Source organism: Salmo salar, chromosome ssa09, assembly GCF_905237065.1.
Source record: "Salmo salar chromosome ssa09, Ssal_v3.1, whole genome shotgun sequence".
In the NCBI taxonomy this organism is placed as follows: domain Eukaryota; kingdom Metazoa; phylum Chordata; class Actinopteri; order Salmoniformes; family Salmonidae; genus Salmo; species Salmo salar.
This window is the reverse complement of record NC_059450.1, coordinates 130,442,323-130,569,133: the sequence shown is the minus strand read 5'-3', so window position 1 is coordinate 130,569,133 and position 126,811 is coordinate 130,442,323. Positions and strand designations below refer to the sequence as shown.

Below are 126,811 nucleotides of genomic sequence, written 5' to 3'. Positions count from 1 at the left end.
TAGTCTACAGTTTTGTCAAACCTCCCGTCTACACTATTGGGCAAAATTACAAAATGTTGTAAAATGATAGCAAAAATGCTATATAGTTTTGTTATTAGCTTCCACTTGTTGAGTAGCATAGCACAAACAACATGCTGTTGACATTCTCTTAGACAAAAATCTACATGCATGCATGCACATAGCCTATGTTGAATGAATGTCAATGTTCTTAATTTCTATATGTACAAAAAAATACATAAAAATAGTATTTCGAAAGACAAAACATTACCTTTTTGGAATTGAAGCATGTATTCCCCATGTTTTGTATTCGGTGTGGAAACGGAAAGGGATTTCCCACAAACCTACGTCAGTACGTTGCCTGTACGTTTGGCGTCACTGTGCGTCATTTCATCTTAACTCGTAGTATTTAGTAACTATGTAACAAACCGTATATATTTTTAAGACATTTATGTATTTTGAGTGTTTAACATATCAATAATTTAAGATATTTAACTGATTGAAACCATACAGTTCATCAGCTTCCTTACCTTGGGGTGGTTCTCTTCTCCAAACTTAGTCTTGTTGACATGAATCCTTGAGTAAGTTACTTACTGTGCCAAATGTTGTTCATTGTCCTATTCCCGAGTCAAATAAGGCTGTATATGGTATGTCTGGGAGCTTTTGAAAAAGTATTCTTCCAACTAAAATCCGGTTTCGCTTGAAGGAGTGTCCTCCTTCAATGATAGATAAGAGGAAGACACTTATGGGATATGAAGATGACGGCATTATTACTCACTGCACTATTTAACTCATGCCAAACATATTTTCTGGTTTCATAACATTGACTGCTCTGTGCGGTGGTGCTAAGTTTCTATTTGTGTCATGACTGAGTTAAAGCTGCAGCTAGTTATGTTGCAAGAGGAAATGAAACATTGTTCAGAAGTAAACCACCATAGTCATCATTATTGAGAAACAAACAGAATTCAGGCCTACTTTTCGGATTTAATAAAACTAACTTGTATTGACAATATGACTGTGGAACCATTGACATTTTGCTGATCATCACTTGATGAGGTTTATAAGACTCCACATATTTGTAATGTCAATAAGAAACAATTCATATCAAGTTAACATACATAACTAACTCCAACCTTGGCGGTAAGCTACTTGTCTGTCCTTCTGTGACCATTCTTCTTCTCGCCACAAGGTGACGATCTCATACCACTCCTGAAGTCAAATGAGAAAATGGCACAGCGGTGGTCACACACACACACACACACACACTCACACTCATTAACTATAAAGGCCCAGATCACAAGTGAGCGGCTCCCCTCCTTTCCCCCTGAAGTTGTACGCTAGGCCCACACTGACATTGCATTATGCCTGAGTCTGTCCTACTCCAAAATCATCTGACGTATAATGCAATATGCTAGCCTGGGTACCAGTCTGTTTAGCTAACTTTCTACTCTTTGTATTTGGTGTCATATGCCATATGTTTAGCATGACAGGAGTGGAATGATAACTAAACAGACTGGTACCCAGACTAGCTATATGCTGTTAACTGTTTACTTATGAATAAACATCAGCAAGGTGTTATTAGGTGGTGGTGAGTTAAAATATCAAAAGGCTTTTACAGATTTACTGACAGCTATCCTTAGGAATCAGAGGGACAAAACATTACATTTTCTGTTCTTTATTAACTTCAAATAGTTGTTTTATAATTATTTGCAGGAACGTTACAAACTGTACAATACATTTAAACAACACAGGAGCAGGAAGCAAATAAAATAGCAAGGTTACAGTATGTGTATATTAGGTCAAATGTTTAACGGGATGTGAGACATCAACACTTAGCACGCTGTTGTGACAACCACCCCTTCCTGACCCTCTTTCTTTGCTGATGAACATCATTTTGCTGTCTGTGTTGTTCAGTTATGCTGATGCTCAGGCAATATCACACCACTTTAACTCTGTCCTCCTCCCGATCCTGTTTGTCCTCATCCACCATGTTTGGTTGTTCATACTAACGCTTGATCAGTCATGAGGGCTCCACATCTACCAAAACATGCAACCAGACGTAGCAGGTTTGCTTTAGTTATTTGTACTCTGGACAGCTTCAAAGCTAATGACAATGCATTGATTAGCTACATGCAGTATATTGCTTCACATAATTTGGACTGATTGCACAGTGGCACCATTTAGCTTTTGTGTATTGGATTGTATAACAACACAAATTATTAAGTCATTTTACTATATGTTTAGATATATCAGGCATCGTTGGTGGTAAGTTATAGTTCAATGTGGCTGTATGTACGTTGTTGTAGTGAGTCATTGAGCCCCCCCTGAGTTCCTTACCTTGAGTGAGGTAGTTGTTCACACTAGGATATGTACACGGTAGATGCACATGGTCAGATGGTCTTGGAGTGAAGAATGGAAAAGGTTGTTCATCTACTGCCACCAGATCCAGTATTTCTGGAAGGGAGATAAAAAGCTTGATGATCAAACACAAATCTTGGACAGTATAATACCTTCTCATATAAACTACATTTAAGAATAATGGGATTGATGGGAGAATAGCTTAAGAAATTGGGCAATTTAACTTTTTTATTTTGCTCAATCATGCTTGACTAATCCTAAGTGCTGCACACTTACCCTGACATGTAACTACACACAAAATGTTTGGTTTAGTTATGTGTACTGTAGTCTGGACAGCTCCAATGCTGAACATGAAAATGCATAGCCACATACAGGTAACTGGCAAAATAAAGGAAACACCAACATAAAGTTTCTTTATTGGGCGTTGGGACTACCACGAGCCAGAACAGCTTCAATGCACCTTGGCATAGATGTGTCTGGAACTATATTGGAGGGATGCGACGCCATTCTTCCATGAGAAATTCCATAATTTGTTTCCCGATAATAATTTATAAACATACCATTATTTCCAGACCTCTGTCTGCTTCTGCAAGGTTGTTTGGTCTAAAAAGACAAAAATAAACCTCATACATACATTTTTGCAAATTTGACAGATCAATTGGGCCTCCATCTTTTAAAGATATATTGTACTACAAATATAATATACAGACTGAGACAACTCACCTGTCATGGCTTATAAATGGAGTACATCTCCGTAAAGGAAAAAAGACTTCTCCTATAACCACAACCGCATTGAAACCAAATTGGTCATCCTCACACTGCAGTGGAACCTGGAGAAAATGGCCATCTTTAGTTACGTATTTTGTTAGTCTCCTGACATTACCGACATTCAATGAAAGTATTTTACAAGCTTTTTTCATCAAGTACAGTGAGCTCTAAAACTATTGGGACATTGACACACAGTTTTTTGTTTTGGCTCTGTACTTCGGCACTTTGGATTTGAAATGATACAATGACTAAGATGTTAAAGTGCAGACTGTTAGCTTTAATCTGAGGGTACATAGTCCCCCCATTTTAGGGGATCCTGAATGAATCGTGAATAATTATGAGTGAGAAAGTTAGACGCACAAATATCATACCCCCCCCAAAAATGCTAACCTCTCCTGTTATTGTAATGGTGAGAGGTTAGCATGTCTTGGGGGTATGATATAAAATGCGAACCTCCCCTGTTATTGTAATGTGAGAGGTTAGCATGTCTTGGGGTTATGATATTTGTGCAATTTAACCTCAGTCATTGTATAATTTCAAATCCAAAGTGCTGAAGTACAGAGCCAAAATAAAAAAATGTCACTGTCCCAATACTTTTGGAGCTCACTGTATGTGACAAATCAAAGTAAAACATAATTATACCAATGCATCTCGTGAATAATGGTAGCCGTCTGTCATACACTACTACATATGAATTGGCCTCTGCATTGTCCTCACACTGGATAGGGTCCTGTAATATCACACAATGTATCCATAATTATATATAGACGATACACTGTGGCTTTTTAAGAAATAACAAATGGGGTAAATAGCTATGCTTCCAATCTAACAAAAAGGCTGTAATACAACTGAGGCTATATGAGCAATAACATCACAGTATCATTCTGGAGTTGTCTAAAGCGGTTTCACAGCATATTGCGCGACTCTAAAATGTGTATGTTATGGTCAAACTGGTCAAATTAAGATAATTCACGTTCGGCATAGCTTCCTGCTTTTGCTGTTGTCCTTAAGACATCCTTCTAAGAACAAATATGCCCCATATACAGTATTTTAGTCAATATTAATAGAAATGACTAAACTAATGTCTGCAGTGCACTATACTGAACATAGTCATGTTATTATCAAGCTGCTTATTAGTGGTTTCTTCAGCAATCTTGTTCCGCCATGACTGAAGAGAGGATGAGCTCTAGAGGCCCCATAATGTACACCTATGTGCCAATATTGTACATTCCAGTAGTTTGACCTTTTATTCATTTAATGACCAAATTAAGCATAATATTTCTTATGTCAGAACTTGACCATTTCTTCTAGATGACTCATGCGCCATCGTTTTTGGATAGATGCAAAAGGGTGTCACTCTGACCTACGTCATCAATGCGACTACTGTAGTCTGAACTCATACTAATTTGTTTCTAAAGCAGAAAATTATATATTTTTTAATTAAATGTACCTGTTTTGAATTTGCATGTAAGATTGAGAAATGCTGAGGTCACACTTGGTTAGGCTAAGGGTTAAGGTTAAGGTTAAGGCTAGGGTTAGTGGATCGTTCGTTGAAATGTTGTTGACAGTTATTGAACATCTATTTAACATCTACAAACCATCTACTTGAGACTATCCAAATGAAGTGCTACCAATGCTGAAAAGGAATATGGTATGTAACCCCAGTTTCCTTACCGTAGAATAGTGCCCTCGAGTAAAATAACTCCACTAGTTATTGCATAGATGTCCTTTCAGTCCAAACTGACTCAGTTAAACATTATTATTATCTATCCAAATGTTGTTCATGTTCCTTTTCTCCAGTTAAACAAAGCTTGAGATCATGAGCATGTTGATAAAAATCTCTGAATTGTGTCCAGGAACAGATACAGTTGAAGTTGGAAGTTTGCATACACCTTAGCCAAATACATTTAAACTCAGTTTTTCACAATTAATTACATTTAATCCTAGTAAAAATTCCCTGTCTTAGGTCAGTTAGGATCACCACTTCATTTTAAGAATGTGAAATGTCAGAATAATAGTAGAGAGAATGATTTCTTTCAGCTTTTATTTCTTTCATCACATCCCCAATGGGTCAGAAGTTTACATACACTCAATTAGTATTTTGTAGCATTGCCTATAAATTGTTTAACTTGGGTCAAACGTTTCGGGTAACCTTCCACAAGCTTCCCACAATAAGTTGGGTGAATTTTGACCCGTTCCTCCTGACAGAGCTGGTGTAACTGAGTCAGGTTTGTAGGCCCCCTTGCTCACACACGCATTTTCAATTCTGCCCACAAATATTCTATAGGATTGAGGTCAGGGCTTTGTGATGGCCACTCCAAAACCTTGACTTTGTTGTCCTTAAGCCATTTTGCCACAACTTTAGAAGTATGCTTGGGGTCATTGTCCATTTGGAAGACCCATTTGCGACCAAGCTTTAACTTCCTGACTGATGTCTTGAGATGTTGCTTCAATATATCCACATAATTTTTCTTCCTCATAACTTTCCTTCCTTTTGTGAAGTGCACCAGTCCCTCCTGCAGCAAAGCACCCCCACAACATGATGCTGCCACCCCCGTGCTTCACGGTTGGGATGGTGTTCTTCGGCTTGCATGCGTCCCCCTTTTTCCTCCAAACATAACAATGGTCATTATGGCCAAACAGTTCTATTTTTGGTTCATCAGACCAGAGGACATTTCTCCAAATAGTACAATCTTTGTCCCCATGTGCAGTTGCAAACCGTAGTCTGACTTTTGTATGGCGGTTTTGGAGCAGAGGCTTCTTCCTTACAGAGCGGCCTTTCAGGTTATGTCGATATAGGACTTGTTTTACTGTGGCTATAGATACTTTTGTACCTGTTTCCTCTAGCATCTTCACAAGGTCCTTTGCTGTTGTTCTGGGATTGATTTGCACTTTTCGCACTGAAGTACGTTCATCTCTAGGAGACAGAGCGCGTCTCCTTCCTGAGCGGTATGACGGCTGCGTGGTCCCATGGTGTTTATACTTGTGTACTATTGTTTGTACAGATGAACGTGGTACCTTCAGGTGTTTGGAAATTGCTCCCAAGGATGAACCAGACTTGTGGAGGTCTACAATTGTTTATCTGAGGTCTTGGCTGATTTCTTTAGATTTTCCCATGATGTCAAGCAAAGAGGCACTGAGTTTGAAGGTAGGCCTTGAAATACACCCACAGGTACACCTCCAATTGACTCAAATGATGTCAATTAGCCTATCAGAACCTTCTAAAGCCACGACATCGTTGTCTGGAATTTTCCAAGCTGTTAAAAGGCACAGTCAATTTAGTGTAAACTTCTGACCCACTGGAATTGTGATACAGTGAAATAATCTGTCTGTAAACAATAGTTGGAAAAATGACTTGTGTCACAAAGTAGATGTACTAACCGACTTGCCAAAACTATAGTTTGTTAACAAGAAATTTGTGGAGTGGTTGAAAAACGAGTTTTAATTACTCCAACCTAAGTGTATGTAAACTTCCAACTTCAACTGTACATAAGAACAGGAACAGATACTTATTATGCACACATGGTTATGTAATTAGATTACTCACTGTATAATCTCTTTCCAAATATGGGCTTGTTGAAAGATGTTTATAAGACTAAATGTGCACTCTGCAGTGTTGCACTCTTCATGACTGTCTTGGTGTGCTTGGAGCATGTTAGTTTGTTGGTGATGTGGACACCAAGGAACTTGAAGCTCTCAATCTGCTCCACTACAGCCCTGTTAATGAAAATGGGGCCTTGCTCGGTCCTCCTTTTCCTGTAGTCCACAATCATCTCCTTTCTCTTGATAAAGTTGAGGGAGAAGTTGTTGTCCTGGTACCCCACGGCCAAGTCTCTGACCACCTCCCTATAGGCTGTCTCGTCGTTGTCGGTGATCAGGTCTACCACTATTGTGTCATCGGCAAATGTAATGATGGTATTGGAGTCGTGGCTGGCCGTGCAGTCATGAGTGAAAAGGGAGTACAGGAGGGGACTGAGCACGCACCCCTGAGGGGCCCCCGTGTTGAGGATCAGCGTGGCCGAGGTGTTGTTACCTACCCTTACCACCCGGGGGCCGCCCGTCAGGAATTCCAGGATCCAGTTGCAGAGGGAGGTGTTTAGTCCCAGGGTCCATAGTTTAGTGATGAGCTTTGAGGGCACTATGGTGTTGAGCGCTGAGCTGTTGTCAGTGAATAGCATTCTCATATAGGTGTTCATTTTGTCCAGGTGGGAAAGGGCAGTGTGGAGTGCAATAGAGATTGTATCTGTGGATCTGTTGGGGCAGTATGCAAATTGGAGTGGGTCTAGGGTTTCTGGGATAATGGTGTTGATGTGAGCCATGATCAACCTTTCAAAGCACTTCATGGCTAGAGACGTGAGTGCTACGGGTCGGTAGTCATTTAGGCAGGCTACCTTAGTGTTCTTGGGCACAGGGACTATGGTGGTCTGCTTGAAACAGGTATTGGTATTACAGACTCAGACAGGGAGAGGTTGAAAATGTCAGTGAAGACACTTGCCAGTTGGTCAGCGCATGCTCAGAGTACACATCCTGGTAATCCGTCTGGCCCTGCGGCCTTGTGAATGTTGACCCGTTTAAAGGTCTTACTCACATCGGCTAAGGAGAGTCTGATCACACAGTCGTCCAGAACAGCTGATGCTCTCATGCATGTTTCAGTGTTACTTGCCTCGAAGCGAGCATAGAAGTCATTTAGCTTGTCTGGTAGGCCTGTGTCACTGGCCAGCTCTCGGCTGTGCTTCCCTTTGTAGCCTGTAATAGTTTGTAAGCCCTGCCACATCCGACGAGCGTCCGGAGCCGGTGTAGTAGGATTCGATCTTAGTCCTGTATTGACGCTTTACCTGTTTGATGGTTGGTCTGGAGGGCATAGCGGGATTTCTTATAAGCTTCTGGATTAGAGTCCCACTCCTTTAAAGCGGCAGCTCTACCCTTTAGCTCAGTGCGGATGTTGCCTGTAATCCATGGCTTCTGGTTGGGGTATGTATGTACAGTCACTGTGGGGACGACGTTATCGATACACTTATTGATGAAGCCAGTGACTTATGTGGTGCACTCCTCAATGCCATCGGAAGAATCCCGGAACATATTCCAGTCTATGCTAGCAAAACAGTCCTGTAGCTTAGCATCTGCTTCATCTGACCACTTTTTTATTGACCGAGTCACTGGTGCTTCCTGCTTAAATTTTAGCTTGTAAGCAGGAATCAGGAGGATAGAATTATGGTCAGATTTGACAAATGGAGGGCGAGGGAGAGCTTTGTACGTGTCTCTGTGTGTGGAGTAAAGGTGGTCTAGAGTTTTTTTTCCCTCTGGTTGCACATTTAGCGTGCTGGTAGAAATGATGTAAAAAAACATTTCCCCATCTTCAGTCACACCTGGACTTCATTACAGTGTATAGCCCACAAGGTGTATGTTAATCATGTTGTCATTCAGCCATGACTCTTTGAAACAGAAGATATTACAGTTTTTAATGTCCCGTTGGTAGGATATACGAAAAAAATTCTACATTGTAGAAAATAGTAAAAATAAAGAAAAACCCTTGAATGTGCATCCAAACTTTTGACTAGTACTGTAGGTGTGTCAAGCTTGTAGCGTCATACCCAAGAAGACTCAAGGCTGTAATCGCTGCTAAAGTTGCTTCAACAAAGTACTGAGCAAAGGGTCTGAATACTTATGTAATATTTCCTTGGTTTTTTAACTAAATTGCTAAAAACCTGTTTTTGCTTTGTCATTATGGGGTATTGTGTGTAAATTGATGAGGGAAAAAACGATGTATTCAATTTTAGAATAAGGTTGTAACGTAACCAAGTGGAAAACGTCAAGGGGTCTGAATACTTTCTGAATGCACTATAATCTGGGATATGACTAAAGAGTTAATCAGGGTGATTTCTAGCCCCTCGATATTATTGTTGGATCTGATTCTAAAAGCTAACATTTCGATGGCCATAATAAATAGATATGTCGATAGTGGACAACCTTCTTTTACTCTTCTTGACAGTTTAATACTTTCTGAGAAGTAGCCATTATTTACTATTTTACACCTAGGGTTAACTAGCTAAGTTAGCAAACAAACAAATAATTACACTTCCCCCAACTGTAACACAGTAGTATGTTAGCCAGCAATACACAATATGGGTTTCAGTAGATAAACTAAAGTTAGCCAGCTAGGTGGCTTGCAGGAAAAATAACTTGCTTAGCTAGGCACCGTATTTGTCAACTGCCCTCTTGATGCTGGAATCGGCTGTAGCTGGGCTTCTAACGTTAGCTAAATCCAAGTAGCTAATATGCTCCATCAGCGAATTCGTGTTGATGAGAGGAATCACTTGAAGCCATTGCATCTGGTCAGTTTTTTCAGTTTTGCCCGAAGGATTGTTGTTAGTGTCCGCGTCCTTTAAAAGAAAGCCTGCCTTGTGGTAGCCTTGTGGGAGGGATGGGGGCCAGAGCACGAAGCACCTCCCAACACAAGTTTCAGTCTTTCAGAGACTGGAAAAAATGTCTGCTTGTATATTTAGCAATGAATCCGCCAATAGAAAAATCTCTGAAAGAGGTCTAATGGCTCCATCGAACAAGGACAACCATATCTACATCCACAACAACTTATAGTGTGATCAGTATAACATAGAGCCTTCCGAAATGCCAAAAGGCAGGACTACACATTTTTTGATCTTGGTCCCCCAATCAATACACCGTAAACCATCATAGGGTGCATCATTCAGCCCTGACCTGCCTTCCTCCTGTCACGTCTACTCCCACTGCCCTGCTCCAGCGCTCGACTTCACCGGTTTACTAACCATCGGTCCTGGCAACCCATCATTACGCACACCTGTGCCCCATCATCAGTCACACTTGAACTTCATTACTACCTTGATTCCTTACTATTCATCTAGCACTGTGTTCTATGGCTCCCTGTGGCTCAGTTGGTAGAGCATGGTGTTTGCAACGCCAGGGTTGTGGGTTCGATTCCCACGGGGGGCCAGTACGGAGGAAAAACAAAATGTATGAAAATGTATGCATTCACTACTGTAAGTCGCTCTGGATAAGAGCGTCTGCTATATGACAAATGTAAATGTCTATCAGGCGTCAGGTAGTATTGTTTATGTTTCCTTGTTAAACGCTTCTCTTCTTTTGTATTCGTTTCATGTTCGTTATCATTAAACTCACACTGCGCTTGTTTCCCGACTCCCTGTGTCTATGTTACACGTCCTTGGCAATTATGTGTAAAACACATCTCACTGTCCTAGAAATGCCTCAGACATTATTAAAAGAAGCCCAGATTTCCCCCAGGGTGAAATTCCCCTTTAAGTCTGTCAATTGTGTGTATTCATGGATGACAAGGAAAGACAGACTTTTCCCCCAAACATTTTTTTTACCAAGAAAACATTTAAAAATGTATGTACAGTGAGAGAAAAAAAGTATTTGATCCCCTGCTGATTTTGTACGTTTGCCCACTGACAAAGAAATGATCAGTCTATAATTTTAATGGTAGGTTTATTTGAACAGTGAGAGACAGAATAACAACAACAAAAAATCCATAAAAACGCATGTCAAAAATGTTATAAATTGATTTGCATTTTAATGAGGGAAATACGTATTTGACCCCCTCTCAATCAGAAAGATTTCTGGCTCCCAGGTGTCTTTTATACAGGTTACGAGCTGAGATTAGGAGCACACTCTTAATAAAGGGAGTGCTCCTAATCTCAGCTCCTAATCACAGAAGCAATCAATCAATCAGATTCCAAACTCTCCACCATGGCCAAGACCAAAGAGCTCTCCAAGGATGTCAGGGATAAGATTGTAGACCTACACAAGGCTGGAATGGGCTACAAGACCATTGCCAAGCAGCTTGGTGAGAAGGTGACAACAGTTATTATTGCGATTATTTGCAAATGGAAGAAACACAAAAGAACTGTCAATCTCCCTCGGCCTGGGACTCCATGCAAGATCTTACCTCATGGAGTTGCAATGATCATGAGAACGGTGAGGAATCAGCCCAGAACTACACGGGAGGATCTTGTCAATGATCTCAAGGCAGCTGGGACCACCAAGAAAATAATTGGTAACACACTACGCCGTGAAGGACTGAAATCCTGCAGCGCTCGCAAGGTCCCCCTGCTCAAGAAAGCACAAATACAGTGGGGAGAACAAGTATTTAGTCTGTATGGAGGAGTTGCCAAGGTCTGTATAGAGGAATGGGCCAAAATCCCTGCTGCAGTGTGTGCAAACCTGGTCAAGAACTACAGGAAACGTATGATCTCTGTAATTGCAAACAAAGGTTTCTGTACCAAATATTAAGTTCTGCTTTTCTGATGTATAAAATACTTATGTCATGCAATAAAATGCAAATTAATTACTTAAAAATCATACAATGTGACTTTCTGGATTGTTGTTTAAGATTCCGTCTCTCACAGTTGAAGTGTACCTATGATAAAAATTACAGACCTCTACATGCTTTGTAAGTAGGAAAACCTGCAAAATCGGCAGTGTATCAAATACTTGTTCTCCCCACTGTACATGCCCGTCTGAAGTTTGCCAATGAACATCTGAATGATTCAGAGGACAACTGGGTGAAAGTCTTGTGGTCAGATGAGACCAAAATGGAGCTCTTTGGCATCAACTCAACTCACCGTGTTTGGAGGAGGAGGAATGCTGTCTATGACCCCAAGAACACCATCCCCACCGTCAAACATGGAGGTGGAAACATTATGCTTTGGGGGTGTTTTTCTGCTAAGGGGACAGGCAACTTCACCGCATCAAAGGGACGATGGACGGGGCCATGTACCGTCAAATCTTGGGTGAGAACCTCCTTCCCTCAGCCAGGGCATTGAAAATGGGTCGTGGATGGGTATTCCAGCATGACAATGACCCAAAACACACGGCCAAGGCAACAAAGAAGTGGCTCAAGAAGAAGCACATTAAGGTCCTGGAGTGGCCTAGCCAGTTTCCAGACCTTAATCCCATAGAAAATCTGTGGAGGGAGCTGAAGGTTCAAGTTGCCAAACGTCAGCCTCGAAACCTTAATGACTTGGGGAAGATCTGCAAAGAAGAGTGGGACAAAATCCCTCCTGAGATGTGTGCAAACCTGGTGGCCAACTACAAGAAACGTCTGACCTCTGTGATTGCCAACAAGGGTTTTGCCACCAAGTACTAAGTCATGTTTTGCAGAGGGGTCAAATACTTATTTCCCTCATTAAAATGCAAATCATTTTATAACATTTTTGACATGCGTTTTTCTGGATTTTTTTGTTGTTATTCTGTCTCTCACTGTTCAAATAAACCTACCATTAAAATTATAGACTGATCATTTCTTTGTCAGTGGGCAAACGTACAAAATCAGCAGGGGATCGAATACTTTTTTCCCTCACTGTACCTGCTCGTCGAACATCTCTTTCCAAAATCATGGGCATTAATATGGAGTTGGTCCCCTCTTTGCTGATATAACAGCCTCCACTCTTCTGGGAGGCTTTCCACTAGATGTTGGAACATTGCTGCGGGGACTTGCTTCCATTCAGCCACAAGAGCATTAGTGAGGTCAGTCACTGATGTTGGGCGATAAGGCCTGGCTCGCAGTCGGCATTCCAATTCATCCCAAAGGTTTTTGATGGAGTTGAGGTCAGTGCTCTTTGCAGGCCAGTCGAGTTCCTCCACACCGATCTCGACAAAGCATTTCTGTATGGACCTCACTTTGTGCACGGGGGCATTGTCATGCTGAAACAGGGAAGGGCATTCCCCAAACTCTTGCCGCAAAGTTGGAAGCACAGATCATCTAGAATGTCATTGTATGCTGTAGCGTTAAGATTTCCCTTAACTTGAACTAAGGGGCCTAGCCTGAACCATGAAAAACGGCTCCATACCATTATTCTTCCTCCACCAAACTTGACAGTTGGCACTATACATTTGGGCAGAAAGCGTTCTCATGGCATCCGCCAAACCCAGATTCGTCCGTTGGACTGCCAGATATTGAAGCGGGATTCATCACTCCAGAGAACACGTTTCCACTGCTCCAGAGTCCAATGGGGGCCAGCTTTACACCACTCCGGCCGACGCTTGGCATTGTGCATGGTGTTCTTAGACTTGTGTGCAGCTGCTCTGCCATGGAAACCCATTTCATGATGCTCCCGACGAACAGTTCTTGTGCTGACGTTGCTTCCAGAGGCAGTTTGGAACTTGGTAGTGAGTGTTGCAACTGAGGACAGACTATTTTTAAGCGCTACGCTTTGTCAACATGAAAGAGAAGAGGATGGCATTGGCGTGTCTCTACAAGTCGGTTGAGTCAACATGTTTTTTCTACTTGCACACTTGCACACACACACACACACACACACACACAGCCAGACATTAGAACCATGGACCGCAACATCATATTTAGCTTACATTGACTGGACAAAATTATTTTGGTATCTTTTATTTGTCACTGTAGTAGACTAAGCATAGGTGATTTAAAGCTGATAAAATGTTCAAGTTGGAATGGTGCTGGAATAGTGGAGGCAGCTCCTGTTTTCTTTGCGACTTGCAGTAATATTAACTTGCTTGACCATGAAGTAGGTCATGTAACAGTTTGTTACATGTGTGATGGAAAATGTTATGTTTGCGCTTTTCTAATAACCAATTTCTGTGTTCATACAAGTGACTGATTGAACAAATCCTCTCTATCAGTATCTGCAATTTGGCAGTATGCCCAGACTTGTTTTGTGTGAAAGATATCCCAGTTTTAAGGTTTCAGCTTAGAGAGAAGAAGCCTCGTGAGCTATTGGTCTGTCACGTGCATGAACCAGTATTTGTTGGTCATATGAATGAAGCAAACGTCAATGATGAATTAATTATGAATGAAGAATAAGCTAAATCATGCAAATATGACTTGTCTGCAGTATATAAGAGAACTAATGGGACTACCCCAGTAGAGCTCCTGATCGACATGTGTACTTGGTACATTGAGTTAGTTGGAACCTCTTCATGAATGACTCATTTAAGATTGACTTTGAGTGTCCCTGTGTAGAATTTCCATGGCATATGCTTTGTGGACTTCACTGGACTGAGGTTGCTCTCCGGTGTTGTGATGAAACAGGTGTGGTTGAATGTATTCTGCTGCTGTGTCATCTTATTGTCTCAGCCTTAGGCCTATATATCACAGAGTCAAGGCATATCAACTACTTTAAGCCTATATATCACAGAGTCAAGGCATATCAACTACTTTAAGCCTATATATCACAGAGTCAAGGCATATCAACTACTTTAAGCCTATATATCACAGAGTCAGGGCATATCAACTACTTTAAGCCTATATATCACAGAGTCAAGGCATATCAACTACTTTGCAATATGGCTCTTTTGGGGGGGCTTTGCTTCCCCAGTGATTTTACAAACGCACTGCTACTGAAATCTGTAGAATGATTGAGAACATTGTCCACAAGCTACACTGCCTTGTCAAACCAAGGAACTTGACTTGATCGTAATTGAAAAGCAATGGGACACTTGGTGGTTTTAGAATTCAAAAACAAAGAATGTAAATACTAGAAGTGTGAGACCACAGAGCCTGCTAGACTCGGCTCTTTGTTCATGCCATACTCTCTCTTACCACAAGGTGATGATCCTGCACCAGTCATTTTTTGATGGTGCACCAGTTCTCATCAGTCAGAGAGCACTGAACTACATACACACATTTTTTTACTCTCCTCTTGTGGGGACAATTTATCATTCAGTGACAGACTAAATAACTTTTAGAGAGCATACTTATATTAAAAAGGGGCAGATTGTTACTCAATTGTTTACAATGTTTATTCTCTGTAATCCTGAAGTGTTGCTCTTGCACACTGGAACTCATGCAACTGCCTGTGAGATGCCTGCATTATTCTAGGCCTGTTCAAATGCTGCTACAATGGACAAACATCAAAGATAAGCTGCAGGAACCTTACATGTAGTCCAGCCCACTGTCTGCCTCAGGAGAGCATGCACTCACCATGCGTCAACCTATTCAGAAAATAAATGAAATAGTCACTGCAGTTCTCTGTTACTCGTGCCAGGTAATCATATGTGGTGGCATATAAAATCACATCTAGAGTGCGGGCTGCATCCATTATCCACGGGGGAGGCTAACAAAGGGAATAAAGTGAGCATCACACAGACGTGTGCTTCTATACGGCCCCCACTGCAGCATCACCGTCTGTTGGCAGACAACCTGCCATCTCTCCATCCATGGCCCCCTGCCTTTACCCTGTTTTACCCTGTGGCTCCCAACCCCTACCTCTGAGCCCTAGGGAAAGGCACGACAGACTAGGCACACCCCTGCCCCGGCCTGCAGGCCCCTTTGTGGATCAAAGGATGCAAAGCCTTGGGGTTCCTGTGTATAGAAGTGTGCCAGATTATGCACTAGCCAAACAGATGCCCCCTACACCCCATTCTCCTCCTCTATCGCTCCCCCACTCCCCATCCCTCCCTACCATCTCCACTCCCCCTCAACCCTGCAGTCCCCAGCTGCTGTGATTTAAATGAGGGCCCCATGAAGAAAGGAGAGCATCTGCCACACGCCCCAGAGCCTCTCCTCAGAGCAAAATACACATTTAAAGCATCCCTCTCATGGAGATGTCCTGTAACAAGATTAAGTCCTTTGAAAAAGTAAAGTGGGCTAAAACGGAATGGATAGGTGCATACACATTGAATTGGAGCTGAAGCTTTAGGACAGGGATGGAATCAAAAAACACCTGGGTGATGTCATTGTCATTACCCACCAAATGAGAGATTGGATATGAAGCTTCATTAGGGAAATCTTCTGAAAAAAACTACAAATAGAAGATCAAAACCAAGTGTCCTGAAAATATATTTGAAGTGTGTAAAGCACAGCACAACACTGAAATCTCCTAAGGACCTGAAACAAGTTCTGTATGTATGGTAATGTTTTATATCGATTCAGAGGAGATAGAGGAATGATGTGTTCAATCATTAATAGTCTTTCCCATTGCCATGATCTCATGGTCCTTGCTATCTGGCATCCTTGGGACGTCCCTATCTCATTGAAGTTTACATTTTAAATGGTTAAGGTAAGGGTTACGGTTTAGTGAAGGCTTATGGTTAGGGTTACGGTTATGGATAAGGTTAGAGTAGGTTTTAGGGTTTAGGGTAGGGATATCCCAAGGATTATGGATAGAAATAACAATGATCTCATTATCTCTCCTCTCTCATGTCTGGTCCATTAGCCTTTTCTGCTTTAATGGTTCCTCACAGCAGAGCAGACCCTTAATGATGATGAGCATGGCACGGTGTTATGACCTCACTACTGCATTAATGCCACCAGCCAGGCAGAGAGGGACTGAAGCTAGAGCTAATTCTGGGGCTCTGATCAGTATGGCAGTATGGCATATGCCAATCAGACCAGTTTAACAGACATTAGAGCCTGGTACCAATCCTAAGAGGAGTGGTTGATAGGATCAAAATGACCAATGTGGCCGTACAGATGGATCCCTCATCTCTGTTTACAAGCACAACATGCTGTATCCTGTGTTTAATGGATGAAACAGTAAGGCTATCACCAAAACCATTTTTGTCCTAATTTCTTTAATTTAGGATTAAGCAAATGATATGTTGTCAGTAAATGCATAATCACTCTGTAAAGGCTGCTTTCACCTCTGATTAATTAATATACCTGCCCATTCACTCTAATTATCACACAGCTGCTGCTTAATGAGCTGCATGCAGGGAGGAGAGGGTAAAGTATCTCTCTCTCTCTCTCTCTCTCTACCTCTACCTCTACCTCTACCTCTAAGCAACAGTGCCAGAGGGTGTTTGTTTCCATGCATTTTTATCAGTTTCACCTGAGACATTCAGCCCCTATATCTATCTGACTCCTAATACATCATTCATATGTTGATAACGATCAAAGAGTTACAGTGCATTCTGAAAGTATTCAGACCACTTGACTTTTTCCACATTTTGTTACGTTACAGCCTTATTCTAAAATGGATTTAATATACCATTTTTCTCATCAATCTACACACAATACCCCATAATGACAAAGTGAAGAAAAAAACATAAATACCTTATTTAAATAAGTATTCAGACACTTTGCTATGAGACTTGAAATTGAGCTCAGGTTCATCCTATTTGCATTGATCATCCTTGAGATGTTTCAACAACTTGACTGGAATCCACCGGTGGTAAAATCAATTGATTGGACATGATTTGGAAAGTCACACACCGGTCTATATAAGGTCCCACAGTTGACAGTGCATGTCAGAGCAAAAACCAAGTCATGAGGTCGAAGGAATTGTCCGTAGAGCTCCGAGACAGGATTGTGTCGAGGCACAGATCTGGGGAAGTGTACCAAAATATTTCTGCAGCATTGAAGGTCCCCAAGAACACAGTGGCCTCCATCATTCTTAAATGGAGGAAGTTTGGAACCACCAAGACTGTTTCTAGAGCTGGCCGCCCGGCCAAAATTAGTTATCGGAGGAGAAGTACCTGTTACAAAGAAAATTAATCTTACTCTGCTAACTTGTTGTTTTAATGAAAGCCCTACATTTAGCCCTACATTGGGCCACTCAAGGACACTCCCATAGGGTGGCGCACAATTGGTCCAGCGTCGTCCGGGGTTGGCCAGGGTAGGCTGTCATTGTAAATAAGAATTTGTTCTTAACTGGCTTGCCTTGTTAAATTTAAGGTTACACATAAAGAACCCCCCGCAAAGGTTGAACATCAGCTGACCCCTTTGAACCGATGCATTGACCTACCATGTGGTTTATTAAAACAAGAGGAGAGTATATCCTAATGGCCATGGATGCCTCCCAAATTGCACCCTATTCCTTATACAGTGACCATGGACCCTGGTTAAAAGTAGTGCACTATAAAGGGAATAGGATGCCATTTTGGATGCATTCCATGTTAATCACATGTAAATCTTCTTCTGTCAGAGAAGTCTTATGTTGCGAAACCAACGTGGTCAAAACGGCATGGAAAGAGGCTGACATTCCAACAGTGACCCAGGGCATGGCAGGGAGGAGCACCTCTCAGGAGCACCTCTCAGGAGCACCTCTCAGGAGCACCTCTCAGTCAGGCAATACACAGGGTCTCAAGGTGACACTAGTATTGTATTTTACATGATTCATCTGTGACCAGGGGGAAATAAACTGCCTGCAATGTATGTGAGATTAGGAGTTCTGATATAGAGGCTAAACTGATCCTAGATCAGCACTCCTCTGCGATTCTTTGTGAATACAACCCTGATGTTTAGGTCCAAAAATTGTGAGTCTCTACTGGGGTCTACCTTCCTGTTTTACTTGTTTGCTTTCATCTCAACTTCCTGTCAATATCCTGGTATTCTGACATTGGGTATTTCCTGCTGCTGAGGGAGTGGGATGTGCTTAATAGTCTAATGAGCACTTGAGTTACTGACATATGTCACTTGATAGCACAAATTACCCCCTGAACAAAGCCTGGGAGGATGTTTGAAGCCCCCTTAATGTCATGCCCTTTTATTCATTTACGATATAAAAGATTGCTGCTGAAGTTCCTTGAGGCATAACTACCACAGTGCAATGTTAATACCTCCTACGCCCACAGACAGTTACTGCAGGCATTGTTATATCAGGAAGTTATATCCACAGCGAGCCAACTTAACCTATGGGCTCCCAAACCGATGTGTTGTGGGGTTTATTTTGTGTGTGGGTGGGGGGGGGTCTCTCGAACATATGTTGAATCCTGAGTGTAGTGAGAGTTCAGGAAGGTCAACAAGTGGGTGTGGAATGTACGCATTTCCCACGAGGTGAGCACCTCCACACACACAAGCTCTGAGAAAACACGTATCGGGCGTCTGCCCATGGGGCTCTGAGAGAGAGAGAGAGAGAGAGAGAGAGAGAGAGACTCGCTTATGCACAAACACACAACGTCCACCCCACGGAGGTTAAGCTCTCTGCCGCAGAGACAGAGAGAGCACCCGGTGTGAATGGCCCTGCTGTTTTATCTGTACCTCTCACGGCAGAGCGGCTCCGCCACAACACTGTCAGAGCACATCAGTAGAGGAGAACCTGATCGCTCCCACAATCCTGCTCTCCACCCCACTGCCGCCCTGGGGAGAACGAGACACCACATACAGCCTGGTCACACCAGCCCATTGAGCCTCTCTGGGGGTATGTCCCAAATGACACCCTTATAATGCATAAGTCTTGACCACGGCCCTGTGCACTATAAAAGGAATAGGGTGCCATTTGTTACGCATCCCGGGTCTCAGCACGCTCTCTAACACATTCGGGACAATGTAAAGAGTTTTGAATATGGATAAACTGTTGCACTGAGTAGAGATAACTTTATGCCCTGCCTGAGGTTATGGCTGTAATGGAATGTGACAAGGCACTTTACTTAATAACATACACTACCGTTCAAAAATTTGGGGTCACATAGAAATGTCCTTGTTTTCCATGAAACATACATGAAATGAGTTGCAAAATGAATAGGAAATATAGTCAAGACATTGATAAGGTTATAAATAATAATTGTGTCCTTCAAACTTTGCTTTTGTCAAAGAATCCTCCATTCGCAGCAATTACAGCCATGCAGACTTTTGGCATTCTAGTTGTCAATTTGTTCAGGTAATCTGAAGAGATTTCCCCCACGCTTCCTGAAGCACCTCCCACAAGTTGGATTGGCTTGATAGGCACTTCTTACATACCATACGGTCAAGCTGCTCCCACAACAGCTCAATAGGGTTGAGATCCGGTGACTGTGCTGGCCACTCCATTACAGACAGAATACCAGCTGACTGCTTCTTCCCTAAATAGTTATTGCGTAGTTTGGAGCTGTGCTTTGGGTCATTGTCCTGTTCTAGGAGGAATTTGGCTCCAATTAAGTGCCGTCCACAGGGTATGTCACGATTCCCACCGACGGTGGCGCCCCCTCCTGCTCGGGTGGCGCTCGGCGGTCGTCGTCACCGGTCTATTAGCTGCCACCGATTCCCTTTGCTTTTCCCTTTTTTTTATTTTACACACCTGTGGTAAATTAGCCATTAGAAGGGCTATTTAGGTTAGCTGGCCCGCTCCTTTTCGTGCGGGATTAATTGTTGTTTCCGACTGTCTTGTTCATGTTCGGCTTGGCATTGTCACACTTTATTTATTCCCCTGTGTTTGGGAACTTTGATTTTCTTTCTCAAAGTGTTATTAAAAGAACAACACTCCCTGTGCTCCTTGCTTCCTGCGCCTCATTCCTAATCACGACTACCAACGCCGTTACAGTATGGCATGGCGTTGCAAAATTGAGTGATAGCCTTCCTTCTTCAAGATCCCTTTTTCTTGGAAATGTATCACATGGCCTTCATTACTCAGAAAAAGAATAGACTGACGAGTTTCAGAAGTGTTCTTTGTTTCTGGCCATTTTGAGCCTGTAATCGAACCTACAAATGCGGATAGCTGTAGCTATGAAGTGAAGTGAAGTGCTTCGAAAGGCTGGTCATGGCTCACATCAACACCATCATCCCAGAAACCCTAGACCCACTCCAATTTGCATACCACCCCAACAGATCCACAGATGATGCAGTCTCTATTGCACTCCACACTGCCCTCGTGGACAAAAGGAACACCTATGTGAGAATGCTATTCACTGACTACAGCTCAGCGCTCAACACCATAGTGCCCTCAAAGCTCATCAATAAGCTAAGGACCCTGGGACTAAACACCTCCCTTTGCAACTGGATCCTGGAATTCCTGACGGGCCGCCCCCAGGTGGTAAGGGTAGGTAACAACACATCGGCCACGGTGATCCTCAACACAGGGGCCCCTCAGGGGTGCGTGCTCAGCCCCCTCCTGTACTTCCTGTTCACTCATGACTGCACGGCCAGACTCCAACACCATCATTAAATTTGCCGATGACACAACAGTGGTAGGCCTGATCACCGACAACAATGAGACAGCCTATAGCGAGGAGGTCAGAGACCTGGCTGTGTGTTGCCAGAACAACAACCTCTCCCTCAATGTGATCAAGACAAAGGAGATGATTGTGGACTACAGGAAAAAGAGGACCGAGCACGCCCCCATTCTCATCGACGGGGCTGCAGTGGAGCAGGTTGAGAGCTTCATGTTCCTTGGTGTCCACATCACCAACAAACTAACATGGTCCAAGCACACCATGACAGTCGTGAAGTGGGCACGACAAAACCTATTCCCCCTCAGGAGACTGAAAAGATTTGTCATGGGTCCTCAGATCCTCAAAAGTTTCTACAGCTGCACCATTGAGAGCATCCTGACTGGATGCATCACTGCCTGGTATGGCAACAGCTCAGCCTCGACCGCAAGGCACTACAGAGGGTATTGCGAACGGCCCAGTACATCACTGGGGCCAAGCTTCCTGCCATCCAGGACCTCTATACCAGGCGGTGTCAGAGAAAGGCCCTAAAAATTGTCAAAGACTCCAGCCACCCTAGTCATAGACTGTTCTCTATGCTACCACATGGCAAGCGATACCGGAGTGTCTAGGTCCAAGAGGCTTCTTAACAGCTTCTACCCCCAAGCCATAAGGCTCCTGAACATCTAGTCAAATGGCTACCCAGACTATTCGCATTGCCCCCCCCCCCACACCACTGCCACTCTCTGTTGTCATCTATGCATAGTCACTTTAATTAACTCTACCTACATGTACATGCTACATCAACTAACCGGTGCCCCCATACATTGACTCTGTACTGGCATCCCCCTGTATATATTGTTATTTAATTTTTTACTGCTGCACTTTAATGACTTTTATCTCTTATTCTTATCCGTATTTTTTGAAACTGCACTGTTGGTTAGGGGCTCGTAAGTAAGCATTTCACTGTTGTATTCGGCGCATGTGACTAATACAATTTGATTTGATTTAATGCTCTTCCGGATACTCAACTAGTCTAAAGAAGGCCAGTTTTATAGCTTCTTTAATCAGAACAACAGTTTTCAGCTGTGTTAACATAATTGCAAAAGGATTTTCGAATGATCAATTAGCCTTTTAAAATTATAAACTTGGATTACTTAATAACACAACGTGCCATTGGAACACAGGAGTGATGGTTGCTGATTATGGGCTTCTGTCCGCCTATGTAGATATTCCATTAAAAATCTGCCGTTTCCAGCTACAATAGTCATTTACAACATTAACAATGTCTACACTGTATTTCTGATCAATTCGATGTTATTTTAACAAAACATTTGCTTTTCTTTCAAAAACAAGGACATTTCTAAGTTACCCCTAATTACCCCCTGAACAAAACCTGGGAGGATGTTTGAAGCCTCCTTAATGTCATGCCCTTTTATTCATTTACGATATAAAAGATTGCTGCTAAATGTCCTTTGAAAATGTGTCTAGCCTTGCACAAAACAACAATGATGACTTGTGACAACGAGCAGAGATAAATGTCAGTCGTGTCATCACCCAGGTTCTCCCTCTGGCGGAATGCGACCTGTCACTAGAGAGAACGTATTCTTAGTGGCCATATGCTCTTCTGAAGTGAGTATATAGAGTGTTGAGGAGTAGAAGTGAGCAATGAAAGCTCAGGGTCAGAGCTGGAATGTAACTGCAGATTAGAGTTGTCACAGTTCACATAGAGTCTGTCTGCCAAAAGGCACCTTATTCCCTATATAGTGCACTATGGCTCTATGGGCTCTGGTTCAAAGTATTGCACTATGAATGGAATAGGGTGCCATTTGGTACACAGACAGACTCTCACACAAAGTGTGAGGCTGACAGGAACAGGCCTCATCTCTCTCCCATCTTCCCACTGACCACTAGTTAAGGGTCATGACCTGTCCACCCTATCACGTTCTACCACTCAGCAGAAATGGGCAACACTAGCAAGGGAACACAGGCACAGTGCTGAGCGAATAACCGAAACGTCAGTTATTTTTTGTTTTTTAATCAACTAATTGACCAAGGTCGGTTCAATTATTAGAATTCCATTTAACAAATAAATCAATTGTTAGCTCAATGTAAATCAATTGTTAGCTCAATTGTTAGCTCGATGTAGTAGGGAGTTGTAGTTTCCAACAGGCCAATATTCTACATAGATCAGAAAACGTGGTAAATAACAACAATGACCATAATCCATTGTGCGTCAGCTTAAACTGGTCCTGTCTGTGCGGAGCAGACATGGAAACAGAGAAGGGAGACAGAGAAGACAGAACACACAATCGAGAGGGATAGAAAGCAGTTGCTTCGCAAGCCTGAAAATACATAATCTAAATGATTGATAGTTGATATTCAGCAGTCATAAAAGTGTGCTTTATTTACTTTGAAGAACTACTAAAATAGTGATTTTGCCAGACAGCATAGGCAGCAGCTCTATAGAGATGAGATGATGACTTGAAATGAAATAATAAAGTCATAAAATAAACAAATATTTTATTAAATTAAGGTAATGTGAATAAATATTACTTAATAAGTGATAAGCAGTAATGGGCAGTCACTACCACTTTTGATAATTGTTTTATTCTGTGTTGTTACAGCATTCAACCCACATAATGCATAGTGCATTTAATGTCTAACAAAAAATGATCGAAACCGAAATTGAAAACCCCGATTATTTTTTTTATAATCAGACAGGAACTGACCTGCAAAAGCGCTAATCGCTCAGCACTACTCTCCATGTAGTGTGTGTCAACAGTGGGCTCAGTGTAGGTGTGTGGAGGGCATCCTGGGAAAGTGGCGGAGATTAGGAAGCTCCCAGGGTGGAGGTGGGGTGGGGGGGTGAGAGGGGAACATTCCCCAGCTGACTGTTTACTAGAGTACACAGAGCACTATTAACAGACTGTTAGTGGTGGTCAATGAGCCCAGCACTAAATTAGAGCACCTCAATCCGAATGCTGATCAATGCCCTGGCAGAGCATTACAGCCGACATGCTGTCGCCGCCGACTCAGATGTCTCAGTCCAGACAGGGAGAGAGAGGGGACAGGGGTGACTTCACAGATTCAAGCAGATCATAGGGGAACTGACAATAAGGTTGGATAAGCCTGCGCTATCAGCGGTTTATGATCAACATCACTGAAGATAATTGCAAGTAGATTTTGTATGGAGATTTGAACAGAATGATAGAGAAAAGTGTGTATACTGAACTAGTGCTGATGAAATCAGAGCATCTGTGAGAGAGGAAAGAGGCGATATGGGGATAAACAGATGAGTGGAGGAAAAAGAGAGCCATGTTTGCTGCGTGAGGAGGAGGTTGTGAAGCCTGTACAGATTTGGATTCAACATGCCCAGTCTCGCACTCCATATCTGACAGCGTAAAATATCGCCACAGCCAACCGCAACAAATAATCCCCTTTTATTCTCCTTCTGCAGACCAACAAAATCTGCCTAGGGAGAGGGTGGGAAAACACACACACCCTGAAATATGACAGTATCCTCTCTGACAGATGAACAATGTAAAAGCGGATAGCAGATCTTATAACAGCTCTCTTTCTCTCTATATGAACTGCAGTGAGGGCTAGTAACCTGTAATACCCTCTCAAGGGACAAACTCTCACAGCAAGACCACTAATTCTTTATATCCAGACCAATTTACACATAAACCCAATAACATCAAATATGACAATGAACCAGGCAGGCCCATAACTGCTTTAGAATGTAATGAATAAGAAGGCATTGAGTGTAGGAACAGGATTCCTTTGGGACAGGATTGTAAACGGAGCAGGCAGGGACTGCTGGGGGTTGGTTGGGGTGTTTGGGTTGAGACAGACAGAGAGAGGCATGTGGTTGTGATTGCCGTGGCACACAGTGGAGAGAATAATCATTGTGTATTCGGGCTTTAACTGGCTGTAGCCTCGAACATGAGCAGATCAGAAACACATGTTCCAGTGTGATTGTGTCTGACGGCCCATAAAGATGGAACACTGCCTGGCTGCAGAACATCCAGCCCCTGCCTGCATCCCTAATGGCACCATATTCTCTATAAAGTGCACTACTTTGGACCAGATCTGTTCAAAAGTAGGGCACCATGTAGGGGATATGTGGCCATTTGGGACGGAGACCCTCAGTCACAGAGCCACACAGGGTCATCACTGCACGTTTCAGTGGCCTGGGTTTTTTCACTTGGCTTATGCAATACATAACTAACACATGGGTTTGATTCTCCTGACTGACCTGACTAAGTTCAAATGCATTGTCTAGTATAGGAAAGAGAGGAGAGGGGCTTCCTAACTAAAATAGTGCTGACTTTGGGTAAACATTCCAAACACAGTTAGAAATGAATTGACTCTTAGGCTGTGCACTGAAATATGACTTTACCTCCTTCACTTTACATTGGTGCTCTTATACCTGTGTAGTAACATTGTAATTAGTTTAGTAACAATATTGCATTACAAATTGTGTGAGGGGTAGTTCTCTCCTCCATCGCCACCAGGCTTGTCTCTACTCCAGTACAATAGCTGTAAATTAGAATGTGTTCTCAGTCAACTTACCTGGTAAAATAAGGGTAGAATAAATAAAAAATAGCAGGGAGCAGCCAAGAGGTGACAGACACAGGAGCCTGCCTCTCACTGCCTCCCAGACTGGAGTACCAGCCAGGCTGTATCTCTAGTAGTCAGGACGCTGATTACAGGCAGACAGAAGAGGCATGCAGATGTATGTACCCGGTTATGTGTTACAGCCTTGTGTGTTCGCCTGCCCTTTAGGTGTGTGTGACTGTTGGTGTGTTTGTCCATAGGACAGTGACATGCCAAAGAAACTGTTATGTCACCTAGTGTAATGGGATTTCCAGCCTATGAGACCACTCAGGCTTAGTGTGAAGTTTCTTTCATTGTGTGGACCCTATTGGTAATAAGCTGGTATAGCCTTAGAAACTCAGGTCAATCTTTTCCTGCTGCTTCCTTGATTCTAGAATGTTTCATTATTTTATAACGAACTGGAATAATATAGGGTGACATAAATGTCTGAAACGCATTACTCAGCCACATCATTGAAAATGTGCAGCACCACAAAGGCTGGGTCCCAAACTGTAGCCTATTCCCTATAGCGTGCACTACTTATATTTTTCCTGTGCCAGAGAAATGGAATCTGGAAGGTGTGAAGGGTCACAGGGCCAGAATTCTCCCAGTGGCGTTAATGTGTCGGCAGTGAGTGGGACCACTGTTTTAGAGCCACCACAGCTGTGTCTGCCAGGAGAGAGAGAGAGAATAGTTGCAGGTGTGATTGCAGGGTACAGTGAAAATCTTAGGCTCCAACACGCAGGACTAAGTTAAATAAAATAATGAAAATGTTAATAAAAACAACAGCAATAGAAATAGCACTATATACATCATAACAACTGTAGCAGTGATTAATAAATACATGTCCATTGGGGTGGAGGCAGAGTAAAGACTGTTGAGGGGGTGAAGGCAGAGTAAAGACTGTTGAGGGGGTGAAGACAGAGTAAAGACTGTTGAGGGGGTGAAGGCAGAGTAAAGACTGTTGAGGGGGTGAAGGCAGAGTAAAGACTGTTGAGGGGTGAAGACAGAATAAAGACTGTTGAGGGGGTGAAGACAGAGTAAAGACTGTTGAGGGGGTGAAGACAGAGTAAAGACTGTTGAGAGGGTGAAGACAGAGTAAAGACTGTTGAGGGGGTGGAGGCAGAGTAAAGACTGTTGAGGGGGTGAAGGCAGAGTAAAGACTGTTGAGGGGGTGGATACAGACTAAAGACTGTTGAGGGGGTGGAGGCAGAGTAAAGACTGTTTAGGGGGTAGAGACAGAGTAAAGACTGTTGAAGGGTGAAGACAGAATGAAGACTGTTGAGAGGGTGAAGACAGAATGAAGACTGTTGAGGGGGTGGAGACAGAGTAAAGACTGTTGAGGGGGTGAAGACAGAGTAAAGACTGTTGAGAGGGTGAAGACAGAGTAAAGACTGTTGATGGGGTGATGGCAGAGTAAAGACTGAGGGGGTGAAGGCAGAGTAAAGACTGTTGAGGGGGTGAAGACAGAGTAAAGACTGTTGAGAGGGTGAAGACAGAGTAAAGACTGTTGAGGGGGTGGAGGTAGAGTAAAGACTGTTGAGGGGGTGAAGACAGAGTAAAGACTGTTGAGGGGGTGAAGACAGAGTAAAGACTGTTGAGGGGGTGAAGGCAGAGTAAAGACTGTTGAGGGGGTGAAGGTAGACTAAAGACTGTTGAGGGGGTGGAGGCAGAGTAAAGACTGTTGAGGGGGTGGAGGCAGACTAAAGACTGTTGAGGGGGTGGAGGCAGAGTAAAGACTGTTTAGGGGGTAGAGACAGAATGAAGACTGTTGAAGGGTGAAGACAGAATGAAGACTGTTGAGAGGGTGAAGACAGAATGAAGACTGTTGAGGGGGTGAAGACAGAGTAAAGACTGTTGAGGGGGTGGAGGCAGACTAAAGACTGTTGAGGGGGTGGAGGCAGAGTAAAGACTGTTTAGGGGGTAGAGACAGAATGAAGACTGTTGAAGGGTGAAGACAGAATGAAGACTGTTGAGAGGGTGAAGACAGAATGAAGACTGTTGAGAGGGTGAAGACAGAATAAAGACTGTTGAGAGGGTGAAGGCAGAGTGAAGACTGTTGAGGGGGTGAAGACAGAGTGAAGACTGTTGAGGGGGTGAAGGCAGAGTAAAGACTGTTGAGAGGGTGGAGGGGAATGACCATAGGGGGAGCATCCTGAGGTTGAACTTCTCTGAGATGTGTACTCTGAGGAATTAGAAGTTATTGACTGTCTCCACGGTGGCCCCGTTGATGAAGATGGGGGCGTGTCCAGCCTGGTTCCTCCTGAATTCCAGAATCAGCTCTTTTGTTTTGTTAACGTTGAGGGAGAGGTTGTTTACTTGGCACCAAACAGTCAGAGTGCTTACTTCCTGTCTGTAGGCTGTCTCATTGTTACGGATACAGGTAGAGTGTATCCTGTATTTCTTTTCTCTCCTTCTCCCCTCACAGGTGACAATCATCATTCCCCCAATCAGTCCCCAATCAGAAGACACCTGCTCCTCTTCCCTCACCCAATCACAGCCCCTTTCCCTTGGTTTAAAAACCCAGTCAGTTGTTTTCTCTCCAGATCAATCTTTGTGTTCATTCTCTCAATCGCTCTCTGTGTCCCCCGCTCTCTAACTACATGTCACATTTGTCCGGTAATCCTGTGAGTATTGTTTTGTTGTTTGACTGTTTGTTTGGTGGGAAAAGGGGGTACCAAGACAAGTCGCTCATGGGTATACATTACCCGTCGGAATACTGTGTCTATGTACCCTAGTTAGAACTGGGCGGACCACCCTCTGTATTTCTGGTTAGTTAGCTAGCTGTTGTGGAAATAGGCTAGTCTAGCTTAGGGGTGTTTTTGGCTTATGGTTTCTTCTTTTTTTGGTTCTCACTGTTCTTTATCACTATTATAATTTGCATGATTTATGTTACGGGTCTCGTATCCATCCCCCCCCTAGACTGCTGGGCCAAAGGGATTCGTAACACTCATCATTGTTGGTAATCAAGCCCACTACTGTTGTGTCGTCAGCGAACTTGATGGAGTTGGAACTGTGTGGGTATACAGGGAATACATGAGGGGACTGAGGATGTACCCTTGTGGGGCCCCCGTGTTGAGAATCAGTGTGGAGGTAATGTTGCCTAGTTTCACTACCTGGTGGCCCGTCAGAAAGTCCATGACCCAGTTGTATAGGGAGGAGTTCAGACCCAGGGCCATAAGCTTTGTAATGAGCTTATAGGGCACTATGGCATTGAAGGCCGAGCTGTAGTCGATGTACAGCATCCGCACAATGCATTCCTTTTATCCATGTGGGTAAGGGCAGTGTGCAGTGCAATGGCGATTGCGTCGTCCATGGATCTGTCAGGGCGAATTGGAGAGGATTGAGTGTGTTGGCAAGGGAGGAGGTGATATGGTCATTGACTAGCCTCTCAAAGCACTTCATTATGACGGAAGTGAGTGCTACTGGTCGGTAGTCATTCAGTTCAGTTACTTTCCCTTTCTTGGGCACAGGGATGATAGTGGATATCTTGAAGCAGGTGGGTATAGCGGCCTGAGCTAGAGAGAGATTGAAAATGTCCGAGAATTTAACAGCCAGCTGGTGCACATGCTCTGAGGGCATGGCTAGGGATGCTGTCTGGGCTAGCAGCCTTGCGAGGGTTAACACGTTTGCATGGCTTACATACATCCTCAGTGAAGACTGTGAGTGTGTAGCCACCCTGTCATCGAGGGTTCTCCTCGGCAGCTCAGGGTCATTGTGCTCGAATCGTGAGAAAAATATGTTAAGCTCGTCCGGTAGGGTGGTTTTGGTGACCACTATGTGGCTGGCTTTGTTTTTGGAATCTGATGGTTAGGAGCCCCAGCCACATACACACAAAGGCATGTTAGAACACAGCCTGAGGAGTATATCAGTACCCTTAATGGACACAATGAACTCACACTCACACGCACACACAGCTGTGGGGTTTTGAAACCGTTCCATCTCTGGCATTGTCAACTGTGTCTATATGCAGACAACCATTTTACCATGGTTTCTTTTGGCAGTGTCTTTAACAATTGCAATGGTTGAAAAGACCATTGTTGTGCACTGTAATCCATCAGATGGCTATGTGAAGCTGATTGTGTATTTTCAACATCAGATTACCAAACACAACATGGTGAATCAACTGAAGTCCTACTGGTGTTACAGCTGTGGTAATACTGTTAATGTGTGACCTCTTACATGTGTGTTAATGCTGTTATAAGACTGACGAAAACAGAGATCTGCATGATCTGCGGTGTTGGAAATGTGTGTGTAACTTATTGAGAGATATTTTTGCATGAAGGAGGTACAGTACTCATAGATAAACAATTGGCCAATCCGCCAGCCGACCAGTCAGCATGTCACACCCTGATTGGTTTCACCTGACTTTGATTGTCTCCACCCCCCTCCAGGTGTTGCCCGACTTCCCCATTATCCCCTGTGTATTTATACCTGTGTTCTCAGTTTGTCTGTTGCCAGTTCATCTTGTTTGTCAAGTCAACCAGTGTTTTTGTGTTTCAGCTCCTGCTTTTCCCATTCTCTCTTTTTCTTGCCCTCCTGGTTTTGACCCTTGCTTGTCCTGACTCTGAGCCCGCCTGCCTGACCACTCTGCCTGCCCCTGAGCCTGCCTGCTGAACTGTACCTTTGCCCCACCTCTGGATTATCGACCTCTGCCTAACCTGAGCCTGCCTGCCGTCCAGTACTATTGCCCCCCATCTGGTTTACTGACCCCTGCCTGCCTTGACCTGTCTATTGCCTTCCCCAGTTGGATTATTAAACCATTGTTCATTCGACGTTGTCTGCATCTGGGTCTTACCTTCATACCTGATACAGCAAGCCAGCCAATCAGCTCAGCCAGTCAGCCTGCCAGCTCAGCCTCTGGTGTATTAGTCCCATCAGCAGGTATGGACTGACTGGTTAATTGAGGTAATTGTAACAGGCTTATCTCCCCTAAAGCAGAGAGCTCATTAAGACCCCCACTTGCTGCCAGACAGCCAGAAAGCATAGCACAGCTAGCGACCGGCACCATGCCCCTTCCACCCACTGTCCCTCTCCCTTCCTCCCTCCCAGACCCGCCCTAATCATATTTAATTAACTCCCAAATTGATTATGAACAATCCATTCTCTGCAGTTGGAGGGGGGCAATTTGGCACGAAATTGGTGTACATCTTCTGAACATGCACATTTTATTTTCCTTTTTAACTAAAACCCAGCAGGGTGGTAAGGTGGCTCATTTGCCAACTGAGTGGTTGATGTCACTGGTCAAATTAGAATACTGCCTGTTTATGAAACATTTAATGAGCACGTTTCAGTGGTGTTACTCCATGTATACAGAGAGTATTATGGCTAAATTGTTAATGCAAATTACCTGGGGGCTATTTAAACTTTTTCTTGGTTATCAGTATTCAATGTGAGGATTCATGATATTTCAGATTCTAAGCATTGTTCTTGTGTTCTATGTCCCTAGAAACAACTGTTAAACTATCATAGAGTTTATGTTTTACTGGTAGGACCATACACCGTAATATTATACCAGCAAGAAACACATAACACTTCAAAATGGAGCAACAGTATTTTACAACACTAGTTTTATGACTACAGCCTGAAGCTTACAGTCTGTATTTCAGAGCATACCGCTGAAGAAGCACTGCATCACACGTGTTCATTACTGTAATAGGCACTTTTTGACATTGAGGAATTGATTGTCCATGAGGGTATGTTAGGCCAGGATCTTCTTGCCATGGAAACAGACCCCTGTGAGTGTGGAATAACCTGTAATCCATCACTCACTTCCTGTGTGGAATCTCTCTAGTCAGTGTTAATTAAATTGCACCCTATTCCCTACATAGTGCACTACTTAGTATACTATATAGGCAATAAGGTGCATTTTGGGACAAGACTGGGTCTCTGTGAGGCAAATGACTGAAACGGCCTGCTAGGTCTCCTGTCCTGTCAGCAGCAGGTGCAGTGTCTTTAGATAAATGTAGTGGCCGGCAGCAGCACCAGTAGCAAGGACCTAGGCATCAGACCACCATGGTCTGGGAAACTGTTATTGCCCTGACCCCAGGCAGGTTTCATTGAGTTAGGATTACCTGTCTGGACCAATGAATCACAAAGGCCAGTCAAACTCTCTGAAGCTGCCACTCATAACAACTCCATTAACCTTTTACCCTCCTGTGAATTGGCCTAATGTTTTTTAAAGAAGAAATATGAAAATCATATGCATAAGCATGGTAACAATTGAAAGGGAACAGTTTGGAGATAATTGGAAAATTATTAGACCAAAAGTGAATGCACAACAGTTAATCTGACACAAGACTGAGTCCAAACACGATTTTATGTGTATTTTACATTTACTGTACTTTTCGCCACGTTTGTTGATAACTAAATCTGAAAATACTCTGGATACATTCAGTAACATAAGACTATTCCTGGAAAATGTGGGGAAGGTGCAACATAAGACAAAAAAATGATAAGGGTTTGAGTGGGAGGACTAACTGGTGTCTCCAAGTGGACACACACCACTATGTACAGTCGTGGCTAAAAGTTTTGAGAATGACACAAATATTAATTTTCACAAAGACTGCTGCCTCATTTTGTATGATGGCAATTTGCATATACTCCAGAATGTTATGAAGAGTGATCAGATGAATTGCAATTAATTGCAAAGTCCCTCTTTGCCATGCAAATGAACTGAATCCCCAAAAAACATTTCCACTGCATTTCAGCCCTGCCACAAAAGGACCAGCTGACATGTCAGTGATTCTCTCGTTAACACAGGTGTGAGTGTTGATGAGGACAAGGCTGGAGATCACTCTGTCATGCTGATTGAGTTCTAATAACAGACTGGAAGCTTTAAAAGGAGGGTGGTGCTTGGAATCATTGTTCTTCCTCTGTCAACCATGGTTACCTGCAAGGAAACACGTGCCGTCATCATTGCTTTGCACAAAAAGGGCTTCACAGGCATATTCACATTACTTTTATATTTTATATATAATTATATTCACATATTACTTGCACCTAAATCAACCATTTATCGGATCATCAAGAACTTCAAGGAGAGCGGTTCAATTGTTGTGAAGAAGGCTTCAAGGCGCCCATGAAAGTCCAGCAAGCGCCAGGACCGTCTCCTAAAGTTGATTCAGCTGCACCACCAGTACAGAGCTTGCTCAGGAATGGCAGCAGGCAGGTGTGAGTGCATCTGCACGCACAGTGAGGCAAAGACTTTTGGAGGATGGCCTGGTGTCTAGAAGGGCAGCAAAGAAGCCACTTCTCTCCAGGAAAAACATCAGGCACAGACTGATATTCTACAAAAGGTACAGGGATTGGACTGCTGAGGACTGGGGTAAAGTCATGTTCTCTGATGAATCCCCTTTCCGATTGTTTGGGGCATCTGGAAAAAAAGCTTGTCCGGAGAAGACAAGGTGAGCGCTACCATCAGTCCTGTGTCATGCCAACAGTAAAGCATCCTGAGACCATTCATGTGTGGGGTTGCTTCTCAGCCAAGGGAGTGGGCTCACTCACAATTTTGCCTAAGAACACAGCCATGAATAAAGAATGGTACCAACACATCCTCCGAGAGCAACTTCTCCCAACCATCCAGGAACAGTTTGGTGACGAACAATGCCTTTTCCAGAATGATGGAGCACCTTGCCATAAGGCAAAAGTGATAACTAAGTGGCTCTGGGAACAAAACATCAATATTTTGGGTCAATGGCCAGGAAACTCCCCAGACCTTAATCACATTGAGAACTTGTAGTCAATCCTTAAGAGGTGGGTGGACAAACAAAACCCCACAAATTCTGACAAACTCCAAGCATTGATTATGCAAGAATGGGCTGCCATCAGTCAGGATGTGGCCCAGAAGTTAATTGACAGCATGCCAGGGCGGATTGCAGTGGTCTTGAAAAATAAGTTTTAACACTGCAAATATTGACTCTTTGCATCAACTTCATGTAATTGTCAATAAAAGCCTTTGACACTTATGAAATGCTTGTAATTATACTTCAGTATTCCATAGTAACATCTGACAAAAATATCTAAAGACACTGAGGCAGCAGACTTTGTGAAGATGAATATTTGTGTAATTCTCAAAACATTTGGCCACGACTGTACACAGTTCCTAAGCAGTTTTAGTGCACTTTTATGATTCAAAGAAGAGTCTTCAACTATAAGGTACTTTTTTGAGCTCTCCTAGCTATGCTGTTGAGGAACGAGAGGAAGCACCATTGTAGTTTTTTTTATTGGAAAACAACTCTGCTTCCCCACAATCACACAATTACTACTGTTATTTACACAATCCCAAAATGTTTCATTATAAATCGCAATCTGGGTCAGGTGGGCATGATTTGAAAGCTTGTTCTATTGCCAAAATGACTAGCTAAGTTATACAATCCAATTTTACTGTGTTAGGCTTTCACAATGCAATCCAGGAAAACAGAAACGTTGACACTGTATAAAGACATGAGTTTTATGATTTGGAAATGTGAAGTGCACATTTGGACTCACAGGTGTTTGGCTTGCTTGTATGATATCAAAGCGGTATTTATTATAATCATCAACGTCTAATCTTTCAAACTACACTGAGTCATCTTCATTAACACAATTTCACTCACTTAGACCAAAAAAATCTTTCACAAGTTGCCAAATTACCGGGAGGGGTGGGGGCAACTTGTTGTTGCGCGCAGTGCTCAAATTCAGAATGACTGTCAGTCAAAACCCACACAGCGCTGTGAAGAGCAGAAACAGAGCTCTGACGTCATGTATAGCATGTTACTGTAAAGCCAGTGCGTTCCAATTTAGGCACTTATTAGTGCCTAAATTGGAAACATCCAGGGGGCTATTGAGTTCTGTTACACACACACACACACACACACACACACACACACACACACACACACACACACACACACACACACACACACACACACACACACACACACACATATACACACACATACACACACACATACACACACACATACACACACACATACACTAATAGGGGTCTACAGACTGTAGTGAGTGAGTATGCAGTATGTGATGTCTAACAGCCCAACACCATCTCAGTGAGCTGGCGAGGAGCCAAGGGTTTGAACAATAACCACTAGGCCTCTTGACCCCTAAACAAAATGCACACGGAATGTAGTTCTACTGTTTGAGTGTTGTTGTGTTTAATTGAGCAGTCTGTTTGGGGAGCAGTAGCAGGGCTGACACTGGACACACCGTAAACTCTTAGTAAAGCCTCCTGCCAAGGCTGCTGGCATAGGCGCAGGCTGAGTTTAATATGAGCTCATTGGCCATGCTGTTGTCTGGCAGCGAGAGACGCCTTCTCCAGACACCTACCGTAGGCTGTTTCCAAAATGGCACCTTATTCCCTATATAGTGCACCACTTTTAACCAAAGTCCTATGGGCCCTGGTCAAAAGTAGTACACTATATAGGGAATAGGGTGCCATTTGGGATGCAGAAATAATTATCCTCCAAATGCTTCCTGAGGCAGCCTGCCCAGCGACCAGCGCCACCCTACAGTGTAGAGCCACCACGTGCAGTATCCCTTTTTTCAATGGACCAGGGATGTCACATAATAAGGTCTCTATCCCTTTTAGCTGCTGATACTCCGAGGCGGTTGGATTGGTCATATACTGTACATACCAGATACTAGACACGTGGAGAGAGCTAGACCTAGCTGCACCTTCAAATACTCTGTTGCTTTCCAATGTAAATGTGGTGTTGTAGCACTGTAGTTCGCTAATTAATCTCCATATTGCCCAACAACAACAGAGCCCACAAGGACAGACTACAAAGGAAAACACGCAAACAGAATACTCAGCTCTTTCTTCAGACCCTGCTTGGCTTGCCTCTCCGCACCTCCTCACACCCTTACCTGATCACTATGACTGCATTGCAAATGCCACCCTATTCCCTACATAGTGCACTACCTTCGACCAATGTCCTATGGGCCCTGGTTAAAATTATTACACTATATAGGGAATATGGTGTCATTTTGGCATTTCGGATGCAGCCTATACTTCCTTGGCTCTCTGGTGGTGACAGTGACATATCACCACCCTGATGAAAGACCTCTCCAGACTGAGGACACTGGTTCATCTCGTTCCTCATCCTCAGCCGCTCTGTGATCATTTGACCTCCCCTGTTGAGCATCCTGTCAGACACCCCTGGGCATCAGGAAGGCCTGGCGGGCCTGCCAAGACCACAAGCAGCGTCGCTCGCTGTAAACTCTGGCACAACCCCCTCTCAGAGCAGAGGAAAGAATGGGAAGGAAAGAAAGATGTGTGGTGAAAATATGCTGATAATGTATGTTAACAATTTTGGGAGAAGTGCTGAGGTTGCTTGTTAAGCTCAGTGTTTTAAATGAGCCCAGGGATGTATATGTGCCATTACTGTGGGTTATAAACAGTGGTTAAATTGAGCCAGAGATAGAGAGGAGTTAATTTGATCTCTCTTTTGTTGCACTAACACACAGTTATATTAACAGAACTGCACTTTTTATGTAGTCTGCTTCTGTACAGCTAATATTCTAACCACCGATCGAGCTACAGTATGGACTAAACATTAAAATACTGTTGCTGCAGGATTATTTTGCCACAACAATACTGGTCAAATTAAGATCCGACATCTGTAGGATAGAAAGTAGAATAAAAGTACTAATCCTAAGCCTAGCTTTACGTTCAACTCTAGCTTAACCCTTACCCTAACCCTAACCCCTGATTATAATAATGTACTTTGTGAGGCTGTTATTGAAGTGTGGTGAGGTAAGTGCACTAATGCTAACTCTGTGTGGGTTACTACCGTGCACACACACACACACACACACACACACACACACACACACACACACACACACACACACACACACACACACACACACACACACACACAGCCCAGTCGGTACTGTTATCTACTAAATGTTCCATGCTGTTGAATAATGAAGTAACCCTCTCTGTGGGCTTTGATGAAACCAGTGCTTTATTAATGAGGAGATGACAACCCTCACCAGTGCTTTATTAATGAGGAGATGACAACCCTCACCAGTGCTTTATTAATGAGATGATAACCCTCACCAGTGTTTTATTAATGAGGAGATGACAACCCTCACCAGTGTTTTATTTATGAGGAGATGACAACCCTCACCAGTGCTTTATTAATGAGGAGATGACAACCCTCACCAGTGCTTTATTAATGAGGAGATGACAACCCTCACCAGTGTTTTATTCATGAGGAGATGACAACCCTCACCAGTGTTTTATTCATGAGGAGATGACAACCCTCACCAGTGCTTTATTAATGAGGAGATGACAACCCTCACCAGTGCTTTATTCATGAGGAGATGACAACCCTCACCAGTGCTTTATTAATGAGGAGATGACAACCCTCACCAGTGCTTTATTAATGAGGAGATGACAACCCTCACCAGTGCTTTATTAATGAGGAGATGACAACCCTCACCAGTGTTTTATTCATGAGGAGATGACAACCCTCACCAGTGTTTTATTCATGAGGAGATGACAACCCTCACCAGTGTTTTATTCATGAGGAGATGACAACCCTCACCAGTGTTTTATTTATGAGGAGATGACAACCCTCACCAGTGCTTTATTCATGAGGAGATGACAACCCTCACCAGTGTTTTATTCATGAGGAGATGACAACCCTCACCAGTGTTTTATTCATGAGGAGATGATAACCCTAACCAGTGTTTTATTTATGAGGAGATGACAACCCTCACCAGTGTTTTATTCATGAGGAGATGACAACCCTCACCAGTGTTTTATTCATGAGGAGATGATAACCCTCACCAGTGTTTTATTCATGAGGAGATGACAACCCTCACCAGTGTTTTATTCATGAGGAGATGACAACCCTCACCAGTGTTTTATTCATGAGGAGATGATAACCCTCATCAGTGTTTTATTCATGAGGATTCATAAACAAACACTGCTAGCTGATGACATTAGTATAGGAAAATCATTTTGGAGAAAAAAATGCTGATGCCATGGCCTCCCATAGTTACGAGGCAGTTTGTTACGGATTGTAGCCTACTATTGTTGCATGATGGCTTGTAAAAGCTGGCTTTAGGCCACTTAACTGTAAACTTTCTTTCATGTTTGTGGCTGGTTTTATTCCATGAACTCAGCTCCACTTTGCCCAAGTGCATGTGAAGTGGTGCTCCATACAGTGAGGCGGTCGATCAACCCAGAGTCCCCCTAATACACGCAGAGAGATTATCAAAGTACTCTCTCCCAGGGCATAGCCAGTCCATGAATCACTAATCATTCATTTAGACTGTAAGTCATTAAAAGAGTGCTGTGGGACCTGTTAGACAATAACTCTATGGGTCAGAATGGGGGCTTAAAGACCAAACACACTGTGTCAACGAACAGTTAAAAGCATGCTCTTAGCCATCCCTTCGCCTCTGACTAGAACATCGGCCATCATTTTCTGTTAATTTCCAGACGATTCTACATGTTGGATGGCCACTGGTCGTCGACACCCAGATGGTGATCTCTAACACACCACAGCACGCTGTTTTTAGTCATTTGTTGGCACGGTGTGTTTTGTCCTTTATTTTAAGCCTTAAAGAGAAACCTGTTCAGTAGTTTTCCCATAATGCTTTGCATGTATGAACATGCTTCTGCACAGCAGAGCCTGGATTACCAAGATCCCAGTGCATTCATTACAGGTGGGGATTAGATTATGACTCACAGTGGCATTATCTGCATGCCCCATCCCATCCTCACAATGACAATGTTCAACATTTCCCCTGCAGATTACAGGTAGCCATTAGACATCATCCACTGGGATTTATTCATCCTTATGCTGGGGCCAGAGCGGGTCAACTCACCCCTGTGACCATGGCTACATCCCAAATGTATTCATGGATAATACAAATATATTCACGGATAACATACAGTTGGCTGGGTTTTCCGTGCATTTTCCGTGCATCTGCAGGACAGAACAGCTACGTCTGGGAAAGACGAGGGGTGGGGTTGTATGTCTATTTGTCAATAACAGCTAGTAAGCAATGTCTAATTTTATGGAAGTCTCGTGGTATTGCTCGCCTGAGGTAGAGTACCTCATGATAAACTGTAGACCACACTATCTAACAAGTTTTCCCCTATATCTTTCGCAGCCTTCTATTTACCACCAAAAATGCTGGCACTAAGACTGCACTCAACAAGCTGTATAAGGTCACAAGCAAACAAGAAAATGCTCATCCAGATGCGGCGCTCCTAGTGACCAGGGACTTTAATGCAGGAAAATGTAAATCAATTTTACCTCATTTCTACCAGCATGTCACATGTGCAACCAGAATTTAAAAAACTAGACCACATTTACCATTTGGGACGCAAGCCCATCGCTCTACCATTACATAATTCTAATTCAACATCTGACAGATGTCGTAGAACTCTCAGAATAATCAACAATGTGTCCAGCCAGGCAGGTTCTGTGGGTGGGCGTGGGCTCAGCAACTTGAGACGAGCTGACTGTACATTTTGAAGACCAATGGCCATTCTCCCGGTGTTCTTCATGTTGTCCAAACAGCAGTGTGGCAGCAGCAGGGGCAGGACGGGGAGAGGGGGTCTGGGGCAGGAGAGCGTCCCAGGATGGAGGCGTCCTGCTGGGGTGAAAGGTTAGGGCCCTCCCTGCCTGTCTGCCTAGTGGGAAGAGCATTCTGTCCATCTGCAGGCTGAAATCAATCTTCCAACAGGCTGCAGGGCTGTTTAGGGAGCTCACGTTACAGATGAGGGCTGCATCCCAAATGGCACCCTTTTCCTTTTATAGTGCACTCCTTTTTGACCAGGCCACATAGTGCACTATATAGGAAAAATGGTGGAATTTGAAACGCAGATAAGTTCCTCCTGCTATTGCCTTCTCGCCGGCTCCTGCAGTTCAAACATGGCTGCTTGTTTACTGTGCAAGCTTTGTGGGTGGTGAGAGAGAGGCCCTGTTTATACAGCGCTTCCACTCTGTCCCAGTTTGCTGTTTTCTGTTTTTGTCCAGTGGGGCTAAGACAGCACCTGTCCTATTGTATTTGTGTGGAGGGAGTAGAACCTGTCCTATTGTATCTGTGTGGGGGGAGTAGGACCTGTCCTATTGTATCTGTGTGGGGGGAGTAGGACCTGTCCTATTGTATCTGTGTGGGGGGAGTAGGACCTGTCCTATTGTATCTGTGTGGGGGGAGTAGTACCTGTCCTATTGTATCTGTGTGGGGGGAGTAGTACCTGTCCTATTGTATCTGTGTGGAGGGAGTAGTACCTGTCCTATTGTATCTGTGTGGGGGGAGTAGTACCTGTCCTATTGTATCTGTGTGGGGGAAGTAGGACCTGCCCTATTGTATCTGTGTGGGGGGAGTAGTACCTGCCCTATTGTATCTGTGTGGGGGGAGTAGTACCTGTCCTATTGTATCTGTGTGGGGGGAGTAGTACCTGTCCTATTGTATCTGTGTGGGGGGAGTAGGACCTGCCCTATTGTATCTGTGTGGGGGGAGTAGTACCTGTCCTATTGTATCTGTGTGGAGGGAGTAGTACCTGTCCTATTGTATCTGTGTGGGGGGAGTAGTACCTGTCCTATTGTATCTGTGTGGAGGGAGTAGTACCTGTCCTATTGTATCTGTGTGGGGGGAGTAGGACCTGTCCTATTGTATCTGTGTGGGGGGAGTAGTACCTGTCCTATTGTATCTGTGTGGGGGGAGTAGTACCTGTCCTATTGTATCTGTGTGGGGGAAGTAGGACCTGCCCTATTGTATCTGTGTGGGGGGAGTAGTGCCTGTCCTATTATATCTGTGTGGGGGGAGTAGTACCTGTCCTATTGTATCTGTGTGGGGGAAGTAGGACCTGCCCTATTGTATCTGTGTGGGGGGAGTAGGACCTGCCCTATTGTATCTGTGTGGGGGGAGTAGGACCTGCCCTATTGTATCTGTGTGGGGGGAGTAGGACCTGTCCTATTGTATCTGTGTGGGGGGAGTAGTACCTGTCCTATTGTATCTGTGTGGGGGAAGTAGGACCTGCCCTATTGTATCTGTGTGGGGGGAGTAGTACCTGTCCTATTATATCTGTGTGGGGGGAGTAGTACCTGTCCTATTGTATCTGTGTGGGGGAAGTAGGACCTGCCCTATTGTATCTGTGTGGGGGAAGTAGGACCTGCCCTATTGTATCTGTGTGGGGGGAGTAGTACCTGTCCTATTATATCTGTGTGGGGGGAGTAGTACCTGTCCTATTGTATCTGTGTGGGGGAAGTAGGACCTGCCCTATTGTATCTGTGTGGGGGGAGTAGTAGGGCCGCTGACAGAGGAGAGGATGGATAGGGGGAGGGGCAGAGGACCGACCCACCACCTCTAGCCTTCATCAATCTTTATTCCAGTTGTCACCAGCAGGCTCATAAAGACAGGTCACAACCTCCGCACCCCAGCTCCTTCATCCTCAGCTGTCTGCAGAAAACCTCGCTGCCTCAGATTTATGCCCACTCAAGGCCATTACACCGTTATTGCCCAATCTCTCACTGCCTCTTGACAAATTACTTATCGAGTCGATCATCCAGCAGTAACTGAGCACATGGGGGCACTTCTCTTAAGGTTCACTCTCTCTAACCTTGTTTGACCACACAAGTCTATTTCCTCAACATGTCTGTCTGTCTGTCTGTCTGTCTCGCTCTCTCTCACATACTTCAGAACTTTGTCACATCTTCACAGAACTGCTTTAATCTGCAGCTTCCCTGAGAGATTGGTGTATCATGATTACAGTGAGAACATAGACTATCTCTGTGTGAAAAGAGACCGAGCAGGAAGTTGACATGAGAGAGAGAGAGAGAGAGGGAGAGAAACACATGGAAGGTGGCAGTGAGAATTGAAAGGTCAAGGTATTGCATTTCCTCCCAGAGTAATTAAAGCTTCCACAATAATAACGATCCTCCCTGACAGTTTATCCAGCCTGTTTATGAATCTATAAAAATGCAAATGAATTCAGCTGTGGCTTTGGTAGTAGGCAAAGCTGTAGCTATATTGAAAAGGGTTCAGAGACTGCAGCTGTAGCAGAACATAACATGTTCTCATTCTCTCTCTACTTACTCCAACCTTTTCTATTGAAATGCATAGAAATGTATTGTCTGTTGTATATTGATTGCTGAAATAGCACAGTTTCAAGACAATACTGCTTGTCAAGTTGGCTTTGGGAATATAAATGTCTGAGTGAGGAATACAATTAAACCGTGGGTGTATTCGAAAAGCATAGTGCAGTAACATAATAGCTAGATTAATCCCCTTTGATTTGTCTGTTATAACTTGTGTTCAACCAACCCAAGAAAAGCTATCAAATTTAACAACTGCCTCCCAAAAATATGCAGGGTGATTTAATTGGATGGTTTCTGCCCTGCACTGACCCTCATGTCTCTCCACTATATAGTTATGGGGTGGTGGACATTAACTCTCACTTTCAGGTCGTTAAAACCTGCTATGTTTTACTAGCTGTAAGATGATACCAACATTATATCACACCCTGGTATTACTAACTTTGAATTAAGTTTTAAGCAACTATTAATGGGCCATGAACAACACAGTTACAATTGGTATGGTGGTATCATGCAAGCAACATGGGAGTTTGTTTCTGCCCAGGAAAAATACAGGAACTTTTTCAGCACTTGACAAAACAAACCTCATGATGTATGCAAGCAGCGCTTCTTAATCATCAACCCAAGAAATGAAAAACAAATTCAAGTCCCCATATCTCACACAGCAAACAAAAGTCCCACACAGACTCATTGTTGCAGAAGAAAGTGTTAGAGAATGAGGGGGAGATAGAAAATAGGGTGACCTCAACCACAGCACTGCTTGTCATGCTTAAGATAACATTGTCTGAGTCATTCATTACTAAGTCCTGATGTCCCACATCAACCGTATTAGCTCTCTCCTCATCCACACATACACCCTTTCACTGTGACATAGGAGATGTTGTTAGGAGAAGGGAAGACGTAAAAAGGCAGCCTTACGGAACTGAACATGACGATAGCCAGTCAGCCAGCGGTGGGCGAAACCATCTGCAGCCTTCGTCTCCTCACCCACGTTCCCCGTAGGCACTGGCATCATTATGGACATTGTTGCTGAGGTGCCCATCACGACAGAGATTACACATCATTATCTATTTTGAGCGGGCTCTGCATAAGCCACCCTATGATTATGCATTTAGAGCGGCGATGCAGAGGAGAGGAGAGACAGGCATTCAGGAGACGGGCGGAGGAAATGTTTCAGAGACACAGCTCTCCACTCCAAGGGCAGAATAGCAGAAGTCTGATCAGTTTGCCTCTCAGGTGAGATCAGATCACCACACTGTTTTCCTCTAATATGACAATGATTACAGCCAGATAGGCAGCTAAACAGCAACAGTCTGAGGCTGACATGTGCAGGATGATGATTTAATTGCAGTACTTTGTCACTTGCCGAGGTCTGGTCCCCATTCTTCCACTTTTGAATTTTGCCCTCCTGATAATGACAGCATGGCTTTATGGTGCTTTTTACACATGACTGAAGTAAAACCCCTTACAGCATTCATAAGACCGCTTCCTCCCTCCGTATAACTCCCAAGGCAGAGACAGGGTTGTGTTCAGCTGCACACTGATTACAGCATGAAATTGGACACCTAGCGTTACACTGTAGGCTTTGGGTTGGAACACAATGGCCTCTCTCAAAGTCACATCCCTCCACCCCTCTCCTCTCTCAGTGCTGCAGACCAGGGGAACAGGTGTTACCTCCTGTGTAAGCTGACTGAGCTCTCATATTCCTGTCTCAACCTCTTCATAATGTACTGCTAAGTGGAAGGGCACCCTGCTGCTTTTTCAGCTACAGGTACATTCTGAGTTCCAAATACCACCATATTCCCAGTATAGTACACTACTTTTGACCAGAGTCAAGAATAGTGAGGTACCTGGGATTCATGCCAAGCATTTGAATACAGAGGGAGAGGGTCACTGATGTAATGATGTGAGTTTATAGGGTGTGTTTCAAGGTCAGGGTAACTGACAAGAGCAGAACAGTCCCTGATTTGCCACTGTTACGTTTTACATGGTTTAATGTTTAACTGTTCTCCTGCTGATGAAGTATGAGTCTATGCAGATGGAATTTGATGGAATCAGATGGAATCAAGGTGAGAGTATACAACGAAGGACAGTGAAGTCATTAGCTAAAGAGGGAGAGTGTTGGGAGCAATCCAAACTGATGAATGGAGACACCTTTGTACTTTTCCCTCCACTAATAAAAGCCTAAATCAATATATGAGTAATGTACACAAGTAACTGAGTAGTGGACCACATGTTACAGGGCTTTACTCTCCTCCCTTGAGTTACTGATTGTGGCGACGGCAGCTTATTCAGGAAGAGGGGGAGAACATTGGAGAGTTATTCAATTACATTAGAGTCAAGAGATTTGTCCCAAATGTCACCCTATTCCCTATATAGTGCACTTCTTTTGATCAGCGGGCCCTTGTGAAAAGTAGTGCACTATAAAGGGAATCGGGTGCCATTTGGGATGGAGCCAAGGAGAGGGAGTGGTGCCTCAGTGCCTGTTGATACTGTGAGATGAACATGGCAGGAACATGCGACAGGAATCAGATGGGATTTCACTGTTATGACATAAAACTGACAAGAGAATGCAACCAAGAGGTTTTGAGCTCTTCCTTTTTTGTCCACAGCTGTGGAAAAACGTTTTGACGTTTGGTTAGTCAAATGAACTGACCTCTGAGTCAGAGTATTTGGATGATAATATCCATCACTACTATACTCAATTTGAAATGTTTACTCCAATTGAAACAATTTACCATCATTAATGAGTGTCTCCACATTCCAGTATCATTCCTCAATTGATTTTTACAACACGGTTTGAGCGGTAGGAAACACTGCCCTGTGCTGCAACAACAAGTCTTGAATCTACTCTGTGTTTGTAGAGGGTACAGAGAGGGACATCCTCACACAGGGGGTTGTCAGACCAGGCACTGGGAGGCCCAGGCTCAGGGCTCAGGGAGGGCAGGGTGTGTGTGTGTGTGTGTGTGTGGTGGACGCCCTGTTAGTGGCACACTGATAATGCACTCCATGTGCTTGAAACCTGACACACACAGACACGGCGGGAGGGAGCGAGGGAGTGCTGAGGCACAACAGGATGGGGAGCCATGTTAGTGATGGAGGGCTCCCTGGTGTCCCATCAGCCCTGAGAACCGCTGGCCGCTGCTTAACCACCAGGTCCCCGTCTCCATCCCATCCAGTGCACTACTATATAGTGAATATGGTGCCATTTGGGACGCAACTAGGGACTAGGTACGGGGACTGCAGAGAGCCTGAATTCAGAGCCGTCTGTCTGGGCTGCACCACAGCCAAATGAACGGTAAAAATGGGCTAGTAAAAGACGAGGGTCTTGGCTGGGGGGATAGAGGGCTGTGTATTCTCCCTCCTTGTGGCTTCCTCTTGTGTCTCCAAGATGTTCTTCCATTGGGACACTGACTGTCAGGGAGTGAGAGGGCTGGGAAACATGATTTGTGGTTCTGTAGAGGCTTTTGGGACACAGAGACACAGAGACACACCTCTCTGGCAGTTGTGTTGTTTCCTAGCACAGCATGCAATCTGCCTTCCAAATTAATTGCTGACAAACAAAGGCATAGACTGACATGGACACAAACACTTCAACTGACAAATGTATTTCATTTCCAAACGGCATTGAGGATTACGGGAGGTGTCGGATTGAAAGACTAGAGTGGCAAGTGCCATTAAAAAGCACTATGAACATCCAATGTATTCTCTTCAGAAGTGAAAATTCAGTCCATCATTCCACAGGACTAATTATAGAGTGATCTTCACCATGTGTCACTTCTGTATGGCGAATTAGCAGTAATCACAGCTCTGTGGAAAGGAGGGAGGATACAGTCAGTCAGTCCACCTAGACAATGGTGTTGGATCCCACAAGCCAAAGACACTCCCACACCACACCCTATGGGCCCTGGTCGAAAGTAGTGCACTATAAGGAATAGGGTGCCATTTGAGATGCAGATCCTGTATCTACTACACCAGAGACACGTGGCTGCATCATCATCTAAAACAGACTGGATCCAGGCCCATATGTGGAACAGGAATGGTTTATAAAAGCTGTGAACAATTAACATGCATGTGGGTCTGACTGGCCTAAAAGATCTAGGAATAGTACTTCTATTAATGTGTATATTGGCTTGCTTAGCTGAGGTAAATGTTTTAATCAGAGAAGCTTTTAGGGGCACTTCAGTGTATGTTTATGTGAAGCAAGTAAGTCAGTGCTTTATTGCCTTTTCAAGCAACATGAAAATGGGTCCTCCTTGTTTGACCAAAAATGCAAGAGTTCCAGACTGCTGCTTTCATGCATTATGAATAAAGTGTGAATATTAAAACCCAGAATCAATGGTTGTGTCCCAAATGGCACCTTAGTGCACTATATAAGGAATAGGGTGCCATTTGGGACGCAATAATGTTTTGGATAGTAACCCAACCAGTCAGTGTCATCGCCATGTAGCATTTGTGACTTGTGGGTCGAGTGTGTGTGTGTGTGCATGTGGTGCTGGCTCCAAGCAGGGCTGAAAGGAGAAGGAGAAAAATTAGGGAGGAGGAAGAGAGAGAGAGGTGGAATTCTTATGGGGAATTCATGGAGAGTTGTGACCTCTTACTCCCCATTGGTCCTCCACTCTCTCACTCTCTTCACCTAGCGTGACACATTAGTCAGACATGTGAGCCAGTCAAACCTGGGAAGTTTGGATTAGTTCACTAAATCATTCAAAATGGAGCTCATAAAATATTCTTGCCCTTTGAACATGTGACGATGTATGTGACAATCAGATCAAGTTAAACACAGATGATAGCTGGAACTGGCTCAGCCCCACTCTCTCACACTAAACGGCAGTGAAAGGAAAGCTTGCCTCCCGAGTGGTGCAGTGGTCTAAGGGACTGCATCACAGTGCTAGCTGTGCCACTAGAGATCCTGGTTCGAGTCCAGGCTCAGTCGCAGCCGGCCACAACCGGGAGACCCATGGGGCGGCACACAATTGGCCCAGCGTCGTCCGGGTTAGGATAGGGTTTTGCGGGCAGCGATGTCCTTGTCCCATCGCACTCTAGTGACTCCTGTGGCGGGCCAGGCGCATGCACGCTGACATGGTAGCCAGGTGTACAGTGTTTCTTCTGACACATTGGTGTGGCTGGCTTCCGGGTTAAGCGGGCATTGTGTCAAGAAGCAGTGCACCTTGGTTGGGTTGTGTTGTGGAGGACGCACGGCTCTCGACCTTCGCCTCTCCCGAGTCCGTAAGGGAGTTGCAGCGATGAGACAAGACTAACTACCAATTGGATGCCATGAAATTGGGGAGAAAAAAAGTGGGTAAAAAAATTTGAAAAAAAAGAAAGGAAGGCTTGCCAGTCCTGCTTTACATGAATCAGAGTAGTCTGTCTATAGGGCATTCATTCTCCCTCCTTGTTAAGACCAAACATTACTGATTTACATATACAATTAGCACAGCCTACCCACTGTTGTCATGGCCCAACAGAGTAATGCAATTAAAGCCCATTGTTTAAGTGTGCATGCTCAATTAAATTACTCATGCGCAGCTGACAATTACCGCCTGGCTATTTGAGATGCACAAATCAGGATGCACTGCCACCTCGTGTTAGATTAGGGTTGTTAGCCGATGTATTCATTAAAATAAATCTGCTCATTATCAGGAGGTCAATTACATGTAGAGCGAGATAGTGTAATGTGGTTGGGTGTTGTTGTGTACTGAGGATTGTTATCAGAGAGAGAGAGAACACCCTTTGGTGTTGGTTGGCTTTGATGCTCTCTGTGCTAATGTCAGCTAGCATCGTGCTGTAATGAGAATGGCTGAGTAGCATAGAGCATTTGAACAGTGCTACAGTACAGCTACTGATGTTTGCACCCAGAAGTTAACTAAGTACAATAAACTCTCTGGAGTTTCTTACCACAAGAAGGAGATCACAGTATTTTTTATTGCATCCTCTTTTTGGGTGAGAGAGCGATACACTTGTAGAAGCAAAACTGAAAAATGCTGATGGATACCAAGCTCAGAGAGGAACGTGCTAACTGTATTGTTTGTGTACTGCAATTGGATTCCCTCACTGACTAGATTAAGGGATTGATTCAATCTGGATCGCGTTAGAAATGTAAAGGTAATTTCCGATTGAGCCAACATATGCAGCTTTTACCGTGAATGCAGTGTCCGCTTAAGAGGTTACATTTCTGTAACACTGACCTTCTGCAATATGGATTGAATAGAATAGAGCCCTAAGAACAGTCCTGTGACTTCAAAAAGCAGGAAATCAAAGGGGGGGCATATTGTTATCTAATTCTGTTTTATACACTGTCTGCGAAGTGGCTCTGATTCAATAAAAGATGTAAATAGAGCCCATCCACCGGTCCAAACCACAGCACATTGTGGTTTTGTTGACATAGTCTTGTTCTGTTTGAGGTTGAACGAGGTCCAGGTACATCCTTTTCACAAGCATCAGACTTGTTAAATCTGTAATAATATCCACAATTTCCTCTTTCTACTAACATTGGCTGCTGGGAGGTTGTGAGTTGCGCCCAGTCTTGTGTTGCGCTCTTGGGGTGCGTCCCAAATGGCACAAATCAACAATGTTAAGAGTTAAAAGATAATGTTGGTTCTAGGAAGTTGACACAGGTAACGGTGCAGTTTCTGTGGAGAAAAGGCTGGCTGCTTCTCACAGAGTTAACTAATGAGCTGAATGACCAGTGTTGTTATTGAAGTGTCACACTGAAGGCCAGCCCTGTTGCCAATAAATGTCAGTTTTGTGTTGGGACTGCTTGGCACGGCAACAAAACATCAATTGTTTTCAATTGGCGGGATTTCTTTCCTTCAGTGGCAGCTCTGGCCTATCAGAGGCCAGCTTTGTGAAACAGATTATGCTCTCCCTGGCAACCACTCACTCCACTCTACCTTTTCCCAGCTGATGTGTTCTCTTCTCCCACAGTCAGTCAGCCCACTCCCTCTGTCAGATGGTCAAAATCAACACCCACTGGCCAACCAAAACCCACTGAAGGCAGAGCTGGCAGGGAAGGGAGCAGGAGACTGATTCATATAGCATAGCGACCCTGGAGGGCAGGTTATGTGGCAGAGTGGGGGGGGGGGGGGGTGGTAATTTAACACATACGCTATCTCCCATTGAATTAACCCATTTAAACCTCCCCCTCCCCCCCTCATCCCCCCTCCATCCGTGGAAATAAAATGTTTTTTTATTTTCACATTGTATGACTGTATATTTGAAGTTAAGATGGATCTTTTTATATGTCATCCGTCGGAAAACTACATCATACATAATCCACACTAATATTTTTTGCTAACTTTGTTTTTGGCTTCAGACTGATACTGTGGGATAATGTGAGATTTGAGGCAGATTTAAACAGGGCTGGGTGAGTTCAGTGCCTGTAGCAGATGCTCATGGGGGAAGATGTGACATTTGAGCTTCAGCACAGATGTAGGAAAACTGACATGTATTGAAACATGCAGCACCACCCATACATCTAAACATCAAATCATTATTTTCTGATGTAACACCTCTCTTACCAAACACATACGCATGCATGTACACGCACGCACGTACACAATGATCTAAGCATTTCCACACATATGCCCACACATACATCCCACACATGGTTCCAAGCACACGCACACACACACACATGCACTGTGCCATCTCTTCATTGTTGGCCAATAGTGGAGTGGGCTGTTCCTCTATATCGTCATAGTATTGCCTGCTACTCTACAGATTACTCTAATTAGGGATGGGCCCTTGGAAAAAAAACTCAGTCGGGGTCCCAAGTTAGAAAAGTACCCCGCTCCTCCGCACACTATGCTACAAGACCATGGTGCTTGCCTACGGAGCTGTGAGGGGAACGGCACCTCCGTACCTTCAGGCTCTGATCAGGCCCTACACCCAAACAAGGGCACTGCGTTCATCCACCTCTGGCCTGCTGGCCCCCCTACCTCTGCGGAAGCACAGTTCCCGCTCAGCCCAGTCAAAACTGTTCACTGCTCTGGCACCCCAATGGTGGAACAAGCTCCTCACGACACCAGGACAGCGGAGTCAATCACCACCTTCCGTAGACACCTGAAACCCCACCTCTTTAAGGAATACCTGGGATAGGATGAAGTAATCCTTCTAACCCCCCCCCCACCCCCCCCAAAAAAGATATAGATGTACTATTGTAAAGTGGTTGTTCCACTGGATATCTTAAGGTGAATGCTCCAATTTGTAAGTCGCTCTGGATAAGAGCGTCTGCTAAATGACGTAAATGTAAAATGTAAATGTAGAATACACAAGGTGCAATTTAGAAATGTGAATGTGGGTACATAGACCCGCGAGAAACTGTGACCCTTCATGATGAGTTCAGCATATCCCTGCTCTGAATGACAGTATTCCCATTACGGGCTCAGAGAGCCAGGCAGGCCATGTTCTGTGGATAATCTTCCTTTGAACATTTGCTCAAGATTTTCTATTTTCTCTGTATTTCTGGTTCCCTCCCTTTTTCCAAAACGAAAATAAAATGTTCCATTTGTAATCACTGACAGCAATTTGAAACTATTTCAAGTGCCAGCGGGGATTAGATTGACCTCTTCTTCCTATCATTGCAGGAGAACAACTACAACATTTGGGACAAGTGAAATTGAAAGTGTAATTGAGGCAGGCAGGGTGGGAGAACAGGTTGGAGAGCGCTCATATCCTCTGGTGGCATACTGAACATGTCACACCACTGGCTGGATTGATTCCCGGCTGTAATAGAAGAGTCCCAGACGTACTGTATACTGTAATATCATATCATATTAGTGTCATTAGTTACAGATACTGTAGCTCCTCTCTGATACGCCACACAGAAAGATGTGTGCGTGCGTGCGTGCATGCGTGCGTGCAGTGGGGAGAGACGAGGAAATCTACTCTAGATGTTATGTTTATGATGAAAGTGGCTGTAATAGGATTAACCTCTCTGCAGCAGAAATGTAATAAACTTACTACAGCTCATCACTCACAGAGCATGAAAACACTGGTAATTAGCATAGAACAGGCAAAACACTACATACCATGGATTGTCGGGTATCTAGCTGTTGTCTTTGTGGTGTCAGTGAGTGTGTGTTTGTGTGCGTGCGTGCACACATACAAATTTGAATAGCAAAAATACCTAAATAAAATTTCGGTGGAAAAGCAGCCATTATTGCTGCTGGTTATAAGTGAAACTGGGTTATATTGAGGACACAGACACCTGTGGAGCATTGACACTGCTCCTGTTTGTCTACTTGACCTGAATTGACTAATGAGATTAAAGTCTCTAATGTTTCCAGGAAAAGAGGCTCAGGATTATATGAGAGAGAGAGAGAGATGTCCAATAAGAAACACTTGTTTTTGTTTTCCGTTGCAAAAAGGTTTTATTATTATTAAAGATGCAATATGTAACTTTTTGGGTGACCCGACCAAATTCACATAGAAATGTGAGTTATAGATCTGTCATTCTTATTGAACGCAAGTCTAAGAAGTGGTAGATCTGTTCTATGAGATCTTTTTCTATGCTTCCCGTTCTTAAGTTTAATTTTTGCGTCTTTTACTTTAGTTTTTTTTTGTACATCAGCTTCAAACAGCTGAAAATACGATATATTTGGTTATTGAAAATATATTTCACAGCAGTATAGATGGTACAATGATTCTTTACACTACACATTGCTTTTTTTGTCAGATAAACTGAAATTAGACGAACTATTAGAATTTTAGCAAACAGGTAATGGCTGAGCAATTTATGCATATTGCACCTTTAACAAATAGGGCCTAAATAATTAATCCTGTCATTCCAGACTTTTTGAAAGAGAAACAATGAGACAAAAGACAATCAGGAATGGAGACAGCTACAGTAGAGTCCTTAGAACATCTCATAGAATGCATTCCAAATGGCACCCTATTTCCCTATATAGCACACTACTTTTGACCAGAGCACTATGGGCCCCTAGTCAAAAGTAGTTCATTATGTAGGATATACTGTAGTGTGCCATTTGGGAAGTAGTCCTGTTTTGTCTGGAGTGAACACTATGCATCAATATTATGCTACTGCTGGCTGCTATAAAATATCTGCTGTGCGTCTTTGTTCTGTGTGACCACATGCTGCTCTGTCTTCCCTGTAACGCATACACCAGGCACAATTTAGAAATTTGGTTGTGCATCATCAGTTTTTCTCTTGTTATTACAGTCACTCAATTAGCCCTGTCAGCTACATTTTTTTTAGATTGGTAGTTAGTCTTGCCAGCTATCTAAACTTGTAGTAATCATGGCCGAATACCAACCGGGCATGAAGGGCACGTGCCCAGGGGCCCTGACCTCCAGAGGGCACCCATTGGTTTTGTTAGTCACTCTCACTCAGATATCATATTAACATGGCATAAGTCATTACAAAATGTGTAGAATTACAGGAAATTAACTTTAAAACGTCTCTCCATCCCATGGCAAAATGGGTAAAATTGTAGGAAATTAACTGTAAAACTGCACGTTTGTTCTCACTGCCCCATCGTAAAACCATTGCATGAAATTTGTTATAATATTGCAGTTCTCTCCGCCCATGGCAAAATGTGTAGAATTGTAGAAAACTTGCTTTAAAATGTATATTTTCTCTCCACAGTCAGGAGGAGCGCCACTAAAATGTTTTTCCGCGATGTGGGGGGCCCCCTAAAGGCTAAAGCCGGCCCTGAGTCAGAACTACAGAGCAGTCACTTAAAGGCTAAAGCCCAGAGTAAAGATTGATTGACTGTAGGACGACTGACTTCCACCCAAAGAGATTTATCCTACACAGCAGATTCTAGCGTGACAATGGTTAAACCTAAACACACAGATTACGACACAAGAGCTAACGCAGGGTGAGAAGCATTTCAAGGGCATCCCATGCAGTCTGCTGTAGCAGACCATATCTTTTTTACTGAGTTACAGTTCATATAAGGAAATCAGTCAATTGAAATAAATGAATTAGGCCCTAATCTATGGATTAGAAATTGTCAAAGACTCCAGCCACCCTAGTCATAGACTGTTCTCGCTGCTAATGCACGGCAAGCGGTACAAAAGCACTAAGTCTAGGTCCAAAAGGCTTCTTAACAGCTTCTACCCCAAAGCCATAAGACTCCTGAACAGCAATAAGTTGCCCCCCCCCCGACCCTTTTTATGCTGCTGCTACTCTCTGTTTATTATCTATGCATAGTCACTTTAACTCTACCTACAGTACATGTACATATTACCTCAATTACCTGAACTAACCTGTGCTCCCGCACATTGACTGAACCGGTACCTCCTGTATATAGCCCCGCTACTTTATTTTACTGCTTCTCTTCAATTATTTGTATTTATTACTTAACACATTCTTCTTAAAACTGCATTGTTGGTTAAGAGCTTGTAAGTAAGCATTTCACTGTAAGGTCTACCTACACCTGTTGTATTTGGCGCATGTTACAAATAAAAACTGCCTCACGCTGTGAATTAATGTGTGCGGTCGAGTAGGGAATAGACACAACATTACTCAGCCATGCTTGTACTGTGTAACCATCCTCCCCATCATCCATTTTTTCTCCCAACTCCCTGTCAAACAATCATGTAGTGTGCATCCTCATGGTACATAGCACTGAAGGTCATTTCCCCCATTTCACCTCGCTTGTGTCCCAAATGGTACTCTATTCCCTACATAGTGCACTACTTTTGACCTGGCCGCATGGCTCTGGTCAAAAGTAGTGTACTATAGTGCCTTCAGAAAGTATTCTTACCTGTCAGGGATTTCTTCGTCGTCAGACGATATAGCGAAATCATCGTCGGAAAAAGAGGACCAATATGCAGCAGAGTTGAGATAGTTCATTTTGAACATTTAATAAACTCAAAAATGAACATACAAAACAACAAAACGAACTCACGATTACTAGACAGTCCTGTTACGCTCACACACGCTAAACAAGAAACAATCTCCCACAAATACACAGACAAACACACCCAACTAATATAGGACTTCCAATCAAAGGCAACACCACACAGCTGCCTTTAATTGGAAGTCCACCCCAATTAACCAAACATAGACATACAACCAGCTAGATCAACATAGAAATACGTAAACAAGGAACAGTGCCCCAAAACCCCGGAATACTTAAATCAAATGCCCTTTTAGAAAAAACACCACCCCGAACCACATAAACCAAATACCCTCTGCCACGTCCTGACCAAACTACAATAACAATTAATCCTTATACTGGCCAGGACGTGACACTACCCCTTGACTTATTTTTCATTTTGTTGTGTTACAGCCTGAATTAAAAATGGATAAATAAAATATAATCTCACCCATAATTACACACAATACCCCATAATTAATTACACACAACACCCGATAATTACACATAATACCCCATAATTACACATAATACCCCATAATTACACACAATGCCCCATAATTACACACAATGCCCCATAATTACACACAATACCCCATAATTACACACAATACCCCATCATTTCAAATGATTTACATAAGTATTCAGACCCCTGAGTCAATACATGTTAGAATCACCTTTGGCAGCGATTACAGCTGTGATTCTTTATGGGTCTCTAAGAGCTTTGCACATCTGGATTGTACAATATTTGCACAGTATTATTTTTACAATTCTTCAATCTCTGCAAAGTTGGTTGTTGATCATTGCTAGACAGATATTTCCAAGGCTTGCCATAGATTTTCAAGCTGATTTAAGTCAAAACTGTAATTAGGCCACTTAGGAACGTTCAATGTCATCTTGGTAAGCAACTCCGGTGTATATTTTGTCTTGTGTTTAAGGTTATTGTTCTGCTGAAAGGTGAATTTGTCTCCCGGTGTAACGCGGGTCGTATAAAGGGGACCAAGGCGCAGCGTGTAGAGTGCTCATAATTACTTTAATGATGACACTTAAACAGAAAACAACAAAACGACAGCCAACAGTTCAGTCAGGTACTACTTACAAAACGGAAAACAACTACCCACACCAACACAGGAAAACAGGCTGCCTAAGTATGGCTTCCAATCAGAGACAACGATAGACAGCTGCCTCTGATTGGAAACCATACCTGGCCAAAACATAGAAAACAAAAACATAGAATGCCCACCCATCTATCACACCCTGACCTAAATTAAACAGAAAAACACAGCTCTCCTAGGTCAGAGCGTGACACCCGGTGTCTGTTGGAAAACAGATTGAATCAGGTTTTTCTCCAGGAATTTGCCTTTACTTAGCTCTATTCCATTTATTTTTATCCCCAAAAAACTCCCTAGTCCTTGCCGATGACAAGCATACCCATAACATGATGCAGCCAACCCCATGCTTGAAAATATGAAGAGTGGTACTCAGTGATGTGTTATGTTGGATTTGACCCAAACATAACACTTTGCACTCAGGACATTAAGTTAATTTCTTTGCCACATTCTTTTCAGTTTTACTTTAATACCCGATTGCAAACAGGATGCAAGTTTTGGAATATGTTATCCTGCACAGGCTTACTTCTTTTCACTCTGTCATTTAGGTTAGTATTGTGGAGTAACTACAATGTTGTTGATCCACCCTCAGTTTTCTGCTATCACAGCCATTAAACTCTGTAACTGTTTTAAAGTCGCCATTGGCCTCATGGTGAAATCCCTGAGCGGTTTCCTTCCTCTCCAGCAACTGAGTTAGGAAGGACGCATGTATCTTTGTAGAGACTGGGTACATTGATATGCCATCCAAAGTGTAATTAATAACTTCACCATGCTCAAAGGGATATTCAATGTCAGCTTTTTTACCCATCTACCAATAGGTGCCCTTCTTTGCGAGTCATTGGAAAACCTCCCTGGTCTTTGTGGTTGAATCTGTGTTTGAAATTCACTGCACTACTGAGGGACCTTAAAGATAATTGTATGTGTGGGGTACAGAGAAGCATTTTGCATTTGGGAAAAACCTGATCTGTTCTGCACTGTCTGTTTCTCTCCTTTCAGTAGCTTCAGGGTATAGCTTCATGGAGCTCCTGGTATGGAGCTCCTGGTATTGTGGTCCTGACAGTGAAGGTTCTTACTGTATGCACTCATGCAGCTGCCTCTCTCTCAGGCTACAGTATATCCTCTGTGCCTGACACTAGTGCTGTTCTGTCTCTCTCTCAAGCTACAGTATATCCTCTGTGCCTGAAACTAGTGCTGTTCTGCCTCTCTCTCAAGCTACAGTATATCCTCTGTGCCTGACACTAGTGCTGTTCTGTCTCTCTCTCAAGCTACAATATATCCTCTGTGCCTGACAATAGTGCTGTTCTGTCTCTCTCTCAAGCTACAGTATATCCTCTGTGCCTGACACTAGTGCTGTTCTGTCTCTCTCTCAAGCTACAGTATATCCTCTGTGCCTGACACTAGCGCTGTTCTGCCTCTCTCTCAAGCTACAGTATATCCTCTGTGCCTGACACTAGTGCTGTTCTGCCTCTCTCTCAAGCTACAGTATATCCTCTGTGCCTGACACTAGCGCTGTTCTGTCTCTCTCTCAAGCTACAGTATATCCTCTGTGCCTGACAGTAGCGCTGTTCTGCCTCTCTCTCAAGCTACGGTGTATCCTCTGTGCCTGACACTAGCGCTGTTCTGTCTCTCTCTCAAGCTACAGTATATCCTCTGTGCCTGACACTAGCGCTGTTCTGCCTCTCTCTCAAGCTACAGTATATCCTCTGTGCCTGACACTAGCGCTGTTCTGCCTCTCTCTCAAGCTACAGTATATCCTCTGTGCCTGACACTAGTGCTGTTCTGCCTCTCTCTTAAGCTACAGTATATCCTCTGTGCCTGACACTAGCGCTGTTCTGTCTCTCTCTCAAGCTACAGTATATCCTCTGTGCCTGACACTAGCGCTGTTCTGCCTCTCTCTCTAGTGAGATGAAGTTGTGCATGCCCCAAATGGCACCCTATTCCCTATATAGTGTATTACTTTAGACCAGGCCCTGGTCAAAAGTAGTCCCTGGTCAAAAGTAGTGCACTATATAGGGAATAGGGTGCCATTTGGGGAACAACCCCTCTCTCTGCTGAGATGAAGTGTTCTCTCTATGGAGTACAATACAGTCAGTCCTCCCTGACTATGACAGCCCAGGCCTCTCCTCTGAAAGGGACACATACTCCCTCTGTAAGGATCTCTCAGAGCCTCCCTGTCATCTCAGCACACACACACCAGCCCCTCCGAATCACAGCCTTATTGTCTTCACAGAACGGTCCTTAATCACATTGTCAGTTTTGTGTCTTTATGGTTCTTTAGCTTCTGTGTTAATTAGCGTGAGATCGTCTTTATATATTTGGGGTGTAGGGACTCTCTTGCATGTGCAGAGAATGTACTGTATGTAACTCTGTTCATTGTTTATGGTTTGTTTATGGTGTGAATAAAACATTATTCCCCAATAAACCAAACAGCATGAAATATGTACAGTTGAAATCTGAAGTTTACATACACCTTAGCCAAATACATTTAAACTCAGTTTTTCACAATTCCTAACAGTGAATCCTAGTAAAAATCCCCTGTCTTATGTGAAATGTCAGAATAATAGTAGAGAGAATGATTTATTTCAGCTTTTATTTCTTTCATCACGTTCCCAGTGGGTCAGAAGTTTACATACACTCAATTAGTATTTGTTAGCATTGCCTTTAAAAAATTTAACTTGGGTCAAACGTTTTGGGTAGCCTTCCATAAGCTTGGGTTAATTTTTATTTCTGATAATGGACCTCTGTACGCTTATGTAGATATTCCATAAAGAATCTGCCGTTTCCAGCTACAATAGTCATTTACACCATTAACGATGTCTACACTGTGTTTCTGATATATTTGAGGTTATTTTAATGGACAACAAAATGCGCTTTTCTTTCAAAAACAAGGACATTTCTAAGTGACCCCAAACTTTTTAACGGTAGTGTATATCTATCCACCCTGCTCTCTCCAATTCTGTCTGTCTCTAAACATGATGGGCTGTATGGCTTCTCTCCAGTCCTGTCTGTCTCTAAACATGATGGGCTGTATGGCTTCTCTCCAGTCCTGTCTGTCTCTAAACCTGAGGGGCTTTATGGCTTCTCTCCAGTCCTGTCTGTCTCTAAACCTGAGGGGCTGTATGGCTTCTCTCCAGTCCTGTCTGTCTCTAAACCTGAGGGGCTGTATGGCTTCTCTCCAGTCCTGTCTGTCTCTAAACCTGCGGGGCTTTATGGCTTCTATCCAGTCCTGTCTGTCTCTAAACCTGAGGGGCTTTATGGCTTCTCTCCAGTCCTGTCTGTCTCTAAACCTGAGGGGCTGTATGGCTTCTCTCCAGTCCTGTCTGTCTCTAAACCGGAGGGGCTGTATGGCTTCTCTCCAGTCCTGTCTGTCTCTAAACATGATGGGCTGTATGGCTTCTCTCCAGTCCTGTCTGTCTCTAAACCTGAGGGGCTGTATGGCTTCTCTCCAGTCCTGTCTGTCTCTAAACATGATGGGCTGTATGGCTTCTCTCCAGTCCTCTCTGTCTCTAAACATGATGGGCTGTATGGCTTCTCTCCAGTCCTGTCTGTCTCTAAACCTGAGGGGCTGTATGGCTTCTCTCCAGTCCTGTCTGTCTCTAAACCTGAGGGGCTGTATGGCTTCTCTCCAGTCCTGTCTGTCTCTAAACCTGAGGGGCTGTATGGCTTCTCTCCAGTCCTGTCTGTCTCTAAACCTGAGGGGCTTTATGGCTTCTATCCAGTCCTGTCTGTCTCTAAACCTGAGGGGCTTTATGGCTTCTCTCCAGTCCTGTCTGTCTCTAAACCTGAGGGGCTTTATGGCTTCTCTACAGTCCTGTCTGTCTCTAAACCTGAGGGGCTGTATGGCTTCTCTCCAGTCCTGTCTGTCTCTAAACCTGAGGGGCTTTATGGCTTCTCTCCAGTCCTGTCTGTCTCTAAACCTGAGGGGCTTTATGGCTTCTCTCCAGTCCTGTCTGTCTCTAAACCTGAGGGGCTTTATGGCTTCTCTCCAGTCCTGTCTGTCTCTAAACCTGAGGGGCTGTATGGCTTCTCTCCAGTCCTGTCTGTCTCTAAACCTGAGGGGCTGTATGGCTTCTCTCCAGTCCTGTCTGTCTCTAAACCTGAGGGGCTTTATGGCTTCTCTCCAGTCCTGTCTGTCTCTAAACCTGAGGGGCTGTATGGCTTCTCTCCAGTCCTGTCTGTCTCTAAACCTGAGGGGCTTTATGGCTTCTCTCCAGTCAGACACCTCACTGCTTGTTTGCATCTGAGCAGTTGGGGAATCCTCATCTAGGTGTCAGATACTGGTTCTTCTGACCACCATACAGGAGACAGAGAGAGAGCGCCTCTCACAGCCTTCAGTCCACATAACTGTCAGTGAGGCCTGGGCTGCGCGTTGTTTATCCCTAGTGTTTGCCATTGACCACCCAGTACCCTGAGCAGACTAGGGGCAGGTGACGTTGGTCCTGACCTCTGTACGTATGCGTTGTCTTTGTACAGTGTTTGTACAGAGGGAAGTGAGGAGAGAAACTTTAGTAATCTGTGTTAGTGTTTCCAACTGGGGCGAGAAACAGTGGTAAGATCAAACATAACAGTTTTGTGTGAGGTCGGGAGGACAAGTATGTGAGATGCTTACACATGGACTACCACCCAGCCTTGCCCCTCACGTCGTCCCCCTCTGGCTGTTAATGCAGATATTTGCAAAATACAATGGGAATTAGAATGAGCACAAAAAACATGTTCCACACATGAATGAAGAGTATCATTCACCGCTTTATGCACATAAAAACACAAACGACAATGCTTTTTAAAATCATAACCACACACTGTACCCACCGTGCATGTGTATTTTCACAAATCCCTCACCTAACCTATCACGCAGACCCAAAACTCAGAACAGGATTAGCAGTGTATTGATTGAGATCAGCATGGAGTGTGAGGGAGGGAGTGTGAGGCCTCAGAGCTCTCCCCTCCCTCTCACAGCCTCTTCTCCCAGCCCCATCCCCCAATGGGTAAAGCAGGTCAGTCATTGATCCAGGCAGGCATTGCTGAGAGGAGAGGCTGTCAGTGAAACCCTCAGCTGTGTCCCAAATAGCACCATGTTCTCTATTTAGTGCACTACTTTTGACATAAGTCCAAAAGTGAATAGGGTGCCATTTGGGACTCACACTGTGGCCTCTGGTTCCAGGTCACTGCCTTTGGTCTTGCTCCACTGGCTGTTGAGAGGTAGAAAACAGCAGGTCAACCACTCATTGGCTGGATGAATCACAGTCTGCATAGGGAGATCAATACATCACAGGCTTCAGGCTTCCGTTCCCGTTCCCGACTCCCATGTTCAGACAGAGGGCTTTAAACGATTTATCATCTACAGGCAGACTCCCATCTCCAGGCAACTACCCCCATTCCATTCAATGCACAGTACACACATTGCGTACGCGAACACACACAAACATGTCAGCGAAACACAGCTGGTAAAGTCTGCTGGAGAGTGGTGAGTTTCAAGTCTTAATGTCACGTGCACAAGTACAGTGAAATGCCTTTCTTGTGAGCTGTAAACTCAACAATGCAGTAATCAATAGCAATGTACCACTAAAAATAACATAAAAGTAGAGCAAAAACACACAATAAATATAAATAAGAACAACAGGGTAAGTAAGCTATATACAGGGTCAGTCAGTTCTAGTTCCATATTTACAATGTGCAGGGATACTGGAGTGATAGAGATAGATATGTATAGGGGTATGGTGACTAGGCATCAGGATAAAATCAAATCAAATTTTATTGGTCACATCCACATGTTTAGCAGATGTTATTGCAGGTGTAGCGAAATGCTTGTGTTTCTAGCTACAACAGTGCAGTAGTATCTAACAATTCACAACAATACACACAACCTAAAAGTAAAATAATGGAATTAAGGAATATATAAATATTAGGATGAGCAATGTCGGAGTGGCATAGACTAAATACAGTAGAATAGAATATATACATATGAGATGAGTAAAGCAAAAATATGTAAACATTATTAAATTGACTAGTGTTCCATTATTAAAGTGGCCAGTGATTTCAAGTGTATGTATATAGGGCAGCAGCCTCTAAGGTGCAGGATTACCTAACCTAGTGATGGTTTTTTACAGTCTGATGGCCTTGAGATAGAAGGTGTTTTTCAATCTCTCGGTCCCAGCTTTGATGCACCTGTACTGACCTCGCCTTCTGGATGATAGCGGGGTGAACAGGCAGTGGCTCAGGTGGTTGTTGTCCTTGATGATCTTATGATAAACAGAGTAGCAGCATATATGATGCAGCATATATGATGATTGTATTTGAGATTGTACGTGAGTGTGTGTGACTCCCATGTCCTGTCCTCTCGCTGAATGGAGAATCTAGTTGGATACCCCATGGGGGGTATTTTGTCCGACAGCCATGTTTCAGAAAAGCAGATAATATTGCAATTACAAGAGTCCCGTTGTTAGCAAATCCGCGATCGGATATCCTCCATCTTATTATCAAGTGGCCAATAGAATGGAGGGATGTGGTGGCCGGTTTTCCCTTTGCCTGAATCTCACCAGGACCCCCCCCTCCTCCTCTTTTGCCTCTGTTATGCCGGCGTTTCCTCTTGAAAACATCAAAAATTGGGTCGGAATTTCAGAAAGCGCCAGCCACAACACTGAACAGCACAACTTTTACATGTGGGACAGAGGGAGAGAGAATCAACTTAGTTAAGTGGCATGATATCCACAATCAGATTCTTTTTAATTACCAGCACCAGCACTTGGCACTGTGGGTATAGTAAAGTACTGTACAGAACTGCTAGTAAAGCTCTGTTCGATCAGCGGACTCTTCAACTATATTATCTGTAGCCAAAGTGCAAGGCATCTGTCAGCCAGAGTTCTGAGGAGACCACTGTTGCGCTGAGCTGTTTCCTCAGCCTCTCAGCTCAGATGTTGAGGACACAGCCAGGCCGAGCCACACACACCACTCCACCTAACCTCCCTCCCGCTCCACACCAGTCATTGTTTAACTTCAACATGAGACGACAGCATGGCACGCATCACAAACCCACACCACAACTCTTTGATGTGTTTTATGGCAGAGGAACGCCTTATGGGCTGGGCTGGGTCCTCCCTCTTACTCAGCCTCTTTCACCCAACCTGCTCGGACACTCCACTCATGTTTTCACGTTGACCAAAGTCTGGGTGAGCTAACCTATAGGGAACAACACTGTAGTGTGAGAGCTTAAGTGTAGGCTACCCGAGGGCTCATTTACTGGGCGAACCGTCAAATGAGCGAGAGAGAAGGACAGTACTGTATAGTACGTTGAGCATTGGCTGCATGAACCGTGACTACTCTGCTCCGCTACTCTCGGCATGGGAAACATGAAGCTAACATGTAATTAGCCATTTCTATTTTAATGCTGCTGTACAGCCCCAAAGCAACGAGCTAGGCTGTTGTTTGAACCCCCAGCACCAGGAAAGTTTGAGGCTGTCAGTATTGCTTTTGGTTATTATGCTTAACTTTATATAAGGCAGCTCAGAATGAAGCCACTCTCTGTGGAAAGCCATTAGTCTGTGGACAGACAGAGAGGGGATTGTCCTACCCAGAGAACCCCTCCCTTCCACAGATGAATCATCCCACTGAATACATTACCCACAGCAGGGAAACATATTTTGTCAAGGGAACAATTTTCCCATAATGATAAATAAGTAGCCATTTAAAGAGAAATGTAAGTACGACTATAACAAAATATCCTGGAGAATTGACAGTGGAGCATAAGTACCATTCCACATCACCCTTTGTGTAACTTCAAATGTTTTACTTTTGGGGAAAAGAGTTCCCCAAACTATTCTAAACAAGTGAAGAAAGACAGTATCCTTCCTGAGGGGCATTTGAGTAACGGAGGTAAAAGATCATTTTCCCCTTCCCTAAACTCCACATTGAACATCATTCAAGCTGAGAGCTACAGCAAACTCCTGGCACCACATCAAAGCAGGGCAAGCGTCTGCCTCGCTTCCTCTCCCTCTGCCCCCTTTCCTCTGTTCCCTCCATCTCTGGAGGTGTCGGAACAGAGAGGGAGGAAGGGAGCAAGGGAGGGAGGCAGGGGGCGACCAGGAGGGATTTGTGTGTTGTAATCTGATGGGGGCTGCTCCTCAGACAGCTCTACTGTGAAAAGTCCATTCGGACTATGATGCATGGAGTGGGTGCTCAGCATGAGACTAAATAAAACAAGTGAAACACGGTGGGGCAAGACATTTCACTCACAAAAACTTAAAGTCCTGAGAAAGGCAGGAATTTCAGACATAAATTGCACCTTTTCATCGAGTTAAGGTAACATTTTCTGTAGTTTCAGAGAAGTGAAGTTGTCTGCCCACGAGACAGCTGAGCCAGGCACTGTATCTAGTGTGGTCTACTGTATGTGGTACAAGACTGGCAGAATCATCAATGCGATCAGTAAAACATTTTCTGAGGGGGGAAATGTAAACAATGAGGCCAAACTGCCTGACTAAATGTGGATGAAAGCGGAGAGCTCAGTAGGCGATGCAAACACTCAGACATACAACGACATAAAGAGTAAATTAGCAGCATAGTGAAGCAAGAGGTAATAGATAGTATTTTATTTTAAGAGAAATTGAGAAGCACTCATCAATCAACATATTAAAACATTTTTGCCATCTAGTTAATCAGGTTTACGTGATGGCACCTTAAAATAAATACTTTTAAAAACGAAATACAGACACAATATATGTGAGATCCAAACGAAACAAACAAACCAATTATTCAGATTCAGAAGAGATTAAACTTAAAAAACTGTCCATAAAATTCCCAAGCTCAACCCTAACTCTCCAACAAAAAGTTGTATTAAACAATTAAGTACTTTGTAAAATACATAATCTTACAAAATGTTTATTTTTTTATTTTTTTTAACTTTAAAAATCACTGTAAAATATTGGCTGGTATTATAACAAGAAAGCAGGTATTTTCATGTAGAATAAAAAAACGACAGAATGTGCTTCTGCATTTTTTACATCAGTATTATTCACATATGTCATGAATGTTTGATCAAGTCCTACACCGCGGGTGTCACTGGTCTGAGCCTCTGACTGGTGTATTGCACATGGCTGCTCCTCTTCAACCTCTCCTTATGGCAAGCGTACGTGCTGAAGTGAAGATGCATGCTGGTGGCCATGGTAACCAGCAGCGCCACACTATTAAGATGCAGTCTTTTCCGAGGCACCCGCACGCCATTCTCAGGAGGGGATCAAGGCATAAAGCATCTTTCAAACAGCCCCTATGCCCACCTGGGATGAGTAAAAACAATGAATGCACTTCAGTTCACAGCCCTCCGTTAAGCTAATTCACTCCAATGTCTTTCTGTCTATGACACATTATTAACAAATGTTGCTCACATTTTTCAAATATAAAAAGAATTTGGTTCCGTTTAACAGTTCCTCCACTGCAAAAAAGCCCTCAGTATCAAGGGAGAAGATTTCAAGAATACAGGTTACAGTACACAAATGTGGTCCACGTTGTATCGCATTGAAAGATGCATGTTTTTCTGTTGATGTCTTGAGCTGTACCAAGACCTCATGGCTTTCCCTTCACACTTAAGTGCACATGTACCATATCACCCCTTGACAGGACTGAGTCATTCAAAGACCGTCATACTCTACATTAGCATCTTTTACCAGCAAAGCATAGGAACCCATCTACTGTATCTATCTTCTCAGGACCCCACAGGAGATGTATTTTAGAGGCTTATAAATCTGCCTGTGACAAATGATTGTTGTTTTTTGTCTAAAGATCATGATCCTCTCATTCTAAGCATTATAGAATGTGTCAAATTACAAATTGTAGACAGAGAGTGATGGAACAGTGACAAGAAGAAACACACTTAATTCACAGCTGTAATATTGTTTGCTGACAAAAGGCTTAACAGCAATCTCAAATTTGCTAACCAAGAGCTTTGCATTTGTTAAGGGATCAGTGGGAGATACTACAAGAGCATGTAAACAAACGGCAGTTGGGCTTGAGAGTGTGATGAGCTTCTTCCACTAGCCTGAGCTTTGCCCTATTCTTTGGACCGCTCGTGATTAGATGGGATGGTTCAAACCAGAGCCAAACAGTATTTCTAAGTGCAAAGGCTTAAGAACGCCTTCCACCCCCAGAACATCTCTCTATCATTTCTTAATATTTACATCTGTGCTGTAGAAAAACAACAAAATATAACTTAAAATAAACTCTCTAGGCACTGTCGATTTCCAAGGCTTTTTGTTGCAGATTGAGAAGAAAAATGTTAGAAAACAAACATTTACAAATAAGAATTAGAGAGTGATGGTTTCTGCAGACCTAACACTTAGAATTCTCTACCATTTAAATATAGCAGGATCCTCCAGTCCAGTCCTCCAACACAACCCAACAGACTAGCAGCTCCTACAGTGGAGTGGCTATATGGATATGGACAGTCAGTCAGTGTCTAAAGAATAAGTGTGGTGAAGTTCTCAAGGTAAGTGTCATATCAGTCTCAAGCTTGTCTTTCACCCTCCCTTCCCTCCTGATAAACGAAAACCAACTATCCCTCAGGCCATGATCTTCTGGGGGATCTCTATGGAAGCCTTGAGGAAGAGGGAGTTGTCTCGGACATAGTTCCTCTTCTTGATCTCTTCGTGGGAGATGAACTTGGGGTAACCGAAGCCCAGGGTGCTCTCATCCAGCGAGTTACGGGTGCTGCACGGCTTCTGGAAGTTCTTCCAGTTGGGGTCAGGGTTGAAGGTCTCTGTGATGTGTTGGGGCTTGGACAGCGACGGGTCGCTCTGGTCCATGATGGAGAAGGTCACCTTGTAGGAGAAGGGCCACTCGAGCAGATTGTCGTACTCCCCTGGCAGCACCCGGATGTAGATAGACAGGTGCGAGCCCTCCCCACTGCCGTTACCGTTGAGAAACGCAGACACCTGCAGCTTGTAGCCGTAGCGATGGGTGTAGAAGGGCGGGCTGAAGAACTCATGGTTGTTCCGGAGTTTGGCCTCCTGGAGTTTCCGGGAGTAGTCGCTGAGCTTCCAGATGAGCACTCCATCGTTGCTGACTGACAGCTCCTCCATCTCCCTCCGCAGCTCAAGGATCTCCTGCCGCTGGCGCCCCACCAGGCTGCACATCATGGTCAGGTGGGACTTGGTCGTGTCCTCCAGGTGACGCCCGATCGCCAGTTTTGGGCACTGCAAGAAGAGAGGAGAGACTGGTTAGGGAGAGGTAACTCACTGTGTGTAGCAAGGAGGGTGAAACTCTGTATAGTACAAACTCTGTATAGAAATGTGTTGGATTTAATAATGTGGTACAGCACGCTAGATTGTTTTGTCTGTTTGAGTTTCACATTCAAGCCTCCTACAGTAAGTAGCCGTCTGCTAATCAGCTGCTCTTTTGGGAGCCCTGCCATACACATTTGTGTTTGGTGTACTGAACATCTGCACGCTTGGTTGTACTCTCTATGCTGATGCCTTCGTGGTCAGGGAGAGAGCCATTAATGCATTTTGTCAGACCATCTGCATTGCTATGGACTGAGCTTTCCAAATGCCCATTTCAAACACAAAGCATGAAGCCTGTCTGCTCTGACTCTGAGAGCTCTCCACATTTTCTCAGATTGACGTCAGTTTCAAAAATAGACTAAAATGCGCTGTCACAGCAGAGGAGATGTGTGACTCTCATTAAAATAGAGCCTAGAGGCAGGACGGCAGACGGCGCTGTATGTTGAAGACAATCATCGCTTTGGACATAAGTTACAGGGTTTCAACTCAACCCGAGCATGAAGCATAATAATCCAAATATAATTTGGGAAATATGCACAAAAAACTACCCGAGAGTGGAAAAATTATTAAACGTGACGTCAATAAAGCAGTGGGAAGTAATGAAAAATAAAACTATGCCTCTTGCAAAAAGCTAGAATCAAAGTTTTTCTCTTTGAGGGTCTGAAGTAATGAAAAGCAGCTAGAGAGCAGCAGGTCAGCCTTACCCTGTGTTTGCAGCCGGCATCTTTGAAGGGGCAGAGGATGAGGGCACTGCCACAGTTCTCCTTCACGTGATTGGCCAAGTCCTCCCGGGCTATGTTGGGGGTGCCACACTGGTTTGGACATGCGACTGGAAACCGAGGGCAGTGGTACTGATGGTTCTGGAGGGTAAAAAAAAAGTTATTACATTTATTACATTCATTTGACATAGACAATGCACATCAATCAACATTTCTGAAAATGTACCAGATTAAGACAGCCAGATAGATAAAAAATATATTGGGATCAGAATTCTTTTATCAAACAAAATGCGCTCTGTGTATCATGCAAGCATCTTTGCCACCAATTAAGAGAAAGAGCATCGACAAGACAACATGAAGCCCTTTGCACAGCAGAATCACTGTATGAGTGATTAAGAAACGGAGTGTATCATATTGAACTAATGGCTGTCTATTAAAATGTATGAATGAGATAAACGAGTTGATTATGGAGCCGAACTCATAAAGCATGTGTTTGAGAGGGAGACATGATGAATAAACTGTGGGTATGAGAGGAGAGGAGAGTGCGAGTGGCTGGCGGCCGCTGGGCCTGAGGACAGGATGTGTGCAGAGAGGTGACAGGTGCTGCCGGGGGTGGGCAATGCCAGCACAAATAGCAGCAGGCACAGCGGGCTGGCACAGAGTAGTGGGCACCATGAAAGCCAGTGTCCATGCAGCCGTGGGCCCAGGGCCATCCCGCTCTACAGAGACTGAGAACCCTCCTTCATCCAGGACAGACTGCACTGTTCCTTCATCACAAACAGTGAAATAAGGGAAGGACTCATAACAAACCTCCGGAATAAACCTTCAAAACACTTCATTCTCACAGGTCTGAGTTTGGGCACTAATTTAGGTCTGGCCTTCCAAGCAGTAATACAAATACTACATTGATGGAAAATAAAATGTACCCATTAATCAAGTGATGACAAATGTGATTGTAAAACAGGACATGCAGGAGAATGTAGGGAAGGAGGAAGTCCTAGAGCTTGTGCGGTCAGAGGAGGTGTGTTGATGTTGTTGACTAACCTGGATGGTGTCGAAGACAAACTCCTTGCCACAGTACTTGCAGGGCTGCGTGCGTTTGGGACACTCAGCCAGACTGTGCTGGGACAGGAGGCGGCGCATCATCCGCGCGCCACACTTATTCTCACAGTACACACTCTCCTGGGGACAGATACCCTGATGGTTCTGGGAGAGAAGACAGGACACACACACACACACAGGTCAAAACACAAGCAGTGACATCATCACAACCAACTAAACTACCAGCAAAACTACTAGTAAAACTAGCAAGCTTCCAGCGCAGCTCATCATTATTGTGACCCGTTTCAAGAAGCTAGGCGTATGTCGTACGTCACTACTTCACAGGAGAAGCATTTGAAAGTAAACTTTTGTTTTTATCAAAATGAATTTCTTTTTATATAAATGCTTTCTGGAACATGTGAACTTTCATGTGCCTTAATAACAAACGTGTATGCCATCTGTAAATACAAATAAAATTGTTAAATTACGAGCCTACAGTGAGGGAAAAATGTATTTGATCCCCTGCTGATTTTGTACGTTTGCCCACTGACAAAGAAATGATCAGTCTATAATTTTAATGGTAGGTTTATTTGAACAGTGAGAGACAGAATAACAACAAAAAAATCAAGAAAAACGCATGTCAAAAATGTTATAAATTGATTTACATTGCTAGTTAGCTAACATCGAACTTAGTTGGTTAACTTTAGCTACCTGCAGATTCATGCATGGTGGCTAGCTATGACAATCAGTTTGCATCACTAGTAGTATTGGTTGGGACTATGTGAATCCTTAACGGGTGGGGCTAATACTCTGACTATACCGCTAACGTCGCGTGCGCGAGCGTTGCAAAATAAATTTTGAAATCTATGTTATTCAATTATTGCACCCACACTGCTCGCGCGTGTCAACGAGCGTCTGCGTTGCCAAGGTCTAAAATAGAAGTAATTTCTATTTCTGACGCGGATCGCGCTGCAAGTCCTACCTCTCCCATCTCCTCATTGGTTTATAGAAGCAGGTACTCACGTGCCATCTCCTCATTGGTTATACCCACATGGGTGATTGAAAGACGAACTGTGTTGACGGTCGTCGTGATAATACTATGAAAGTTTAGATGCCAATCACCATATAAGTTCAAAGATGAAAAATCCTGGAAGGAGGAGAGATGACTAGAAACGATTCGGTTGGCCGTTTTATGTGTGGATTAATTGTCGGAGTAGAGGACCTTGTGCATTTCAGGTAAAATAACAACTCAATGTTTATATCCCAGGACAAATTAGCTAGCAACAGCAAGCAAGCTAAATAGGACAAATTAGCTAGCAAGTGCAAGCTAACTAGCTAAATTGCCATAAATGTTTAATGCTTTTCGATCTGTCCCCAAATTAATGTAATTGGTTCAGAGTTTGTTTTGATATTTTAACCTGCGTGTCGTGATCGCGTTTGGTATAGGGGGACAAAATTAATTGATGCACGATGGCGCACGTGTGCAGATGGTTTGGGTTCCGTGTAAGGCTTAAAGAGGGTGTGAATGATGCTGAATGGGTGTAGTCAAAGAAGAGCTCTCCAGTAGGTGTACCAAAACATTCAAGGAACAATTTTATGATCCCACTGCCACTGAAAATGAACAAATGACTTTCCTATAAAAAGCTGGAGCCATATTAATGAATCTGTTATGGTGGAAAGGCCACATTGGGCCTGTATAAACAGAGGAGGGGCAGCCTGTAAACAGTAACAGAGGTGTTAGTGAGAGGGAGAGAGGCTAACTTTAACCCTGAGGCACCACTTCTCTGGACGGAGAGAAAAACACACAGTATGAAAGGTGCACAGTTCTACGTCTCTCCCCTCATGCCAACAAACTTGTTATTTCTAAATACACTGCCACCATCAAAAGCTAGCATAATTTACATACTTGGCTTCCTGGAGTAGACACTACAAAGACTACTATTCACTCAGAGAAAAATGTGGCCTTAACCAGGTTGTTTACTTGCTAGTGCTACTCTGTAAAAATAGAAAAAGTAGGTCTCTGTTTGTTGTTGTTTACCTCATAGGCCTCCCCGGTGAACTCGCTCCCGCAGAACTCGCACTTGACCTTGCGCTTGGGGCAGTCGTGCTGCAGGTGGTCGGGCAGGTCACGGCGCGTCAGCTTGATGGAGCAGCGGTTGGGGCAGGGGATCACATTGAAGGCGCAGGTGGAGAAGTGACCCTGAGGGAGACGGAGGGAGGGGGGAGAGAGGAATGTGTCAGCAGCAAGACACCGACGCTCTCTCAGCCCGCATTTTGCATTTAGCCAGGCCTCCGCTAGCAGATAACCCAACACACTGGAGGCACGAGACACAGGGCTATGGTCATAAAAAAGGTATCTTAGACAGGATGAGAGAGGATGAGTGAGAAAGAGGTAAAAAAGGGTAAGAAAGCCAGGCAGGCAGCTACTGACCTGGAGCTGCTTCATCTGTCCGGTCCAGCGACAGCCTTCCTCACTGTGGATGCAGCGGATGGGCAGAGCCAGGATCTGCTGCTCCAGCTCTGGGTCAGGGTAGATCTGTAGCCATGACACAACCATGGGGACATGATCAGCACTAGCTCACAGGTATAGATACGCCTTGTCCAGTATATCTCCTGTTTCTGTAGCATGAGGCAGGTTGACGTACAAGTACACCGCCTGTACAGGAAGCTATCTCCTTAATACTGACTGCACAGGGTCACACTGGGATAACTGCAGTATAAACCCTGGATGGTGTGGTTATTTTATGGGGACAGTGTGGGGGAATAGTGGCCGCACCCAGGGCAACACTCAAACTAATATAGTGTGTGACTGATTAAGACAAAGGGTGTTTCCAGCAGTTAGGAATGATTATCATGTTGATGCCTAACTAAGTGTATTAATAATACAATGAAGCCTTGACAAAGAGGGTCTGAACGACCAGCAGCAAAACAGCAGAAGAGGAAGTTCAAAGTACAAGTCCTGGACATGAATGAATCAGTCCCAAAATTAGGAATAACAATTGAACTTCTGTGAACACAAGAACGCATACTGCAATGTTTATGGAATTATAGTTCATGAAATGTAGAAAACATCAGAGAGAGAATTAAAGTGAGGAAGGAGGGAGAGAACACCCCATAGTCACTGATCAAGAAGGATGAGGTCCTTCTCTATTCAATCAAGCCAAATCCGCTCCCTAAAGAACAGTATCCTCTGGATTTACAGATTTAGGCCACACAAACACACACACACGCTCTTCGTGACAACCCTTGTGAGGCAGCACTGCATGAATCTCCGTCCATATGTTGCCCAGGCTGCCTCTGTCACACGAGGAGAAAAGGAACTTCCTCAAAATGTCAAAGCTGTCCCTAAAACAAATAACAGCTCAACTGTAGTCACACGCCTTCATACGAGAGGTGGTCTCTTTCTCTATAGGCTATAAATCAAAACATTGAGATACTATGGTTTTACCATAGCCTAAATGTTTTTTAGACATAAATAAGTACTCTGTAAATGTTTATGGTCTTGGTACCCTATTAGAACTGTAAAAGTCTGAATTGTAAAAGGTAAATGTGCAGTGGAATTAAAAAGGGTCCAGTGAATAATACATTAGGGCCAAAAGTAGATCTGAGGTAAAACTTTTCACTCTCCTGACTTGGCAACATTTACTGGTCCATTAACTGACATGAACTGTTATATCATCGCAAATAAAAGCTGTGTGCTACAGTAGTTTAACTAGTGAGGATGAATTATATATCACATTCACCATGCTGTAATGAAAACTGCCTTCAAATCACCAAAATATAAAGTAGAGAAGAATCTTTCCATTTGAAAAGAGCTCAGCACTATGGCAGAGAATGTGTGTGCTGCTCCCAGTCTGTGATGTGTGTGTTGTGAGTCAGGTTGGGTACTATGACAGCAACAAATAAAGAATAGGCTATCTGTGCAAATGGACCAATAAAGCAAGTATTGTACTGTGCTACAGAACAGCACTGTCTCTTACAATGTACGCAGCATAATAATGCATGGTGAGTGATTGAAGCAGATAACTGCAATACTATTTCCTACTGGAAATCACATGCGCTGAGCCAAGATGACAAAGAAACCAAATCCTCTAAAGTAAACCTTAACGTTCCCTCATTGTTCCTGCCTGGGAGTCTGTGGGGGACTGCAATAAAGACCTTTTAATAACATAGGCCCTGGAGGATCATGGAACTAAAGCTGTCTCTGTCTGCTGTCTGTCTGTCTGTCTGTCTGTCTGTCTGTCTGTCTGTCTGTCTGTCTGTCTGTCTGTCTGTCTGTCTGTCTGTCTGTCTGTCTGTCTGTCTGTCTGTCTGTCTGTCTGTTTTAGAATAGACAGTCAGCTGCAGTCTCACAGCAGAACACATCCCTTTACATTACCGACTTTCTGCTTCCTCTCTTTGACAACAGGGCCATATTTTAATGACATGTTCCATTGCCTGGGTGAAATGAGAGCATTATTAGAATTGAGTTGTGTTCAGGGAAGGGCAAGGACAGGGACAGTGCAGTATATAGGGAAAAGAGTGTCCCAAACGGCACCCTTTTCCCTATATACTGCACTACTTTTGGCCAGGGCTCACAGGGTTCTGGTCAATAGACGTGTACTATATAGGGAATAGGGTGCCATTTGGGACGTAACCCTAGTCACCAGCAGGGTGTATTTTACAGGTGACTGGGAGGCTGTGAAGGCATCAGTAAATACCAGTGTCTGACAGGTGTGCAATGAGGACGTCCTCCCAGTGGGGACCCGTGTACTGCTTCTCTGTCGTGACTACAGTCTCCTTAAGAGCTTCGCTAGCGGTCGCAGCTCGGCATAAGCAGCGCTACCCCACTGACCTCACCACCTCACTGGATTACTGCTTCTGAACTCCTAACACACTTTAGCATGCTAATGTTTTAGTATAGACCACGATGGGCCTACTGTATGGGCAATTCATTAATTCATGGGAAAACTAGCCAGTGAGACTGTACAGTAACTGAGATGATGAATTAGTGGTCATTGGTGTTTTAATTCCTTTGTTAAGCGTTAAGCTTGGGGTCCTCTCATGCACAGAGCAGAATTAAGTCCTTATCCTTTCGCTGCACACTCTTGGCACAGTGGGGAAATCAAGTTTGTGAGAGAGTCATTCTTTCATTACGAATAGAGACTGCCACCATATACCCCCTGTACAATCTGATTAAATGCTTAAAATAAAAGATGGAGTAAGAAGCCAAAAGTTGAATTGAAGATATTTAGATGTGGTATTCTTTCTCTGGACCGGGATGAAGAGTTTTAGGAGAGCTACTGTTTTAGTGATTTTGCCTCTCTTTTCTGTCAGATCAACACAATACCCTGCTTTTCTCCAGCAACGCTATACTTCAAAATATAACCCAACCTTTGACTCTGGCTGCTAGGCTGCAGAGTGTTTTTACCACTCCCCAGCCGCTCTCCGGTTGAGTAATCATGTCTGCTCATCTGTTTTTCATGGGTACTGTATTAAACTGTAAAACTTCCATGTCCACAGTAGTGTGCGAGAGTGAACTGTTTTGTGCATTGAGAAACGGACCGTCATCAACCCTGACATTCCAAGGGGAATGAGTAGCCTGTGGTCCTTCGTTAGCACAATTAGTGGGCCTATACGAGGATGGCTAGCTAGCTGCCTGAGCCCTCTGTCTGTTGGTCTATGGGTCTGGGGTAAGGGACATGGTGACTCATGTGTCCTTGCGGTTTCCCAAATGGCACCCTATTCCCTATATAGTTCACTACTTTTGGTCAAAAGTGCCATTTGGGTCACACCACTTCAGATTCACAGTTAAAATAAGGCCTCATCTCAGCATGACCAGGACGTGGTACAACACACAGATTTACATTCATAATAAGTGTGTTGTATGGGGAAGTTACTGGGTAGCCCAGAGACATGATTTTGTAAGAAGGAGCACATCAGAAAGTGAGGGTGAATTCTGTTGATTGGTGTGTGTTTGTAGGCTTAACTATGGTTGTAGGCTTAAGTATTGGTTAACTGGCACACAGATCGTATATCAAACTTGAATGGGTGGGACTGTCAGGGACATGTGAGAAAGTGGATAGGTGAGTTTTAACCGTACCTTGGCATAGTCCAGGGGCAGCTGGTCCTCTGGGCACTTGAAGACCCCCTCACTGTAAGACATAAGAAGGAAAGGACACGTTAATAATCATTGACAATCCATTTTTATGATAGGGTACCACTGTCCTAAGAGGTCCACACACAGTGCCCTTGCCTCTCCTCCAGTTGCCTTCAAAAAGCACCCCCACACCCATTCTCTGCTCTCACACACCCATCCCAACCACACTGCACTGTACAATAAAGCCAGCTTAGTTTCTCTGAGCCACTAACTTTTATGAAGTTGCCCTTTCATGTTCCCTCCCTCCAAGGATTTATTTCCACAAATTCACAGTTGTATTACTGGAGAGGAAAAGAGAAGACGTTGCAGCCTGATCTGTCTATCTATAATACATTAAGGGCTTCTCTCGCTCGCCCCCGCCCCTACCCCTCCCTTTCTCTCTCGCTGTCATGTCAAAGGTGTTCATTTTTACCCCTCTTTTTAAAGGCAGGGGGATGACAATCTGAGCGTGTGTGAAGAGGCTTCCTGCTTCCTATAAAGAGCAGGAGGCCGGTAACTTTGTACCCTCCCTCCCTTCTCTATTTTCTCCAGCGGCAATAAAACCCAAATTAAGATCTGAGATCTCTGGTTTTATCACACAGGCAGCGCCAAAAATGAAACACTCACTGCCTGTCCTGATTTAGCTGCCTTTTACCAAGGGCAGGAAGAGATGGGTGGCCTGCCATGAGATGGGTGGCGGTGGCCCTCTGGTAACAACGCAGCACGTCCCCAGTCCTGATGCCACCATGAAATATTCCCTCTAGTAAATAATACAGATGACGTCAGTAGTGTAGGCAGGCAGTGGGGGGAGCTCACCGTGTTGAGCCCATAGATGTACTATGCAGTAGATCTACAAAGATGGCGCTGACAGAGCAAGCAGTATTTCGTTTTTTTTTGTGTTATTTCTTACAAGCATTTGGCTACACCCGCAATAACATATGTGTACATGACCAATAACATTTTATTTGATTTACAGCAAAGCGAGTCAATAAGTGACACAAAGAGCAACTTTAAAAAGGCCATCAGTGACAGATCCCCTGAGATGTTGCCTGCCGAGAGTACAGGGGAACCGAGTGCAAACCGATTTCCATGTACAAACGTGAAAATGTCAGCAGTCAACAGCGCGCTAAATGAATGGTAGACGAACGGGAAATCCACATTCGGTGCGATGTGTGCACCCCTTAAAGAGACATGTCTGTAGTGTAGTGGTGGGTTGCAGGCCCCCTGCTGAGCCATAGGGGTGGCTGGGACATGGATCAGGGGGAGCAAGAGGGTCAGTCAGTCAGTCAGTGACATGAGATGAGGATGTACTTCCCTTTCCTCGTGGCCCAGTGCACATACATGGGATCGTAATGTCATTTTCATAGGCCGCAGCCAGACAGGAATTTTGCAACAATTGATAGAGGTACTGTAACACTCATGGTGAAATGCTCCTTTGCTTTGCATACCTTTTCATTGCCCACGGGTGTGAGAGGGGGACTAAAATAACCTCAGTGTTTTGGGTTGAAGCCACAAGGTCCTGAAGCTCCATCTGTCCTACTACCACCATGTACGAGGTAAACAACAGAAAAAAAGCTTTAATGAACAGGCTTCTCCTGACCTCTCCATTCTCTAAAGTACATTAATAGATTAATGGGAAAACAAAGAGCCCGAAGGGGGCAGGGAGGACAGTGGTCTCTGCTCCCAGGGTCCTACAATGGGTGCCTCCCAAATTGCACTATCCCCTATATAGTGCACTACTTTTGCACTATGTAGGGTATAAGTTGCCATTTGGGATGCATACAATGTCCCTATTGACCAGGGTCCCCGTGGCCCTTGTTACACCCTGGAATCTAGTTGGCCTCAATGTCAATTGACAGAGCCTGAGGCCCTCAGGGAGTGGACCAGAGACCCAGGGCCATGTGGTGGTGGAACACATGATCAGTGATCATCCTGCACTTTGCCCCGGCTGGGCTGCCTGGCCTGCCTCTCCAGCTGCTGTGGAATCAGCTGCATGCAGAACAACAGACCAGAGGGATGACAGGGGAAGGGGGAGAGGGAGAGAGGGAGAGAGAGAGGTGAGGGAGGGGGAGGTTAATGCATTACGAGACGGCAGTAATTCCAGTCCATTAGGGTCACTCTGTCAGCAGGGAGCTGGAGAGCAATTAATAAACAACAATGCGGCTGTAAAAAAAAGAAATCTATTGATCCCCAGGTGAAGGAGCCCAGTCAGCAGAACATCTCATATGTACTGTGAAATCATTTACTAATCTCCATCATTAGAGCCTCATCTATTTGATGTTGATGATGCGTTTTAGAGCCACAGGGCCGGACTGCATGACGCAGAGCTGTGGGCTACATCCCAAACAACACCCTACTCCCTATATAGTGCACAATGTTTTACCAGGGCCCACAAAAGTAGTGCACTGTATAGGGAATAGGGGGCCATTTGGTACGTGGGGCTGTGTAGTGACTCTTCCCCCATATAGAGAAAGGAAATAGAAACAGAGAGAAAGGTGCTCCTTGCTGGACTAGACAGGGGAGATGTAAGCAGCGCAGGAAAGCAGGGTTTACAGGTGAAGGACCCACCCAGGCTGCTCCTCTGCTCTGCCTGACACAAAGAGGCAGACAGTCGAAAAAAACGTAGTCACCGCCTGTCAGGATTATTCCCTCCCTGCTTTGCAGAGAAAGTCCTGCAGCCACGCATTCATCTGCTTGGCCCGCTGTTCATAATGCTACCCGACTCTACAGCCCGCTTGTTTGTGGAGCTCACTGCCGCTTTGTGACAGCACATTAGCAGAGAGAGGAGGGGGCATTGGACTAATAATAGCTTCTATACAAGTCTTCCCCTTCTCTTGACAAACCATTTCGATGACTACTTGAAGACCTTCTTACAGTGGAGAGTAAGGTTGCACTAACGACTGTTTAATGCCCTTGACTACTTCAATGCCCACCTCCAATCACTCAGCACTGTGTGGCTGTGAGAGGATCAACAATATTGTTATTCTAACACTGAAAAAAGGGAAAATGACTTTGCATACATACAGTACAGCCTGGTCACCCGCAGGGACCTTGCACCCTGTCCACTTGACTCACAAACCAACGGCATTACTGATACCCACAGTTTCACTCCAACTAGGCTACAGTTTCACAGGAGAAAAATGTGCCTACTACGATACACAGGTCAGAGATAACAGTGCCTGACTTGAACACAGCTCTCACAAGCAAAGTCAATGATTACACAGGGTGAGAGGCTGATAAACTACAAACTAACCAATCACTCATGTTGGGAAAGCACTGCAGACAGAACTGCTCAATAACCACATAGCGTGTTTAATATAATCACCACATTAAAATGTCAATGGGTTCCCATCCTTTCCCTGTCTCTAATACCGTGAGAGTAGCCTAGGCTCCACAGCTGTTGTGCTGCAGTGCAGGGAGGCCAAAATCCGATCCAGCAGGCCCGCGGACCAAAACAGCAGAAGGCTGGATGAGTATGCCCCACACCTAATTACATGTTCAAAATCACCCACTTATCTGGTCAGACAACAGCCTTCTCCCCAGCTCTAATTAGGGGCATTTCCCCTCCATGGGTGAAAGTCCCCCCCCAGCATTACCCTATTATTTCCCTGTACCCCCCTGACCCATCCCCCACTCCCCAGCCCCTAATTGCACCCTCTCTCTTGCCCTCAAATCCTCTTGTAGGCCCTGAGAGCAGATTAAACAGCCATCCATTGAGCCCAGTGATAGCGATGAGGACAGCAATCACAACATTGTACCGTCACCCTCCATATGCCTCGTGACAGGCAGACGGCCACTGAGAAGAACAAGACAAATCCCCCAGGTTTGGTTGGCTTGCAGAAGACTGCAGACAGGCTGTCTAGGGACAGTACATTACAGCTACCACACACAGAGAAAGAGGAGATGGCTCCTGATCTCCCTGACGGCCAGGGAGACCCCAGACCCTAACCAGGTTTACAATAGTAAAGGGCATGGCTGTGGAGAGCTAAACAAAACTCTCAGAGGAGTTTATGAGAGTTCTGGAGAGCAGGACGTCTGTGACCTATTAACGTCCAAAAGTGAGTTCTACTATTGCTGTGAGAGGTTGTCTACGTCCCAAATAGTACCCTATTCCTTAAATAGTGCACTACTTTTGACCAAGGCCGATAGGCCATTTGGGACTTAGAGGGCCATTTGGGACTTAGAGGAGGTATTTTCAAACTCAGAGATCTTATCAAGACACTTGACTGGGTTGTCTGGCAAGTAGCTGTATCAGGCCTGGGTTGCTTGTCTTCTCTGGAAGCTTACCCTGAGGTTTTATGTCCATCCTCATGCAAAATAATTTTATTTTGAAGTAAAGAAGTGGATTAACTCTTCTACACAAACAAGATCTTAAATGCCATTAGTTCCTTTTATTCAGGCTTCCTGGCTTTCAGTCGATCCCAATTCCATGCTTCTGCTAGCAGAATGTTGGGAGAAAACAGGGATCTTGTTTCATCTCAGCAGGAGTTCCCTTAATCCCCTAAATCCAACAGTTTTTTGTGTGTATATGAATGTGTGTGTGTATGTGTTATAACTCACATCAAATTATCACCCTCTTGTTTCCAACAGTAATGAGGCTGTCATTATAACTGCCCTTTACAAGCCCGTTGACAGACTCGCCTCCTGTCCAGGAGGTGTACTTGTACATCAAACTGCCTCCTGTCCACAGAAACATGACCCTAAGGTCCATTCTGGCTTGCACAATATACCATATACACAATAAACCTATCCTATGCAATGCTGAAAGGGAGAAAATGTAAACCCGTTCCAGTTGAATTAAATGGCCTATCGTAAAACTACATTTCCTGTTGTTTATACGATGCCTAGTAGTAACCAACAACAGCTTGGGAGATTTCTTGCTGATGTTAGTAGCAGTTGGAGCTAATGAAAGGACTCTAAATCACAGCTCTCCTTCAAAAGATAAAGAGCCTCCATCACATTTGACTAAATACACTACATGACCAAAAGTATGTGGACACCTGCTCATCGAACATCTCATTCCAAAATCATGGGCATTAATATGGAGTTGGTCCCCCCTTTGCTGATATAACAGCATCCACTCTTCTCGGAAGGCTTTCAACTAGATTTTGGAACATTTCTGCGGGGACTTGCTTCCATTCAGCCACAAGAGCATTAGTGAGGTCGGCCACTGATGTTGGGCGTTTAGGCCTGACTCTGAGTCTGTGTTCCAATTCGTCCCAAAGGTGTTCGAGGGAGTTGAGGTCAGGGATCTGTGCAGGCCAGTCAAGTTCTTCCACACCGATCTCGACAAACCATTTCTGTGTGGACCTTGCTTTGTGCACGGGGGCATTGTCATTTTAAATACTGAAACAGGAAAGGGCCATCCCCAAACTGTTGCCACAAAGTTGGAAGCACAGACTCGTCTAGAAAGTCATTTTATTCTGTAGCGTTAAGATTTCCCTTCACTGCAACTAAGGGGCCCAGCCGAACCATGAAAAACAGCCCCAGACCATTATTCCTCCTCCATCAAACTTTACAGTTGGCACTGTGTATTGGGGAAGGTAGCTTTCTCCTGGCATCCACCAAACCCAGATTTGTCCGTCGGACTGCCAGATGGTGAAGCGTGATTCATCACTCCAGAGAACACGTTTCCACTGCTCCAGAGTCTAATGGCGGCAAGCTTTACACTACTCCAGCCGACGCTTGGCATTGCGCATGGTGATCTTAGGCTTGTGTGCGGCTGCTCGGCCTTGGAAACCCATTACATGAAGCTGCCGACGTACAGTTCTTGTGCAGGCGTGGCTTCTAGATGCAGTTTGAAACTTGGTAGTGAGTATTGCAACTGAGGACAGACCATTTTTAAGCGCTTCAACTCTTGGTGGTCCCGTTCTGTGAGCTTGTGTGGCCTATCACTTCACAGCTGAGCTGTTGTTGCTCCAAGACGTTTCCACTTCACAATAACAGCACTTACAGTTGACTGGGGAAGCTCTAGCAGGGCAGAAATTTGACAAACTGACTTGTCGTCCTAAGACGGTGCCACCTTGAAAGTCACTGAGCTCTTCAGTAAGGACATTCTACTGCCAATGTTTGTCTATGGAGATTGCATGGCTGTGTGCTCGATTTTATACACCGGTCAGCACCGGGTGTGGCTGAAATAGCCGAATCCACTGATTTGAAGGGGTGTCCACATACTTTTGTATATATTGTACCTTTTCATTCAGAGAAGAGACAACGGAGATGAGAGAAGTGATCCGAAGTACACTCCATATCCACATGAGTGAAGAGGTCTGTAGAACAGTGGAGGGAGAGATGGAGAGAGTCATTGGGCAGTGACTGGGTGAATGAATGGCCCCTAGTCAAAGAACAGCCAGAATTTGCTTCACAAATGGCACCCTATTCCCTATAGTGCACTATTTTTGTCTAGAGACCTTTAAACCCTGGTCAAAATAAGTGCACTATATAGGGCATAGGGTGCCATTTGAGACACATTCAGAGGGATCCCCTGGATGAGGAAGGAGGTGGAGGACACGGGGTGAAGCAGGTGTTTCTACCTATGGAACCTGATACGATGGGAGGGTATCATTCCCTGCTCCTGCTGAATGCGGACTCAGTTTACAGCCTGGACAAAGGCAGGGGCAGCAGCCCAAATATGCAGCCCCTATTCCCTACATAGTGCACTACTTTTGACCAGGATCCATAGGGCTCTATTTCGGAAAAAGGTTCCATTTGGGAAGCAGCGAGGCTCACCTCAGACTTCTTCTTTGTCCCTGGGAGGAGAAGGAACTACCTCCACTTTCTCTATGTTTAACACTTTCTGGGTTACTACATGACTCCATATGTGTTATTTCATAGTTTTGATGTCTTCACTATTATTCTATAATGTAGAAAGTAGTAAAATAAAGAAAAACCCTGGAATGAGTAGCTGTGTCCTAACTTTTGACTGGTATTGCACATCTTGTTTTGTTTTGCCTTTTTTAATCGGGGTTTGATTGACTGATGCATAGAGGACATGCTTGTACAGCAAATGTCATTTGTAAAATCATATCTGACTCACATCATTGGTGTTGGAATGTCCAGTCAGTGACAGCTTAATGTGAACTGACCATGTCTGACTATCTGAAGGTCATGGACGTCAACAAGAGTTGATTCAGCCTCATAGGTATTAGGCCTAGTTCCTCAAGATCCAGTTTGTTCAAGCCTGGATCCAGACAGTATGTATCCTGTATCTACTCTACTGCAGACACTCTTAAGACATTTTCATTAGTCTTTCTACTGTTGTTCTCAGCCACAATAGCACAAATGATGCAAGTGAAGGAAAGCCAACTAGGCCTCATACTACAAGGACAAGTGTGTGGGTGGTTGTCTGGCAGCGTTTCCATGGCTCTCTCTCTCTTCCTGCTCTCCCTTCAACATACTGGATGCGTCCCAAATGGCACCCTATTCCCTTTATAGTGCACAGAGCTCTATGGGCCCTGTGCAGTATAAAGAGAATAGGGTGCAACCACTCTCCAACCACTCTCCTCACTAGGATAAAAGATATTGACTAAGGTAGAAGAAACCCATGGGGAAAACTACTGTGTTTAAATAGCCTACAGACAGACATAGCATTCAGACAGTGAGCATCCCCATCCAAGAGATGAGCTTCGTGATCAACACAAAATATACACTTGTGGCCAAAAATATTGGCACCCTTGCACTTTTTTCAAAAAATACACAATTTCGAAAATGGCCTGGACAATATTATTGGCACCTTCTATAAATAGTTAGAAATCATTTGATTTCAAGCAGGTGTTTCTCCTTTACTTTGGAATTGAACTCACCTGTAGTGAGTTGCAGGTGCCTGCAATATAAAAATCACAAATTTAACCAGTTTGAACAGAGAAAATAACTCCTTCTCCTGTTTTATGTCACTGTGTGTACCGCAATAAGCATGGAGAAAATAAAGAAAACCAGATAATTATCTGAAGAGGTCAGACACAAGATTGTAGCCAAGCATGGACAATCAATCTCAAGGCTAGAACTCCATCTCCAGAGACTTTGATGTTCATGTTTTCACCGTACGTAATGTTATCAAGAAGTTTAAGGCCAAAGCCCACTGTAGCCTACCTCCCTGGATGTGGCTGCAAGAGAAAAGTTGATGGAAGATTGCAGCAAAGGATTATCTGAATGGTGGAGAAAGCACCTCAATCAACTGCCACACAGATTCAAGCTGACCTTCAGACACAAGGTATGACAGTTTCAACAAGCACCATCTGTCGCCAACTCAATGAATGGGGGTTATATGATAGGAGACCCAGGAGGACCCTATTGCTGAGAGAGAGACATAAGAACGCCCAACTGCAATTTGGCAAAACACACCTGAACATGCCAAAATCCTTCTTGGAGAATGTTCTGTGGAGAGATGAGACCAAATTTGAGCTTTTTGGTAAAGCACACCATCTCTATTTTTACAGCAAAAAATTAAGCCTTCAACAAAAAGAGCATCTTCCCTACAGTCAAACATGGAGGTCAGTGACGTTTTGGGGTTGCTTTGCTGCCTCTGGCACTGAGTGCCTTGAACGGGTGCATGGTATTGTGAAATCAGGAGAATACCAAGGCATTTTGGAGTGCAATGTCAGACCCAGTGTCAGAAACATGGGTCTCCTTCAAAGGTCATGGGTCTTCAAGCAGGACAATGACCCAAAACACACTTCAAAAAGCACCCAGGAATGTTTCAAGACAAAACGCTGGACTGTTTTGAAGTGGCCAGCAATGAGTCCAGATCTAAATCCCATTAAAAACTTATGGAGAGATCTGAAAACAGCAGTTGGGAGAAGGCACCCTTCAAATCTGGGAGAACTGGAACAGTTTGCACAAGAGGAGTGGGCCAAACTGCCACTAAATAGGTGCAGGAAGCTCATTGATGGCTATAGGAAGCGCTTGATTGCAGTTATTTTGACCAAAGGCTGTGCTACCAATTATTAAGTCTAGGCTATTTTAAATGGATATATTAAGTTCTGAATAAAAAACAAAGGTTCTGTAATATTAAGTGAAATAAAGAATTGCGGAGACCAAATACATAATTTCAACTTAGTTACTTGAAAAAAAGTGCAAGGGTGACAATATTTTTGGCCACGACTGTAGGCCTATACCAAGGCCATCATATCAGTTCCTTATTCCACACAAGGAGGATGTGTCTCAGGAAGATAATACTTTTTGATTGATAAACAGTATTGGTAAGGATGCAATGTTGTGTTTAATGAGAGCTTCCTATAACTCAGGTGGTGGTCAGGTGAACCATAAAGAGCCACTGGGTGCGTCCGAAATAACACCCTATTGCCTATATAGTGCACTACCACTGTGTGTCTCGGTGATGCCATTCATGCACAGAGAAAGTGGAGGTAGTTCCTTCTCCTCCCAGGGACAAAGAAGAGGAATGGGGTGAGCCGGGCTGGGGTGAGCCTGGCTGCGTCCCAAATGGCACCCTATTCACATGTAGGGCCCTATGGGTCCTGGGCAAAAGTAGACCACTATAGGTGAAATGGTGCCATTACAGACGCAGGTATTGATCATGGGACAGCTCTCTAAAAAAATGTACAAAGATGGAAGTTCTTTAGATGCAAGTGATGGCACTAGTTTGCGCCACTTACTTAACAATATACATTTTTTCTTTGCAGTTCTCCGAGTGAGCTTAACAATTTGTGAGCACAAACCATCTGTAAGCTAATTCACACAGTCCTACCACGTTCAAAGGTTAGCGAAATATCAATTTGTTTTCAAATGCCATCTTTGTTTAGCAGCACTAAGATGACAGTTGTTGAAGGATAATAATGTGGTACCGTATATTTTCCAAGGGTTTTAGAATTGCATCATAATCAAGCTTTTGAATGCTGCTACGAATTGCCTGCATGGCAGCAGCTCTTTCCCCCCCCCCCCCCCCGAGTAGAGCTTAGGGGAACAAGCTAGCACGTCAAAACCTGACAACAAAAAAAGGGCAAAGTTATGTTCACTGACATCCTTGTAAGAAAAGGAACAGACGGATAGTTCTCTGACTTTTATGATATCAGACGTCTGTTCTGAGCCACAGGGAGTTAGTTCCCTGAGAATACATCATGGAATAGGTTCTGCACACTGTTCAGAGGGGGATCTGAGGTGGTTGATCGGTTGGAAACCAGGAGCGTCAGCTCTACACCGTTAGCCTACACTGTGACTCATAGTGGCACAGCTCTGATGCAAGTCGACTGTGTTCTGGCGCAACAGAAAACACTGACCCCCCCAAAGGGTCCAGCCACCTGCTAGAGCACAGAGGAGAGGGGGAACAGAGGGGGGGAGGGGGGCGAGAGGGAGGGATACAGCCATCTGCAAATTTGGCTCAAGTCTCTGAGACGCCATAATCCATGTTTAAGTGTGTGAGAGGAGGGGAGACGGAGCTTACACTCCCTCACAATCCCTGTTGCCGTCTCCTTCCGTCAATGTGACTGTGCTATAGACATGGAGTCTTCATCAGGGGAACCAGGGCCTCAGAATCTTCACGTAGCCTGCAAACTGCCAACCCAACTGCCAACCCAGCACAACACAGCGATATGAAACCCTTTCTTGTCGACTTTGTACTTTTGTAATAGTCAATCGGATGAAAATACTGTCAACTGAGTAATTTTATGGTTTCCTTGAACTCGCTTGAACTGGCAAACCTTCACTGGTGATCTATAGCTCAGCTGGCAGAGTTAAGTGCTTCATTGGGTTTGTAATGAATCCTCTCCAATGGGATAGACTGGATTTAACTGTACTGTTTAGCCTACATGTACTTGGATTGTACTCAAATAGCATAAATAAATTAGCAAATGTAATGCGTTCCAGGGCTCTAAATTAACATTTTTCACTGGTAGCACTTGGGCATACATGAAATTTAGGAGCAGCAGAAAATAATGTTTTTTTAATTGATTTAGGTACAGCCTATATCGAACCTGTATAAATTCTAGCAACTGTTTAAGAATGTTGTGCTCTAGAAACTAATATGTAACACTGCAAACACACTAGTTTATTGTAAAAGCTAAAATGTTGATAAGAATACCTGTCATTGCAATTACAAAGTCATTTGTAGAATATTAGATTTCTACATTGTGTAAAAGCACTATTTTCCCATCGAGATGCATTAAATTGAAAATTGTACACCGTCACTTTAAAAACGTCAGGTTCGTGATGATGAGATAAAAGAGAACTGTCAATAATTTATTGCTATGATCAAAGATCATGGACATACTGACAAGATACATGTCTCTCTGCCGTAACAATGGGAGTTGTCCACAAAGTGGCTGTCCAGCTCCCACCTATCCTTTTTTTGGATTGGTGGATACATTTAATTTTTTTCATCCTTTTTTGAATATTCAATGAGGGTTGTTGAATTGAACCACCTGTATTCAATGAAGAGAGATGCTATGCTACTAGGCTTATGCCATAAATATATGCATAGCCATCTCGTAGTGCTGGTTACTGCTTTTTGAGGTTGGTTCGATTATTTAAAAAAGAATCACGTTAACAACACAGAATTAAACAAATTATACAAGTCCCATGATGGTAGTGACTGCCCATTACTGCTTATCACTTATTAACCATCATTTATTCACATTACTTTACTTGAATAAAATATTTCATTTGTTGTATATATTACAATTGTTTTATTTGCTGACTTTATTATTTCATTCCAAGTCATCATCTCATCTCTATAGAGCTGCTGCCTATGCTGTCTGCCAAAATCACTATTTTAGTAGTTCTTCAAAGTAAATAAAGCACACTTTTATGACTGCTGAATATCAACTATCAATCACTTAGATCATGTATTTTCTGGTAGAGATACCTCACGAAGCAACAGCTGCTCTCTATACCCCCTCACGATCGTGCATTGTTCGGTCTCTTCCGTAGCAGGCGTAAAAGAAACGGACCTGAAAAGTAGATGCGCAATGGATTATGGTTATTGTAGTTAATTACCATGTATAATATTGGCTTGTTGGAAACTACAACTCCCTACTGCATCATACAGTTCGGGATCTGATTTTTCTCTACAGAAAAAAAAACGAACTAAATGGAATTCAAATAATTCAACCGACATCGGCAAACAAATTAACCAACATTTTGGTTAATCGCTCAGCATCTCGAGACAACTTCGGTATAAAGTGTTTTTTTCTCTAAATTGCTTAAGCATTACGAAACTTCTATTCGAACAAATAAACCTCAAGTAGCAAATAATCCATGAATTATTTTGTTGACCAAATTCGACACGCTCATTGACCTCCATACAAAAACTCCCTGCTTGTTGGGCGAAACAACGAGAAAAACGCCACTTGCTGGAGGGAGACAGATTTTATGCCGAGTTGGGCCTCGCTCTTCCTCTTCTTCTCTGATCATAGTCCTAAAACCGGGAAATGAGTTACCTCTGGTTAGTTCAGCCATCCCTATTGGAAAAATGGAAAGGGAAAGAATAGGGTTTTGGAATCAATGACGAAAATAAGGTCTGAGATCAGGTTTAGGAGATCTTATACGTTTTGTTCTATGAGATATCAGTCAGGTAATATGACCTTTATGAATTATGAAGCCTTTATGTGCTTTGTGTTTTTTTTATTACATAAATTCAAAATTCACAAAAAGTGAAGTTAGCTGATGAAGATTATCTCATAGAACAAAACGTATAAGATCTCCCAAGCCTGTGTTTACAACAGACCTTATTTTCTACGTCTATCCAAAAACCCTACAACAAAACGCAGTAATCTTTCCCATTAGCTTTGTCCAACAAACCATGGTACAGTTAGTGCCTACAAAAAGATGCCATTACTATTTCTCTCTATTGATCTCCTGAAGAAGCTATCCCTTTTCCTTTCTTTCTGTGCCCCCAAATGTTTTGATATACTGGTAAATTTACCTGGTTGTTAGCCAGCCAATGAGGTAACAAAAAAGTCAAATCAAACTTTATTTGTCACATGCGCCGAATACAACAAGTATAGACCTTACCATGAAATGCTTACTTACAAGTCCTTAACCAACAGTGCAGTTCAAGACGAGTTAAGAAAATATTTACCAAACAAACTAAAGTAAAACAAAGTAGCAGCAGTGTACAAAACAAATGGGGGGGGGGGGGCTTGGGGGTAGAAGCTGTTAAGGAGCCTTTTGGTCCAAGACTTGGCGCTCCGTGCAGTAGCGGAGAAAACAGTCTATGACTTGGGTGACTGGAGTCTCTGACAATTTTATGGGCTTTCCTCTGACACTGCCTATTATATAGGTCCTAGATGGCAGGAAGCTTGGCCCCAGTGATGTACTGGGCCGTACGCAATACCAGGCGGTGATGCAACCGATCAGGATGCTCTCGATGGTGCAGCTGTAGAACTTTTTGAGGATCTGGGGACCCATGCCAAATCTTTTCAGTCTCCTGAGGGGGAAAAGATTTTGTCGTGCCCTCTTCATAACTGTCTTGGTGTTTGGACCATGATAGTTTGTTGGTGATATGGACACCAAGGAACATGAAACTCTCGATCCACTCCACTACAGCCCTGTTGATGTTAATGGCTGAACAAAGTGACTGAACAAAGTATTAACGAATGGTTAATAACACGCAAGTAGTTCTAGAACGGCCCACAACATGGTTTATGATTTATCCTTGTGATCCGCTATAGCAGGGTTTCCCAAACTCAGTCCTGGCCCCCTACCCCCATAACCAACTCATCTGAATCAGCTGTGTAGTGCTAGGGCAAAAACCAAAACAGGTGACGAGAGTGGGCCCCAGGACCGAGTTTGGGAAACCCTGCGCTATAGAAAGATAAAAATGTTACGCCAGTGGGTCAGATCTTTTGACCTGGTTGGGTTAGAAGCAAGTCACTTTCGCTATAGTAATGGTGCAACCATGATGCTAACGAATCTGCACTCGCTTGTTTCTCTAGGGCTCTGAAACAACGCTACAGCAAAGCCTTATCATTACAACAATTATTATCTGGGAGATGTTTTTTATAGTTGCAAAGTGCTCCCAAAATAAAACTCCTGGTCGCACAGCAAAATATTTTGTCAGATATGCGGCCAAATTGGTCACACTTTAGAGCCCTGAATGCATTGCCAGATAATTTTTCCACCCACATTTTTTATATGCTGCCTGCATGCAGGAGGTACAAGTGAATCAATTAAATTTCATTAACTCCTGCTGATCTGGGTCCAGGGTGGGGGTTGAGATGGAGAACGGTCCCATCAATCCTACTGGGAGCTAGCTGGGCTCTGGCTGCACACCACACATGACTGCAGCCGCCCTCATACTCAACACATTCACAGCACAGATGAAGTACAAACAGCCAAGAAACCCCTTACAGCGACACACACTGTACACCCCCCCCCCACCCCCCCACCCCACCCCAAGCAGGACCAGCAGTATCACTGCTCTGAGCACTTCAGTTGAACCCATGACAACCCATCTAAGAATGGGGACTTGATGAGGGCATGAAAAGGAGAAGGTTGTCTTTGATCTTAAATTTGAGCTGCATCCCAAATGGCACCCTATTCCCAATAGAGTGCACTACATTTGACCAGAGCCCTATAGGCCCTATATAGGGAATAGGGTGCAATTTGAGATGCACCCAAGGTGTAGAGGTAGTGGAGTGGGGTTGGTTGGGCTTCTCACAGGGCTTGGCTACCACCAGGGGCCAATGAAGGTTCTGGGTTTGACATGGCACACATGTGAGAAGGAGCCTCTAGCCTCTGAAGAAGTGCTAAGAGCTCCTGTCAAGGTATTTGAGGTGTGAAACACCCCACTCTGATCAGTACTGTCTGCTTCTACTCTCTTTACTACTCACACCCACACAACTCTAGTAAACTGGGGCACTATAAAACAGAGCAGAAGCTTAATCTTCAGTTTACACATATTGGACTCAAATTAGCATACACACACACAGTAAATGCATTTCCTCACACATGCATTTCCTGACGTTTTAATGACAGATGGCAGATCTAATTCTAGCTTTGCTTTCAGGGGGCAGATGTCTGCTGTGGGGGTGATCTGCAACGAGCGACGTCTGCTGCCTTTGAAGGGCTGGGGTGCCGCCACAGTAATCCTGAAGAATGCCAACCAATGCTGGGCAGTGGGGTCAGAGACTGGCTTATGACTAGCCCAAGCACTGATTGGCTTATTAAAAGAGGCACTTCGTCTTATTATAAACACATAGCATAAGACTAAGAGACTGTCCTTCCATCACTCCTCAAACACTGAGGATGTGTCACAATTGGCATACTATTTCTTATGTAGTGCACAACTTTTGACCAGGGCCCAACCTGAGTGAGCTACTGGAGCCAGAAAGTAAAGCATACATCAACACAGTAAATCTGAGACATAAAGGTGACATACTGCCCCCTTCTCAAACTCACAGGAGTTATTCAGACTCCTCTTACAAACACCTCACTAATCTCAGGTATTCACCGGCAGGATATCCGGCAGAGGAGAAGAGTGCAGGTTTGGTGTTAATCCTGAGGGATGAGAGAAACAGAAGAGTACTATTCCATCCCTGCTTCTTAAAGCGCTGTCTGTGATTAGTTAAGACACTGCTGGAGGTATAAGCTCCTTAATGCAGAGGTGAGATGGTTCCTCATTGGGAAATGAAATCTATTTGAGACCTCATGGGAGAGCCTACTTTAGGGATAAAGACTATAGCATCCCTGAGAAAGCGTAAGTAAATCCTCTGCACATTCTAACAAAGGCAAAAAGCTGTAAGATTGACGGAGATTAAAATGGCACTTTTTCCACTACTTACCACAAAAGTTGCCTTGATACTTACGACCAAACTGAAGTATGATGTAATCAGCAGACACATATCATACCGTAGACTAGATGTTTACCCCAGAAGGCATCCCACCACCAAAAAACACAGTCAGAGTACTGTGAGTAGAATGTCTATCATCCTCTAGACATGAGTAGGGCTGTGGCAGTCATGTACTGTAATTTCGTCAGCCGATTGTCAAACAAATAACTGCCAGTCTCACAGTAGTTGACCGTTCTTTAACATAAACACATGTAGCATCTCCTGGCAACCCCACATAGCCTACAAGCCACTGATGCAGACCTTTGGAACATCTACATTTTAAAAAGTCAAATAAATCCATGTAATATAGACTACACCATCACAATAAATACATTATTTATTTTAGACAGGTCTTAAGAAACATGATATGAAGAAGATGTAGTCTATTTCAGAAGAACAGAATAGCATACTCTGAGTTGTCCTTATGTTAGGTCCTGATCTGGCTGTGCCATATGGCTGTGGGCTACACTGGTTCATTTAGCAGACAAGATTTGCTTAGAATTCCATGGTATTATTTTATAGTATGAAGAATACAATTTAACAAAGCTGAATAAAATAGAAAGGATATTTTCTCCAAACGATTTGAGGGAGTGCGCACATGGGCTATTCTGTGTTGAGCGGTTAACAAAGAACTACGTTATATAAGTTATGTAACTTTAGTTGTGATACAAAAGGTTGGGCTATATGTTTAGATTTTTAATACATTGTAAGGCTGCATGATGCGACTCTAATGATGATTTGAAAAAGGTTGCTTGAAAGGCATGAGCTCTGCTTTGTTTTTTTGAACAGGCTGTACACACTTCTCTCATTCATAATTTGAAAATTATGTGTGCCAGTTAGGCTCTACAACCATTGTAAAGCGGATTAATATGCTTAATTATAAGAAGTTATTTGGCCACTTTATCAAACCTTATCAAAACATACAGTATAGCCCTATGGGCTAGGCTACATGAGGTGTGCGATTATGATTTGAAAAAGTTGCCAAAAAAGGCATGCGTATTTTCTTGCCTTACTGCACACAAGATGGGCATCATTCACAAGTGATAATATATAATTCACAAGTGATAGGCTAATATTGTCACCCATCAGACTATTCTTGATTTAATCTTCTCTTTACATATATTATTTAGTATATGTGTGAAATTTGTTTTGATTTAGAACGGCCTGCTCGCCTCCCTACTTCTGAGGAAGCACAGTTCCCGCTCAGCCCAGTCAAAACTGTTCGCTGCTCTGGCACCCCAATGGTGGAACAAGCTCCCTCACGACGCCAGGACAGCGGAGTCAATCACCACCTTCCGGAGACACCTGAAACCCCACCTCTTTAAGGAATACCTAGGATAGGATAAAGTAATCCTTCTAACCCCCCCCCCCCCTTAAAAGAGTTAGATGCACTATTGTAAAGTGGTTGTTCCACTGGATAAGAGTTTTAAAACCACACTGAGATCTGTTACTCCCAAGACAAGAAAAAATGTTCTCTCCATAAAGTATTACTGGCAGCTGTCCAACTACAAGTAATATATCTATCACAAGCCACTTAGCGGTTTAGTTTCTAAATTAGGCATCCTTGAAATGTTCTTAGTCCAAGGCTCTACACTACAGTCAGTGCCACTAGTGACCAGTGACGGTTCATCGACCCTCCAGCCCAGTTCACTGTGATTTACCTGCTCCCTGACATCACAGAGCACATTTTACAGTAATTTAGTCATTCTGTTGGTTGAGCACACTCCTTCCATTATTCTATTCTCACTGAGGCAGAAGGCGAGCCGGGCAGGCAGAGCCCCTTTGAATGCCTGGACAGCCAAGCCATCTGCTCCATGGTGGAGTTGAAATCAGTGCTTCGTCCACCACTGAAATAATGCACACATAGCACAGTGACTGTTGTTCCTACTCCTCACACAGAGAAAGGAGTCATAAACAAATGTTTACTTTATTGCACTTTTTCTGTCTTTTCCTACTAGCATGGACTTTGCTGATAAATTCTTTATTGAGGAAAAATGTACTTACCACAACTACAATGACTAAAATGTAAATGTAATGAGGTCCTGCAGAAAGAGACCATACAGAGCAAAGCAGAAAACCCGATCTGAAGTGTCCTGACCCTCTAATCCTGCGTCAACTTCTTTCGTCACACCAGTCAATGGAAAAGTTTAGGCGATGACAAAAACTCACACAAATTAGGGAGAACAACAATGGCCTGCCAACAGGATCGCACGGTGGCAGGCCCACATTAGCATTGTGCTAATCCAGGAAGCTGGTGGCTAAAGGCGGATTACCTCACCAACTCCATGCTGCTTCTCTCCAGCACACCGTCCCAGGGACAGCAGGTGGGCTGGACACATAATCCCTCCCTGCTACCAATAATGTTTTATGGACTACATATCTTCTGATTTGCCTGCATCTGCTCTCAAGCCTGCACAGAGACATGCAACATGTAGCAGTATGCTAGCGTTGGCTAAAGACGGCACTGGTAAGACTTATTTTAGTATAAGAACCTCTCATCACCACTCATTGCTTTTAAAACATTCACTGTGTGAGATGTCAGCAGAATGCAACAAAAGGCTTTTGAGAAAAGGCAGTGAATGAATTAACATCAAGCTATTTATACCTTGCTTCTATGGCACATCAATAGATGAGGAGTAAGTTAGACAAATAAGATACAATTGAGGACTGTTGAAAGCAATATTTTTACTGTGTCTAACCTATCTGACCTGTGATTCACCACCGTGCTCCCATTTCATACTCAATGCCCACTACAACCATAAAGCCTTTCACTGGTTGTAAAGACCAGAGGGGTTCATTGCAGGCTGTATTTGTGTCTGGAGGGAACAATGGAGAAAAGGAATGACCTTCTTGTCACCTTTTAGGAGTTGCTGATACAAAAAGCCTGAATGGGTGCACTGAAAGGAGAACCTGTTGCCATTAAATATCTAGTTATGTTAAAAGGGATAGCACCACGGTCAAGTTCCAACTTGCTCTCCTTTCTTCACCTTGATACGGTTTACATAGAATATAGGTGATCTACTGTGCTTAGTGCTTCACCCATAGTTTAGTGCTTCACCCATAGTTTAGTGCTTCACCCATAGCTTAGTGCTTCACCCATAGCTTAGTGCTTCACCCATAGCTTAGTGCTTCACCCATAGCTTAGTTCTTCACCCATAGTTTAGTGCTTCACCCATAGCTTAGTGCTTCACCCATAGCTTAGTGCTTCACCCATAGCTTAGTGCTTCACCCATAGCTTAGTGCTTCACCCATAGCTTAGTGCTTCACCCATAGTTTAGTGCTTCACCCATAGCTTAGTCCTTCACCCATAGCTTAGTCCTTCACCCATAGTTAGTCCTTCACCCATAGTTTAGTTCTTCACCCATAGCTTAGTGCTTCACCCATAGTTTAGTGCTTCACCCATAGAGATTGTTATTATTTATGGATTAACCAACAGTGAGGTTAGAGGGTTTGTTCTCTGTCCCTTGATCTCACTTCCTGACTGTACAGTAGGCCAATGTGTGTGAGTGAGATACCAGGTGTGTGTACACTACTTTCATTCATGTCATGTGGTGTCTGGGAGCATAATTTAGCCCAATCCCAACGGAACATCTGTGGAAGAATTCTGCCACGCCTTTAATGTTGTTGAACTCATTCATTAGCAGGTTGCGTAAGAGAAGGAGAGATGTTTCAATCAGGAAAACACCACAAAGATTCCCCATTACAAATAAATAGACAAAATGATAAACCCCAATTGCTGAACCTTATGTCCTAATGTGCCTTGAAGGTGTAGCTTGTAGATAACTGATAACATGCGGTTTACTTTTCTTCAACATCTCCACAGAAGTAAAGCTGTGAAGAACTTGTGTGAGGGCGTGGTGATCTGAGGAGGAGTGCACGGGGGAGAAGTTAATGATCGTGGATTCTCCCTGTAACAGTAGTGCACTACTTTCGACCAGAGCCCATAGACCCTATGGGTCCTTGTCAAAAGTAGTGGCCTATGAAGGGAATAAGGTGCCATTTGGGATGCACCCAGTCATCATTGCGGCGGATGGCACAGAACACAACCATCTTCCCTCATCCACCATAAGTCGCTCATCACAGGCTTCCTCCTCGCTCACAGCCACAAAACTGTCCAAACTTTCCTCCTCGCCTTCTTCAAACTCCCTCACTAAATGCTGCTTGCCTTCAAAAAGGTGATCAAAAGGACGCCTTATCCTGGCACTTTTCTACAGTGACACTTCAGAGTAAAAACAGCGTTAGATAATAGTAATTTATATTTCTGCTCTACCTGCATTTCCATTGATCTGACATGAAGGAAAAAGCTATTTTTCTTATTTTTTCAGTAAGCCAATTCATTTCAAGTGGGTGTGTTTCAAGTGGGTGTGTTTGAGCTGTGCACCTCGCTGATGGTGACAGTTTGGGAGGGCCCCGTGCTTGCTGTGGCCATGGTAACAGTTAGGGAAGGTAGGCTTCTTGTGTGAAGTGAGCTCAGTAAGCAGACAGGGGGCTGCTGTCTGTGATCTAGACAGCGACGTAGACACACACACCGACTGCACACACAAACACGATAAGCCCAGTAGCTTGTCCTCAGACATGCTGTTGCTCCTGTTTCCCTTATCAGCCTTATCAGCCTGAATCTGAAGCCCATATTCATTCAGACAGAGACAAAAACAACCTGCCAGAGAAATCCAATCCTCTCCTTCCCTCTGTCCCCTTCTCCTTGAGCCATACATGTTTGAAACCAGCATTCAGCTGCAACTCAAGCTGCTGTCCACTCCTCATTTCGAGGATGCATTTTCTTTGTTTAGCCAGGCGAGGCAGTGACGTCAAAGAGACTCCTTTGTCTCGAAACGAAAGCAGTGCTCCTGTTACCAGGAGTGACACCACTGAGGTAAATGACAAAGCTTTTGGAATCAGAGAGACAGAGACGAGGGAGAACAGAGCGGACGATTAGCCATGTGGATTTTACTAAACAAAAACAAAGCACAATGGCCCAGTTTGGTGTGACACTATTCCTGTACATAAGTCAGTGAGTGAGTGTGTGAGAGAGAACACTTCAGCAGGTTTCTCTTGTTCAGCGGTATTGATTTACGGGTCCGGGTGATGACTGAAAGGAACGACACGGAACCAAAGCTAAATTGAGAGGGGATGAAATTGGAAATTAATTAAGATATGAATGAGACGAGAGGCTGCAACGAGGCAAATGCTCTCTCATCCCGAACAGAGCAGTAGTGAATGATGCATCTGGCCCCGCACGTGCGTTAGTCACTTCCTCCGCTCGGCTCTTTCATAGGATCAATAGCCCGTCTGTGCAGGGGGAAGAGAAGGGAGGATGGGAGGAGGCTGAGCATTGTGCCGTGTTGACATATCTGAAATGAGCTGTGTGAGAGAAGGGACGAGGCCACAAAGACAGAGAGTGGTAGTGGTGGACTTGAGACGGTCATTGAGCTTTTAGTTAGTTGACCAACACAGTAAGTACAGCTAGCTGGTGTTAAGGGACAGCAGACTTAGGGCAGGAAGGAAGGGAGCCATCATCATAAAGGCCCTTTCACTGGCCAGAGGGAGGGGGGCAGGACGGAAGGGCTTAGGGTTGAATGGCAATGACCTTAACATTGAAGGGGCCTCTCCCGAATAAATACTATAATTCAGGATGTGTGTATGCTTTTAGTGAAGAGCTTAACTGCTCTGCAAACACCTGTTTTGCTCCATAGTGGAGCCTTTCACTGAGACAGGTGCCTCGCAGGACAGGGCCGCCACATTCCCCATGTTCCTGTCCCCCTGTTCTCCTTTCAAAGCCCAGACACAAATTCCTCACATGCCTGGGCATCCACTCGGCAACCAGACCCAGTGGTCAGTCAGTCAGTCAGTCAGTCAGCTGCCTGCCTGCCTACCTACTGCTAATGAGCCTCTCACAACATAAATAATCTCTCACAGACACGCTTCTAATAGCTCTCAGGACTACTGGGTTTAATAGAAAGTAGCCAGTAGCCTCTCTTGGGGGAAGCAATTGTTTACTGAATTTTATACATTAATTAATGCATTAAACTAGCTTAATATATGTGGGAGTCTGAGTATGTGTGTGCACGTGTACAGAGGGGCTGTCAGCTTCACAGCCAGTGCAGTGACTTGTGCACAACTCCGACAGATTGGGGGGGGGGGGGGGGGGTCAATTAGCACAACAGGAAGCAGTGCACAGATGTAGCCGAGTCTGCCGAGCAGTGGAATGGGTTTCAAACACCTAAGCACAAGCTGTGCCATGGCCGAGCAGACCCTCCCATGTCCGCTGTGTAACCTTGAATTGGTCATTAGGGTAATCTTCCTATCCACCCACCTCCTAACAGCCCTCATCGCTTCCCAGTTCCCACAATCCTTAACCCAGTCTCTCTCCGCTCTACATTGTCCATTAATCCTGATCTCAATTAAATGGTACAAATCGTAAAAACTACTGGCCCAGAGAAGATGGCGCACTCTGGATTTGCTGTTGTGTAGGCTAACACATGCTGGGTTGGGTCTGCTCTGTCTGGTCTGAAGAGGCTCCAGCAGATTACACTATGTTGTGTGGCAGACAGTGGCTATGGCGTAGTCTGAGGCGAGGGCTAGTATGTTGCACAATAAACACCTTACCTTCACATTACATGCATACCCATGCACATGTAGGCACTGGCCATGCTGATGAGGGCTGCCAACTGGCCAAGCTCCAGCGACAAGGCTGGGACTCTGGCAGCTTGGCCCCAGCATGCTCTCTGTTTGAGGGGCAAGGTGCTCTGCTGCATAACTGGAATGCCTATCGCCTTTGTTGGCCTGAAGAGCTGCCAGACTCTGAGTCCTTTGAATAAGACCTCCCATAGCCACGGACAAGTCTCAGCAAGTCCCAAACCTGCTCTAGGGATGCTTTGTACACACTTTGTTTGTAAACTCTCCTTTTGTTTAAGACCAACAATGTTGATAAAGAGTTGACATACAGAGAACAATGGCATAGGGGCATTGACTCAGGAATGTGGTCAGCGCGTTTGGAGAGGCTAGACATTTCAATGGGGGAGAAAAATCCAGCAAAGAATTTTAAGTGCTTTCCCTCTTTGAGAGGTGTGAAATTTAGTCCCAGAATAAGTACATAGATTTGCTCACATTTGCCTAGCTTAGAGCAGCAATTAGCACCACCAAGGCCTTATGCCAGTGACCAAGGCATAGAAAATTACTATTTCAGAACATTCAACCAAATGACCCCCAGTTCCCGCTAAGGCAGTTTGACAATAACAACTGGGCTGTCCGGTCCATGTGGAGGGAGTCTGTGTGAAGGAACTCTGCAACTTTGCAGCTGTGTGAAACAGTCCCGATAACTTTCTCTCAGCGATGTCATCATCACAGCTGGACCTCTAAAGCCCCTCAGCTTCCTCCCATGAGACCCCATGTAATGATATCATCTCGCAACGTCCTGGCTCACATCCATATAACTCCTCTCATGGTACAGTAGGTCTTATGGGAAAACCCTTACAGAACAGTAAGGCTCATGTTCTGCCAAGGAGCTGAATGAGAAAAGATGGTGCCTTTAAGTTAAATGGATGGGTGATTTCAGGTTCCAGCATACACAGTATATCACGCCACGTGAGTGACACAAATGTTCAGTGAGTATACAATACTCTCTCAAACACACACTCACACCCAGCCGCACACTCACACGTGAACACAAGCACACAAGCACACATCACTCTTGCAAGTGTAGACGGTGTTTTACAGTTGCACAACAGAAACCTCTTATCAGGGCAATAGACACATCCTGGTGGTGGAAGTTCCATTCCAGGTATTGTATTCCATAGATGTTGACGAAATACAACCTTGTTGTTTTAGTGAGGTCCTCCAAAACGAACAACAAACAAAGGGTTCACGCATTCCCCAGAATACCTGAGTAAGATGAATGTTGAATAACCGAATGGAATAGAGACCACTAGTTTTTTTATTGACCCATATACACTACCGTTAAAAAGTTTGGGGTCACTTAGAAATGTCCTTGTGTTTGAAAGAAAAGCAACAAATTCTGTCCATTAAAATAACATAAAATTGATCAGAAATACAGTGTAGACATTGTTAATGTTGTAAATGACTATTGTAGCTGGAAACGACAGATTTTTTATGGAATATCTGCATAGGCGTACAGAGGCCCATTATCAGCAACCATCACTCCTGTGTTCCAATGGCACGTTGTGTTAGCTAATCCAAGTTTATCATTTTAAAAGGCTAATTAATCATTGGAAAACCCTTTTGCAATTATGTTAGCACAGCTGAAAACTGTTGTTCTGATTAAAGGAGCTATAAAACTGGCCTTCTTTAGACTAGTTGAGTATCTGGTGCATCAGCATTTGTGGGTTCGATTACATGCTCAAAATGGCAGCAAAGAATTGCCAAGAAACTGAAGAACTCGTACAACGCTGTGTACTACCCCCGTCACAGAACAGCGCAAACGGTCTCTAACCAGAATAGAAGGAGGAGTGGGAGGCCCCGGTGCACAACTGAGAAAGAAGACAAGTACATTAGATTGTCTAGTTTGAGAAACAGATGCCTCACAAGTCCTCACAACTGGCAGCTTCATTAAATAGTACGTGCAAAACACCAGTCTCAACGTCAACAGTGAAGAGGCGATTTCTGGATGCTGGCCTTCTAGGCAGAGTTGCAAAGAAAAAGCCATATCTCAGACTGGCCAATAAAAAGAAAAGATGGGCAAAAGAACACAGACACCGGATAGAGAAACTCTGCCTAGAAGGCCAGCATCCCGGAGTCGCCTCTTCACTGTTGACGTTGAGACTGGTGTTTTGCGCGTACTATTTAATGAAGCTGCCAGTTGAGGACTTGTGAGGAGTCTGTTTCTCAAAGTAGACAGTCTAATGTACTTGTCCTCTTGCTCAGTTGTGCACTGGGACCTCCCACTCCTCTTTCTATTCTGGTTAGAGCCAGTTTGCGCTGTACGAGATCTTCAGTTTCTTGGCAATTTCTCGCATGGAATAGCCTTAATTTCTCAGAACAAGAATAGACTGACAAGTTTCAGAAGAAAGTACTTTGTTCCTTGCCATTTTGAGCCTATAATCAAACCCACAAATGCTGATGCTCCAGATACTCAACTAGTCTAAAGAAGGCCAGTTTTATTGCTTCTTTAATCAGAACAACAGTTTTCAGCTGTGCTAACATAATTGCAAAAGGGTTTTCTAATGATCAATTAGCCTTTTAAAATGATCAACTTGGATTAGCTAACACAACATGCCATTGGAACACAGGAGTGATGGTTGCTGATAATGGGCCGCTGTACGCCTATGTAGATATTCCATAAAAAATCTTCTGTTTCCAGCTAAAGTAGTCATTTACAACATTAACAACATCTACACTGTATTTCTGATCAATTTTATGTTATTTTAAATGGACCAAAAATGTGCTTTTCTTTCAAAAGCAAGGACATTTCTAAGTGACCCCAAACTTTTGAACGGTAGTGTATGTATAGAGGACAAGGCCATCAAATCAGTGTGTCCATTCATGTACAGTAACGACTACTGTACCAGTTGATTTGGGTGAATGAGCACCATATAGGTCATTGAGTTATTCTGAAGGGCAGAGCTATAACTCATACTGTATGTTTGCAGAGCTCTATTTGTGATTCACCAGGTGCAGTACGCCTCTTAGCTCAGGTAGTGGGGAAGTGTAACTGACATGTTAAACTTTAAAAGATCAGTGGACTTTCACACAGTGGATCACTTCAAAGTCCATGCATGTGTAAGGAAGTACTGGTTTAGTTTCTCTCAATAGAGACAGCCTACATTGGGATACTTCCATGTCAGGGTGTGTCCACCCTGCCTCCCTTTTACTGTATGTCAGGAACTGCCTCTGTGTACTAGCTCTGGGTTGAAGTTTCCTCTAGGTACAGATCTAATAATCAGCTTCCCCTCTGTCAATCTTAACCGGAACCATTAGTGGGGGAAACTGAACCAGGATCACTGTCTAGGAGCAACTTCACCCTACTCCTTTGTATGGGCTACTACTGCCTCAGTGTTTCTAGAAGGGTTCTAAACTTCATCATTCCCAGTTCATCAGCTGGCCTGAACAGCACTACTCAGCTTTGAGAGGTCTTCACCACCCAGCCAGAGAACAGAGCAGAGCAGAGCAGAGCAGAGGCCTGGGGGCTTTCACTCCGCTAACTAAACCCCCTTCAACGAAGCACAGTGAACTACGTTTTGCTCAGCAATAGACGAAGCAACAAAAAACAAAAACGTTCCTTCCGCATCCCCTTCTGTATCCCTGTGTGCCATACATACATGAATGTATTTGGACACCTGTGAGGGTCTATGAAGGCCTCTGTGAAGAGACTAGAGGATGCGTGTGAGGCTGGGAACTGGAGATCCTCATTCACTGAGCCATTCATTATTAGTCCGGCTGAACCCACACACACACGCGCTTTTTCAAAGGCCCAGCTGACAGAGTAGGCCTGGCTTACACACAGAGCTGGGCACCAGTGCTCCCGGACCCCATTTAGTCCTTTAACAGACACTAGCTAAATCCCTGGCCAAAAGTGCCTCTATTCTGCGTTTCCCTATCAAACTGCACAGACAATAGACAGAAGTCAATTCATCTGGCTTTAATGGAGACCAATGACACTCACCCAGATTCCCTTGGCTGATGAGAGCCTGACCTCTATCTCTCCACTGTCTCAGACCACATCAATCATCCCCCTTTTCTTCCCTCCAAACTCTTTCCTCATTCACAATAAGCTTTTTGTGCACTCGCTTTCCCAGACAGCGGAAGCGATGGAAGGAAGAAGAGGGGGGGAAGGAGAGAGGGGAAGGAGAGAGGAAGTTGGAGGTTGCGGAGGCACGGAGAATGCTGGTGATGCTGCATCAAAATGGACTTCAGTGTTATTACATGTGTGGGAGACTGAGAAGCCATACAGACAAGTCAGGGAGCAGAGAGAAGAGATGAGTAGGCATATAGCCTGCATCAGTAAAACAGCACAATCACCACATCTCATGGACACTATGCTGCCAATGTTAAATGAATCATATTCCCTCTCATAACACTCAAACTCATACTTCCTTGACCTGTGGGGATGATTAATCACCACATGTATAAACCCCATGGCAATTTCCTAAATGGCACCATGTTCCAAAATGGCATACCAATTAGACCGTAAGCGCCTCGGGACAGTAGAGGAAGTCAGAAGTTACAGTAGGCTACCATAGTGTTGGGGAGGCTTATCCAGGAAGAAGTTACAGTAGGCTACCATAGTGTTGGGGAGGCTTATCCAGGAAGAAGTTACAGTAGGCTACCATAATGTTGGGGAGGCTTATCCAGGAAGAAGTTACAGTAGGCTACCATAGTGTTGGGGAGGCTTATCCAGGAAGAAGTTACAGTAGGCTACCATATTGTTGAGGAAACACATCCAGGAAGAAGTTATGGGGCAGAATAAACCAATTACTGATCCAGTCAAGGTTAGGCCGGAGCACTGTATTATTTCCACAGAGATGATACAGTAGCGCAAGTGTGACACTGCCTTGGCTCACACACACACTAACCCAAGATATATGACTCCATGTATGGGATGGGTTTGGCATGTAAGGCCGCTCTCATCCTATATCATGGGGAGAATTTTTTTATTTTCCTTTGCTAATGAGGCATTGAGCTAATTGCCCAGGCCTATGATTAGGGGTTTGCTGTTAGCAACCAGGGTTGCGTTCCAAATGGCACCCTATTCAGTAAGGCCCTGGTAAAAAGTAGGGAATAGGATGCCATTTGGGACGCAGCTCAAGATCAGCATAGAGGCATGTGACTTACAGTTGATTACAGAAGTGATAAGCCTCAGGGCTGTACTCGTTCTACTACCCCATGACTCTACATCAGAGCTGGGCCAGGGAGCCTCCAGGGCTTCTGCCTGTTGGCCTGTTGTATTTAAACATTCCTCCACTCCCTCGCTCTCTCCATGGGCGGAAAAAACAGCCCATTAGCATCACATGCTAACACGCTGACAGGCAAGCTAAGCCTTTTCATCACAAAGGGAAAGGGGGATACCTAGTCAGTTGTCCAACTGAATGTATTCAACTGAAATGTGTCCTCTGAATCAGAGAGGTGTGGGGGGCTGCCATAATCGACATCCACGTCGTCGGCGCCCGGGGAACAGTGGGTTAACTGCCTTGCTCAGGGGCAGAATGACAGACTTTGGCATGATTCAGCAAAAAATAATATTGTGTTAGTTCAAAAGTAGTGTGTCTGTCAGAGAAAAGGGAAAAGTTATTGTACGATAGCATGTGAAAAGCGTCAAACCTGAAGTGAGGGTGTGGAGGCCACTTGTTTCAAGGGATACCATGAGGAAAAGTTGAAGATGAGATAAAACTTGAATAGAGATGAAGGAAAGACCTGCTGAGATGTAGCTATAGATAATTCATACTTATGAGTAAGTGGAAGTGTCAATTTGGTGATTAATGCTCTAAAGTAATAAGCTATTTTTATGGCCTATTACACAAGAGTGGTGAATCCAGGTGGGTCCCAGAGACGCTGGCAGAGCTATCAGTGTCAAAGTGAAAGCTGGCTGGCAAGCTTGGACTGATTTCACATACTGAACACTAAAGCTGAGACTCACTGGGAGGGGATCCACTCTGTGTACAAAATGTATACAAATTACCTCAGGGAGCTTTGGTATAGGCTTACTTGTGCTTGCTTCAGAATGATACCAACTGCCCTTTGTGCAATCCCTGCGTGCGCAACTGTCTCTGTCCTCAGTTTGCAGTGTGCTAATTAAGCCAATGGAAAAATGGAAACACACTCAGTGAACTCTGCTACGTGTGGCTTTTTACTGGGTTAATCAATTGACTAGATTCATTTCTGTGTGAGATCGATGGAGGGGTGAAGTGGCTGTCAAATAGTCTAAACCCCCTGTCAGCTGGACCAATAGGATCCCGACAGATGAAGAGTAAAGTCGTTGTGGACAGACCTCTGAGGCACTAAAATGTTTTAGAAGACTAAATACCATTCAGAATAACAGTGTGATGTTTGCTAGTCTACCTGAGAAGACAATCCGTTATGAAAACAGAGCCCCCCCTCTCTTGGCTGCGCTACAGTTTAGCAAGCTTACCAAGTCAATAATGTCACTGACATTGTACGCATCCAAAATGCCACCCTATTCTCTATATAGGCACAACTTTCGACCAGGGCCCATAGTGCTATGGTCAAAAGCAGTACACTATGTAGGGAATAGAATGCCATTTGGGAAGCATCCTAGGTTACCAACATTGAAATGGAAAGCGATAAAAACTTGAGTTGAACAAATAGTGCAATCAGTTCCCCATTAACTCTGAATATAACTGGTAGTAACATTAGTCACTCTACGAATCCACAAAATAGGTGCAGATGATTGCTCTCCCTGATAGTCTGGTTGTCCCCACTTCACAGTATGCTGCAGCTGCAACTGACTGTTGAATTGTGCTCTCTTTGTCTGTTACGATCACGAGTCGTCACTACTTTACAAAAACACTGGCTTGGTCTTTTTTTGTCTTGAAAAAAAATCTATATTCTGTGCGTCTTTGTGTTTTAAAAAGAGTCATTGCGTGGGATGCATCGAGTAAAGGATTTGTATTCTCTGTTCACTACTGGAGAAGAGAACACAGACAGGGAGGCCTCTGAGGTAGACACAAAGCCGCAGGCAAAAGGCATTGACCACCAATGATCACTTACTCTTCGACTGTCTCTCTCTTTCTATGTACGAGCTTGTCATCCTGATACAGTATATATGGAGAGCTTTGCCTTCAGAGATCTTATTAAGATGGGCTCCCGAGTGGCGCAGCGGTCTAAGGCACTGCATCTCAGTGCTAGAGGCATCACTACAGTCACCCTGGTTCGAATCCAGGCTGTATCACAACTGGCCATGATTGGGAGTCCCATAGGGCGGCACACAATTGGCCCAGCGTTGTCCGGGTTTGGCCGGTGTAGGCCGTCATTGTAAATAAGAATTTGTTCTTAACTGGCTTGCCTAGTTAAATAAGTTTAAACGAAGAAATATGTTTATATAAAGTGCCTTCAGAAAGTATTCATACCCCTTGACTTATTATACATTTTGTTGTGTAAAAGCCTGAATTCAAAATTGATTAAAAAAAAAACTCATTTTTACCCATCTACACATAATACCCCATTTAGAAATGTTTGCAAATTTATTGAAAATGAAATTCTGAAATATCTCATGTACATAAGTATTCACACCCCTGAGACAATACTTTGTCTCGAAGAGCTTTCCACACCTAATTGTGAAACATTTGCCCATTATTCTTTTCAAAATTCTTCAATCTCTGTCAAATTGGTTATTGATCATTGCTAGACAACCATTTTCAGGTCTTGCCATAGATTTTTTAAGTAGATTTAAGTCAAACTGTAACTAGACCACTCAGTAACATTCACTGTCTTCTTGGTAAGAAACTCCAGTGTAGATTTGGCTTTGGGTTTTAGGTTATTGTCCTGCTGCAAGGTAAATTAATCTCCCAGTATCTGGTGGCAAGCAGACTGAACTAGATTTTCATCTAGGAATTTGCCTGTGCTTAGCTTCATCCGTTTCTTTCTTATCCTGAAAAACTCACCAGTCCTTATCAAGCATACCCATACCATGACATATAGCCACCACCAATATCCTTGAAAATATGGAGTGGTAATGTGTTGTATTGGATTTGCCACAAACATAACACGTTGCATTCAGGACAAAAAGTGAATTGCTTTGCCACATTTTTTGCAGTATTACTTTAGTGCCTTGTTGCAAACAGGATGCATGTTTTGGTATATTTGTATTCTGTACAGGCTTCCTTCTTTCCACTCTGTTATTTAGGTTAGTATTGTTGAGTAACTACAATGTTGCTGATCCATCCTCAGTTCTATCACAGCCATTAAACTCTAACTGTTTTGAAGTCAGCATTGGCCTTATGGTGAAATCCCTGAGCGGTTTCCTTCCTCTCTGGTAATTGAGTTAGGAAGAACGCCTGTATCTTTGTAATGCCTAAGTGTATTGATACACCATCCAAAGTGTAACTAATAACTTCACCATGCTCAAAGGGATAATCATTGTCTGCTTTTAATTTTTTTACCCATCTACCAATTGGCGCCCTTCTTTGCGAGGCATTGGAAAACCTCCCTGGTCTTTGTGGTTGAATTTGTGTTTGAAATTCACTGCTCGACTGAGGGATTATACAGATAATTTTATGTGTGGGGTACAGAGATGATTTAGTCATTAAAAAACCATGTTAAACATTATTATTGCACAGAGTGAGTCCATGAAACTTATGCGAGATGTTAGGTACATTTTTACCGCTGAACTTATTCAGGCTTGCCATAACAAAGGATTTGAACAAATTGACTCAAGACAGTTCAGCTTTTAATTTTTAATTAATTTGCAAAAATGTTCTTAAACATAATTCCACTCTGACATTTTTGGGTATTGTGAATAGGCCAGTGACACAAAATCTCAATTGAATCCATTTTAAATTCAGTCTGTAACACAAATGTGGACAAAGTCATGGGGTGTGAATACTTTCTGAAGGCACTGTACACTACATGACCAAAAGTATGTGGACACCTGCTCGTCAAATAAATAAATATTTTTCTCCGAAAAGTGTGTGCCACAATTATTGGCACCCCTAAAAATTCTTATGAGTAAAATCTAACTGAAGTATATTCCCATTCATATTTTACGTTTTTAAGTTCACCTGAGTGATTAAGAACACTTAAGTGGTAAGCCATGACTTCCTGTTTCACTGGGGTATAAATATGAGGTGACACACAGGCCAAGTTCCCATAGTCATCCATCACTATGGGAAAGACAGAGAATACAGTAATGATGTGTGACAAAGGTTGTTTAGCTGCACAAATCAGGAAATGGCTATAAGAAAATAGCTCAAAAGGTTGAAAATGCCCATTTCCACTATCAGGGCAATAATTTAGAAGTTTAAAGCAACTGGAGAAGTATAACAATCGACCTGGAAGAGGACGATGTGTCTATATTGACCCCACGCACAGTGCGGAGTATGGTACGAATGGCCATTATTACACATTATAGAAGACTCAGAGCCGTTATCTTGGCAAAGGGAGGTTGCACAAAGTATTGAATGAAGGGGTGCCAATAATTGTGGCACACATATATTTATTTTATGATAAGAATTTATTTTTTCTTTCAATTACTTTACTTTAATTAAATAAATGAACATTTCACAGCCTGTTTTGCTCATTTTACCAAGGGTGCCAATATTAGTGGAGGGCACTGTACATGTTTAAATAATAGTGCCAGAAATGTTCAAATAAAAAAGTGCAATAATGCCTTGATCTTTTTGTTGAATTTCCTTTTTGACAAGACATGGCTCAAGTCCTAGGATAATATCTACAGCACCATGAATAAGCAGCAAATATTTTTTTTTGCCAGTGGTCAAACTAGCTGCAAACCTGTGCTTATGACTAGGAGTCTTATTTGACTGACACAGAGCGTCAACATCAGCCCTGTTTACAGTGTGCAGTTGGGAGGGAGGAAGACAAGTCATTCCTGGTACGCATTCCAAATGGCACCCTATTCCCTACATAATGCACTACTTTCAACCAGGGCCCAAAGGTCTCTTGTCAAAAGTATTCCACTATGTAGAGAACAGGGTGCTATTTAGGACGTAGCCCAAGATAGTCTAAATATGTGTGGAGAACTAGATAAGACCCGAAACGCAGGCAGGCAGGCATACAGCCTAAGGGCAAAAAGACAGACAAGACAAGGAAGATAGGCCAGGATCCCCTCTGCCTGCCTGGGTGAAAACAGATATTAACAAGCATACACACGTGGACAAATACACGCAGACATATTTCCATGCAGGCTCACACACATAAACAGACAAAGTGCCTCTCCCCTCTCTCTGTCCCTGATCGTGAGGTCTTAACATTAGATAATGTGTCATGGTAGGGGACTACAGCTAGAATGGCAGCAAAGTCTGAAACATTTCTCCCTCATCACAGCATTGAATCTCTGACAGTTTATTATCTGAAACCTATATGTATAATATTACAATTGCATTGGGCCAAATGATGATACAAGCAAGCAATTGTTTTCTCTTCTGTTTTGTGGCCTTTTGGAGCTTGAGTTCTCATTGGTGGCTCCGAGACTACTGCCATTTGGGCCAATTTGAATTCAGTAATGAAAAATGTAAAAAAAACTGACTTCATGAGAGATTTGCATGTATAAAGAACACCCCCAACGGCTGGCTACATTTGGCTAATCTAAAGGAATAAAGTTGACATGGGTGAAACTTTCCAAGGAGTGAATGTTGAAATATGTTATAAACATTTTCAATACCATAGGCTGGGTAGGTGAAATACCTTAAGGTTTAAGGCAGTGGTATTCAAACTTTTTCAATGGGGACCCCATTTTTTTCCCATTTATACACCATTTTCCCCCCGCAATAATTTCTTGTGACCCCACCTCAAATATAATGACAACCTTAAAATTGGTACATCTCAATTTTTACATCAACAAATAACCTTAATTAAGAGATACAAATGTAATGAGTTTATCAAAATTAAAAGGAACCAATAAATACATTTACTCAAAAACATAAAGAAACATTTAAATGCTTGTATATTTTCCCATAGAATAATCTGTCCCCTTAATTTTCTGTTCCAATATATATATTTATAAGACTAATCGAACCATCTAGTAGCTGGTTCGAGATATATATATATATATATATATCCAAATATATTAAACATACACACACTAATGTTCAAAAGTTTGGGGTCACTTAGAAATGTCCTTGTTTTTGAAAGAAAATCCCTTTTTGGTCCATTAAAATAACATCAAATTGATCAGAAATACAGTGCAGACATTGTTAATGTTGTAAATGACTATTGTAGCTGGAAACGGCTGATTTTTAATGGAATATCTACATAGGGGTACAGAGGCCCATTATCAGCAACCATCACTCCTGTGTTCCAATGGCACGTTGTGTTAGCTAATCCAAGTTTATCATTTTAAAAGGCTAATTGATCATTAGAAAACCCTTTTGGAATTATGTTAGCACAGCTGAAAACTGTTGTTCTAATTAAAGAAGCAATAAAACTGGCTTTTAGACTCGTTGAGTATCTGGAGCATCAGCATTTGTGGGTTCAATTACAGGCTCAAAATGGCCAAAAACCAAGTACTTTCTTCTGAAACTCGTCAGTCTATTCTTGTTCTAAGAAATGAAGGCTATTCCATGCGAGAAATTGCCAAGAAGCTGAAGATCTCATACAACGCTGTGTACTACTCCCTTCACAGAACAGTGCAAACTGGCTCTAACCAGAATAGAAAGAGGAGTGGGAGGCCCCGGTGCACAACTGAGCAAGAGGACAAGTACATTAGACTGTCTAGTTTGATTAACAGACTCCTTACAAGTCCTCAACTGGCAGCTTCATTAAATAGTACAGGCGAAACGCCAGTCTCAACATCAACAGTGAAGAGGCAACTCCGAGATGCTGGCCTTCTAGGCAGAGTTGCAAAGAAAAAGCCATATCTCAGACTGGCCAATAAAAAGAAAAGATGGGCGAAAGAACACAGACACTGGACAGAGGAACTCTGCCTTGAAGGCCAGCATCCCGGAGTCACCTCTTCACTGTTGACGTTGAGACTGGTGTTTTGCGGCTATCTGAGCTGTTCTTACCATAATATGGACTTTGTCTTTTACCAAATAAGACTATCTTCCTACCTTGAAACAACTCAACTGATTGGCTCAAACACATAAGGAAAGAAATTCCAGAAATTCACTTTTAACAAGGCACACCGGTTAATTGAAATGAATTCCAGGTGACTACCTCATGAAGCTGGTTAAGAGAATGCCAAGCGTGTGCAAAGCTGTCATCAAGGCAAAGTGTGGCCACTGAATAATCTAAAATCTAATATATATTTAGATTTGTTTAAACACTTTTTGTTGGTTTCTACATGATTCCATATGTTGTTATTTCATAGTTTGATATCTTCAATATTGTTCTACAATGTAGAAAATAGTTTAAAAAAATAGTAAAACCCTTGAATGAGTAGGTGTGTTCGGGAAGTATTCAGACCCCTTGAATTCTTCCATATTTTGTTACGTTACAGCCTTATTCTAAAATGGAGTAAAACAATTATAATATATAAATTATAAGCAATCTACACACAATACCCCTCATAATGACAAAGTAAAAACAGGTTTAAAGAAATAAACAGAAATATCTTATTTACATAAATATTCAGAACCTTTGCTATGAGACTCAAAATTTAACTCAGGTGTATCCTGTTTCCATTGATCATCCTTGAGATGTTTCTACAACTTTATTGGAGAAGGGCCTTGGTCCGGGAGGTGACCAAGAACCCGATGGTCACTCTGACAGAGCTCCAGAGTTCCTCTGTGGAGAAAGGAGAACCTTCCAAAAGGACAACCATCTCTGCTGCACTCCACCAATCAGGCCCTTATGGTAGAGTGGCCAGACAGAAGCCACTCCTCAGTAAAAGGCACATGACAGCCAGCTTGGAGTTTGCCAAAAGGCACCTAAAGGACTCAGACAATGAGAAACCAAGATTGAACTCGTTGGCCTGAATACCAACCGTCACGTCGAGGAAACCCGGAACCATCAATACATGGAAGCATGGTGGTGGCAGCATCATGCTGTGGGTATGTTTTTCAGGGGCCGGGACTGGGAGACTAGTTAAGATCGAGGCAATGATGAACGGAGGAAAGTACAGAGATCCTTGATGAAAACCTGCTCCAGGGCGCTCAGGACCTCAGACTGGGGCGAAGGTTCACCTTCCAACAGGACAACAACCATAAGTACACAGCCAAGACAACGCAGGAGTGGCATCGGGACAAGTCTCTGAATGTCCTTGAGTGGCCCAGCCAGAGCCAGAACTTGAACCCGATCAAACATCTCTGGAGAGACCTGAAAATAGCTGTGCAGCAACGCTCCCCATCCAAACTAACAGAGCTTGAAAGGATCTGCAGAGACGAATGGGAGAAACTCCCCAAATACAGGTGTACTTGTCGCATCATACCCAAGAAGACTCTAGGCTGTAATCACTGCCAAAGGTGCTTCAACAAAGTACTGAATAAAGGGTCTGAATACTTACGTAAATGTGATATTTCCGTTTTTTATTTTTAATACATTTGCCAAAATTTCTACAAACCTGTTTTTGCTTTGTCATTATAGGGTATTGTGTGTAGATTCATGTGGGGGGGGGGGGGAAATAATTGTATACATTTTAGAATAAGGCTGTAATGTAACAAAATGTGAAAACAGTCAAGGGGACTGAATACTTTCCGAATGCACTATATATATATATATATATATATATATATATATTTTGCAGTTTGACAGACTTTGAAAACCACTGGTTTAAAGAACACTGAAAAAAACTTGCTTTCAGACCTCTCTCTCTCTCTCTGTGTGTGTGTAGGCTACATGTCTTGTCTCACACTGTAGGAACTAATCATAAATGTCAAGTTTCAGTTGGAAAGTATATATGTAAACATATCCTGTAGGTGTGTCCTTCCTTTGTAATTCCTTTGCGCTCACAGGTGAAACAATATTATAGGTAAAAGGAAGTGGTGTTGACTTACCCTTAAGGCTTTGTGTATACAGAACACATTACAATGTAATATCATTATTACAATCCAATAGGCTAATCGCTCTGAATCTAGAATATGACACACACACACACGTATACATTCAGAGAGAGAGAGAGCGAGACAGACACACACAGAAAGACATACAGAAACACAGACACAGAACAACAGCTTACCTTAAAAATTCTTGTAGACAGGTGTCACAAAATCGGTGGCCACACGTAGAAACTTGAACAGGGTCTCGCATGGCTTTACTGCATAAGGGACATTGAAACCGTCTCTTCGGTTTCTCCAGAAACTTGTAATCAAACCCCGGCATTGCTGCAGGATGAGTAGAAATACACTGCTGATTAATGTCTCTCCCTTCGCCTCTGTGTCCTGTCCACCTATGCGATTTGTGGTACGATGCCACCAATGTCTCTCTTCTGATGGCCGTCACCAGAGAGATTCTCAGATATTCATGTCCCCTTCGCCAGCTAGCGACAGATCGGTTTGCGAGACGAAATTATTGACCGATTCAGCTCCGCTGTCTCTCCAGCAACCGGGTGACCGAGTGCATGGAAACAAAGGGAATCCTCGACAGTATAAACGTTATTGCATCAAAACCTGGCGATGTCTTCTTCTGACAATATTCATCTGGGTCTATAAATGCAGGAAAATCGTCCGCATGTCTCTCGGCAGAGGTAACACTGACAGATTAAAGACAATGCTCTCATCCCATCTGTTTAGGTACATACCCCCGCCTACTATTTTTCTTGCGGGAGGAGTCGAAAGGGAAATCAACATAGCCTATCTGCTTTTCTATGCTATGGGTCAATGATATCTCCTCATTTGATTTGATTTATTTGTCAGCTATTTAATTCAACTCTCTTTTTTATGAAACGAATGATAATCTAAAATGAATGGAAATAATGTATGCTTTCACCTGCAAATTGTGACTTTAATTCAATAGCTTGAAAGGAGAATGTTCACTTAAAAAAGTATCTAATGTTCAATAAAAAAGTGACATATGTTTTGACATCCTAAAGTCTGCACAGAAAACATGACATGTATTGATGAATTGACCCAAGGTAGACACATTAATCACTAATTAGGAAAAACTGCCCTCTGGTGGTGAAACTGAAAAAGAAGAGCCTGATATTCATGGTGTTGCAGATAAATATGATCATCAATATGAAACATTGACTTCGATAATTGTCGGGAAGTGGTTTCGAATAACAGGACAATAACTTGTCTTTAAAATCTTTACAATTGAGTCCATTTACAATTATTCAATAGCCATAGGTTGTCATCACCAACCTTGTTGCTTCAGGATTACATCATCACAAAGGCACATACTCTTTCTTCAAATAACTGGCGAAAATCCACCACAGCATTGTATTATTACTAAATCATAGACCCTGTCAACAATATAGTACCACAGTATGAGTCATAATACCCATAAAACCTAGCGGTCAAACAGGGAAATGGTTGCAATCGTTTTTCCACCATTCACTTTTCCCATAGGGGATTTTAGAAACACTTAAAATCAGGGCTGTGTTTTGTGTAGGCTTACCCTGGCGTAACGTTTTAATAACCATGTAAATCTCTCTATACTGGACAGTGACCCACCTTTTTTGCACTACAGTTTACTCAAAATCTAAGCCTGTTTGGAGGCTTTCCAGCGTAAGATCAAGCCAGTGCATGCATCCCAAATAGCACCCTTTCCCCTATATAGTGCACTATTTTTGACCAGGGCCTATATGGCTCCATTCATAAGTAGTGCACCATGCAGAGAATAGGGTGGCTTTTGGGATGAAGACAATGTTATAATTAAGCACATCATATCAAACGGGCTCATGCCTATGACACACACAGCTGAAGAGACAATATTGACTCTTATTGTGTCTCTCATACCTGTGCCATGCTTTGTTAGTGACCCTTCCACATCAGAAATCTTAAACAATCTGAACACTTGAGGGTTGAAAGGTCCATGTGTCTTGAATTGCATTTACTATAGAAGTGGCCTCCTTTAGTCAACAGCCTTAAAGAAACTTTCCCTGTTCATGTGTTGTGTAAAAGTACTTTACTATGACACTAAACAAACCATGTGTTATTGTAAATGAAAACAAAAGTTACTAATCCAATTGATGAGGACTAAGCCTAAAAGCACAATGAGAGCCACTGATAATGTGCTCAAGATTAAAGTGCCGTACTTGTTTGCTTCATTTGACTGACGAGTCAGTTAGTAGGCTCACACTGTAGTGGCAGGCCTAAACATTGTTTTGTCTAACTAAATACTGGGTAAATAAAGCTACCAAACCAGTTAGACATCCTGGGACTGTGTGTTGTGTCATGCTAACCTCGCTGGTGAAAGAAGACAAAACCTTACTGCATGACAGCTCCCCAATGACGACCTCCTGCAATCTCACTCCAATACATTTGGTAGAGCATTATATTAGCTACACAAGCTTAGGAAGCTAAATAAACTCTGCAAAAAAAGAAACGTCCTCTCACTGTCAACTGTGTTTATTTTAAGCAAACTTAACATGTGTAGATATTTGTATGAACATAACAAGATTCAACAACTGAGACAAACTGAACAAGTTCCACAGACATGTGACTAACAGAAATTGAATAATGTGTCCCTGAACAAAGGGGGGTGTCAAAATGAAAAGTAACAGTCAGTATCTGGTGTGGCCACCAGCTGCATTAAGTACTGCAGTGCAGTATCTCCTCTACATGGACTGCACCAGATTTGCCAGTTCTTGCTGTGAGATGTTACCCCACTCTTCCACCAAGGCACCTGCAAGTTCCCGGACATTTCTTGGGGGAATGACCCTAGCCCTCACCCTCCGATCCAACAGGTCCCAGACGTGCTCAATGGGATTGAGATCCGGGCCCTTCGCTGGCCATGGCAGAACACTGACATTCCTGTCTTGCCGGAAATCACGCAGAGAACGAGCAGTATGGCTGGTGGCATTGTCATGCTGGAGGGTCATGTAAGGATGAACCTGCAGGAAGGGTACCCCATGAGGGAGGAGGATGTCTTCTCTGTAACGCACAGCGTTGAGATTGCCTGCAATGACAACAAGCTCAGTCCGATGATGCTGTGACACACCACCCCAGACCATGACGGACCCTCCACCTCCAAATCGATCCCGCTCCAGAGTACAGGCCTCGGTGTAACGCTCATTCCTTCAACGATAATCGTGAATCCGACCATCACCCCCGGTGAGACAAAACCTTGACTCGTCAGTGAAGAGCATTTTTTGCCAGTCCTGTCTGGTCCAGCGACGGTGGGCTTGTGCCCATAGCCGACGTTGTTGCCGGTGATGTCTGGTGAGGACCTGCCTTACAACAGTCCTACAAGACCTCAGTCGAGCCTCTCTCTGCCTATTGCGGACAGTCTGAGAACTGATGGAGGGATTGTGCGTTCTTGGTGTAACTCGGGCAGTTGTTATTGCCATCCTGTACCTGTCCCGCAGGTGTCATGTTCGGATGTACCGATCCTGTGCAGGTGTTGTTACACGTGGTCTGCCATTGCGAGGACGATCAGCTGTCTGTCCTGTCTCCCTGTAGCACTGTCTTAGGCGTCTCACAGTACGGACATTGCAATTTATTGCCCTGGCCGCATCTGCAGTCCTCATGCCTCCTTAAGGCATGCCTAAGGCACGTTTGCGCAAATGAGCAGGGACCCTGGGCATCTTTCTTTTGGTGTTTTTCAGAGTCAGTAGAAAGGCCTCTTTAGTATCCTAAGTTTTCATAACTGTGACCTTAATTGCCTACCGTCTGTAAGCTGTTAGTGTCTTAACGACTGTTCCACAGGTGCATGTTCATTAATTGTTCATGGTTCATTGAACAAGCATGGGAAACAGTGTTTAAACCCTTTACAATGAAGATCTGTGAAGTTATTTGGATTTTTACGAATTATCTTTGAAAGACAGGGTCCTGAAAAAGGGACATTTCTTTTTTTGCTGAGTTTAGCTTCTAAAATGACACGTTTGGAATTATTTCCATATGTTCCATACATTTACATAATACTGTATGAAAAACATAACATTAAAAGTTAATATAAACTGACTTGAGACAGAGCAACTGAAACTATTTAAGATGTGCAGGGATCCTCTAAAGGCTTAGTAAAGGACAGGCCACTGGAAGAGGTTATTCAGAGGAGGCTAGCAGTCCTTCACCTTGTGCACTGTTTCTCTCCTGACAGCTACCGAGGGGCTGGACGGTGGTGGGATGTTTTACAGAGCTGTATCATCTGGGGACGGGCTTCTCAAGCAAAGCTGAGAAAGAGAAGAGCAAACAGAGAAGCCATCAACGTATCACTTATATTAGCACTAAAGACAGACAAGAATATACCATCTTACCCAATGCATGTGTACAGTTACATACAATAAGGAGTCTGAGTCTTGTAAAAGGTTTCAGGACAGGTATTGAATTATTTCCCTCTTGTATTTTAGATATAGATACACCCACATTTCTTCTTGATTACTTCACAATGCAGTAGGTGTGGTGGCACAAGAATGTTTCAAATGCCCACACACTGCCATTGTCTACCATGGATTTAGTCATACTGTATCTGGACTAATGTACTACTCACATAGTGATAAAATAACAAAACCCATGGAAGTCAAATGTGGGTGAAATGACCTGTGTGAGGACACTCTGGCTTCTGTGTTGGCGTTTCAGGTCACTACCACATGGTAAGCAGCCAGGTCCGAGTTACACTGGAACAGGACTGTAACTTGGGTCTCTTCCAAAGATTAGAGACGTCTCTCTTACATACTGATTAGATTTTATGTGCAATTTAATCTTTCCTAAATCTGTATCTATTTTCAATGGGAGGGTTGCTTTAGTTTAATCCATGCGTCATTTTAATAGATATTTAGTGTGTCTCATTTAGCACCCTATTCCCTATATAGTGCAGTACTAGTGATTAGTGCACTACAAAGGGAATAGGGTACCATTTGGGAAACCATCATTGTTTTAAAGCAGAGGAATTGCTAGCTTGTTCGCTTTTCCTTATGAGAGGGACCATTACTCACAGGCTGGATAATACATTCTCTTGTTGAGGTTGGGGAAATATTCACATTACATGAAGATCCATACACTGCATGCAAGTAAACTGAAATCAATAACTATAAATGTGCAGAGTAAGGTAAATTGTGAAATGTGAGTAAATGATTACTGGTGTAAATGGATACAGACATTCAACCTAACCAACGCTCTGCCTGGTTTTGTGGAGATGGCTGAGGATGCCTATTATCAGAGACACTGGTTTGTTACATTCAGGTTTATAAACAGAGCTAACCCCAGCTCATCTCCCCAATGCCTAACGAGCTAAGCATGACAGGGAGGCAGGCCCCTGTTGTTCATTTTATTGCTTGTGGAGAGCAAGGCACAACTGATTGCCTCATCCACGTTAATGAGCCTCTGTTACTACAGACCCTGAGGCTATAGAGAAACAAAAAGCCAAACATGGGGCTTGGTGGTCACTTCTGAATTAACTGACTGTGAGAAAGCTACAGGAAAATCTGCACTGTGGGGTTAGCTAATTATCAAGCTATTAACAAATAGGCTCTTTCAGACCTTCTGTTCTACAAGGAAAACAACATGGATCTCTGTCTGCATCATCTAAGGGAGCTTGTCTCAAGTTTCACCTGTGATTGCTGTTTGATTTCACCACAAACAGTATGTGCTACTGGCAATTTCATATACTTTTGTTTAACAAAAAGGTAATAGGTAAAATATTATGTTTCACTGCCAGCAGACTGTTGCCATGACAACAGGCCACCGACGTCACAGTGAACGGGTGGCTCTCGTCGAGCTGCACTGCCTTCGGTGTTCCCAGAATCCACCTCTTTTCTTCCGAGGCATCCATGAGCCCCCTTTCTCCAGATATACTCCTCCCCTTCGACACCAAGATAGAGTGAAGAGAATAGCTACGTTCTTCAGCGCACACCCCAGGATTCATGAATCTGCACAATCCTTAACAGACAGCCCTCTCTTCTCACCTGCCCTCTCTTCTCCTTACTGCTCCTGCCATGCCAGCATTATGGCTCTATCCCTGGGAGAGCAGAGCTGAACAAAGCCAGCCCTGAACAATGAGGTGACTGTGCCTGCAATCTCCCTATGGGAGGTCATGCTGATCATTGACACATTCTGACATGCATTGTGTCATTCTCTACAACTTTCTACCCTTTGGAAAATGTCTAATACACATCTGTTACAACATATTAAGGACCTTAAAGCATTTGCTGAAAGCACATTTCCATAGACATTACAGAAACCGATTGGTACAGTATTCAATTAGCTCTTCTAATAAAGTGCGTTATCTAACATCCAAAGTTTACTGAGGACATCACGTTTCTCCAATACTTTATATAAACTGAAAATGTCCCCTTAAAGCATATTCCCTAATTGCTAATGCCCCCTACACACCTGATCCAATGGCTAGAGTGAAGGCTTCCCCACAGGCTGCCATGGTGATGCCCTGTAGGCCCTGGAAGGTCACACGACTGGTCCGACGGGAGCTACAGCCCAACTGACCATGCTGGTTAATCCCAAACGTGTAACACTGACCCTTCTCTGGACACACGGAACAGGGGAATTCAATGTGTGAAGAAGATTGTTATTTTGTATTGTCAAAAGACACAGAAGCACAATCATCCTATAGTAGATAATAGTATTACAATACATCTACATGTTTTACTATTTAAGCATGACAAGGGGATGTCACGTCCTTGCAGCTTATAGGAACTTTGGGTTTCTAATTACAATGGGTTCAAGAACTGCATGGTGACATTTCAGGTGAAGACAAAATATAATTTAACCTGTGACAGCAACAGAGTGGGTTGTTCCAATATAAATGTAAACAACCTTGTCCATGTTCAGCGGTGCTGATTGGACAAGACTGAACGAGTGGACTTCTTCAATCTGGTCACAGGGGGCTGGCTCCTCTGCAGCGTTGATCTTATCCAACCGCAGCTTGTTGAACCTAACCAAGCACATTTAGAGGAGTCACAATTGTTTTCATGGCAACACATTTTCTGATCTTTTGCTCAATTATTGGCATGCAAAAGATCTGATCTGATTGGTCCAAACCCAATTATTGGAAAACTAACAGAAGTGGACTGCCTGTGTAAACACAGCCTTAGAAGAAAATGTCAATCTACTATTCTGGTCAATTAATGAAAGAATGTTTGAATCATATCAAAAGGGAAACATTGATATCTTAAAAGTAAACTAGATCCAGTTGGCCTTATCAGCTGAAATGTGTTTTCTACAATTTCACACTACAAAAGTGTAAGGAGGAAATGCTGTGTCATGTTCTGTAAGAATTCATTGAGGGGGAGTTTCTTGTTCTGTGTTCAAGGCAGAGAAAATATTCAGTACGGAGTAGAGTGAGTAAGAGAGTTAAGGAGGGCAGGAAGTAGGTAAACCACAGGTATCTGGGCAGTGCTGTCTCCACTCAGCATCACACTATGCCCTGCTATAGCACTCAGACCTGGATTCAAATACTATCTGAAGTCTTTCAAATACTATGACTGTAAGCTTTAACCTGTCTGTAGTGACAGATAGACAAGGTTAGCAGTTTTGAGAATATTATATTGGTCCATTAAACCAGGCAAACTCAATTAAGCACATATCAAGTATTTGAAATGATTTCAAATAGTATTTGAACCCAGATCTGATAGCACTGTGTTGATTCTCCTAGCCCTCGCTGTAATAGAACCCTGCTTCCTGCCCATGAGGATTTCTGGTAGATGGGTTAACTATCAGAGAGTGTTTGTCACCGTAAGATAATGGTGTCTCACTGGATATTGGCCCAGAAGAAAATGTCATACACCACCTCTAGAAATCCATGCATTAGTTTAACACAACAAAGCATGTCAATGAAGAGCTATGTCAGTGCTTAAGCAAGCAGGGTGTTGGTGCAGTGGAAATAAAGGGACTGTGTTTCACCTTTAACGTGAGCGCTGCTCTTTAGTGAGTTGTTAATGAAAAGGATCGCTCGCATTAATAGTAACCTCTGTGGAATGCCAGTACAATTTCACAGCACTTTCATGCAATGACTGAATATGTTAATTATGTTGTTACTACATTCCAGGGGAATGTTTATCCTAATGAATGCACAATATTTAGGCTAGAAAACAAGCATCTGTTCAGAAGAGGAAATTGATTTTAAATGTGGACTAGTTTGTTACATGCACTGTAGCTCATATCTTGATCCTACTAGAGGATTTTTGCTTCCTGGTTAATTGGAACTCAAATATTCTACTAAGTAGCCTATAAGAGAAGGTAACTTTACCTGATGCTGCTGTAACAGTGTAGGTTCCGTCCCTCTCTTCGCCCCAACCCGGGCTCGAACCAGGGACCCTTGCACACATCAACAACTGACACCCCACGAAGCATCGTTACCCATCGCGCCACAAAAGCCGAGGCCCTTGCAACGCAAGGGGAACAACCACTTCAGGTCTCAGAGCGAGTGACGTCACTGATTGAAATGCTATTAGCGCGCACCACCGCTAACTAACTAGCCATTTCACATCGGTTACACTGCCACAGGCCAGAATGCTGTTATTGGTGCTGATAACCATGGAGCAATCCACTCCAGACAGCACCCTGTGGGCCTCAAACTCCCCTGGCACACACACCTGCTGGGGAGAGTTGTGGGAGTCCTGGGTGCCCAGCCCCAGGCGACCTGCCACAGAGGGGAACAGATAGGGAACATGAGGGGGCAGAAAGCAGAACATTCTGTTAGAATGCCAAGCTCTCCCACAGCCACTACTGACATTATCAAAGAAGACAGAGAGCGATTGACGACTCCAAAAATAAACTTGCTCATTTACCATTGTCTCCTCTTCCCCAGGAGAATATTTCTCTGTCATTGGTCACAGCAAGCACATTGGAAGCATCACATGACACCTGGACCAGCTCGTATCTGAGTAAGGCCTCCACGATCTTGGGCTGGGCATAAATACATATAGAGAAATAATATCAAGCTTTCCCCCCAGAATGACTGACAACGTTTATAACAAACTTCAAAATCATAGACATTTACCTGTGTTACGTCATTACAATTCCCCATGTCCGAGACAGCCATTGCTTCCGCTTCCAAACGTCATAATAACACCTCGTTCTGCAAATTGAAAATAGAGGAAATTATAGGTACGATGAGTTGATGGGTGTGGTTATAGCACAGTGTGTGTTTTAATCCCTAACAAGGGAATACTAATCTGCTCCACCACAGTGATAAATGGTGATAAGGAGCAGGAAATAGAGCTGGGACTTTAATCCTTATCTGCTTTTAGTATTGGACTAATGACAGCTCACTCAAGACTATGACTGTGACTAACGGTGTATCCCGGTTAGAGAAAGTGTACCTACTAAACGCCAGGTCAGCAGCGTGGAGATTACATTCTGTAGGGAAGGACAAACACTGATGAATGTTCTGTAAAAGAGGTGATTACATCCACACTTCCAAATGCAGCTTACATTCCAATGCTGCTCCAGTGCTTTATGATAGTGCTATATACTGAAGTGTGTGTGTGCGGTAACAAAAACACACAGTGAATAAATATTGATTTCCTATAGTGAAGCTCCCCTACTGAGGCTGACCTGACACAGATGCTGTGCCCCCCAGCAGGAAACAATGAGCGATGGTGTACATCCCAAATTGCATCCTATTCCCTATATAGTGCACTACTTTTGACCAGAGCCCTATGGGCCCTTAGTGCACTACTTTTGACCAGTGCCATATGGACCCTGGTCAAAATTAGTGCACTATATAGGGAATAGGGTGCCAGTTGAGATGCTATTATGGCCTGTACCTGTCATACAGGTGGTGAAGAGATCCCCACAGGACACAGACTTGATGGTGACTCCAGACTGGCCCTCCAGGAAGCGAGAGCTGAACTGCGGCTGCATCTGTTTTACTGCACCAGGCAGAGTGGGCTCAAAAGATCCTACTGACAGAGCCTGGCACCGTACCATTAGGATGTGGTTAGGAAATGTTTGAATACTGCTGATACTAAAGACTATCCAGATAACACTCTCATATTGTTAAAAACAAATCCTTCATATTGTCAGCCTTTAACCATTCTAATGCATAATCTGAGGGTATTAAAGAGGCAGCTAGTAGCTTAGTTGGTTAAGGGCAATATTTATCTATGAAACCTAACTGAGGTTGACAAGGCTAATTCAGACAGAGAAGGGAAATGTGGATCAAGAAATCCAATCTGACCTCCCAGGTGATGAGTCGGCCTGACTTGGTGACGCCCACCTTCTGTGTGCGTCCCAGGGCCACCTGCAGCACCTCTGTGTTGAGCATGGGCAGACGCAGGGATGCCACTGCCCAATGTGTACACTGATGATAGGGAGAGCGAGTGCAATTTTCCTGTTCCCATCTGTCCATCTAGTACAGAACAAAACATTATACTAAAAGGTGTTAATTATTACAGAACCAGTTCAATCACAGATGTGGCAGGAATGTCACTGACCTCTGAATGACCTTGTGCTGGTCATTCGCTCTCCCGGTTTACCATGACCTCCTGACTGCACGGTGGACAGTGGTTTCTCAATTCTGGACCAGAAATCAAAATGTCTTTGAATATTATATACATACACTTCCATCAATGGTAATGTATACATCAGACAAATTGTTGTTTTCTTACGATGAGTCTGGTGACTAGAAGCTAGAGGCTTTGGCTGTGTCCAAAATGGCATCCTATTCCCTATATAGTGAACTGTATAGGGAATAGTGTGCCATTTGGGATAGACTTTTGTGGCATTCACTACCTGCACATTTTGACGTTGCCTATATCAGCGAAGAGGTTGAGCAGGGGTTTGATGCAAACAGGGTTGGCCATGATCTCATTGAGCTGTGGGCGTTTGGATGGGTCCAGGTTGAGCATGTTCATGATGAGCTGCCTGAGTTCTGGACTGTACCGGTCTGAGATGGGGGCAAAGGTTTCGCTCATGATCTTCAACACTAGGGCAGGTAGGTTCTGTAAAAGAAGGAAGAGTGAGTAAGCCCAAGGAGAGGAATTAAATATTAAAACTATGCTAATGCCTTCATTTCTTTATGGGTTTATGTTTGGACCAGTAAGCTTTACACATCATCCCACAAATTAAATACATTTTACATGGAGATGGAAAGATACGTGCTTCGAAGACTAATGTGAGATATGATTCACTTCAATGCTATTTTTGGATCCAGTGCAAGGACAGTTTCTGAAATTGGAATGACAATGTACGAAGTGTATTTGAAAAAAACGTGTACAGCAGCCTCAAAAGCTCTCGAGGCTGGCTAGCTCATATAGAACACAGCCCAGGGCCCAGATATCACTCTTCTGGTTGTAGGGCTTCCCCTCACACAGCTCCGGAGAGATGCAGCATGGGGCCCCCACCACCTGAATGGAAATAAAACAAAAACAAAGGATAAACTCTACTGCCTATGACTATGATTATCATCAGAGTACGCATTTTGCTGTTACTATGTAGTCAGGTGACCAATGCTAGATCATGTCCACTCAAAGTGTAGGCTTTGCTCTTGCTGACAAGGATGTGGAGATTCCAAAGTCGCCTGTTTTGACAATCATTTGATGCTTGTCAATCAGAATGTTCTGGGTCTTCAGCTTGCGATGTTGGATGAGCTTGTTGTGCACGTGGTACAGGGCCAGCAGGATCTGGACTAAGAAGTGCAGGATGATGTCCTCATCCAGCAAGGAGTTACAGTGCTTCTGAATGTAGTCGGCTAGGGTTCCACCTACAGTAAGAAAGCAGGAAAATAATAGTTACAGTAGAATAGATCATGCTCTCAGGCCACCGAGTTTTATAACATAATGCAGTGCCCTATATCATATATTTCCTGAAGCTCTACAACAGGGACTGACATCTGATGAGACTGAATAAGACCTCATGGAAAACATCTGACAAGCAAAACATATGACACCCTATGTTACAGCATAGGTGTCAGACTTTCATGAGAACGTGAGCTATGTACCTTATGTGTTATGTAACAAACAATTGGGGGGGGGTAATGTGACAGTACCTGGTGCATATTCCATAGCGATCATCAGAGCCTTGTCCTCCAGGAAGTTCTCATAGTACTCTATGATGTTGTGGTGGTTGAGCAGCTTTAGCACCTGGCACTCGTTCTGGGCGTTGAGGCGTTCATCACTGAACATCTACTCTACTGGGATCTTCTTCAGGATCACAAAGGCCCCGTCACTGCGCAGGCGACACAGGTGCACTATCCTGTCACACATGACATGGGAAGGTGGAGAAGAGTTGGGAAAGTGTGTTCTGGTGTAGGCTATCCCTTTACAGTGTGCCTACTTGCTTGTATGCTCTTGTACATTATTGCTACTGATATTGGTGCTAAATCAAATCAAATTGTATTTATCACGTGTTTAGCAGATGTTATTGAAAATTGCTATGTAATGTGAAATCTATGAATGTATTGTAATGTTTTTAAAATTGTATAAACTGCCCTGATTTTGCTGGACCCCAGGAAGAGTAGCTATGGGGTAATAAATACAAATGCATTCATGCATGTGGGCATTAGAACTAGAATTTGACCATTTATATAATGGGCAAATAACATAACACATCACAGTTAGTTATGACAAAAAAGACAACACAGTAGCTTTGCACTCGTCATGTACTAGTATAGTACAATATTGATTAGGGCAGCGATAGAAATACAATGAGCGCATAATTCTAATTGTATGAGCGCGGGACATTTAATTAAATATGCGCGTGCCTGAACCAATGTACATGCTTTCCGTGATTTATGTTGACAGGAAAAGAAATTAAACATCACAAAGTATGAATACGAGTACTGTGCCTTAGCAGTGTAGTTTCATCAAGAAGTTCAAAGTGAATACTTTTGGATTATCCAAAAGCTCCTCTTCCGACCACTTTGATTTTCTCATACTTCTCCATCACTGTAAAAAGACAAGGCTGTAAAAAACATCCAAAGTCGTCTCCAGGCAACACTTCCTCTGCTCCTACAGGGATGAACTAGGGACAAAAAGCACGCAAGTCTGAAAGCAAGCTTCTTCTGTTTTCCTTGAGCCTGAGTCTAGGGCTATTTGTGGTTACACAAAGGCTTTTTGTTGTAGGCTATTATTGAATGCTCCTTCATATAATTTTACTAAATTAGACATTGTCATCATAAATACTGTTGTGTGTGTGTGAGTGAGTGTTAATTCCCATATTATTTCTCTCCTAGGTAGGGCTGCATATAGCAGTGTCTAGACGGCATGTAATTATGGAGCGCCTTCCCGCAGAGATAAGCAGGCAGCTGGCAAGCTTTGCTCCTGTCCTTTCTGCTTCCGTCTCTGCTCTAATGCAGGCCATAACAAACATATTGTAGTCTCTGACAAGGCCTTGTCAGGTCTGTAATGCGCTGATTACACATCACAGCCCTCATTTGAAGCAGCAAATGTTTTTGCTTATTCTCAGGTACATCTTCCAACACCACATGCATCACTGTACCTTAGCACCGGTGAAAATCATTGTAATCAATGTCTGTTTACACTGCTTGTTGACCTTACGGAACTCAAATGTGCACTCTCTCTCACACTACCTGGACCTGTTGGGTGACATATTTGACCTGCTGGGTGACATATTTCGTTTGGAGTTGTGTGCTATCACTGGGGGTGTTTGTGTGTGTGTGTCACTGGATGGATGGATGTCAATGTCCAGGAATGCACTATCTGAAGGTGTAGTGTAGGGTGCACACCGAAACTACGGACGTTAAATCCCGTAGTACGTACCTGAGTGGGAAGATAAGAACAACTGAAACTGCTTGACTGGTTGTAAATCAATCTGTAGAGATCATCACATTTATGAGATCTCATGAGATGAGAGACACCTCATAAAAGTGCCAGGAATCAATGGGTGGAAGTCCAAAATGTTATTACCTAACATCCACTTTCCACTGCAGATTGTTTACTAGATGTGGAAACTAGAGAGGGTGGTTACATCTCAAATGGTACATATTCCCTACATAGTGTATTACTTCTGACCCGGGGCCATATCTCTGGTCAATTTAAATGTGTTTAATTGAACCTTTATTTAACTAGGCAAGTCAGTTAAGAATAAACTCTTATTTACAATGAAGGGCCTACCCCGACCAATTGTGCGCCGCACTATGGGACTCTCAATGACAGCCGGATGTGAACCAGGGACTGTAGTGATAGCCTCTTGCACTAAGATGCAGTGTCTTAGACCTCTGCGCCACTCAGGAGCCCAAAAGTTGTGCAGTATGTGGGGAAAAGGGTGCCATTTTGGACTCAACCAGTGCCTGTCTCGTTAGTGGTTCAGGTCTATAATGAGGTTGACTTGCTGACCCAGACAATGTGTGGTTTATCTACATCTTTGTCTACATGATAGAGGTGCAGTGTTCTTATCTGCTGTGATCATGGTGGTATGACTCTATTCACAGCAGTGAAGTGAGGGCTCTATTGAGTTGGTTTAGCTCTTATGTGTGTATTCATGGAGTGATGGGTTTCTGTTGATTTCAGTCAACAACATTGTTACAGCCTAAACACCTTTCTTTGTCAGTCTGTCAACAAAAGAAACCATCATTCATTAACAGGCAGAGAAATATGTGTCACGTTTGTTTCCATCAGCTCACCCGTGACTTAAAGTACAAACATAACCCTTTGCTCATTGGAACTCCATTTGGGAAATCAATTGACGTTCACTGAATACCTTTAATGGTATTCATTGATTTTAATGCATTATTTAAACTTCTTCATTGATTTTTATACAGGCCTTCTTTCTGTACATCAAATAGAGAAATATGTACACACTATATTAGGCACAGATAACACAGGTTTTCGTCGTAAATCTGGCAGTGTGTAATCTAGTTTCCGCCAGCTGTGCATTCGGATGAATCTTCCCCATCCTCCACTGAAACAGGCTTATTTGTGTTTGTCTATTAAAATGCACTAACGACCCTCAGAAATAAATGAACCCTTCGATTTTTCACTTTATTGGCTGCTCAAAATCTCCATTGTACTTTTTCTCTGTGACTTTAGGGCTGCGTCCCAAATGACACGCTTTTCTCTATAATACTGCACAAATTTTGACCAGAATTCTATGGGTTAGTGCACTGTATAGGGAACAGGGTGCCATTTGGGACACACCCTAGAATCAATACAGCCCAAATGAGCACTGAACCAGGCACTAAGATTCCATTCAGCCGCACCACATGATATTGGGATTGGGACACCTACTTTGGACAGACACAAAGAGGTATTTCTTCCATTAGCCTCTACAAGAAAGCCGATCACAGCGCATTTCCACTGAGGATTTACCCCAGTGTTTTTTTACCCAAAGGACTCAGACTTTTCTGTTTCCATCTATGCGGGCATGCTCTGACTTGGGCCCAAAGTCAGGCCACTGGTACTTTTCAGCTGGTATTTACAGAACAATGGCTAACTGAAGTTAAACACCTCACAAAGCAACAGTCTTGATGATGCAGAGGTTGTTGATTCTGCTCACCAAGTCTTTAGTGTCACACTCCTGATGGAAACATTTACACTATAGCTGACATTAACATAAAACACTGGTGACCCACTAGTGTGGGGGTAAGTCTACATGGAAAAGCACCAACATGAATTAGGCCCTTTTCTTTGCAAGTGTCAACAAAAGTAACCTAAGTATTCAGATTCATAAGATGGTATGCAAAATAGGTGTTATGTCACATCCTATGACAGAACCAGCCCTGGAGGAGAGTGATAGGCGTATCATGGGTGATGGACAGACATGCTGCCTTTCGAATGTAACACTAGTGTATACAACCTGATGTTATACTAGGGAAATTGTGTTTCCATACCTAGAGCTGACAGTGAGGACTTGTAAAGAGCAGAATCAAAAACCTCTGCATAAGCAAAACAGTTGCTTTGTGAGAAGGTGTTAAAGTTTATTTTACCTTTATTTAACTAGGAAAGTCAGTTAAGAGCAAATTCTTATTTACATTTTTTTAAATTGAACATTTATTTAACCAGGTAGGCCAGTTGAGAACAAGTTCTCATTTACACCTGCGACCTGGCCAAGATAAAACAAAGCAGTGCGACAAAAACAACAACACAGAGTTACACGTCAACAAACGTACAGTCAATAACACAATAGAAAAATCTATGTACAGTGTGTGCAAATGTAGAAGAGTAGGGAGATAGGGAATAAATAGGCCATAGAGGCAAAATAATTACAATTTAGCATTAACACTGGAGTGATAGATGTGCAGATGATGATGTGCAAGTAGAGATACTGGGGTGCAAAAGGGCAAGTAATAATATGGGGATGAGGTAGTTGGGTGTGCTATTTACAGATTCGCTGTACCTGTACACAGCTGCTCTGACAGCTGATGCTTAAAGTTAGAGAGGGAGATATAAGTCTCCAGCTTCAGTGATTTTTGCAATTAGTTCCCGTCATTGACAGCAGAGAACTGTAAGGAAAGGCTGCCAATGGAAGTGTTGGCCTTGGGGATGACCAGTGAAATATACCTGCTGGAGCGAGTTCTACGGGTGGGTGCTGCTATGGTGACCAGTGAGCCGAGATAAGGCGGGGCTTTACCTAGCAAAGACTTATAGATGACCTGGAGCCAGTGGGTTTGGCGGCGAATATGTAGTGAGGGCCAGCCAACGAGAGCATACATGTCGCAGTGGTGGGTAGTATACGGGGCTTTGGTAACAAAACGGATGGCACTGTGATAGACTGCATCCAATTTGTTGAGTAG

General features: G+C 43.6%; 1 protein-coding gene, 1 long non-coding RNA gene, 1 other non-coding gene and 1 pseudogene across 4 annotated transcripts; 1 reads left to right on the top strand and 3 right to left on the bottom strand.

Annotated features, from left to right (window-relative positions):
* Positions 1-1,660: 1,660 nt before the first annotated feature.
* On the bottom strand, positions 1,661-3,185 carry LOC123724147 (uncharacterized). The gene is made up of 4 exons (XR_006756831.1): positions 3,079-3,185; positions 2,916-2,958; positions 2,335-2,451; positions 1,661-2,034 (listed from the first exon to the last, which is right to left on the bottom strand). It is a non-coding gene; the product is annotated as an uncharacterized lncRNA (long non-coding RNA).
* A 6,829-nt stretch (positions 3,186-10,014) lies between these two features.
* On the top strand, positions 10,015-10,090 carry trnaa-ugc (transfer RNA alanine (anticodon UGC)). Its single transcript has one exon. It is a non-coding gene; the product is annotated as a tRNA-Ala (tRNA).
* A 53,032-nt stretch (positions 10,091-63,122) lies between these two features.
* On the bottom strand, positions 63,123-110,585 carry traf4a (tnf receptor-associated factor 4a). Of its 2 annotated transcripts, none has more exon segments than NM_001173598.1 (7): positions 63,123-65,732; positions 66,524-66,679; positions 67,583-67,744; positions 69,618-69,779; positions 70,011-70,115; positions 73,662-73,713; positions 110,241-110,585. In NM_001173598.1, coding segments are annotated over 7 exon segments (1,413 nt in total). In that variant the 5' UTR covers positions 110,384-110,585; the 3' UTR covers positions 63,123-65,099.
* Positions 110,586-114,283: 3,698 nt separating this feature from the next.
* Positions 114,284-122,324, bottom strand: LOC106612748 (serine/threonine-protein kinase Nek8-like; annotated as a pseudogene).
* Positions 122,325-126,811: the final 4,487 nt, after the last annotated feature.

What these genes read in the sequence shown, in the direction of transcription:
- traf4a (XM_014214218.2), bottom strand. Translation starts at nt 75,246, where the DNA reads ATGGTGGTAGTAGGACAGATGGAGCTTCAGGACCTTGTGGCTTCAACC. An exon ending in CACCCGTGGGCAATGAAAAG is followed by an intron (nt 73,714 to 75,145) that starts GTATGCAAAGCA and finishes TATGTCTTACAG; the next exon opens with TGAGGGGGTCTTCAAGTGCC. An exon ending in GACAGATGAAGCAGCTCCAG is followed by an intron (nt 69,780 to 70,010) that starts GTCAGTAGCTGC and finishes CGTCTCCCTCAG; the next exon opens with GGTCACTTCTCCACCTGCGC.